The sequence below is a fragment of the Malus sylvestris genome, chromosome 17 (genome assembly GCF_916048215.2).
Source record: "Malus sylvestris chromosome 17, drMalSylv7.2, whole genome shotgun sequence".
Taxonomy (NCBI): domain Eukaryota; kingdom Viridiplantae; phylum Streptophyta; class Magnoliopsida; order Rosales; family Rosaceae; genus Malus; species Malus sylvestris.
In genome coordinates this window covers 3,265,961-3,402,388 of record NC_062276.1, presented here as the reverse complement: position 1 = coordinate 3,402,388, position 136,428 = coordinate 3,265,961, and the positions used below count along the sequence as shown (strand labels likewise).

Sequence of the window (136,428 nt, the reverse complement as noted above, 5' to 3'; positions counted from 1 at the left end):
TGGGCAGCATTTGGACCGGGAAAGACCGGTATATCTGGATCGATTTGGGCGCCGGTCCGGTCGATTACGGCCCGGCGCTTTCAGGTGATGGGGTTCTGCCCAGAGGCGAGTTTCATCCTCTGGCGGCGTTGCACGGCCGCCCCAAGGCTCAAAAGGCGCTGCTAGCTGACTTGGCTTCCTTGGTTTGGAGTGCTTACCAGGTTCTTCTCGTGCCCTCCTTGAGAATTCCTGTTCAGTTCGAGAATTCATTGATTGTTCAGTTCATACATGTTTATGGTTCCGATGGTGGTAAGGATTCGAGTGGTTTGGACTGGAAATTGATTGAGAGGACGTTTATGGATGAGGCAAATGGTAATGGTTTGTTGTTAGGGGATCAGACTTTGAGTTTCAGGACTAGTCGGGTGAGTTACTCAGACTGCCTGATTTGTTCATTCGCGGTTTCGAGGTCTACTAACTCGTATACATCGAGGTTCTTGTTTGATAACTATACTTTGATTGCAAGTGAGTATTTGGACTCGAAGCGATTGCATCAGATATTGTCTGATTCGGCTGAGGAGTTTAGGAGAGTGGCTGGGCTCCCTGAGGAGGATTTTGCTAGGGTTCTTCCTGTTTATGTGTTTGATTTGGACTACAACATGCTGTTGTTGCTCGATAGGTATCACCAATCAGTTGCTTTTAAAGACATGGTTATTGCAGTGAGGACGAAGAACACGCAGACTGTGAGTGATTATAACTGTAATGGGCGTCATGTGTTTACGCAAACAAGAGAGCTTGAGAGACCACTTGTTGGTTCGATTTTGCAGAGCATGTGGGGAGTGTCACCGACCCATATGCTGTGGAGCCCTAGGCACAATACTACATTGGTGGATTACACATGGAGTATTGGCCAGACTCCCTTTGGGCCGTTCTCTGAGATTTCATCCTTATCATTCGTACAGAAGGATGCTGCTCGGAGAAATGTTCTTTTGACATCTCTGAATTACACCATATCGAGTGCTGTAGATGTTCTCCAATCCATAGCTGCACATGGCGGGGAAAGAAAGCTCCTTAAGCGTAGTCGACACGTTGAATTCATACAGAGGTGGAACTTGTTCAGGTACAAGCTGGACAAAGCAGTCTCTGCAATGTCGCTTTTGGATTTTGGGATGGCTTTGTTTTATTTGCGGTCCTCAGACCACGACCTATACGCTATCCACTCTCTCGTCTATCAAGCCTCCCAAGAAGTGGAGGTATCCCTTGTATGTTTCAAAGATCCACCAGTTCCGTGGAATGGGATCTTCATGGTGGGATTTGTTATCGCTGTTGCCTTTTATCTTCATTCTAAACGAGATAAAGTCTTCAGAAATAAACGTAAGCAATTTTGAAACGCTTTTAGAGGAAGCTAAGGTTTGTATCTTTTGAATTCAATACTACACTGTATTTCTGTAAGGAACATGATTCGTATGTCAGGTCTAGTCTTCAGTTTTGCTCATAACTTCCTTCCCCATTACTTCAAGTTCATCACTTAATTACCAGGAACTGTATGCATTTCATAGAATTTGAGGGTATGTGTTACTTTTATGGTGGCGTTGTTCTTTTAAACCGACTTCCAGGAAACCGTCTATAGGGCCACATGTATAGACGATCCGTGGAACCCAGTGTGAGACCATAGCAGCTGCAAGTTAACACTAGGTTCCACGGATTGCGGAAGTCGGTTGGCCAAAAAAAATTTGAAGGGAAGTGGTTGGTGCAGAAACTCGACGTTATTAAGGTGTCTAATTTAAATCGATATGCAGCATCAATCTCGAACTCTGTACATTTGATGCGCCAGTTCTGCTTGCTTACAAATAATACAAAATTTTCTTCCCATACGAAGATGTTCTTGTTCTGTTTCGCATGCATCTAAGAAACGAAGAATAGAGTCTCCGAAGCATTTGCCTTTGTGGGTTGATTGAGCAAAATCGTGCTTGCAATGTTGTTCCATGGATTGTCGCCGTCGGTGGTGGAGGAGCAATCAAATGGATTGTCGCCGGTTCCCTCATAGAAGATTCCACCGTACTCATCATCGCTACCCGCCTGGGGTTGGTTCTTTGGTTCCTCGCCATCGGTGCTGTCATCCTCGGAGAAATTTGAGTTCTTCTGAACCAGCTCTCGGAATATTGATGATTGAAGGAGGAGACCAAGTGCAGTGGGAGAAGATGACTTGCTGCCGGCGTTAAGATTGGTGCTGCTTCGGGTGACTTCTTGCTTTCGCGGAGAGTTCAGATAGTCAGAGGCAAAAGGGTTGGTGTGTGAGAAGGATGTTTCGTCTGCTGGGATGTAACCACTGGTCATGAACGGCATGTTCTGAGGCTCTGTGACTGCTTCTGGTTCTTGAGTGGCTACGGTGTCGCCAGCTTTTGGCTTCAAACATCTTATGTAAGAACTCAGGTCAAAATTGGTGACGGCATTGATCCCTCTGTACTCAATCGCTGCAATGTCGTAGGCGCGAGCTGCTTCCTCTTGGGTACCTGAAATGACATAGAAACACGTCGCTCAGCATCTTCGTTATGATTTCAATAGTCCAACCATGGAGCGGACGTCTATTCTTTAATAAATAACCGATTGTTGATATATCATCATTAACGTGTTGATATATCATCAATAATTGTTGATAGATCGTTAAGAACAAACGCGTTGCACAGATTATTTTTCAATTTCCTCTTTCGCGACAGCTTATTTCACTGTAACTGGTTTTCGGGTTTGAAGACAACTTACTGTAAGTGCCAAGGTAGAGGTACTTGTTTCCGAAAGCTCTTCCGATTCTTGCTTCCCATCTGCCGTTATGATGGTGCCTGCAAAATATACATATGCACAAAATAATCAGACACGTTTCTTCATTAGTAATTTTTCGAAGAATTTGACTCGAAGATAATCGAAATATTAAGAATGGTACCTTGCTACTCCTCTGTACTTAGATACACCTCTTGAAAATCCACTGCTTTTTCTGTAACAAAAGGAAACACCTAATATTTTAGGAAACTCAGAGATCAAGGAAATTCTCAACTGCAGAAGTCTTTCTGCAGAAAGACGTTCGAGGTCGTACCTTCTTAACGAGGCCAAAAACTCTTCTTTCGTCACAGATTGCATGATCTCGATTTCTTTCTCATAGTCCGATATCTGCAAATTAACATTAGGGTTTTATGTTAAACTTCCAAAACCATGCAAAAGCACACAACCTTACGTTGTCTTGAGATTTCGTACCGGGAAGTTGGTGAAAGTCGATGCTCCCCAGTACTTGAGCGCTGCTAAATCATATGCTCTTGCAGCAGATTCTTCTTCGCCATAAGCTCCAAGGTAAACTGCTCAGTCCAAATAGTCCATCAGAAAGCGATACGATACAACACAAGATTTCAAACAAGGAAGGAGATATCAGTACCAGAAGGCTAGATGATTAAAAATAGTGAAGTAAAATAAATAAATAAAACAAAATGAACGTATAATCTACCTTGTTTCCCTTTCTTCTTCTGTGTTACATTCCATGAGAGCTTATCCCACAAGTGAGCTTCGAATCGACCAGTCCACCGATGCCTGTTAAACAAACAATTTACCTCAATATTTTTACACACGAAAGAAGAAACCACAAAAAACCATTAGAACTTATGTTCTTTTCTAACCTGCTGACACCCCGAAATCTCGAGCTTCTCTTCATGGTGGTAGTAACAGTTTGATCAGCTAGCTTTTGCGGCAACTTCTGCTCAGTCTGGCTGTTGTCACAACTAACCGCAACTGGAGGCGGGTCTCTTCTCCTTCTCTTGACACACCGGGCTGCCTGAGCCTCAGGGTCTTCTGCACACAGGCGGCGCCTCCCAGGGTTCTCTTCGTTCTTCACCATCGTCAACTCCATCTCTTACAACAAGCCCTTGATCGATCGGGTTCTTTTATTTCTCTTCTTCCTTCAATCTGTGGTCTTTGTTTCCGTGGTTGCTTAGACGGTAAGGAAGGATATTTGAACGTTTATAAAATTTGTGTGCTTGTTTCGGATTTATGCTGTTGTTGTTTTGTGTTGTCACAACTGTTTTGGATTAGAAAAGGGGAACGATGAAATCAAAGCATGTAAGAAAATTTTGAGAATGTCCGTACTGTGTTTGGTAAACACAAATATCCAAAATTCTAAAGGTTCCATGTGGTTTTGGAGTTGCTCATGTGGCCGGTTCGTTGCTGCTGCTGCATGCGGCATGCCAGTCAACATGTGCAAGGTTTCATGCCAGTTTAAATTCTTGAAGGGTTTTCCCGGCCATTCAATGGTAGTGTATATAATATACAATTACACACACACATGTATATATATATTTCAAAAGGGAAGGATGATTTTAACTTGGTGCAATAGGGTAGACGACACATTGTCATAACCAACTGATTTAATCTATATATGTATTTTTCTTACGAACTGACATAATCCACATCTGCAATAATTACATAATTTAAATTTGGGTAACTTTCAAGCATCAAAAGTAACTTTCAAAGTTTAATTGCGGTTAATTTGTTCATATAAGATTTGAGTTTCAACCTCATTTACTTATAGCAATCAACATACTAGATCCACATTGTCTAAAGATTGATATGAAGTAAAACTCATACCCCCTTTAAATTTGTTCTCACTAAGATCTACGAGTGAAATTTTTGGTTGTCACTGATTATAATGCAACTATATTTCTATATAATCACTGAATATTAGAGAGACAGGCACATGATAATGTACAATACAACTAGTGATTCGACAGATTTACTCTTATGCCGAAAGTTTTAAGCAGCTGGCATGAAGGTGACCGAAACAACCCAACAAAATAAAAGATTAAAAAAAGAATGCGTGTGCTGATCTTGGTCATTGACATCGACCAGCTGAAAGTTCCGGCTGATCTTGGTCATTGACATCAGACATGGATCCCCTCCGGATCCATTGGTCCTAATCTACCAAATCCGGTTAATCTGGACATTTAAAATTTGATACAACGGTTACAAACGGGGGTCAATTTTAAAAGTTATAATAACTTTAACCGTTTGATCAAATTTCAATAACCCGAATTATAGAATTTGGTGGATGAGGACCAATGGATCCAGAGAGGATCCATGTCCATTGACATCGACCAGCTGCAAGTTCCTGCGAATCAACCATGTTTATCTTATTTTATATATATAACAAGAACAGTAGAGCACTGTAGAAAAAGCAAGAAAACAAGTAGAAAGATGGAGTGTTTGTCAAGAAATAATGATTTTTTTTTTAAACAGCTGGTCGGTTTCTGATTCTAAAATTCCTTAGGGCTCATCGGATAGTTTGGAATTTTATGTTTAGTTAGTTTTTAATTAATATAGTAATTAATTACATTCAGGTTCTGATGCTTTTTTGAGTCTGATGCCTACGGATACCACGGTGTTTTCTAGGAATTTTTTTCTTTGAAAATAATAATTTCAACAGAATTGTAGTTAATATTGTTATATATTATATTACTTCTCATAATGTACTTGCTAATTGTAGTACTAACTAATATATATTTAAGGAATTCCGAGTCTATGTAGTTAGGGTTATGCATTCACTCGCATTTTATAAAATTTTAAGCATTACAATGATCCAATAACTCTGGAGAAGAGATTAAGTTTGTCATTTTATTGAAAATTGATGGTAACACCCGTTCAGGCTTCCGTTTTCCAATCTCCTCCCTCTTCATAGGGGGATTTTTTCAGTGTGCCGACAAGTATGTTAATACAATTAATTAGGAAACTTTTTTTTCAAGTTTTATTCTCTTTTGACTTCTTCAATTCTTAGCAACCAAAGATTGGTCAATCCCACATTGGAGATCAAGCTTATGTATCATCTTTCAGAGCAAAAGAAACGGAGGAGATGGAGGGAGGAGATGGAGGGAGGAGTTGAAACGAGGTCTAACGGCAGGATATGTTCAATTTAGAGAATGAGATAAACGAGGAAAAATAAATTCAAGCTAACCTGTTCTCTCCAGCGTCATTGGATCGTTTGAATGTTTTAAATTTTATAAATTGCTGGTAAATGCACGGTTTTTAAATGTAAAGACTCGAGATCCTATATAGAGATTCAAGTTTTATTCTCATTTGACCTCTCCTTTATTTTCAACATAAAAGGAAAGGTCTTTTTAGTTAAATTGGTTTTTAAGATTGACATAACTCCTCACTTTGGTCTAGTGAAAATCGATAAAAATGGTCCCTAAATTTGTCCACTTTCAATCATTTTGGTCATTCTGTGAGAAATCTCTGTGAAATGGAAAGGGGTTGATTGGACAAAAATTACCCTTAATTGAACGAAGAATTTTCACGGAATGACCAAAATGATTGGCGTTGGACAAACTCAGGGATCACTTATATCGTTTTTCAATCTCAAGAACTAAGGAATTATGCCTATTTCAAGAACCACGGTAGATAAAATGCCAAAAAAGAAAAGTCCGTATAAACGGGCTTGTGAATGGGCCAGATACCAACCCAGCCCAATTAGTTTATAGTTGGGCTTGCTTGGGTTTCAAAACGACAGCGCAACACCAACATCGCATCCCAATTGGCGCGCATTGGGGGCAGTGCGCATTGCGCACAGCCAATCCAACTATAAAACACCCTCCTCTCCCACTCCCACCATCTCAAACGCACACTCCCTCACTCTTCAAATCTTCACCGCTTCTTTCTCTCATGCTCGAAGCTTGGCTCCGCAGCTCGGGTTCGATTCCTCGACCGTGAGAAACCATGACGGACGGCCACCTCTTCAACAACATCTCCCTCGGAGGCCGCGGCGGCACGGTGAGTTTCTCTATTCCCCGCTCCGATTCGTGGTAGCTGGAATTTTTGGGGTTTCGTTCGTCGATTAGGGTTTTTCCTTCTGAACTTTTTCAAATGCGATATGAATGAGTCCTCTTTGATTTGGGAATGAAGTTGGTTTCAGTTTATTTGGGTCGGTTGAATTTCGTGTAGAAATGAGGGTTTTTGGGGATTCCGGTAGCTGGGTTTTCTTTCTATTGGTCCCTTTGAAACCCTAATTTGTTTCTTCCTGGATTTTTCTTTGATTTTTGTGCAATTTGGTTGTGGAGAAATTTGTAATTATTAATTTTGTGCAGAGCGGGAATCGTAGGGTTTGGGATAGGGAAGTCGGGGTTTTGTTTCGGTTGTTCGTGTTGAATTTCCATCCGTTTAAGTTTCAATAAAGTCTTTCACTTTTTGGTGACGAGAAATTTGAATATGCTCTGCTTGGTTGCCATGGAAATCCGAGGAAGAAAAGTTTGTTCCTTCCTGATTTGATTGCATTCGGTAGAAGTTTATTGCTTTATATTCAGATTTTTGAATTTGCTGAGATGGTGAAACCTGAAGTGGTGAAGTGATTAATGAGCTATGGAGGAAATGTAAACTTACTCATTGTGTTGCATGTGGAATGCAGAATCCAGGGCAGCTTAAAATATTTTCAGGAGGAATTTTATGGAAAAAACAGGGAGGTGGTAAAGCAGTCGAGGTTGATAAAGCTGACATTGTTGGGGTAACATGGATGAAGGTCCCAAAGACTAACCAACTTGGTGTTCAGATTAAAGACGGGTTATACTACAAGTTCATTGGATTTCGTGACCAGGTTGGTGAGCATTTACATAGAATTATTCACTGATCCACTTCTTGTCTTATGTTTTTGTTTAATATATTTTACAAAAAGTCTTGTAATTATTTAACAAATGCACATCCATAAGAACTTTCATTCACAAGGTGACGGTTTAAACTGAGTATTTTTTTTTCATGCATCTGAGGCATGCCAATTGTGATTTTGAGTTATGATAGACTAAACTAAAAAGTAGCTTTCAGTCAATGATGCTCTGCAGGGATGTGAACTGCATACTGATTCTTGGCTCTTTAATGCTGTGCTTGCATTGTAGGACGTCACTAGTTTGACCAATTATTTTCAAAATACATGTGGGTTAACACCGGCGGAGAAGCAACTTTCTGTAAGCGGACGTAATTGGGGAGAAGTGGATTTAAGTGGTCAGTGATGTTCTCTTATATTCAAGTTGCCTGTTGTTTACTTATTTTGATCTACCTTGCATTCTTTGTTATGATCACTTTTTTCTTGTAAATTGCTTTCTTCCATGTTTTTTGGTATGTGGATAGATTCTCAATTTCTCATTGGATGAAAGTTGGGAAAATGATTTCTGCTTGCTACATCTTTAAACATAATGTGCAGCTGAAATTGCTTGAAGTTGGTTCTTCTGTTTTCGCATTTTTCAACTTAATGCTTTGTCTTTTATGGAGTCTTAGAGCAACTGGACATTTCTTTTTGTGCATGTTTAATATCCTTAAGAAATGGTCTTGTGCAGTTCTGTTATGATTTTTTTTACCATTCGTCCATGTATGATTCCTTCTCTGATGATAATGATTCCCTTGGTTGTATCATTGGTTTGTTAAACATCTCTTCTGTTCTGCAGGGAATATGCTGACTTTCTTGGTTGACTCCAAGCAAGCATTTGAGGTATCTTTGGCTGATGTCTCACAAACACAACTTCAGGGAAAAAATGATGTCATCTTAGAGTTCCATGTGGATGATACCACAGGAGCTAATGAGGTTTGTTGCTTACATTTGGTGTTTCATATACTTTTTCCTAAAGATGGTGGGAGTTTTCTACATTTATACTTATGGTTCTAAAGTTACCCATAGTTAGATATGAGCTCTCTTTGGCATAAAATCTAGGTTTTTTCTCGAGTAATTAATAGTTTCATACTGAGTTGTTTGCTTATGAGTATTTTTCTATTTGTGTTATATTTACAACAGAAAGATTCATTGATGGAAATAAGCTTTCATATACCTAACTCCAACACTCAATTTGTTGGTGACGAGAGTCATCCTCCTGCTCAGGTAAGTAAGTTCTTGCTATGTGATAAGAGTTTTGTAGGTCCTTTTTTTCATTGATCTTGCAATTGATATATTGATAATTTCTAATTGAATATTATGTAGGTTTTCCGTGACAAAATCTCGTCGATGGCAGATGTTGGTTCTGGAGGTGAAGATGCTGTTACCACATTTGATAGCATTGCAATCCTCACACCAAGGTAGATATTAATGAAAATGCTAGGGATACTGCACCTACTTCGATCCATACTAGCATAGGAACATGCGCCTTCTGTATTTATTAGATTATGCGTATATGTACTATGCTGGTGCATGGATTTCTTTCCATATGCAATGCCAGGCTAATGGAAGTACTTGTTTAATGTAGGGGTCGCTACAGCGTGGAACTTCATCTTTCATTCTTGCGGCTACAAGGACAGGCTAATGATTTCAAAATTCAGTACAGCAGTGTTGTTCGGCTGTTTCTACTTCCGAAGGTTTCAATCTTATCTTGGGCACTAGAATTAGTTTTTCACTTGTTCTTCTTCCAAAGCTTTTGTTATACATAATTAGCTTAGTTACCTTACCTATAACATTGTTCCATGCATATTAGTGAGTTCTTTTCAAGGGCTGAAAGGACTGTCGGTGTTCTAATTACTCCATTCTTGGAACCAGTTACTGTGGCTTTGGCATGTCTATAATAGATTCTTTGTTTGTGCAGTCTAACCAGCCTCATACCTATGTTGTTGTTACTCTTGATCCTCCTATCCGTAAAGGGCAAACATTGTACCCACATATTGTTTTGCAGGTAGTGTTTGTTTCTTTGCCTTGTTGATCAGCGGTTTGACTTTTTCATTGTTTCCTTCAATTGACATCTTCTGTCTTGTGAAGTTTGAAACTGACCTCGTGTATCAAACCGACCTGGCAATGAGTGAAGAACTTTTGAACACGAAGTACAAGGACAAGTTAGAACTATCTTATAAGGTAGATAGTTCCTTCTACTCTCCTGAAGATTGTAATCTAACTAACTGTTGTTTTATTTGTTTAAAACAGTGTGCTAATTGACGTGTGCTGCCGTTATTTCTTTTATTTTTAAATTAACAGGGACTAATGCATGAAGTGTTCACCACAATACTGCGTGGCTTGTCTGGTGCCAAAGTTACGAAACCGGGAAAATTCCGCAGCTGTCAAGATGGTTATGCTGTCAAATCTTCATTGAAAGCTGAAGATGGTGTTCTATATCCTCTGGAGAAGAGCTTCTTTTTTCTACCAAAACCTCCCACCCTTATTCTTCATGATCAGGTAGAATATGCATGCATATGATTGAGATTATAGTGCTGATATACCCGATTGATAAGTGGAACCTCACCCTTTTTCTTTTTGGTGTTTCTGTTACAAGATTGACTATGTGGAATTTGAGAGGCATGGCGCTGGAGGCTCAAATATGCACTATTTTGACCTTCTCATCCGACTCAAAAGTGAGCAAGAACACCTGTTCCGAAACATTCAGAGGAATGAATATCATAATCTTTTTGACTTCATCAGGTTGGTAATGAGTGCTGGTTTCCATAGTTGGTCTTTGGTGCTGTGGATTTTAAAATTTGACCTTTTGGCCACATGTCATGTGCAGTTCAAAGGGTCTCAAAATCATGAACTTAGGAGAAGGCCAAGCAGCAAATGGTGGTGTGGCTCCTCTTCTTGATGACGCAGATGATGATGCTGTTGACCCGCATCTTGTCCGTGTGAAGAATGAAGCTGGTGATGATGAGAGTGACGAAGAGGTGGAACTTTTATCCTATATTATTTGTTTACTTTTGTTTTTTTCTTGGTCTGATTCTCTTTGGATTGAATATATCATGGACTGCACTATTAATAGGATACAGTTTGGTAAACTACTTATATTTTTCTTCCCTATTGCTATGTATATCCTTCGTCGATCTGTAAAATGCTGAAAGTTCTTCTGTGGTTTGTAAAAGCGGATGTTTGTGAACAGGACACTCGTAGTAGATACTCTATCCACACTTAAAACATACATCAATTATGTCGTTCGGACTTTAATCAAAATTTTTTGGGATAGTTGGTAATTCCATAACTGTTTTCCTTGGGCACTCTTTATTTGTGGTTAGTTCTAGTGGTTTCATGCATCCGTACACTTATGTGTTGACTGTGTCGTGTGATATTCCAGTCTAAATGTGTTAAACGTGTTTAACTTTGGCAGGATGAAGATTTTGTTATTGACAAGGATGATGGAGGTTCTCCTACTGATGACTCCGGGGAGGATGATTCTGATGCTAGTGAAAGCGGAGGTGAAAAAGAGGCAAGTCATTTCTATTAATTTTGCTGGCCTAATAAGTATAATTGTGAGAAGATTTATCAATGTAACATGAATTGTCAATTTCAGAAGCCTGCGAAAAAGGAGTCTCGTAAGGAACCTTCAACTTCCAAGGTACCATCTTCCAAGAAACAAAAAACCAAAGATGCAGGTGAAGATGGTTCAAAGAAGAAAAAACAGAAGAAGAAAAAGGATCCAAATGCACCGAAAAGAGCGATGTCTGGTTTCATGTTCTTCTCAAATACGGAGAGAGAGGTGGGTTTTTTAATTTCTGCCTATTGGTTCTAACTTTTGGTTGAGGTTCTTATCGATGTTTCGAAGAAAATTACCGACCTTATTTGTGTTGACCACAGAATGTAAGGAGAGAGAACCCTGGAATTGCGTTTACCGCTGTGGGGAGAGCACTTGGAGAGAAGTGGAAAAAGATGTCGGGTATGTATGCTTCGACTGAAATTGCATCCAGCGTGCTTCCACAACATGATGAATTTCTGCGAATTACAACTTAACGCCATGTTTTCCATTTTTCAGCTGATGAAAAGGAGCCATATGAAGCAAAGGCTCGTCAAGATAAAGAACGCTACAAGGATGAAATTAACGGCTACAAGAACCCCCAACCCATGAACATAGATTCGGGGAACGAATCTGATTGAAAGCGCGTAGATTAAGACAGGAAATGGAACGAGGCAGTTTTTAGTTCGAAGAGTAGTGTTTCCTTGAGCTCTAGCTCATCGGTAGGATCTGTGTTCGTTTCTTTCTTGCATCTATTTATTTTCTTTGTACAATGTATGGTTAACATTATATACTTGATGTACTAGTTAGGTCATAAAATACCCGTTTTCGTGCCGAGACGACTATTTTCAGATACTCCGAGTTCCCAGTACGGTGTCTTGCATGCTTCAACACAAAATATTTGTTGTGCTCTTCTTTCATTGTTGGTAGAACAACTACCTCCGGTGGTCTCCTCTATCTTAACCCTTATTTCAATCTTCTTTAATTGCAATCGGAGGCAGCAGTGGCGGTGGCCGCTGTTGCCTATGGTGGTGTTCCAACTCCTGAACTTCACAGGAAATATGGACCCTCATTTATGATTTGCCTAAATCTTTTCTGGTTAAATTTTCAAATGTTTCCAATACCAATTCTCAATCTAAAACTACATTTTCTTTCAAGGCACCCTACTTTCATCTCTTTTGTACCTGAAGACGGTAGCGATGCCACGAACGACAGTCGGATATCGTTGTATTATCTACAATCTTATTCTTTTTACGAAGTAAATTTTTTGTTTAGGGACGTTTCGAACTGTATATATTTCTTGCTACAAAAGAAAAGGAATAGAAATCCAAAAAAATTTAAAATTAAGAATTAAAAACCTTTCGTACTCGCAAACAATGTTCATTACTCCGCAAAATTGGATTGGATTATCTCTCGCGTTTATTTGCTTTTTATTTCTTAGGGTGTAAATACTACTACAACATAACCCTTGGGTTTGTTAATACATAATATAGATTAAAACACAAAAAAAAAAAAAACAAGCAAGTAAAAGAATCCATATCCACATTTCTCTGCACTTCACCATCACTTCTTCATTTGTTTCTCTTCAGTTATCACACTTCACCTTCCGGCACCGGCCGGCCGCCTATCCATTTGATCACCATTGATATATAGTTAGCTCTTTTATGTTTGTTCTAGCATGGGTGGCCAACCTTGCAGTTGAGAGAACCTGCAAAGCGTGTGAGCCTTGTGACGTATGTACCTGGCCTTGCCTTCATGACGTCTAACCTTCCAAATCCATGGTTCTTGCTAGGCACACCAGATTGAACAAAGAATGCTCCGTTTATCATAAGATCTCCTTCTGATCTCCATTGCCAGCTCTTCCATACGCTCTCCGGTGCATAGTCTCTCTTCGTCACCTGTAAATTCAAGCGTCACAAAATTAAAACATTACTTCAGTAATCATGTGTTCGCGTACGTATTAATTGATAATATTGTGTTCGTGTATGTACTTCTTTTGCAGCCTGGTTCGGTGGGGCGATGAATCGGTTGCCCTGGCTGATAATTGTGGGGTGAGAGCTTCCTCCGATGGCATACATGAGCCAATGTGTGTAGTCATTGTTCACAACATGGATAAATCCCCATCTGCATCTTGGCATTCTCTGTATCAATCCCTTGCCGAAATGGTTAAATGCAACCGTTATCTGCATGATTGCATCCCCAGAAAACCCATCGCTAGCTCCGAAAAGCATCACCTGCACCATTAGTGTCGCCAATTAGTTACTCTTTGTTATCTTATTTTGCAGTGTCAATAACATTTCCCGACCATTATCATTTTAAAAAAAATAAAAACGTACGTCGTTGTGACGGGTGAAGTGGCTGTTGGATATGGTTATAGCAGTGGACCCTTGAATGGCGTCGATGAGCCCATCGGCGCAATTCCACATAGAAAGATGGTCGAGCCAAATGTTAGACGATCCGTAGATGGAGATACCATCTCCGTCGCTATGCGTGCGAATCCCGATGTGATCCACGGAGTCCCTGATCATACCTCCATTGCCCGGTACAGTGTCGTGGATGTGGAGGCCATGAATAATCACGTTCTGCACGAACTGGAGTGTGATCCCAGCGCCATGAGCAATATGCACATTTGCCCCGCGTGCGTCAATTGTCTTGTGGCTTGTTACTATGAGCTCCTGGGTCAGCCTGATGACCATGCTGCGTGCAAATATGATCCACAAGGGTTGCTTTTGGATCACGGCGTGACGTAGGGTTCCGGGCTTAGGGTCATGGATATTGTCGTCGGAAGAGTCGGTGACGATGTAGTAAGCCCCTTTCTTGCCTCCGCGTGTCTTGCGGCCGAAGCCTTTCACGCAGCTGGCCAGATGCTTGCGGTTGTCAGCCCAGTTGGCCTGGCACCGCCAGCAGCGGTCGATAGGGTTTGTGGCCTTGCAAGGGCCCGTGTAACGTTTGCCTAACAGATGCCTCCCTGTGCTGTTGCCCGCAGCATGATCATCGTCGTGGTCGTCCTCAATGATGGTCCTGCGTTATCATGCATGGTCGATTAAGGATATTGTTATTTGTACCATCTAACTAATTATCATCTCGTTTTTAATAAATAGACCATATATGTACAACATAAACGTTAAAAACCCTGCATTATCATCATGCATGATCAATTTCGAGCACTACTACTGATTACCGTCGCCCTTCTTTTAAAAGACTGTATTTAGATGAAATGATACAGACATTGGGAAAGAAACGCAACAATATAGATTGATAAACAAAATTTGAAGAGAATTAAGGATGAAAATGTCGAATTTACGTACATTTCAACGCTTTCGTTGAAGTCCTCGGTTACTTGTTCCGGGTTGGGTTGGTAGGCCTTGAGAGCTGCCTTCTGAGCTTTCAGGGCTCGTTGCTGCCATACAGAGTCGAACTCAGCAATGTTGAGGGTGTCATTTTGTGTCTCTGCCTTCAAGCTTGGAACCAGCATGCAGAAAGATATCATAAGAAGGGCCAAATTGAGCTTCGACGCCATTGGTCCAAGTATATTTTTTTGCTCTTTTTTTTTGTTTTTTCTTTCCTTTTTTTTTTGTAAATTTAATTTTATAAATTTTTAAGAACAAAGTTTCTAGAAATGGCAAGGTCTATGAGATCGAGCCCAGATTTTAACCGGGGTCAGATTCAGCCCAGCTAGACCTTGCCTGAAAAAGATTAATTGAAATTAAAAAAAAAAAGATTCTAAAGTATATTGCAATACTATTGTATTGCTTGTTTTTTTGCAATGAAAATTTTGAATTATATAGAGAAAACGTTGTCTAAATTTAGAATCGTAGAAGGTGGGGAACCATCTTCCTCTAAAGGTTGACAGTTTGCCCAAAATGTGAGGACATGACTCAATGGAACACCCTATACATCACCACATTTGCGTGATGAAAGAGATATACAGTTTCATAGACAGACAAATGATGAAAATTTACAATCGTTTCGTTGAAGTTTTCCGTCGCATCCAGATCATTTCTATTAGATTGCAGTTAGCTAACAGAAGTGGTACAATCAAACCACAATCATGTACTTAATTAGCATATCCTTAACTAATCTCCTTCATGGGTTATAATTGATTATTAGTTATAATTAACCATAATCTTCCCCACAATCAATACAACCTGTTTTGTTTCTTTGAAATGGTTACTTTCCACTTCTTTAATAACTCATAAATATAACAAAAGAAAATAATACATAATGAAACATTTTGACATATCTGTCTATGGTTTTGCATGATATTAAATTGCCACATAATCTATTAAATTTAAATTTGATTTTTACATATGACATCTCCGTTAGAGATCCTTTTACGATGCATGTCATACTCCAAAATATGGTGGAAATTTCGATAATGTTGTTTCATTCATAACTTTGGTACCTTAATTATTTAATTGTCAATGAAGGGCAAATTGTCATCAATATAATTTCAGAAAAATTGTAGTAATGGTCTCTCAATTTTAATCCAATTGGAGCAATGTTCCATTAACTAAAAGTTTATGACTATTGATCCCTTAACTCATCAAAACGTGAAACTATGATTTTTTCGTCAAATCCGTCAAAATGAGTCATGTTGGAGGGGCCATTGTTACAATTGGGCTAAAGTTGAGGGACCGTTGCTCCAATTGGGTTAAAGTTAAGGGAACATTGTTTCAATTGAGTTAAAATTGAGAGACCACTTCTCCAATTGGATTAAAATTGAGGGAACATTGCTACAGTTTTCTCATTTGGTTTCCATATTTGTCCCTTGATTCAACCTTACATCCATGACACGTGACTCATTTTGACGGAAGTTCTAACAGAGTTGACGAAGGGGAACATCGTTACACGTTTTGAGAAGTTGAGGGACTAATAGTCACATATTTTTAATTGATAGACTATTACTCTGATTGAGTTAAAATTGAAGAACAATTGCTACGATTTCCTCAAATAATTCCAATCTTCTTGTAGTACTAAACAAGTGATGTCACTGTCACAGCCACCAATTTTGTTATTATACGATCATCACAACCATTTTATTTTTCAACACAAAGAAAATGATGAATAAACTATATAAAAAAAACCTATTATTTATTTTCTTGGTAAATTATAGGAAAAAAAGAAAAAGTCCTTTGCTTTGGGGAAAAGAAAAAGACCAATTTGGTAAAATTCAACAAATCAAATTAGCTTGGCCGAAACTCCAAGTCTCACCTGTAAATTCACAAAAAATAAAAAAATCCAGAAAATAGACAAATCAACGGTGAGGAAAGCGATATCCGACGGCCACCATTTAATCAAAAATGAAAAATAGAGTAAAATAAAAAACTCGCCAAAAAGAAAGCTGAAATTGAAATCGGGTGAGTGATTTAGGGCATTTCGCCTCCCCCAATATATATCGCTCATTGCCTTTCGCCATTTCTCACTTCTGCTTCTCAGAGAGCTACGGAGACGCCCAAATCCATTCTGGGTTCCATTCTTCGCCTTCAAATCCCAAATCTTTGCCGAGAAATGGTGGGACCTGGGCTTTACACCGACATCGGCAAGAAAGCCAGAGGTATAGCTATCCCTCCTTTTACATTATCTGATATATGTATGTATGTGTGTGTGTCTATGTGTATGTATAAATTTGGTTGTAAAAAGCTGATGGGTTTTTCTTAAATTTCATTTTTTCTAATGGGTTTTTGTTAAATTTCAGATCTTCTGTACAAGGATTACCAGAGCGACAAGAAGTTCACCATCACTACCTTCTCTCCCACTGGAGTGGTGAGTTCTTTCCCTCTTTTTTCTTGCCTTGAGATCTGTATGTTCGTGTTTGTGTGTGTGTATGTATATTCACTTGTTGAATCTTTAGGTTTTTGTTTCTAGATATGAGACATAGTTTTATTCCACTTTCGGAGAAATTATTCGGCTCCGATTGAAACATCTAACTTTCTGTTTCAATTATGCTTAGTGGTTTAGCTTGTAACCATTTTTATCCTGTTAATTTTTTTCGAAGTTGATTAATATTTTGGGTTAGAATTTGGTGGCATTTAAGCTTGTACTGTTAATTATTGATTTATTTCTGTGATTATGTTGAATTGTTGAGTTGAACTAACATCCTTTTCCGCTTAGTTATTAGATTTTGTTGAATTTAAGAACTTTTTTATTTTATGCCGGGTGCCGATTCTTTGCTAGTTTTGAGTTAACTTCTTTCGGTTGTATTATTAGATTTTGTTTAGTTTAAGAAATTTAGTGGATTTTCTAGCCAAACTCAATGAGCAGCGGAATATTACAACTGATTCATATATTTTTCCTTGTACTTTTCCCTTGCACATACCATTCTTACCGACTCTTCGTTCTACATGACCCGCCCTATAGTTTACAAGTTCTAAGTTAACCATATTTCCTACAATTACTTACCGCTTCATATCTGCAGGCTATCACCACTTCAGGAACCAACAAAGGTGAGCTTTTTCTGGGTGATGTGAACACTCAATTGAAAAACAAGAACGTCACAACTGATATCAAAGTTGACACCGACTCCAATGTAAGTACACATCCGTTTATGTTTCTTTTCCATCTATTTTGTTTTACTGGATCCTATTGAGGTTTTTATTGTAAATGCCTAAAGTATTTTCATTTTTCCTTGCTTTTTGTTTGACCCACACATGTCCATTAGAAATAGTGTTAATGTTCATTCAGATATAATGGAACTGAGTAGCTTTACTACATTAACAACTGAATAAAGTAATTATTTTAATTTACTCATATTTTCTTGCTAAGTTGTGTTTACCAACAGTTTGTTTTGTTATCAGCTGTCCACCACTATTACGGTTGATCAACCTGCTCCTGGCCTGAAGGCAATCTTTTGCTTCAAAGTTCCTGATCAGAGGTCTGGCAAGGTAGGACTGTTATATGTGGTAAAACTTGTGGGTCGATGTGGTTCACTCTGTGTAGTAAAGCATTTCATTAATCGGGATCAGTTGTAGAATTGCTATCTAATATGTGGGTGATTGTTAACAGGTGGAACTCCAATATCTGCATGACTATGCAGGGATAAGCTCCAGCGTTGGTTTGACAGCCAACCCTATTGTTAACTTCTCCGGTGTTATTGGAACCAATCAGCTTGCACTTGGTGCTGATCTGTCATTTGACACCAAGACCGGGATTTTGACTAAATGCAATGCTGGATTGAGCTTCTCCAATGCTGATCTTATTGCTGCATTGACCCTGTAAGTATTCTTTTGGTTGTCTAAGATTGGCTTGTTTGATTTTTCATATATTGGCCTCCTGATGTTGTACTTTTGATGCATGGTGTGATAAAGATTAGTTTTTGTGATACAGGAATGATAAAGGTGACATCCTCAGTGCATCGTACTATCACAGTGTCAATCCCCTCTCCAACACAGCTGTTGGCGCCGAGGTGACTCACAGGTTTCCCACCAACGAGAATACCATCACTCTTGGCACCCAGCACGCCCTTGATCCAATGACAACCATTAAGGCACGTGTGAACAACTTTGGCAAGGCAAGTGCCCTGGTCCAGCACGAGTGGCGCCCAAAGTCATTCCTCACTGTTTCGGGAGAGGTAGACACCAAGGCCATTGAGAAGAGCGCCAAGATTGGGTTGGCTCTTGCTCTCAAGCCATGAGCGGGCTCATTGCTCACTGCGGCAGAGAGCAGAGGTAGAGCGTAGTATAGTTGTCTTTCCAGGCTGACTTCTATTCGGTTCTAAAAAGTTTGTTTCTTTTTTCTCGGAACAAGTCCATATGGTAGGGAAATCCTTCTATTTTGTTGGCATCGGTTTGTAAAAATAAAAATTTGATGGTTTCAGACATTTTGCTACCTTTTTTATTGCTGTGTCAGCCGAGGATGATGATGCCCGATAGAGTTTAAATTTTGTTCCCATTTTTCGTGCCTGTTTCGGTACTTCTTTTTCTCCTCCTATAAGCAATGATATTTCGGGCTTCTTTTGCATCTTCAAATAGCCACATGGGTCGACAAATATGTATTTGAAGAATCGTATTTGTATTATCCGTTGGAGATGCTCTAATTAAAACAAAACCCTATATAATTAGGAGACCAAAAAAGGAAAATAAGGTTTCCTGGTTTTTTACATCTCTCCCAAATCTCACAGGGCTTTCCTTTCTTTCCTTCCTCCATTCCACTTCCTTTCCACTTTCCCCCCTTTTTTTTTCTTCATTCTCTCCTCCCTTCCACTTTCCTTCTTCCTTCCACATTTTTTCCTTCTGCCGTTTCTTCCTTTTTCCCTTTCTTTGCATCTTCTTTCCATTTTTTTTCACATTTTTCCTCTACTTTCTTCGCCACTTCACTCCATCTTCAACCCAATCAGCCCCATCCTTCTTTGACTTCACATCCTGGTTTGGCTTCTACATCTTTGTACTGCGATTTTTCGCGTTTTACCCGGAAGGTGTGTAGAGTTTTCGCTCGGGTGTTCACATCACCTCCTTCCTTGGGATTGCCTTTGATGGCATTGTTGTGAGTGGGGTGCCCTTTCCCACTGGCTTCATTCGTTTTGGGTTTCACTTTGTGGGCCCTGTTGCTAACGGGTTGCTTCTTCCAATGTGTGGTAGCTACTAGTGTGGTGCTCGGCGATGTTTAGGGATTCTATTTTCACTCAGTTTTCTTTTAGTTTTGGGGCTCTGTTTAGCTTTTTTTTGGGTGTGTGTAGGGAACGTTTGTTTCTGTTGGTTGGTAAGCGGCTTTCCGACGACGGCAGATTGAAGCTGCTAGCGTTTGTTTCGGTGTTTTCTTTGTTTTGGACTCAAACTTTTGTTTTGGGCTCTTTAGTTGCTTCTGAGTCCTTCTTTTTGTTTATGTGTATGTATCTGGGCATTTTCTTGTGTAATTATTGTGTTGAAATAAAGCAATTTTTCACCCCAAAAAAATGAGCAAGTAACACAAAAAACCATATTTGTTGAGGAGAAAAATCACAATACTTTTCCTAGTTCTCAAAACTAGTAATATCAAATCTGACAAGGCTTTCAAATTTCCCACGTAAATTAGGAATCCCTGTAAAATCTCGTACATAACCATAGAATCCCTATAAAATATACAAGTCCGATTGAAATACTGATAATTTACAACAAGTTTACGAACTAAATCAAAGGCATCATGGCAAGCATGCTCTCTCCTCTTGCTCTCGTCGTCTGCGTACTGTGTTTTTCGGCATTGATTCCGCAGGCTACCCCCGCCCCGTTCCTCTTCCCGGAAGCTCAGTCCACCATCCTCCCCGACCCTTCAACCTTCTTCGCCTCGAACCTCCTCTCATCCCCGCTCCCCACCAACTCCTTCTTCCAAAACTTTGTCCTCGGCAATGGCGATCAACCTGAATACATCCACCCCTACACCATCAGATCAGCCAACTCTTCTCTATCTCTTGCTTACCCGTCTTTCTCCTACTCCTCTACCGTCGTATCCACAACCCCGTTCGAAGCCGACCTCACCATCGCCTCAACTTCAAATAGCAACGGTCACCATGTAGTGTCCGACTTCAATGATTTGAGTGTGACATTGGACTTTCCCTCCTCCAACCTCCGCTTCTACCTGGTTCGAGGAAGCCCCTTTCTCACCTGCTTTGTTTATCGTCCCATGTCGGTTTCTATATCGACCGATCATACGATTGTCTCGGCATCCTCAGCGAGTGGCTCGAGCACCAAGTTCATCGTCAAGCTCGACAATGATCACACATGGCTAATATATACATCCTCACCAACTGAATTTACTGACAGCGACTCATCCACGTTAACTCTTAAAGAATTTTCTGGGATTTTTCGTGTTGCTGTAATGCCGGATCCTGATCCTAAATCTGAGAAAGTTCTCGACCACTTCAGTTCTTGTTACCCGATTTCTGGTGCAGCTGTGCTCGAAAACTCAAATACTTTGTCGTATAAGTTCGGAAAGATAGGTGGAGACTTGCTCATGCTAGCTCATCCTCTACATCTCAAGCTTCTGTCCAACGCCACAATTTTGCAAGATTTTAAGTACAAAAGCATCGACGGGGATTTGATTGGCGTCGTTGGTGATTCGTGGGTGTTAGCGTCGAAGCCTATTCCAGTCACTTGGAATTCCGTTGGAGGTGTCAAAAAGGATTCGTTTTCAGAGATCATATCTGCACTTCGTCGAGATGTTGACGCTCTTAGTTCAACAGAATCAACTACCACGTCTTCGTACTTTTACGGGAAACTAGTTGCTAGAGCTGCGAGGCTGGCTCTGATCGCCGAGGAGGTAGCCTGTCCTGATGTGATCCCTGCGATTAGGACATTCTTGAGCAATAAAATCGAGCCGTGGTTGGATGGTACTTTTAGTGGCAACGGATTCTTGCATGATAAAACATGGGGTGGACTTGTTACCAAATCCTCCGCAACTGATCCAGCTGCAGATTTCGGGTTTGGTCTTTATTCAGATCACCATTTTCATCTGGGGTACTTTATATATGCAATTTCCGTGTTAGCAAAGATTGATCCTGCATGGGGAGAGAAGTACAAGCCTCAAGCTTACTTGCTCGTGGAGGATTTTCTCAACAAGGACAAGAAATTGAATCCAAATTACACGCGTCTGAGATGCTTTGATCTTTATAAGTTGCACTCGTGGGCGGCAGGGTTGACAGAATTCGCAGACGGGAGGAATCAAGAGAGTACGAGTGAGGCAGTTAATGCGTACTATGCAGCCGCTCTGATGGGGAAAGCGTATAAAGATGCGCAACTTGAGGCCACCGGTTCGCTGCTTACTGCATTAGAAATTCAGGCAGCTCAAATGTGGTGGCATGTGAGAGAGGGAGGAGAGAATCAAATTTACGAGCAAGATTTCGCGAAGGAGAATCGGGTTGTGGGAGTTTTATGGTCGACCAAGAGAGAGAGCGGGCTTTGGTTTGCGACTGCGGAGGCAAAAGAAATCAGACTTGGAATCCAAATGGTGCCTGTTTTGCCAGTTACTGAGGTATTGTTCGCTGATGTCGGGTTTGCTAGTGAGCTAGTGAACTGGGCATCGCCGGCGCTCAGCAGGACGGGAGTCACGGAAGCATGGAAAGGATTTGTGTATGCATTACAAGGGATGTACGACAAAAAAGGCGCTTTGGAGAAGATTAGAAGCTTGGAAGAATTCGACGATGGAAACTCCCGCAGTAATCTCTTATGGTGGATTCACAGTAGATGAACTTTTGTCGGTTAATTTCTTCTTGCATGAGGTTTATTTTTTCTTTTTTTTTCGTTTAATTTCATATTCTTTTCCGTAATTTTTTTTAATGATCCAAATCTTTTATGTTTTAACACTTCATTCGTATGTGATCCATGCAAAAAAAGCAACGTAAACCCAAAACATTAAAACATTCAGTTGTAGTGACGAAATCAAATGAATACGGTTCTTTATAAACAAACCTAAAATAATTACCATTTAAGCCAACGGTCATATGATCTCATTTTAAAGTAATTTTTGGTAGATAATCTTTGACCAAAACCTTAGTTATAGTTTAAGAATACATACACATACATACATACACACACACACACATATATATATATATATATATATATATATTAAACAGGATTTTATCACACGAACTAAGTATCTAATTGCAGTAAGCATCAGGAAGAGAGTAAAACGATTCTTTAATTTGTACTATAATTGACAGAACAATCTGAAGCTGGTACAAATGAGAGTCAAGTCTAAGATAATAATACACAAAAACTACTGGCATCATTCTTTTGAGTTAGGTTTAGGCGATTTTCGAGGATAATATGGAGACGCCGGAGGACCATTTGGGCTTGACAAGCTCCTTACGGGCTGTCCGTTTCTCGGCATGAATACTGCCTGCGTTCTGATGCCGTTCTTAGAACTCGAGTGGGACCTCGAACGAGCTGCTTGTATGTTTTGGAAGTGGTAGGAAGAACTGGCCATATCCTTGAGGTTTTGTAGAGGCTTTAGGGCTTCCACAACTTCACTCATCATTGGTCTAGCTTTCGGGTCACGACTGAGGCAGTGGGCGGCAAGCTGGACTGCTTTTTGTGCACCTTTAATAGAAAAATGACCTTCAAGACGGGGGTCAATTAACTGGAATAACCTCCTCTTGTCGCCAAAGAGTTGTCTCGCCCACTGCACAAGATTGTGCTCCCCATTTGGTCTATTTTTGTCCATGGATCTTCTGCCGTTTAACATTTCGAGCAGCACTACTCCAAAACTATAGACATCGCTCTTTGATGTCAAATGACCTAAATTTGGCCATGTTAGAACTTAATTCTAACTCACGATTAAGCATACTACATAATAAAAAATGAAAATAAAAAAAAAAGATTACGGAAGTAGATGGCCTAAGTATGCAATTATTTATCAGAAGCCATAGCCCGATAAAATGCTAAGTGCTGATGTTTAAACCTATCACTTTGCTTATTCGATGAAGTTGCAACTTTATAAAACTACCAAAACTATTAAATGCCGAAGATGATTATTATCAGACTCACCAGTCATCACGTACTCTGGGGCTGCATAACCATAGGTTCCCATGACTCGTGTGGAAACATGAGTTTTATCACCCTCAGGACCATCTTTCGCAAGTCCGAAATCCGAAAGCTTGGCATTGTAATCCTAAAATAATACATTCCATTTTCAGAAGAAAATAGGAGTAGGGAAAGAAATGAAGTTGATGCTCAGTTATTGTCACTTACTGCATCTAATAGGATATTAGATGTTTTAAAGTCACGGTATATGACCGGTTTTTGAACTTCTTCATGAAGAAAGGCAAGACCCTTTGCAGCACCGAGTGCAATTCTCATTCTAATAGACCACGGAAGAGGCAGGGACCCTGGTTGTTACCAAAGATCATTAGGCAACCATTAACAATACAGAACAACACAAATTCTACAGCTAGTTTCAATATACATGCAATTATCAAAGAATGTGAAAGGACCGGTTGCTTACTTCTGAAAAGGTGGTTTTCCAAACTTCCCCTAGGCAAAAACTCATAGACCAACAACCTCTGATCATCTTCAATCGAGTAACCAATCAATTTTACCAAATTAGGATGGACGAGATCACCAAGAAAATAAATTTCAGCCTGAAATATAATGAAAAAAAAGGATTTAGATACAATTTAAACCGAAAAAGGAGACTTGCATGTAATCTAAGAGGTAAGTTAAAAAGCAGTTAATATCGTAAAGTTGAGGGATAGTGAAGCCATACAAGCCATTCTTTGTGACCCTGAAGTCCATCATGGTTGAGGGTCTTAACTGCAACTGTAAGCCCTGTACCAGGTTTCACAGGAGCAGTTCCATTCTCCTCAACCCAACCCTTAAATACACAACCAAATCCACCCTCACCAAGAAGGCTCTCCGGTCTGAAGTTTCTAGTCGCCAACTTAAGTTCGTTAAACGTGAATTTTCGGAGCTGAGAAGCAACCTTCAGTTCCTCACTAAAATAGGGCGTGGATGTAGTACTTCCGGCATTACTAGTAGTTGTAGACGACCCTCCACGAGTAAGTTCTCGATCTCTACTTTTCTCATTCGACGATTTAGTTTCCGCTGGTTACACAAGGTCCAACACACTTAAGTGTATGATACATATATAGTAGTATGCACTTGAATCAAATAAGATGTTGGTATTGTTTGGAATTTCATAAAAATGCCAGACACAAAAAATAAACCGTAAATCGATTTCAAACTATTAGACTCGATGAATTAACCGTATATAATAAAGTCCATTCCCCTCTCTGTAAATTAGAGTAGTTTACAACATCGCCTTCAAACCATTCGTCTTCTGAACATTCATCACCTAAACAAAGTTTGACACTTTCCTAAAATCATATGATGTTACATGCCCTCTTTACTTAATTTAGCAGACCCAACAAAATAATCATCCGAAAAGGAAAAAAGGGCAACCAAAAGACACAATCCCCAAAATTTAATGTTTCTCAGCAAGAAATTGCCTAAAAAGGAAAAGGGCAGTGAAGAATTTACCATAAGAAACACTAGTTCCAGTGATGGAGCTATCAACTTTGGATCTTGAAGGCATGCAGGTCCCAAACCGGAGCTTAACCCAACACCCAGTCTCCTCCACCGCATCATCCTTCTTCTTCCTTCCCTTCGATTTGCTACTGTTATCGCAACTCTCCACCTTGCTAGGATTAAGCACCAAACCCATCCCCTCAAACTCTCTCTAGATTCAGATTCTCATGGCTCAGAGACCCAGAAATTTCAAAACTCACAGAAAGTCCATTGCAACCCACCAACCAGCAAACCAAAAGCGACCAAAATAGCTACAAAATCTCTGAAATTTCACAAAAAAAAGTGTGAAGTGAAGCAGGAGGATCGAACAGTGGTTCAAAAACACAGAAAACCCACCAATCTGCAACCCCAAAACGCTACAAAACCTCTGAAATTTTCACAAAGAATGCGACTTGAAGCAAAGATCGAGCAGCCGCATGCTCGATAAATTGAATCCGACCCAGATGGTCAAAAAGGATAGAGAAAGAGAGTGATGAGAGAGAGAGAAAGGGAGAGAGGGGAACAGAAGGCGTGAAAAGAGAGGCTCTGCTGCTTAAGAAAGAGGGAAAAGTTTTCCAAAAATGGTGGGGCAGGTCGGGCGAGGTTTGAAACAGAGGAGGCGGGCAGGTCGGGCATGAGAGAGAAAGGAAGAGAAAGGAGAAAGCTTTCACACACTGCTCCACGACACTAGCTTTGGCATATTCCCAGCGTCAAATCAAAAGCTTGTCATGCTACTTGAATTTTTATTTTATTTTTTTGCCTAATTATTTCTGCTTTTTATTTTTTATTTTTTGGAATCATGAACATTTTTTTGGACATGTGGAAAATCGGACTGCAGATTTATCCAATAATGCAACAAGATAGAATCATATGATTTTTAGAATTTTTAATTCTTTGTTTAATTTTAATAGTGGTGAAGTGTAGTCTACACAAGAAGATGTGCAATAAATATTGTGTTATTACATGATATGATTTACATAACCTGTTAAATCCGATAATTATGGATAACTGTCTTATGATTAAACGATTTTAGTTTTAATTGACTAAACGATCTTAATTTTAATTTACTTTTACAAAAACGGTCTTTATAAAGTGATTTATAAACGATTTCGATTATAAACATGAACTACTATAAATCGACGACTAATAATTTTGAGTATGAACTCATACTCATCTTTTGAGTAGCCAATTATTACTCATCACAGCATATTTTTTAGGCCACTTAAATGCTAAAAATGTCTGAAGAGTTTTTTTCGAAGAACTTTAACGAAAAGCTCTCAATACTGTTCATTTTAACGAAAAACCACATTTTTACAATAAAAAATCAATCCTGATTCTATTCACTTTACCTTTTATTTTATTCTTATCGTTAAAACTCAAAATTTTGAAACCATTTTCATTAGTTTTTTTTTATTATTATTATTCAATCAATATTCTAATCTAATCGAAACTACGAAAAAAGGAAACAAACTCGGCATAACAAAAAGGATGCAAAATAAAAGACAACAATAATATTCTGATTTATATTGGGAAAAAGGGTATACAGAGTTACAACCAAACTTTCGAGGCTTAGTATAGCTCACATCTTACACTCCTTACACAAACCAGCAATGTGCAGTCACCAGTAAGCCATTGTCAACCTCAACTATTTGGATTTTGGGTCATCCACTTCACGTTTCGAGCCATGTCACGGTTCCTGCGATCAAATACTTGCTTGGAAGCTCACCTGCCGAAGGTGCAAGGTATGTAATTGTCTTCCTGTAAAATGTCACATACTGGGTTAGATCAACCAAAACCAGAAGCAAAAAGTGCTTCTACCAAGTTGTTTACTGTAGCTCAGAATTCAAACCTCTGAATGTCGACGTCTGTGACAAAGACAAACCCAGCAACATTACTGCAAAACAAAACAAAAAAGTAAAAGCTTAAAGACTACAGACTATGAATCCACTTTTGTATGTGAAGTTCAAATGAAAGAGAACAAAACTGATCCATGCCATACTTTACTGAATCATTATCTATTTCTATATCAGATGAATCTTTACAAGTTACCTAGAAATAATTTGATCAGGCTCCTTGGCAAATGAAACGGCGAGAATGGTATGCAGCAAATCCCGGTTAATATTCACAGGCGCCAATCTTAGAGGGTCTGCAGCAGGCTCTGCACCAATTGGCAAAGCTGAACGTGGGGCCTGTGGCCCGCCACCAATTCGAAAGACAGAAAAGTCACTGAAGTTTGCGATGTTAGAATGTGGGCTCAGATCATTTGCAAGGCCATAGAAATATTCCTGGTGGAAATATCAGCGCGCATGAGTCTTTTCTTCAAGGAGAACAAATAACACAAGGATTAAATGGAAACATATTGCTTGAACTTGTTCATAAAAGATGACACTTACCCTTATCCTATGACTCCTGGATTTTTGACGGAATTTGGCATTCCTGGATACAACGCCCCCAGATTTTTGAAGTTTTACAACGTCCACACCAGGCTTGTTCTTTAGCACATTTCTGATCATGCTCCAAAGCTTTTCCTGAGAATTTAAACGAAATATATGTACCGTCACTGAAGCCTACATATGAAACCATTTTGTTAAAACATTAAATGTTTCAAACAACAATGCATTACGCTAACCAATACAAATTCTGAGTCCAGACAGAGTCGAGCAACAAAAGAACAGAAGAGAGAAGGAGAAAGAAGGGGGGGGGGGGGGGTAAGAGAAGAAGAAAAGCTTGCAAAATCCACTAAGGTATAACCATAATTAGTAAAGAAACTCAAACTAGAGGGATGTACCTGGCCCAGAACTAAGACAACATTGGCATTGAATGTATCAATTGCATGAAGAAGCAACTGCAAGAAAGATAAAAAATAGAAACCATCAAACACGAATTTAAATACCTGACATTAAGACAACCATTTCAATATTAAAGTGACATCCCTGTGAAGCAGCCTAAAAATTACCTCGTAGCCTTGACCTTCTATCCATCCCATGGTATTGATCACCATTCCAGAAGCTCGAGATTCAGCATTCCCAGAAATTTGTCTCTCTACCACTTGAGCTAGCTCCTTCACAAGCACTTTGTATAAATCTACATTATTACTGGAGAAAAAAATTGGATCTTTAAGGATTCATGACTTTCACTAAATTGGAAATACAAGAAATGTTCTTATATGTTAGTATCAGATATCAATACAAGATGCAAAATGATAGGTCTACAAATAACCATAAGAAAATGCAATAAATCAATTACCTAGGAGTTGTGTGCCCATAGAAATACACGAGAGGAATATCAAGAGGAATTCCTTCAACCGGATCAATAGGCATTTCAATAGGAGTAGCGGCAATGCATCCCGGAATTGTTATAGCTCCCTGTCCAATATCCAAGTCGACAAAAGTAGGTTTCCATCCCTTCTTAGCTGCCCAACTAAGAAGCATTTTCGACAAGGTACTTTTCCCAGAATCTGTCGGTCCCACAACAATCACTCTTGGGCCCTAACCACAAAGAAGCTTATAAGCCACAAACAGATATTCACTTACCAAGGATTACAACAATCCTAGGTAACATACACCTGAAAATGGACTTGCATTACTACGCAGTCAATGCGCTTGAGCCACAAGCTTATTTCAATCATTCATAAAAAAATTACAGAGTCGGGCATCAAACACTTCTGTCCACTAAAGAATGACACTAATTAGAACATTTCGAATGTTTTGCATTTGTCTGCTCCCAACATACAAGTGAACAAGTATACTTTTATTCACTGAAGAATGACACTAATTAGAACACATTGAAAATTTTGCATTAATTTTCCCCGACATACAAGTGAAAAAGTAGTACCTGAGAATTGGGGTCATCCGGTGGCAAGGGTTTAGCGCGGTGTCTCCGTTCTTCCAGTACGGCGTGCACATTCACATAACTGATATTTGGGGTCTGAAAAATCAAACATTGGAATCAGTCACCATTCACATTCTCATTAGTGACAGATGCATCCCGAGCAAAAAGTAAAAAACGCAAAGCAGATAACAAGCACATGAAATACCTCATCAGCAGTGTAATCGGTTTCAGTACTGCCATCCATCTCAATTGTTGCTCCATTCCAAGTAAAAACCTTCAGCAATCAAAACCCACAACACAAATGCAATTCAAAACCTTCAACAATCAAAACCCACAACACAAATGCAATTCAAAACCTTCAACAATCAAAACCCACAACGCAAATTCAATAAAAACTTCAACTTTGTAATGTAAATTTGGGAAAAGCAGTAGAGGAAGAAGGTTACAGCAAATTTGAGCCTGGGAGGGAAGGTGAGCCAGAAATCAGGTGGGAGCTCGGTGCCGAAGATCTCAGCGGTGCCGTTGAGCAGTCGGAGCTTGAGAGGGGCGTCGTTGCCGACTTCGATTCTGAGCTCGCTCTCTCGGTCCAGTTTCACCTGCCTTGCTCCACCGCCGTGCGCCATCTTCTTCTGCTGGCTTCACTCTCGGTATTCCAGTTGGGGGTTTTTACAGGACTGGCGCTTTGTCTTCAATTGGGATTTCGAGGGGTTTTTACAGTGTGTAGTCCTTTGGGATTCGATGATAAAATTATGTTCGTTTTTATGTTGAATTATTTCGTTTGATTTAATTAATTCGATGATAAAATTTTAAAAGAGGTGTGACCGATTTGATATCTTTGTATTGAAATGTGTAGAAAAATACAATATAGATAAAGTTAACTCAATCTGTGTTAAGGTAGAAAATATATGCTAATTATAATTAATCAATTACAATACATAATAAGAATCGATGAAAAATTCGAAATCAAAGATTCTATTCTAATAATGTGTGTGAAAATTAGCTTTCAAATTAAGAACAAAATAATTATTAAAGTAGCCCTTAATTTTCACACTTGTTCTTCTTCCCACCACCCTTCCTCCACTTTTGTTGATCTTTTCTTCTCCATCCATTCTTAACAAAAGATTGAAACATAAAAACGAAATGGTTTCCTAATGGGTTCTAGGGTGTCTGAAATTTGTATGGCCTCAAACATAGGCCAAAACGTTGAATAAATTGTGAGCATTTAAGAGATTTGTAGCTCAAGTGATTAAGAGTATTTATTCTATATTTTAAGATCGTAAATTCAATTCCTTAGCCTTGAATATCGTTTGTATAAAAAATATGAATGTATACCATAAACGTAATCTAACTTCTAATTAAGCTATTATTAATTAAGTGCGAATTAAGTTTCATTTATATGTTTTGATCGAATTGAAACCAGTTACAAAATAACAAGATGAACTGGTTAAACTAAAATGAATGCATTCAACCCCAATCACAACTTTATTCGGGTTGAGGGGTTGTCTAACTCTAACTATTAAGACATTTATTTGGGTTTAAATGGGATAGTAAGTAGATGAACTAGTGTAAGTTACGACTTACTTTTTTAATGATCTAAACTGTTTATATCTTGATTCGTTATTCATAGATCATCTTTGCAAAAAATTAGACAAATCTAATACTATTAAGACATTTATTTGTAATAACGACTACAATTCTACAAGGAAAGATTAAAATGACTGTCACTTAATCCAACAATCATATGATTCTAGATTTGGATAATATTTTATAAAAATAATTTTAAAAAAAAAAGCTTTAAAAGATAGGCGGTATAATCAATGAAATATATTATGAAGGGTCCTAAAAAATGTGGCCCCAATCATTTTTTTAAAAGAACTTTAACGAAAAGTTTCTGGTACTGTTCACTTTAACAACAAATCACATTTTTACACTAAAAAGTCAATTCTGTTACTATTCATTTTACCGTTTATTTTATCCTTATCATTAAAACTCAAAGTTTTCAAACTATTTTCATTAGTTTTTTTTTTTTTTAATAAAGTACAATTCCGCTAGACAATGTAAACAAGCAACCAACCACCACGGGATGCCCTAGTGGTTTAGGAAAGAATTTTATGTCCGTATTTACACGATAAGTTTTGGATTCGATTCCTAACGTTGGCTGAATCATACAATTGTACCCAAGGTATAAAATATCGATGATATCGGAAATATCGGTAGTCCAAAAACATGAAAATTTCGATGGAAATATCGGGATATTATCGATATCGATAAAAATTGAATAAAAACCACGGAAATTGTAAGAAAAACTTGGAAATTTTTATTGAAACTTTGCAGGATGTTTATTTAGTCAATTATCTATTAGTTTATCACAAAAAATTGGAAGGAAATGCATTGCATGATAAATATAACTGATTTAAATTGATTATATAGCGAGCTGGCAAACATTGTGAGTGTAGAAAATATGTAGTAATTAATGAAAGAAGTTTAAACACATCATAATCGTTTATATATAATGAATTAGTACAATATTTTACATTTTATACATTGCATGGTAAGATACATGAGTGACTTAGCAAGGTCTAAAATATCAATAATATCGGAAATATCGGTAGTCCAAAAAAATATCGGTAGTCAAAAAACAAGAAAATTTCAATGAAAATATCAGGATATTATGGATATTTTTTGCGACTCTCGACGGTGAACTGCAGTGAAAGTTATCAATTGATCGCTTTTAAAAAAGAAAAAGAAAATAAAGGAAGCCGTGACTTTCTAGGCTGCTTCTTGTGCTCTTCAAAGAAAGTTCAGTCATTGCAAGTTCCAACTCCTTGGCACTTGTGTGTCAACTTCATGGAAAATTCTCGGCACTTTCACACATGGAATCCCTTAAATACTCACAAACCCACCAAATCAAACCTCACTCGACCAAAAACTCGAACACAAAAACTTGCGCAGAATTGCAAAAATGTTGCCAACGAATGCTCACCAAAACCCCACACAAGTCCCAGACACTGCTCGAACACCGGACTTCAGCGACAGCTTTGCTTACTTCAACCTCACAGCCTGCTACCTCACCACAATGTACCGGGCGTACAAGGCCGGCGACTACCCGGCCCTCGCTTTCGTAGCTTTTATCTACGTGGCCTACTGGGGTTTGGACAAGTGTCTACAAGTGTCCAACAGGTTGCCACGTGGCGAGAAGTCGGTGAAGAAGGAGGCGTTGAGGTTCACCTATTGCGGGTTGACGAGTGGCATTCTGTTTGGGTTTGCTTGTCAGTTTAGGACGTTCATGCCCTTGGCCGCGGTGGTGCTCATGTATTTTGTTGCCATTGCTACCAGTTTGCTGCTCTTCTTTGTCTACTACATCGAACATTACCAAAACGGATGTTATGAAAAGATTAACAACAATTTGGACAATGTTTAATTTTTAATTAATAACAAAATACATGATATAGTAAGTAATTTGCTTATATATTACTAGCTTAAGTACTATTAATATCATATTCTCGAGTGCTTGTACTTCTGCAGTCCAATCAAAATGAATTATTTGAAATGATCAGTCCTCGTATGACACCCTTTTGAGCTAATATCTAATCATGTTGTTTTTCTTTCTCTTGAACAAATAAAACTTCAACTAAGAAATTAAGAGGATTGCAAAATAATATCGGTTACAAATGGTGGTTAATTTCAGTATTATTTTTTTCTTTCAACAGGAGGGCAACTGGTGGTAAGCTATAATTATCCACATTTTTCAGGTACGGAGAGGCCACGATTAATCATAGTACTAGACACGATTCGATTTGGATTGATTGGTAAAAAAATGGAATTCAATAAAGAAATTCTAAAAAGTAGAAAATACAAAAACGAATGGAGAAGTGGGGTATCGATCCCCATACCTCTCGCATGCTAAGCGAGCGCTCTACCATCTGAGCTACATCCCCAAGTTGGATCTTGTATCCTGTAATGTTGTTTTTAAAGAGTATTTGGCGACTGGCGAGTTTGTTGTAGTTGTTTTCACTTCGTCACTTCCACGCCAGTCCCCGCAGAGAGTGACCAGAGGTGTTCCAAAATGTTGAGACGGTTTCTGCTACAAGCTTCCGCCGCTCGCCGCCGTCTTCCCAACTCCCACTTTCCTCCGTCGTATTCGGCCCCTTTAATTCCCAACCGTTCAGTTTCTTCAACATCTTATTCTTCTTCTTCCCAAACCCCACACAGTCCTTTCGTCGAACAATTGGATGACAACCCTGACCAAACCACCACTCAACCCACCGCCTCCATCGCCGTCGACCGCTCCGGCTTGTACAACCCACCCGGTACCACCACCAATCCATAATTTTCATTCACTAATTGGTTTTTCTCATTAATTTCATAATATTTGTAATTAATTTTTGTGGCAGAGCATTCCCATGAACCCACTTCGGACTCCGAGCTCGTCAAGCACCTCAAGGGAATCATCAAGGTTTGTTTTTTCTTCTATTTTCTCCATTTTTTTGATATGGGTTACCTGTAAATGTTGCAATTTGAGTGGCAATGTGGTTGTGAATGTGGGGTTTTGGTTAGTTCCGCGGCGGCCCAATCTCGGTTGCTGAGTATATGGAGGAGGTTCTGACGAATCCGAAAGCCGGATTCTACATGAATCGAGATGTGTTCGGAGCTGGAGGTGATTTTATCACTTCCCCAGAAGTGAGCCAGATGTTTGGGGAGGTAAATTTATTGTTGTTGGATTGTTGATTACTCTGTCAATTTATCTGCTTGTTCGAATTGATTGGTGAAGAGAAAATGTTGTTGTTTTCTCTGCTTGTTTGAATTTAGATGGTTGGTGTTTGGGCAATGTCTCTGTGGGAGCAAATGGGACAGCCGGATAGGGTGAACCTAGTTGAGCTAGGTCCGGGAAGAGGAACTCTCATGGCCGATCTTCTTCGAGTATGAACCGGTTTTGCTCATTGAACTTTCTTATTGTTATTGCTATATAAATGGAAATACAGTAACTGTAGCTACTTTCTATGTTGTGTAGGGTGCGTCAAAATTTAAGAACTTCACCGAATCATTGCACGTGCACATGGTAGAGTGCAGTCCTACGTTGCAGAAACTTCAGCATCAGAAGCTGGAATGTGTAGACGAAGAGGTTTCGGATGGCAAAAGGACTGTAAGCGCGTTGGCTAAAACTCCTGTATCATGGCATGCCACATTGGAAGACGTTCCAACAGGATGTATGTAGTTGTGTTCTTATTTATGTTACAAGCAAGATGAGCTTATTTTTGTGTGTGCATATTGGAAATGAATGAATGAATGGATGACGGCTAACTTCTGTTTGTGCAACGACTGACTAGCTATCTTGATTATCATGCCAGTGCCATCTATCATAATCGCCCACGAGTTTTATGACGCTTTACCAGTTCATCAATTTCAGGTTTATGTGGTTCATTTCTGACCTACATTATTCTTCTATTTTGTTTAGGCAATTCTTAATCTTTTTTACTTACTGCAGAAAGCTGCTCGTGGCTGGTCTGAGAAAATGATTGATGTTGCAGAAGATTCAACGTAAGGATGTAAACTAGAATTAAGTCTCTTTTGCAGGTGCTTCCAAAATAATTGTGTTATTTGATACTCATAAATATTGTTTAGGTTTCGTTTTGTTCTGTCTTCACAGCCTACACCAGCAACTCTTTATCTCGCAAAACGCTGCAAATGGGCTGGAAATGAAGAAATAGCAAAGCTTCAACATATTGAGGTTTGCCCCAAAGCAATGGAGTTGACTCAAACTATTGCCGAAAGAGTTGCTTCTGACGGAGGTGGAGCTCTTATAATTGATTATGGCCTCAATGGAGTAGTATCCGATAGTCTGCAGGTCTGTTGCTTTTCCACGTCTAATTTTGGTCATCTTTTCAAGACACGAGTTGTGTTCGTGTATACTGCTGGTTGTTGTTCTAACTTCCGCGACACTTGCTTTGTTGCAGGCGATTCGGAAACATAAATTTGTCAACATTCTGGATGATCCGGGCTCTGCTGATCTCAGTGCGTATGTTGATTTTGCATCCATCAGGCACTCTGCCGAGGAAATTTCAGGTACACCGTCTCATTAGTCTTTCTTTAAGTATTATATTTCCATGGGTTGGAGTCATGAAAAGGTTGAGGATATATTTTGTCCAAACTTAATATTTCTGCAGGAGAGGTTTCTGTCCATGGACCAATTACTCAGTCTCAGTTCCTTGGTTCTCTTGGGATAAATTTTCGGGCGGAAGCATTAACACAAAACTGTACAGAAGAACAATTTGAATCTCTGAGGAACGGATACTGGCAACTGGTCGGCGAAGGAGAGGCCCCCTTTTGGGAGGGGCCTGATGAAAAGGCGCCCATCGGAATGGGCACCCGGTATTTGGCAATGGCCATTGTGAACAGGAAACAAGGTGTTCCTGTTCCATTTTAGTGGAACCTAAAAAGGAAAGATGTAGCATTTGGATGAGGTTTGTTGCGTGTGCATTGGTTGAGGTTCTTTCTTATTTTTGGTTTACAAATTAAATTGCATTTTTTGATGTTTTGAATAAAGTTATATAAAGTGACTTTCGCACACTTTTTTTTTTCTTTCCATTTGTATTTATTTATGGCCAAAGATAATTAATAAACAAAAATAAACAGGAGTCTGCAACGAACGTGAAAGATCGAAGTTACGCTTGTCGTGTTTTAAGTCTCTACTCAAATGCAACCCAAACTAAGAACTCACACTATCCTCTAAATTTGTGAAAATTTTAGAATGAATTGGCTCGTAGCATGAACTAGGTGAAAGAGCGACTGAATGTGCGGGCAAGTATCTAATGTACAAGAATATTTGTGCATATTATGCTCCGATCCATACTTAAAAAGTCGATACTGCCCAAACCGTTATTCATAAAGGGCAAAAACGAGATTGTATATTTTTTGGGTATGGGTTGGGAGAAATTTACCCGATGATTATCCATAACGGCAAAATACCCAAGTTTATTTTTTCAAAACCGAATCGTTTAGAGTGATTTTTTTGCGAAAATCGGATTTGACGGGTTAAATTACATCATAACTGCTCCCTTGACACTTTATATCGTGACTATCGTCCACTCAACGGAGGGTCGTTTGACATCGAGTCGTAGTTGGAAGAAATATCGATCGATCGAGAAAGAGAGAGAATGGGATCGTTTCTGTCAAGCTTCATCGGAGGAGCGCCGGCGGATGACTCCGCCGCGCCCGGGGAGGAGCCCGGGGTGACGTCGTTTCACTCGTCGGCCAGGTGGCAGCTTCACTTGAACTCCCACAAGGAATCCTCCCAGCTGGTACCTGCCCAATAATAAATTTTCATTTTCATTTTATTTTTTGAGTTTTGAAATTGCCGAGAGATTAGGGATTCTGATTTGACTGTTTTCTTGACTTAATCGTTGGAATTTTTTGGATTGATTGGGGAACGTGAAGCTGGTGATCGATTTCTCGGCGTCGTGGTGCGGGCCCTGCCGGTTCATTGAGCCGGCCATCCACGCCATGGCCGCCAAGTTCACCGACGTCCAGTTCGCCAAGATCGACGTCGATGAGCTCTCTGTAAGTCCCTCCAAACTTTGGCTTAATAAGCGTGCTTTTGTAGCCAGTGCTTCTATAACCTAGAAAGCCTTTTTTTGAAATTGCTTTTAAATTAGCTAATAGGCACGCACCTAGCAACTTTTGGCAGGTTAAGGGATCTATTCAATTGAGATTTGTAAGGATTTTAATTATTTTAATGAATTTAAGAGGGATGTATTCAATTGAGATTTTAAGGAATTAAATATTTAAGGTGTATTCAATTAAGATTTTAAGGTAGTTTATTAAGATTCTTATAAATCTGGATGTATTCAATTAAGATTTTAAATAAGTTTATAACATTTCAGATGTATTCAATTAGAAATTTATTTTAAAGAATTTGAAAAAATTAAGGAATTAAAGAGAATTAGAGAGATTTCATAGTGTATTTTAATCTTCTTATGAGATTTCGAAGGAATTGAACCAAAATTTTATATGCAATCTCTATAAATCAATTAAAATTCATAAAAATACATAAATTTATAATTTCATTAAAGTCTCTTAAATTCTCGATTGAATACACGCCCTAAATAGTGTTTTCTTTTAGAAAGTGCTTCAACTTAAATTTTCCGATGTTCTTCTAGTATAAGCGCTTCCAGTAAAATGCCGTGCAGAAATGCTTTATTGAGAAGCATTGTCAAGTAAAACGCACTTTCTGAAATCAGTCACAAACAAACAAGGACCGTTTTGCGTTTTGTTTCTGAACTGGGTTTTCCTTTTGTTATGCAGGAAGTGGCGCAGGAGTTCGGGGTGCAGGGAATGCCGACGTTCGTGCTGTTGAAGAAGGGGAAGGAAGTGGATCGGGTGATCGGCGCGAAAAAGGACGAGCTCGAGAAGAAGGTCGAGAAATACCGCTCTCTCTAAGCTCACGGTTTGTGTTTTACATTTGCAGTTTGATTGGGACGAATTCTAATTAGGGAAGCAGGCTTTGCGTCTCTCGCTCTCTCTGTTTACATTGATGTTTTATGTAAAAAGTTTCTAAATATCTACTTATAATGCTTCGAACACATTTTAGTCCGTTATTTTAACACTTAAATACAATACTTATAATCCATTTGACATTTCCGCGGCAACGCTCTGGCTAAAACTACTAGTTATACGCTATGGAGAGGAATCATATTCACTTCTCCGAGACTTGGATACTCGGAGACTCAAACAGTGTATGCTTGCTGGATTGTGTCTATGTCCAGGTTCTTCAGCCTCACTACCGATTCCACACGCCCTTTAAGGGTCTGCAATTCCCTCAGCCTGCGAAAACATTCAAAAGTTTGTAATTTCGTATCTTGGCATGTCGGGAATCGTCACGGAGTAAATACAATGTGTGTGTTGTACCTGGCAATTTCGGCCCGTCGTTTTGCCTCTTCAGCCATCTGATTGAGTTCTGTATAAGTAGTGCGATCGCTGAACACCGTGGCCTCCGGTGGGTGCAGTCCATGGAGGGTTCTCTGTGCATGCGCCCATTTAAGCGCCCTTTCTTCCTTCCCGAAATCCTTCTTCCTTGTGAAGGCAGTCTGCAAAAACACAGAATTCCATGACGAAAAGAACGAAAAAGACTCGGCAACACCACCAAACCAAGTCCGTTAACGCCATTGCACGACAGCAACACTAGATTGCTATTGCTATTCATACCCTTTGCTCAATTACGAGATCCCAAGCTCGCCCGCTCAGGGCATATCGGATGAAGAACTTGATGAGATCGAGCGGGAAGTAGAAAATGAGGTTATACAGCCAAACCAAGCCAGCCCACCCCCATCCGATTCCCTCAATCGCAGCAAAACTCCAACTGGCGTAGACAGCGATCAGCGTAGCAATCTGTTCCACAAAGAAATCAAGATTAGATGAATTCGCGCGTAATCAGAAGATGCAAGCAAAAAGCAAATACTTCACTCACCAACTGAGCAATGACAAAAGCTGCTACAAGCAGCAGACCAGGACGCTCGACAAAAGACCAACTCCGCGCTCGTGTGACGAATATAAGGGCCTGGCTGATGGTACTCACTTGCAGGTAAACTGCAGCGGCGAGCTTCCTGTAGTCGTCCACGTCCTTATGGTGAAGGCTCGAAACCCCGAAGGTACGCTGAAAACAACAAACACTAGTGTTAGCCAAGAAACTAAACTCTAAAACGAGCAAGAAACATCAAGACTTACAGGAAAGAAGTCTGTATCGTATGCTGCCCAAAAGAAAATGACTGTCATCATAGCCAAGTAACCACCGAGGACGATTCCAGTCGTAAAGATCTCCGCCAGTTTCCAGCTGTCCGGCTGCGGAGATGGTTTCACTCTATCCTTCGATATCGTCATGATGGTACCGTCATTGAGAATAGCAATAATCAGCACCATGAAGGGCGGGAAGTCGAATTGCCATATGAGTGCCAGTAGCATGAAACCAAGCTGTAACAGAAGAAATTCAGTGGACTCAACTCAAAGTCGATTTCAGAACCATTCAAGGACTACCAATTGCAGCATTTTTCGCTTCGATCACTACGAAAAATTAAGAGATACAAATTAACTTACCACGATACGGATTGTAATGGAAACAGCATATATCTGCAACAAGAAAGAAACCGATTCATGTATTTTGGTCGATATGAGCTTGAATTGAGCTGACTCTACTATGTATGTAGTTGGTTCGGTTTCAGTACTTACCGTGTAATTTTTCATTCTCTGGAATATGGACCGACTAGTTAGCACGGCGCTGATGATGACGCTAAGGCCAGGTTCGGTGAGGACAATGTCCGAAGCACTACGAGCTGCGTCAGTTGCATCAGCAACAGCAATGCCGATATCAGCCTTTTTAAGAGCAGGAGCATCATTAACGCCGTCACCAGTCATTCCGCAAATATGCTTTCTGGCTTGCAATCGCTTCACAATTTCGTACTTGTGCTCTGCATGAAAGATGCAACGGAACTAAGCACGAAAAAAAGGAAGAAATAGGCTCCAAAAATCCACATGAAGCATACAGTGTATTTGTTATAGTACCAGGGAATACACCAGCAAAACCATCAGCTTTTTCAATGAGTTCATCAACTGGCAGAGCGACAATCGACTCATCTTTCTTCTGTCCTAACAGACTGGATGATGGATACATGTTGGTTCCCATGCCCAGGCGGCGCCCTGTCTCCTTCGCTATTGCCAGTTGATCACCTGGTAGCAATTTCAAATGGCAAGCACATGATATCCGGATCAATTCGATGAGAAAAAAGTTAAGAACTACAATCTGTAGACAATTATAAGTAAAAGTGAAGTAGTATTGAAGGAGATGCACCTGTAATCATCTTAACATTTACCCCAAGATTCAATGCCCTTCTAATCGTCTCTGCGCTATCATGCCTAGGTGGGTCGAACAGAGGCAAGAGGCCGATAAATTGCCAAGGCCCTCCCTGGCTCTCTTTCCTTCCATCTGGAACTTCCTGCGCGTAAAAATGTTATGAGGGGGAAATTAGCTATAAGAACACGAACTATAATATATGATAGAACAAGAGTTGTGCAGGATTAATATTACCTGGTATGCTACTGCTAAGGATCGTAAACCTCGCTCCGCGAATTTATCAATCACGGTGTGAACCCTACGTTCTATCTCTGATTTATTGCGTACAAGGTTCAAAATCTAATCATCAAATCAGGTATGGATTACTACAATCAGCGCTGAAACCATAGAGACAGAGAAATAGTAGCTCGTAAACATACCTGCTCCGGTGCACCCTTGCTGACACGGTGCATTTTACCCTGACTGTCAATGTATGTCAGAGCTGTTCGCTTATCTGTCGGGTTGAATGGAAGGAAGTGCACCTCTTGGATACCGGCTCTGGCCTATTTTGCAGTCCGAAAGAAGAAACAAGTGAGCACAACACAAAGAAAACAAATACGGTTCCACATATTTTGTGTTAATGATTATACCTCTTTTGGATCAGCCAACATTCCAACAATAGCAGCATCTATTGCGTCTTGATTTTCCATTCGGGAGGCTCGAGCTGCCATTAGAACAACAGTGTCTGCGTCCACCTCTTTAGCGAAGATCTAAACAACCAAGTTCATTACAGGAATTAGAACAGCGTAGCACGATCAAGAAAGCTAAGAACCCTATCAGACCAACCAACCTCTACGAGATTCTTGTCAACCGAAAGCTTATTCAACGTCAGAGTTCCGGTTTTGTCACTGCAAAGGACATCCATGCCTGCCATCTCCTCAATTGCCGTCATTCTTTTAGTGATAGCGCCCTGCAATATTTATTTTGAGCTCCTATCAAGCGTTGATCATCTATATCGACAAGCGAATAACATTTCTAACTTGTTATAAATTTATAACCGACCTGCTGAGATAAGCGATGGGAACCAATAGCCATTGTGACAGATAAAACCGTGGGCATAGCAATGGGAATTCCTCCGATGAGTAGCACCAGCAGATTGTCGATTCCTGGGCGATATTCGCGGTGTTGAATTGGATACATAACTATGATCTCGACAATCATTCCCACCGCAATCGAACATATACAGAAATTCCCAATGGCAGTCAAGACCTACACAGCATAAAAACAGTAAAAAATACAGATACAAAACGCGAACTCAAATTTTCTACATAAATATGTTTATACATTATAACCAGTATTATCTCAATAAGTTCAACAGATTCCCTCATAAATTTCGTACCCCATTCCGCCATTGAACTCTTCATCTTAGCATAAGTTACCTTTTGAAAGTGGCCTTGTTGATTTGTGCTATCCACAAGATGAGCTGCCTTGCCGAAAAAGGTATGAACACCTGTGGCAATTACCACTGCTTCAATCTCTCCCTGTTTGCAAGTAGAACCTGAATACACGCTGCTGCCAGGGCCTTTCGTCACCGGAAGTGACTCGCCTGTAAGCGCAGACTGCAAAGACCAAATACAAGTACCTCCAGTCAGTCAAATGAAACCTTAACTCAGCACACAGCGAACAATAAGGTCGTAAAAGCACCTGATCAATTTTCAGTGCATCGCCGTCAAGTAGACGAGCATCAGCTGGAATAATGTCCCCAAGCTTAATACTGATTACATCACCGGGGACAAGAACGGAAGCATCCTCCTCGATCCACCTTCCATCTCGAAAAACCTGGCTTGAACGTTAATATAGTTGCTATAAACAGCGGTGTTCAAAAGAAAAATAAGTGTGCGGAAATCATTTCCCTTCTATTTTCGGCAAAATACCTTGGCTTTGGGGGCGAGACGAGCCATGAGAGCAGCAGCGGCATTTCCCGCGTTATTCTCTTCTATGAAACTTATAGTTGAGTTGATTATCAGCAGAGCAATGATGCCAATAAAATCTTGCCAATCAGGTGGCTTTCCCTAAAAAATCAAAACCCAACAGGTTATAAGGTCCCAAGTTCGATTTTCACTATCCCTCTCCCAATATCGCTTGTATCGAGAAAAAGAATTTGAAAAAAATAGTAAAAAATTATTTTGAATAAGCATGTGATTAATGAGGAAACACAGCCAGAATATCATTTTTAGTTTGTGTCTTGCAAGGTAATGCTTCATATAGATTGCATGTTAGATATACGTTATAGTTTGAATGCATAAGTAGAAAATGTACAAGGAAAACCTAACCTTCAAAATTTGTATGTGTTAACTCATAAGTAATTGGTAGAACTATTGTTAATGGTGACGGCTAAACCCTAGTGCCTTTTTACCCGGGATTCTCTAAACTGTTTGTTTTAATTATTTTTTTCAGTTTAAGTTCTTGCCGATTTAATTAACTTTTATTTTTTGTAATCTTTATTTTAATTCACAATTTCATAACTTTTCAAAATCTTGTGTGGAATAGCTATCTAAGAATTAGTTTTAAATACAAGTTATTCATATCAATTCTTATGGAGCACAACTTTGCTTGAGCTACTTATACTACGATTACTTTGTTCTCTCGCAAGTATTTTTAGGTGTTTTTAATCATATTTTCACATGTGGTAGAAGTCCTATCATGTGTCTCACTCTCAATACCTATCTATGAAGCATAGATAAAATATATGGATAGGCGGTGATATGATACAACTCGACACAGTGATATGTAAAATCTCTAAAAGTTAGAATACGATACGTCATGGATACAACAAGAAATATATAATTTAAAACATATTTTAACATGAAAACATCCAAATTTAAGTTCATTCAAGTGTGATAGTTATAATCCTTGTTTTAATTAGGGGCAAACTCTTTATACTCATCAACTTTCAAGTAAACTAAAGTATCCGTGCTTCATCGGCACCCAAGTTCGAAGCGAAATCATTCCCATTGTTAGCTTTTATAAGGCTAGATTAGACTATCGCTCGAATTATAAAAAATAAAAAAATAAAAAAAATAAAAAACACAAGAAAATATTGATGGGGAGCAAAAAGATACTCACTCCTCCATTGGCAAGAGCTATGGCCATGATAGCTGCAGCTTCCATCACCCATGCGAGAGGGTTCCACATAAACCCTAGAAACTTCAAAACCTTACTTTCCTGCATAACGAACCCATCAATACAAATTAACTCTTAATTAAAAATTAACAGCCCTTATCCCAAGGAAGGTCGGGTGCATGAATCTTAATACGCTACTGCGCTCATTTTGCGCGAAGTCTTCTAACATTCAAAATTCCAAAAACAAAATACAAAAAATCAGCACCTTCTTCTCCTCAAGCTTGTTGAACCCAAAAATGGCCAACCTCTGCTCAACAGCCTCAGATGTGAGCCCATGTTTGTTGCACCTCAAGGTCACAAAAACTTCTTCAAGTGGCACGTGTTCCTGCAAATTGATCAAAAAATCGAAAAATTAAAAAAAATAAAAACCCACAAGGAAAAACAAATCATTCTGCAAAAGGTAGAACCAACCAACCCAGAAAACGAAAAATCCTGAAAATAAAAAACAAAAAGAGAAATTTGAGAAAACAGAGTGATGGGCTGCTCTGTTTTGGTACCAAATCGACAGCTTCCTTCAACACGGCGTCCAAATCGACAGCTTTCTCATCCATCTCTGCCTATCGATTCTTAGTTCCTCAGCGGCAACAATAATAAGCAGTAGATATTACACAATTACATATAAGAAAATAGTAAAGTTGATCAAAGTTAACGCAAAACAGAGCAGTCTGTTTACGTTTTATACCGTCTCCTCTCTCTCTCTCTCCACTTTCTCTCTCCACTCTCTCTCCACTCCCTCTCTCTCACTAAGATGTTTAAAGCGGTTAACTGTTAGTGGGAGACGAACAAAAGGATTATTTATCTGGTAATTGGAAGGTTCACACTGATTTTCCTAGCTTTCCATTTATGTTCTTCTTGTTTTGATGTGTAGTGGAGTAAGTGTGGTCCTCGTGGTTGGTCCGTACTAATATTTCAAACCAATCACGCATACGCGTACGATCATTTAATTTTTCGTACAATTATATAATTTTATTTGAGTACTTTGATGCTGATACAGATTTAATTGTAAAATTTGATTCAATCGCTTATATTGAACGACCGGATACGCTTGAACTCAACTACACCACTCTCCCAAATCAATTACGTGCAGTTATTTACAACTTGATAATACGTGATCCACTTGAAATAGTGTAAAGGGTTATTGTATTTTCCATTTTTTGGGTGAAATTTGATAGTAACGCATGCTGATGTCTATTTACCAGTGTTTTCCTTGCTGGACGGTGAAGCTTGTAGCTACCAAAACCTACCGGTGCTGACGTTTTCCTACCGGTGCTGATGTGTTCCATGGGGGTGCGTTTGGTACGCAGACGGAACGGGACGGGACGGGACAGGACGGGACGGAACGAAGGTGTAATTTTTGAAAAAGACATGGGGTATATTTGTCTTAAAATGGTAAAACAGTGTGTTCCACAGACGTGGAACAAACCCGTTCCAGGGGGAGGTGGGACGCAAAAACACCCAAAATCTGTCCCGTGGAACAACCCGTTCCACCCATTTTTGGCGCACCAAACGCGGGACGGAACGCCTCGTCCCGTCCCATCCCACGTACCAAACGCACCCCTGGATGAACGGGAGAGATTTTTCAATATGATCGGTACATGGGGTGGTACATACGTGTTACTAAACAAATAATAAGATATGTGTGCTAAAATATTAATAACTTAAAAAATAAAATTTTCTACCATTCCTATTCAAATACGTAGCTTACTATTTATATTCATGTCATAACTAAAAATTTCTCGATTGACTGATGTAAGAATAAAGAAACAATTGAAATGATGGAAAGAAAGCTCCAAATTGTTCTGGAGAATTTTGGCACCTGAATTTCTGAGTTGGACGTTGGACTTTTGGCTCTATAGGGACAAGGGCGTAACTAACACGTGGAGTGTACAATTACCATTTTGCCACTTTTCCAATTTTCCAGACAAAGAACCGGTTCCGGAGACGCTGGTGATGGATGCGGTCCCGCCTGAATTTTTTATTTTATTTTGTAGAACTCGATCTGATCATCAAGGATTTCAACACGTGGACGTGCAGGATTGATTTGGCATCAAACGAGCAGCGACGACCAACGAGTAGTAGTTGTTTGTTTGGCAAGGAATGCGAATCCAAGGCTCTGTGAGTTTGAAGCTGTGGCGTGTGGATTGTAAACGGAGTAGGATTCACTCCTCGTTAAATTTTCTTATTTTTCTCTTATTTGAACGATTACGGTTAAATCATTTCAATATCTTGTATTGGTTTTTTATAAAGATAGAAAAATAAAGAAAAAAGAAAGAGAGACGGGAGAGGAGGAATTCTACTTTGGTTGTAAACAAAGAGAGATGAATTTAGAATTTGTCATGTGTGATTTAGACACAACAACAATAAAGCTCTTTTCCGTTGGTGTCATTTAGATGCGAACTTCTTTTTTTCTTGTATTGACAACAAAACTACAATATAACGTTTATAGAATGTGAAATATTATCGTGTATAATTGTAGCTTAGGATTTTTTATCTTAAATTTATGAATTAATGTATCACCGTTTAACTTTTAATTGTTATTTTTCATTTTTTTTTCCCCAAACGTGTTTACATCTCGACTTCAAAGGGAGTTTCACTTACCAAGGAAATTCAATTACGACAAGAAAAATGAAATCCTGTGGTTTGGACATTTCGGTGGATGTTCATCGTTATCTGATGCCGATTGTCAAATGTTGTACGTCCACATTATTTGGCGCTTTTGTGGTCGTGTTGTGACTAAATCCACAGTTGATAATGCAATGACAATCCTACCCTCCACGTTCTAAGATCGAGATTTTTTTCAATGTGACCGGTACATAAGATGGTATAACACGTGTTATTATACAAATTATGGAATTTATGTGTTAAAAAGTTAATAACTTAAAAATAAATTTTCTCACCACTTATATAAAAACATATGATATACTATCCGTGTTCGATCACAATAAAAAAAACTCCCTAAGACCACGCAATCATTGGAAATTGACACAACAATAAATATCTGTCACAGATTTAGCGAGATCACAATTTTATCTTCCATTCCTCTCTTTTTTGTTCTTCTAAGCATACGTGTGCAGGACAATAAAAAAAAATGCAAGAACGCGCTGAGATATGGATTTGATCCCATTCAGATCCAAATTGTGAAGATCTTAAAAATTCTCACATCTTAATTATTCATCGTGTATCGTGCAATAAAAAATCATTTGACTTTTTTATTTAAACTTAAACACAAATAGTATCTGACGAAAACTGACCATACGATATAAGATGATGAACGACTAGAATGTGAAAGATTCCTAGAATCCTCTTCTCTCGTATATAACCATGCGTATTGAATATAATACCAAAATTTACTGATGCCAGAAGGTTCGCAAGAAGTTTGTAGCCAATCGGTAGACGCAATCGAGGTCATGTGTTGAACACTCATCCATCACCAAATATGAATTGTAGGTTTCCTATTATCACTGTAATGAAGCCTTTTTAGTTAAAATAGTCCCTAAAATTGGTATAATTCTTTACTTTATCATGTATTCATCACTATCATAAACTATTTTGGTCATTCTGTGAAAAACTCGTTAAGTAAAGGAATTGTTTAACAAAAATACCCTTTAAAAGGTAGTTACGTGGTCCTTCACGCGGCAATTTAACGAAGATATTGACAAATTGTTCATCGAATGATCAAAATAATTCACAGCAGATAAACTCATGTATCACTTCTATCAATTTTTATTGTTAAGAGACTATAATAAGGAGTCTTAATAATCCCAGTCCAATTTATCGGAAAAAAAAATCTGTAACGAAAGAGATCCTTTTCGTGTCACTTTTGCGGTTTATATGATTAGACAGTGAAATGCAAAATCATGGTTATTGGTAGGCACAAGGTAAAGCTATTGTGATTGTTGCCACCATAATCCATAAGATAGCGACCTCCATAATCTCCCCACCTTAATTTGTCACAACGCTTTAGTCCACAAAAGAGAGTAACCAAATCTCTTTTTAGCTAATATTCTGGTAGATAAAATCATAAAAAGGTAAGATTACGAGGGAGGTATAAATGCGCTCGAATCAGTACAAACGACATGGTCGACACCGGTGGCGGACAGGTAAATATTGCCGGTGGAGACATTAGGTAACGATATCCTCGCTAAATAGTCACGAGAATATTACAGCAGTCCTCAAACACGTCTAACGTGGTTGTTACTTTCAAACAACATTTATCTGTGGTTTCAGCTGTTAGTATTCCAAAATTACTCCGGAAGATCTCAAAATTCGACCTCGGTTCTTCAACCAACCAAAGTTCCGTGTACCTCAAGATGTGCGCAAGAACAGCGAAGAACGTAAAAAAGCAGAGAAAGAGGCAGGGGCGGTAAGGGTGTTTGCTACTTTCCATTAGAATTAGCATGCTTATTGAAAGGCCAGAGATTTACCAGGCGCTCGAGCACCGCCGCACTTTTTGAGAAATAGCCCGAGAATCCTGCTGGAGTTGATGGTGGCGGAAAATCTTCCGCTGGCATCGCAAATGAGCGTATCATTTTCTCCATTTTATCGAATGTTAGATATGATCCCACCTCTTGCAACCTCTCTGGACCCATGACCGGTAGTGTGTGCTCTTGACGCAAGAACGAAGCCTTACTGTCATTGCTCTGCCAAGCACAAGATGAAACACAGCTTAATTTGTTGAACAAGCAAACACAACTCACATGGTTGATTTCATATTCCGCGATAATTGGTTTTCCTATTTTCTCTTTTTAAGAAATGCGTTTTGATTCATTTGGTAATAACAGTTTTTCTATAATTTCTATTGTATTACCTCCAATGGTGATAGATCTGCACCGCGGCTAAAGGTCAACTCCACGCGAAATCTTTTCGTATCTTCAAGAGCAACCTGCAATTTCAGTTTCAAAAATACATTGGTCTCATAAACGTATATGGGGGTTGTGTAACACTAGCTCTGAAAATTGACTGTCACACTAAAACTACTTGTATTACACTACCTAGTTACTTACCGCGGTGTCCTCGAACATCCTCAGAACTATATAACTCATGTAGTCAAGCTCCTTAGTATTGTATAAACGCTCCAAAGCGCTATGGCAAAGGAGGCCTTCCTCTCCTTGAAGAGACTCATCCAAGTTACAGTAACGGAGAACATTCATGAGGGAGTGGATATGAGATTCCTGTCATTCCAAAAATTTAATTAACTTGCATGAATTACGTTCAAACATTAAACCATACATAAAAGTATATACTCACTGATGTGAAGTACAGGCGCGTTCGCACATGCCGTTCAGGTGTTCTGACATTTGCATACCTAACAAGGTAATGAAAATTGATTAATATAAATAAATTAGAACAATCCATAGTAGAAAAGAAGAGGGGGGAAGTGAGGTTCTCTCATGTTACTTTGGATCCAAACGATATTGCGTCTCTTTATCATCGTCGTCATCCTGATCCATTGATATCTCGCTGGTTGTACTGGATCTTCTCGTATCTTCATTCTTAGAGTAAAGCTTTGGTATATCACTCGTGCTAGATTTTCTGTCATCATTCTTAACATGAAGCTTGGCATGGTTCTCCTTATCTTCCTTTTCAGTATTGGTCGACTTTGAATGTTCATCCTGATCACTCTTTGGTTCAGCAGCAACACTGATGGCTTCTTCGCGAGTATTCCTCAGGTCAATCATTATCTTACCCAACAAACGACGAGCAATCTGAAAGAAAAGGACAATAATATAGCATATTGATAGCAAGTAAAAAACAATTTGATGTGGAGGAAAAATAAAATGTATACAAAGATCAGTGTACAAGAAGCAATAGACCAACTGAGAAATCGGCAGAATGCATATAAAGAGTAATATGAAAGGGGCATGCTGAAGGAAATGCTACCTTTGAACCAATCTTGAGCTTCTGTGTTGGATTAATGCCATACTCATTTGGGATGACTCCATCTGCAAGTAACTGCAATCACCATTCCACAGAGGAGTCAGTCTAATTTTGATGACAGACTCATACGGAAAGGATAATATAATCTCTTTAAAGCAGTAAGGCGTGATGCTCGAGAGCAGAATTATGAAGAGTCCGGCAGCCACATTTTGCTATAAAATAAGAGCATTCCCGGATCATGATTATGTATGTCTTTACCTGAGCAACTTTGAACAGCTCATCTAGACCTTCTAGATTAAGATGTGCATTATGCAGGAGATCGTATCTGTCAAGTAATCACAAAGCATATAGATCACATTCAGCCAAAACAACAAAAAAAACAAAAACAAAAATTCAAACGACTATTGTATCACGTGGTCTTGTCCCACGTGAGCTATGTTGGACAAGACCATGTGATAAAATACAGGAAACCACAATGAGCCTACTCTCTCTATGCAGCCATGAACAAGATTCCAAACTCTCCTGTATGGTTAGATTGGATTGGAATCCAACTTAAAACCTTGACAACAACGATGCAGCAAAATAATCACACATAAGCAGCAGCTGATTGCATAAATTTGGTACATAATCTAAATAGAGATGAAAACTGACAACTTACTTGCACGAGTCATAAACGTCTGGAATTTGTGTTAAGTCGAATCGTCTGCCAGTAAAACCAATGTCAACAAAACTGTGAGTCTATCCATATTACACAGTCCAATTCAAGAAATAAAATCTTATTTTGAGCAATCGCATCATTTTGAGCCACAATTATATTATTACATAAAGTATTAGGTGATTGTCAAATAAATTCGAAAAGAACACGAGTTGAAATATAAATTTTTTTTTTTAAGAATTCGATGCCCCAAAAAGTGTTTCATAACTTCAAAACATCCGTTGCATCTTCCGTGCCTTGTGTGGCAAAGAATTTGAATAAATGCAACAATAATCAAATTGAAATAAATATTAAAAACAAAAAAAGATGTGCTAGAACTTACTCTTTTCGTTCACTGTACAAGTCCCTTACAAGCTTTCTCCATCGAGCATACATCAAGAGGAATCCCTCACTACCGCATGGTAATCCAGCAGCAATACGATCAACATCAATGTTAGTCTTACCAAGGGCCCTTGCTTGGTCATAAGGAAGTATTACATCGTATGAGCTTGTCTTTGTAAGTTCCTCATCTTCATCCTTGGCTAGCAGTCTTACTTGTTCAGTGACCTTCCTAGTCAATTTTACCTATTCATCGGGTACGAAACTTTAAGATTAAAAAAAGGGGCTGTAAAGTAAATGATTATTTGGAAAGCTTTAAAACAAAATTGTTGCAATTTGACAATAACCGTTAACATTGATTGTTAGAATAAGCACACGATAATAGAATTCATTGCAAGTGCTATATCATGCACTATAACTGCATCACACGTGTCAAATTGAAGTGATGTATGCAGCCAAGGCCCTTAACATGGAGAGATTTTTTAGTGTGACCGGCACACAAGATGGTACACCACGTGTCACTATATAAATGGTGGGATATGTGTGTTAAAAAGTTAATAACTTAAAAAATAAAATTTTCCACCACTTACATAAAAACACGTGGTGTACCATCCGTGTTCCCGTCACCATCAAAAATTTCTCCTTAACATGCCTCGATCAATTTGATCGGGCAATCACAATCAACTCTCACTATTCAACTCATTGAAAATATTAAAAGAAATAACAATAACTTAGTCCTTGACAAGATGAAAACCCAAAATTTTGACCTCCCTTCCCTTCTGTCTATCCAAGGATGGAAGGGAGAGGGATTTGGGTGTTCCGTCTGGTCAAGAATTTGAGTCTCATATTTGAAATTGTCATAATTCATAAAGTCTATATTAGCACGTTACTAAATGACGAATAACAGACTTGATATGAGGACCAATGAAACTGTAGGTAAGGAAGCAGAAAGCAATTACCAATTTAGGTAGAAGTTCAGAAGCATTTGAAGGCAGACCACTTCCATCAGCCATCCAAGGAGGTGTTGCACCATTATTACCCGTCTTTAAACCAGAAGTAATAATCTCATTCAACCTAGCCTGCAGGGGAAGTATGGGGAAAAGGGAATCACATGATCAGATAATTGTTGAAGAAGAAGCATTCTCAATTATGGGCTAATCAATCAACCTGTGAAAATGAGACAAACCTTTGCTTCATCCATCTCAACACTTGCGTTGTCAAGTCCATCCAACATAGAGGAGTCCTTGCTAACAAGGGAAACCTTAAGAAAGGGAATAAATTCAGTCATGCACCTCGACTTCCCAAAGCACTCACAATTATGTAAAAAAAAAAAATTACAGACCAGTATTGGTGTTAGCTGCCCTTCTAGATCAAGGAGGCCTTTAGCAAAAGCAGCTGCAGACATCTGTAAACAAATAACTTGTCGATAATGCATCAATGATGACAAATTCAGGGATTAAAGCTCATAGAAATTAGGCAATTCAATCCATTTAAATAGAGATTAAATAAGACAAGAAGAAAAAGGGAGCAATATATAAAAACTATATAAACCCATGAGCACTAATGAGGCTATACCTGCACACGGCCCTCATCAGAGCTGTAGATTTTAAGATCATGACGATAGGTGCTATGGAGGCGAAGCAGGCCAGTACCTTCACCTGCAATTGTGGACAAATTCATTATGAGAAGTACCCAAAGAAAATAATTCTGAAACGAAGTAGCACTGTGCACAACCTTGAAGAGGCAAAGTTGACTATATCTTTGGAAGAAAATAATAAAATCCAAATCTTCAACATATATGTTCCCGGTAAACAGGGAAACAAGTATAAAGGTCGTACCCGGTGCACAAGGCTCCCGCTTTACGCAGGGTCTGGGAGAGGTGAATGTCGGCTACTAAAAAAATATGAAAAAGAACATTGACCATTACCTGGATACATATTATTCCGAAAATATCTACCCAGCTCCTCAGCCTGCAAACAAGCGAAAGAAGAAAAGAATAAAAACAAGAAAAATGAAACATAACACTATGATTTTAGGACAACGAGGGCTCTTAAATTACAATCCAGAAGTACATAAACAAAACAAAAATTAATCAATACCTGCTTTCTTCCAGCATGTGTAAGGACACCCCCATATTAAATTACAATCCAGAAGTACATAAACAAAACAAAAATTAATCAATACCTGCTTTCTTCCAGCATGTGTAAGGACACCCCCATATTTAAGAACCATCAAAGCTTCAACTGGGCGTTCTTCCTCACCTTCACCATTACTTTTTGCCACTTTAACCCACTTTAGTGGCTTTAGTTGAACCTTCCTATAAATGCCAGAGAAATGGCCCCCCTTGATAAAAATAAGCAAGAAAATAGCACATGATTATAACCATGAGGCAGTAAGACACCATATCAACAATTCCAAAGTGAAAGAAAATATAAATGTGCGCGCATTTCTTTATATGACAGTGATCCAGCAAAATTTAGCACATCTTTTCTTCCCAATTTTGGGTGTCAATAATTAACTTAGATGATACAGTGCAAGTTATCTTATAAAAGCAACTATGAAAAGAATGTTACAGTACAAAAAAGTGAGCATTCCCCTGATAGTTCGTGGAAATAGTAAAAGTGCTAGATTAGAAACCATTTCACCTTCAGTTGAGACTTGCATGACAAAATGAGCTACATAGTACAGACAGATAAGCAATAACCTCATATTATAATTATACTACATGAACCTCTAAAGAAAAAAGAGGAATGATAACTGAATATATTTACTTAAAAAGCTTATTCCAAATAAAATAGATACCTCCTCAAGCACTGCTTTAACTTGACGAAGCTTTTCAGCATGTTCAATGTCTTCTGCCTCACTGTCACTTTCTCGACCTGGTCTAGACAATGTAAAGAGTCCTCATTAATTAAGACCTCTCACCAGTGCAATCATATGAAAACCGGCTAGTAAATATAATTAGTGTTTCCTGTTATGACTTTAAACATGAATTACAAAGAATGGGAAAAGGGGTAGAAGGTGAGTTTCATATGAATTACATGCATCAACCATAATTAAGAAGAAAATTTAATCTTGAAATAGATACCTAGTACGAGGTACTAGCATTCGTGTGGCATCTAATAAATCTTGCAATTGGACAGCACTTTTCAATTTTGTCTGCAAAATGAGAGCCAATAGCAATGGTCAGTTAATACAATATGTTATATAAAAATAAATTAAAAGGCCTAAAAGGCAAACTCAATCACCTCGGATCTAGGTCGTCCACCATTGTACTTAAGCATCAAGTTTAGCAGCTTTTCCTCAGTAACCTTCAGCTTTACCTTCTGTTTGGGAGTTCTATCACCACTGCCAGAGAAAAACAGAGATGAGAGGGAAAAAAAAAGAAGCAAATCAACTACAAGTAAAAAAAACTGAGAGAAAAAGACATACTGACGAATAATAGCAATAACACAACGTAGCTCCTCCGATTGCCCAAATGTGCCAATGATTCCACTTCCTTGACGAGTTAGTCCCTCAGTAGGTTGGCTTGGTTCATTGACTTTCCATGGTAATGTTGGTGGAATTGCAGAAGAAAGATGAGGGGCCTTGGCGTCTAAAAATATCTTCCTGAGCACACAAGCAGCATCATCATAATACCTGTATTGCAAAGTAACATCAATTATTTTGTGACCAGAGGAAAAACCAGATTTTGAGCACCTTCACAATTAATCAAATAACTATCAAGAAATTCGCAACCATTACTTGTGAGAATTTTTTACAAAACTCCATCCATTTACGTCACAAACATAGGAGCGTCCCTCACAGCGCAAAAGGTCAAACCCACAAACCTGCAAAAAATTAGAAGAATTAATATGAACCCAAAGTAAAAATAGTTAATAAGAAAATCATATGGATAGAAATTAATTATATGCATGTGTCTGGCACTGAACCATCTCAGCAAAGCTGAACTTTCTCCAATGAATACTTATGTAACATTACACTCAAAAACACAACATAAAAGAGTTCTATTGCATATATCGAACCAGCTGACATGAGATTGGAAGGTAATGTTAACATGTAATTAAGGAAAAAGCTCATGGCAGCAGATATATTTTAGTTTTTTCCAATTTTTAAAATATAATTTTAAAAAGGATCAACAAATAACACAAATATATCCCAATACATGCGAGTTTAATGAAGGTATCAGTACCTTCACAGTATCAGCAGACAAACTTAACTACTGGCACACGAGAGATTATTAAAGCAACATCAAACCAATTACTGCAATTAATAATTAGCCTTGTAACATCCAGATACCACATTAGAATTACATACCGCTTGCCTAAATGCAATGCAGACCTCCCTTGCCATTTGCTTCTCAGTAGGTGTCAGTAAAACAGGATACCTCACCTGTCAAACGAATTAACAAGCAAACATCACTCTTTCAACCCTCATTCGGCAATAGCAATGTATCCATTCACCCCAGTATTTCCTGCTTGCAGCATGCTATATGCTTTACCATAAACAAACCTGGCCCAGACACCATCTACGTTAAGGATTGGCATTACATCATTGGTTGAACCCGCATTATAATAACTTTCATTCTAAATATCTAAAGAGCTATACACATTGGTATTCCCAAGAAACATGGAAAATTTCCTCACTGGAAATAAAGAATTAACAAGATTACAAGAAATTGGATATCAGAAATGCAGACAAGAGAGAAACAGAGAGAAGAATCAGCCGAACAAGAAGATCAACCAGACATATCTTACATACAGTACTTACTTCCTTGCCATCAGGATTTCTCATGACAACACCATCAACAACAGGAGACTTCCTTGCCTCAGCATGTGCGTATTCAGGTCCCACTGTATACACCTGTATTATTTAACAAGAAGAGAAAAAAAATTATTTATGAAGGACATTTAAATGTTGGAGTACACAACCAAGTTAGAAGAAAATAATGGCCTCGAACAGTGAATATGCACAGATAGAATGTGTAAGTAGTCTCTATTAAAATTTGAACACAGCTCAAGAAAAACCCATTCCATGCTGTCAATATGATGACATGCAAGTTGAAATGTTAAGGATATGTTAGATTAATGAGAAAGAATCTAAGGATGCAAAATAGTAACGGGACTATTTTTCTTTTTCTTTCTCAGGGTATCACTTAACCTGATTATCATATAAAATTAAGAACATTGAAAAATCTTGAACTCAAATCATCCAACCTTGACATCTGTTCCTCCAGTTGGCATGAATTCCTCGTATATATAAGAGCCTTCACGTCTCACTCGTCTAACCTCCGGATGGAACTCACTAGACCGGTTACCAACCTAAAATCAGTCAATGACAACATAAATTGAATGATCATGGATAATGAACGTAGAAATTCCACGGATTCATAAACAGAGTAGTCTCAAACTGGATACACTGCTAGCCACGTTTACATATCAGTGGGATGATATTATAATTGCCCATAATTTGTTTGGCAGTCATGTTATAACTAACGACTTATGAGTAGTAAGACTGAACTATCCACACCTCAAAACCACACTTTCATTTTTTATGGTCAAGGTAAAATTTGACCTGACAAAAAGTTTGGCTTGTGTGCAAGAAGAAATAAACTAGAAGCCTAGAGCAAATCAACCATCCATCAGCTATAAGACTTCCCTAAACTTTCTCGTAGATGAATTACCTTGCTTTCAAATATTTTCATATCACACATCTGAAAATACAGATGGTACACAAACTCTCGTTCAGAGAAAATCATACAATTTGCAGTTGAAACCTCACCTTCCTAAACAATTCCTTCATTCCTCCACCTGCCGAACTGGGATAATATATCATTATACTATGATCATTACCTTCATAAAAGCAAAAGACGAGAGTAAGTAACGTTATTCTCAATAAAAGTAAGGTTATTCTCAATAAAACCAAAAGCAATAACAGGTGCACAATAAAAGCTTATAAAAGAAGTAATAAGGATACTCCTAACATTTTAGCTGTGTCTTGACTAGGTTTAAGGATTTAGCAAAAACAAGGTTCAAATAGAGGCACAGAAAGTTTATGGGCCAAAACGTAATTGAACAAAAATCAGATTAGATAAAACAACTTATTGATAAATGTTGGAAACAAGTTGACCTTCAACAGGCTTCTCTACAAATGGCTTCCAGAAACGATGACCATGAACCTCAACAAAATCTTCTTCCTCAATAAAATAGTCCAGCTCTTGATACGGTACTTCTCTATTCACAAGGGCATATCTGGGAACAGGGACTCCATGCATTTCAAGATGCTTGAATCCACCAAACTAATTCATTAGTTACTGACATTTTATTCTTATAAACATAATTATAAGAAATAATAAGAGTGAAACATTAAGTTCATGCATCAAGACTCATCCACTTTTGACTTAGTAATTCTCTACAAAATGCCGTCAGTGAACATTAAGGAGTATGGAGGGGAGCAGGGGGGCAGGGGGGCAGGGGGATAATTGAAATATTTAATAAGATGAAATTCATAACCATACCTCATATACCTTCCTCCGGTCATGGAGAAGGTGTTGCGGCTCCAACTCATTTACTAGAAAAGGCCTGGATAAACGACCAGATAGAGAAATAAACAGCCGTCCTTATATCAAATATAACCGAACAAATGAATCAAATAGAATCTGTACATCAACAACAACAGAGCTTACTTCCTCAAAGCAGCATATGCCTCAGCCTTTTCCAAAGGATAGCCCGAGGAATGAAAGGCAATCAAGCAGTCACAAATTGGCCAGCTGACATACAGTACCAGTGCAAACAAATTAGTCACCTAAATTTTATGTACTGCAACAGTCACCAAGTTAATGAAACTAGAAACTATCAGCGTAAACGAACGCGAACATTTCATGCCGTCTCAATCACTGCTCAAATAAAACCACGGCCCTTCCATAAAACGTGCGAAAACAGATACTGTTACGATAATCATTACGAAAAAATACCTTTCGATTGGATCTTCAAGAATGACTCTGTCCCCAAAATGTGTGATCTACGAGAACATTCACAAACACGAGATGCATAAGATTATACCGTAAAATCGAAACTGCGGATATATTTGCAGTATAAAACGATCAACAACACTAACAGTTCCTAAAACTTTTTCGATACGTAATAATCATCGGTAAAAATGGAAAATTAGATCGAACTCGCAAACAAGAACAATTTCAACAAGAAAATCCAAAGAGAAAACAAAATCAGTACCTCAAATTCGCCAAATGCTTGCAGCCTTTCGAGAATCTCCCCCATCGGCGCCGAAAACACCTGCAGAAAACGAACAAGTTCATTGTATACATACATTGCTCGATACAAATACATGATTGCTTTCGAAGCGTACACAAAAGTGAGCAAAAAGGAAACTAGAAAAGATGAACCTCGGAGCCGCATTTCACCTTCTTTTCCATCACACAAACTCCAATCTTTATCTTCTCTCCGATTTCTCTCTCCCGTTCCTCCTCCATCTCTCTCTCTCTCTCTAACTCTCACTTCCACAGCTCAAATCCGAAGCAGAAGCAACAGAGCTCGTTCAGGAACTCACCGCCGTTCGATCAGAGAAAGCAGATATATATATACACACACGTATACGTGTATGTATAGGTGTACGTATAGGTGTATATGATAGGCGCATGCCAGCGAGTGTTGGAGATTACCACATACGCAGTACGGCGGAGTTTTAGCTCGGAGGGAAACTCGGGGCGCCGACGCGGGCGAGCGAGTCACGGGAAATAGCAGACAGAAAAGGTGATGTGCGTTAACCGCCAGAGGAGCGGAGGAGGGAGATTTTTCCGGATAAATAAAGAAAATTGAAGAAAAAGAGGAAATATTATATAAGGGATGTGTTTGGAGATAAACATTCTTGGATTCTGGAATATACAGCTCAAAGCATGGACTACGACGTGGAAAGGTCTACACGGATTTTAATTTCTTTTACATGTGCAAAGTGTAGCTGTCCATGACCAACTCCAGTCCCAAACCCACGTGGGAGAAAAAAAAAGGTTATCTCGGTTGTCCAAAAATACGGAAATTTCGATGATATCGAAAATATCAGTAGTCCAAAAATACGGAAATATCAGAATATTATCGATATCGATAAAAATTGAATAAAAACCATGAAAATTGTAAGAAAAACTTGAAAATTTTTATTGAAACTTTGCAGGATGTTTATTTAGTCAATTATCTATTAGTTTAGCACAAAAAAATTGGAAGGAAATGTATTGCATGATAGATTTAACTGATTTAAGTTGATTATATAGCGAGCTGGCAAACATTGTGAGGGTAGAAAACATGTAGTAATTAATGAAAGAAGTTTAAACACACCATAATCATTTATATATAATGAATTAGTACAATATTTTACACTTTATACATTGCATGGTAAGATACATGAGTGACTTAGCAAGGTCTAAAATATCGATGATATCGGAAATATCGGTAGTCCAAAAAAATATCGAAAGTCCAAAAACACGAAAATTTCGATGGAAATATCCGGATATTATGAATATTTTAGACCATCGGTATTTCAAACTAATTATACAGTTTTATGTGAAGTTAGGGCAACAGGTTTTTTTAAGGTAATCACGCGCTCGGATTTGGAAATATAAAATAAGCTATAGTGCATAATTGCTTTATTTTTTTTAATAATAATGTGTAAAAAAAATTAAATATCGTAATTCTAACATTTTATGTGCAACAACGATATTTCAAATCAATCATGTTTTATTATTTAAAAACGTTAAATATAACGATGAACAATGCATCATGATTGACGTGAATTATCGCATTAGTTTCGTTGCTTTGGATGTTGTCCTTTTGTTAAACTTTATTAAGCTTTTTGCACGTAGTACTATGATTTATTAATTTGACAAGTGGCATGTTGGATTTGTTGAAAATCTACTACATTTGATTTGATTGGGTCTCTTAACTTCTAGATTGACCAAAATCCATTGGGTTCTGCCATATTCCGCATATCTTCAATTTTCCTATCAAATTACATATTTTAGTTTCAGATTGATAAATTAAAGTTGAATCTTCTTTTAAAAAGAAAATCAGCTCGTAGTTTCGTTATGATAGTCTATTTTTTATATTATTTATTAAAATTAGGTATTAAATTTGGTAATGTGTGAAACACGAGTCTAAAATTTGTATCTAATCATTGGACCATACCGTTCAAGAAAATTAAGGGATTGTTTGCTATTTAACTAAAAGATTTATAATTTTCAAATATAAATGTAACTAAACCACTAAGTATCATTAACTTTAAAATAAAAAATTAGATAAATAATACCAAAAAACTATAAAAAATGTAACTAAGCCACTAAGTGTCATTAACTTTTAAATAAAAAAATTAGGTAAATAAGACCAAAAAACTCTTTAATTTAAAATTGGAGTGACTAGTACTCGATATTTCTAAGTTCCCATGGTCTTCCATTATATGAAAAATACTTGGACCATATGTTGGATTTATCCAATTTAAATCAACCTTCAAGTGATCTATTACATGTAATAGGAATGTAATATTTGAGAATAATGTTGATTGTGATTTGATCCCTTAAAGATATCAATCATATATAAGGTGTCTTATATTGGAAATAGGATCAATGGAATCCTTAATTGAATATGATTACGATACTTGACTTGGAGGCTAAGAAAGTAAAGTTTAGGTTTCCTTTATGGATGGAAACCATAAGCCCTATAACACACAACATAATATTTCTCATAGAGTAGTTGTAATCGGCTAGGAGTTTATAAAAGACATTGGTGTTGCCGTGCCTTTTCTCCTTCCTTGCTCGAGTACCGTGATTACAACTAAAATCAGGTTTGTCACTCATTCGTTTCTGTTTTAATTGTATAACCTTATAAGGCTAACACCATACGTTAGCATCCCAGTTTGAATTGCGGGACTTGTGGCCAATCATTTTGGGCATATTTATAAAAATATTTTTGCGACTTCAAGGTAAGATGTCGACAATTCAAAACGAGGCACACAATCAAGGTGTTAAGATATTATCAAATAACATAACGGTGTCTATCTTTCTACATGACGTTTGTTCTTTATTAAATTTTAGTTTGTTAATCTAACATGATGTCAGATCGTTTTTCTATGGACCGCTAGGTTGACTATACCGTCCACGCTATAAAAAATCTTAATCACCGAATATTGGATTCCAATTAACACAGGATCAACGTGGTCAAAACGTTAATGACAGCACCAAACTCCAAGCTCAAATCTTGTACCATCAATAATATTTAGTTGATCTTTCACTTATCATCCCAATAATAGATTAACAATAATCTACTCCAAATCTCCAATTAAATTGAACATGGTGGGCAAAGTTAGAGTATTATCAAAATACACATGATCAATATAATGTTAATATTATACTAGAATTTGCTTACATAATTTGTGTGTATGAACATATTTTTTTTAGAAAATGAGGAGAGAGGGAGAGAGAGAGAACGTGGGGGGGGGAGAGGTTTTTGTTTTTAATATGGAAGGTATTTTAACATCAGCTGTTGGTAAGGCTTCAATAAAAAACAGTAAAATTTAGACTTGTGAAATTATATTATTGCCCACCATATTTTTGTGTGATAAAAGATTAATTTGTCTTTTCACCCTCTTTTAATTAACAATAAGAATTTTATTAATTAATAGCTATAAGAGAAAAAGTTACCGCATGTGGATCGACATAACTAGCAAAGTCTATCTCAATAATCCTTTTAATCCCAAACGAAAAGTCGACTGATTTGAGACTTTGTTTTGTCTATTCACACGACTAATCAACCATTCAACCAAATTGACCTTTCAGACAAATGAAAGCCACTTTTTAAGAAAAATAAAAAGGTTTCGACCAAAAAAAAAGGGAAAGGTGAGAAAGAAAAAGCACTTTTTAAAGTGGAAGCACACAGGTTTTGTTTATTCAACGCAGACATGCTTATCCATGACTCAGATCAGACTAACAACAATGTTAGGTCAAAAAAAAATACAAGGGGAAATTTCACGTCTTATTTAGGTCTACCGGCGTCACCGACAGCCTCTTCATCTGGACCATTTGTATAGTAGCAGACCAATTAAATTAGGTCAGTTCACCAGCAAAGAATAATGTTAGTGAGACTAATTTTTTAAAATTAAATTTGTAAATTATGTGATGTGTCATTAATAGAAAATAAGCACATTAATCAACAATAAGTAATAATTCAATCATCAACAACTATGTCATATATTTTACAAATTCGGTCGAAATTCTTGTATGTTGTTGTGTTGAGCCCTTGCATGACGGCGTGAGTTTAAACTCTGTCGATGACTAACCTAACATCTAATCTAACAAAATCTAACGTTTGAAAAAATAAAATAAAATTCAACACTAAGTAATAATTCAATTATTACATTATATATTTTACAAAATTTGGTCGAAATTCTTGTGTGTTGTTTCCTACATTTTCTGATATGAGCAGTTTTAAGTACCAAGAAATTGTTTACCAAGTTTGTCAAAAATCTACGTGGCAAAGGTACTTAAGTGCTACGGGGAGATGTTGGTACGTAGGTTTGGGCCTGATGACTTTTGTATTGCTACGGGGCTTGTGCTAATCTGGGAGAAATTTTTAGTTAAGTTAGGAATACAAGTAGTACATCACGTATTTTAATAAGAATGGAGAAAAATTTTATTTTTTAAGTTATTAACTTTTTAGCACACATATCCAACAATTTATTTAATGACACGTGGTGTACCATCTGAGTACATTAAAAACAAAAAAAAGTTGAAGTCAGACGTGTTTGCTGGGTGGTGAAGCCACGTGAGGACGAGGAGTGGTGGCCACCCCTCCCTCTCCGAAAAACACGCCTGGAGCAAAGGTTCAGCCTCTCCCCTTTTCGGAAAACTGGACTAGTTCAGCCCCTCCCTGTTCCGGTGCACTGGTTCTGCTGCGCAGCAGCAGAGGTGATTCCCTTTTTTTGCATCCATTCTTCTTTTTTGTTTGCAATTTCCAGGTCCCAGGTTATGCATCAAATAAATTTGGTTTCCAGATATTCTGTAACACACACCTTTACTTGTAGGTACAAACAAAAAAGGGCCTTCTGCAATTTCCAAAATGGATGCAAATCTTAATATTGATCATCATAACATGTAGTTTCAAAATATTTACCAAAATAATTTTAGTAAACTAGAAATACCAGTCTAACATGAACTAATAACAAATAAGAAAGCCTGGATCTGGAATATGGAGGAGTCATAGAAGTGTGGTGGTCGATGACTTGACGGCCAACGTGTTGAGTCTGTCGACAGAGGGATGAGGAGGAGGAGGAGAGTAGAGAGTGTAGGGATGATTTGAGAGATTAGAGAGGTGTTGAGTCTGTTGATAGAGCGGAGGAGGAAATGAGAGACCAAGAGAGTGCATAAACGATTCGAGAGGTCTGAGTGCGAGAGAGAGAGTGCGGACTCTTTGAGAGATAAAAGAGAGTGAGGCCTTTTACCAAATCTCAACCGAATCCAACACTTACAATTTATTCTAATATATACATATATACATATATATATATATATATATATATATATATATCGGTTCAAGTAAATTTCAGGCAAAATAAGTTTATGTTAGTGTTTTATAAGGTTTATGTTTTGTATGATTGTTTTGAAAGGTTTGTGTTATGGAGAATGGTAATGTTCTTCACAGAAATATGAAAGGGGAATTTCGGCTATATGCAGTCTTACATTGCAGCAGCACATAGCACCCATATATATATGGTGTCAGTAGGGTTTTGGTGTGTACAGTCAGCCCTTATCTCCATTGGAGCTAGCTGACAAAAACCACAACAACTTGATAGTACAAAGCTAATCTAAGCCCTTCATTGGAGCTTTTAATCTAAGCTTTACACTTGTCAAAAAACTATCACTAAAAAACTAACTAGCCGTTACAAATTAAAAAACTAGCCGTTAGCTTCATTTGATGTTGCTGCTGCATCCCTTCTCGATCCACCTGGAAGTGTTTAGCATCCAACACTTCCCTCTAAACTCTTCCTGGTGTTGACTCCAAGTAGGCTTCTGAGGTAAGTGAACCTTTCTTTTGGTAGTGCTTTTGTAAAGATGTCTGCTACCTGATCTTCAGTTTTGCAGTACATTAGTTCAATGACATTCTCTTGTATTGCATCTCTGATAAAATGATACTTCCTTTTGATGTGTCGTGTTTTCTGATGAAATACTGGATTCCTTGTCATTGTTATTGCTGAGGTATTATCACACATTAGCTTAGTTGGTTCAACCTGCAGTTCCCCAAAATCTTTGAGAACAAATCTCAGCCAGATTGCTTGAGATGTTGCTTCTGCAGCACTCACATATTCAGCTTCGGTTGTTGATAATGCAACACTTTGTTGCTTAACTGAGGCCCACGAGAATACACCAGAGCCAAATGTAAATGCATACCCCGATGTGCTCCTCATGTCATCTTCACTGCCTCCCCAGTCACTATCACAGAAATCGACTAATATAGCTGTCTGTCCTTTCTCATACTTGATTCCAAAATCAATTGTCCCTTGCACATACCCGAGAACCCTTTTAGCAATTCCCAAATGTGTTTTGGTAGGATTGTGCATGAATCTTGATAGTAGGCTTGCAGCATACATGATGTCCGGTCTTGTTGCTGTGAGATATAACAGGCTGCCAACAATTTTCCTGTAGAGATTTGCATCTACTGGTTCACTTCCATCTTCACTTTTGAGTTTTTCATTTGCAATTAAGGGAGTGCTTACTGGTTTGCATCCCTTAAGACCAAATCTATCTAGAAGTGTTTGTGCATATTTCATCTGATGAATGAAAATGCAATCCGACTTTTGAATCACCCCCATTCCAAGAAAGTGATGAAGTAGCCCAAAATCTGTCATCTCATATTTTCCCATCATTTCATTTCTGAATTCATCCATCATTTTCTTACTGTTTCCAATGAAGACCACATCATTCACATAGATAGGTACTATGAGAAGTTCTGACTTGTTTTCAACCTTGATGTAAAGTGTTGCTTCACTGAGTCTTTTCTTGAACCCACACTTAGTGAAAAGTGCATCAATCTCACTGTACCAGGTTCTTGGTGCCTGTTTCAGGCCATAGAGTGCCTTCTTTAGTCTATACACCTTGCTTTCGGACCCTTTGACTTCAAAACCTTGTGGCTGGTCCACATAGACCTCTTCCTCTAGCACACCATTTAGGAATGCAGACTTAACATCTAATTGATATAGTTGCCAACCTTTCTGTGCAGCTAATGCAATTAGAGTTCTAATTGTATCTAGTCTAGCCACAGGTGCAAATGTCTCATTAAAATCAATTCCAGGCTTTTGGGAGTATCCTTTAGCCACCAATCTAGCCTTGTTCTTTTGCACAGATCCATCCAAGTTCATCTTGGTTTTATAGACCCATCTCACACCAATCATAGGTTTATCACTTGGTCTATCAACTAGAGTCCAAGTTCCATTTTTTCTCTATCATTGAGATTTCATCTTCCATTGCTATCTGCCATGCCTTGTCACTTTCAGCTTCTTCAAAAGTTTCTGGTTCAGTAACACAAAAATTGCAAGTAGCATAGATTTCATCCAAGCTTCTCATCTTAATTGATGTTAATCCCGAGCTAGAGCTTGAGCTTTGTTGCTCTTCCTGTTGAGACATTGAACTTGCACTTGAGTTTTGTGAACTTTGAGGAGTTTGAAATGGTGAAATCTGAGAGCTTTGTATGCTTCCTTCTTCATATTCATGAGTTGCACCACTTCCATTTTGTGCAGTTCTTTGTTCAGTAACACCAATTTGCAGTGATACTTTGTCTTCTTCCACTACTTTTGTTTCCCAATTCCACAATGTTTCTTCATCAAAAATCACATCTTTTGAGAGATTGATTTTCTGAGTTTTCAAGTTGTACAATCTATAGCCTTTCTCATTTGTACCATATCCAACAAAGATGCACTTGTTGTTGGATTCTTGTAATTTATGTCTGAGTTGTGATGGCACAAGTGCATAACACACAGAGCCAAAAACTTTCAAATGCTTGACTCCAGGCTTTCTTCCACTGAACACTTGAAATGGTGTTCGTTTCTCCAAAGCTTTGGTGGGACATCTATTCAAGATATACACAGCAGTGTTCACAGCTTCTCCCCAAAATGAATAGGGCATTTTCTTTTCATGCAGCATGGACTTTGCCATCTCCACTATAGTTCTGTTCTTTCTCTCTGCAGTGCCATTTTGTTGAGGAGTGTATGCTACTGTGAGTTGCCTTTCTAGACCTAATTCCTCACAGAAAGCATTGAATTCCAGTGAGGTATACTCACCTCCCCTATCACTCCTTATCTTCTTGATTTGATACCCACTTTGCAGCTCCACCATTGCTTTAAACTTCTTGAAAATATTAAAGACTTCTGATTTGAATCTCATAAAATATACCCAACACATTCTTGAGTAGTCAATTATGAAAGTCAAAAAATACTTGTTCCCACTGATGGATGCATTCTTCATTGGACCACACACATCAATGTGAATTAGTTCTAGTGGTTTTGCAGCTCTCCAAGCCTTTCCAATTTTGAAATTGTCCCTGTGTTGTTTTCCAAATGCACAGCCTTCACAAACTTCATTCATTTCATCTAGTTGGGGCAAACCTTGCACCATTTCATGTTTCTGCAGGTTTTTCAGACTCTGCACATTCAAGTGTCCAAATCTTTTGTGCCATAATCTCTCTGAGTCAATTGTGCTTGCCTTTCTTGCCACTTCTTCCAAGCACTTTAGCAATAATGGGAAGCTTATGTTTTTCATTTGAACTTTCACAACCAGATTCGACAGAGTTCTATCATCATATATTTCAACCATAGTATCTCCAAACAGCAAGAAATAACCATGTTCCATCATCTGTCCAACACTTAAAAGGTTTTCCTCCAGACCAGGTACCAACATGACTTTCTTAATGTGTCTTCTTCCTCTTTTGGTTTCTATGATGAAAGTGCCCCTGCCAGTTGCTTCCACAATGTTGCCATTTCCCATTTTTACTTTTCCAGTATATGTAGTGTCAGTGTTTGTCAATAGAGACTCGTGGGCAGTCATATGATTATTGCACCCACTGTCTATATACCAAACTTTACTATCTTTTACAACACTGGCACTAAAAGCACAAAAAACATTTGTTTCATCTTGTACTCGATTTGCAATGTCCACTTGCTGAGTAGTATTTGATCTGCAATCTTTCTGCAGGTGACCAAATCTATTGCATTTGTGACATTTTGGTTTTCCCTTGAACCAACATTCACCAAAGTGTGCTTTATCACAGTATTTGCACAATGGTTTAATTTTACCACCACTGTTGTGTCTATTCTCCCCACTTGGTCTTCCTTCCCATTTCTTATTTTTTTCCTTTCCAATCTTTCCTCGGTCTGTTTTGATGTTGATTAAAATGACTAGAAGCCCCTATGTTAAGTGACTAGAAAGCCTTCTCAGTTGTGCCATCAACATGACTTTCGAGCCTTTGGTCAAAAGCTCTCAAGGAAGCCATCACATCTTGCACACTGAGTGTATCAGTATCCTTAGTTTCTTCTATCACACTCACAATAGAGTCATAAGGCTTAGTCAAACTAATTAGAAGCTTTTGCACTATTCTTTCATTAGGCAGTTCTTCTCCATAAGTTTTCATTTGAGTCACAACATCAAATAGCCTAGAAAAATAGTCTTTAAGTGGCTCATATTCTCTCATGCGTGTATATTCAAAATCACGTCTAAGAGACTGGAGTTTTACTTTCCGTACCTTCACATCTCCTATGTATTCTTGTTGCAGAGTATCCCAAACAGCTTTAGCAGTTTCTTCATTTGCTATCCTGGGAAATATGAAGTCTGAGACAGCCCCTTGAATGATTCCCAACGCTCTAGCATCATTCATCCTATTCTCTTTCAGTGTAGCTATTTGCTTCTCTGTAAGATCCTCTTCTAAAGCATCAATCTCCATTTCTGGTAGTTCATATCCATGTTGAACCATTTCCCAGAGATCATACGACTTGAAGATGGTTGTCATCCGGATCCTTCAATAGTCGTAGTTTTCTCCATCAAAGATTAGAGCTTTAAGATCGCCACCCACATATCATTTCATCTTCGACTTGTATTGACACCTAGGGTTTCAGCCTCTACCTGAACAACCCCAAATACAGATTCCACAACGCCCAGATTTCTGAGATCAGGAACTAGGCTCTGAGGCCATGTTAGTGTTTTATAAGGTTTATGTTTTGTATGATTGTTTTGAAAGGTTTGTGTTATGGAGAATGGTAATGTTCTTCACAGAAATATGAAAGGGGAATTTCGGCTATATGCAGTCTTACATTGCAGCAGCACATAGCACCCATATATATACGGTGTCAGTAGGGTTTTGGTGTGTACAGTCAGCCTTTATCTCCATTGGAGCTAGCTAACAAAAACCACAACAACCTGATAGTACAAAGCTAATCTAAGCCCTTCATTGGAGCTTTTAATTTAAGCTTTACACTTGTCAAAAAACTATCACTAAAAAACTAACTAGCCGTTACAAATTAAAAAACTAGCCGTTAGCTTCATTTGATGTTGCTGCTGCATCCCTTCTCGATCCACCTGGAAGTGTTTAGCATCCAACAGTTTAAACTCACTTTTCTTTCAAATTTTATTATTATTTAGGCGAGAGGGAGAATTCAATAATATTACAATAATTTAGAGGAGGAGTTTCGAAACCGGTACGCATAAGACACTCCATTAGGATATTGGACTACATGCAAGCTTAAAATCTTGGATTGTGGGTGTTTTAACATTTTAGCTTGATTAGATAGGCTTTTGTGGAGGTGCCCGTTTGATTATTATTGTGTTTTAATATTTGTGTGAATAAATAGAGGAGAAATATGTAGATATATGAAAGAAATGACGAATAAAAAAGAGTGAAGAAACAATATGCATATGAAATGGGGTCTTGGATAAGCTCATGTTCTTAATTAGCTTATAAATGAGTTTGGTTGTCTAAATTTTTTAGGACCTTTTACCATTTGAAGTCCCGCCCCTCTCTCTAAAAATTCCTGGCTTCGCCACTGCGGACTGCGCTCGTTGATATGTATGGCAAGTGTGGTTATATTGATTTGGCTGTGGAAGCCCTCAAGGGAATGTCGAAAAGGAATGCAGTCTCGTGGGCAGCCATGATTGGAGGGTTTGCAGCACACGGATATGCAAATAAAGCCTTTCGTTGCTTGGAGACAATGCAGATGGAGGATGGCCTCAGGCTCGATGGGGTGGTCCTTGGAGTGCTAATGGCTTGTACTCATGCAGGTCTCCTCGAGAAGGGCAAATCTCTGCTTGAAAACATGAAAACTCATTATGGCATTGTGCCGAAACATGAGCATTATAGCTGTGTTATAGACTTGCTCTGCAAGGCAGGTCAGCTAGAAGAATCACTTCAGCTTATTAGAAGAATGCGCATAAAGCCATTTGCATCTGTCTGGGGTTCTTTTCTTAGTGGGTGTCGAGTCCATAAGAATGTTGATCTTGCAGAGCTTTCTGTTGAACTTATACATCTAGAAAAATGAGGACAGCGGAGAAGAAGCCGGTGCTTATGTTCAGTTATCAAACATTTATTTGGGTGCACGGAGAAGTAAAGATGCAGTTAGGATAAAGAAGAAAGATGATGGGTGAATGATGAACCAAGAAGACACCAGATGCAGTATGATAGAGGTGGATGTAAAAGTTAATGAGTTTGTTTCAGGAGACGTATCACATTCACACCGAGCACAGACATGTGCAAAGCTGGAGCTGATATCTGCTGACTTAACTCAGGATTGAAGGGTCTGCATGCCTAATGCGGACAGTTCTGGTCCTTCCGGATAGCGAATCCTCAAGGATTATGACTTCTCATTGCCCGTCGGTACTTGCCCTAAATTGTTGTTGCTCAAGTGTTCTCTTCAAAGTTATGTCTGACTAAAGATGCATGGTTTGACTTGATGAGATTGATTGGGAAATATTCTCATCACTCTGAATGAGGCAGAAGAGGGTACGTAAAATTCTTTCCCATGAACAATTACATCCTGCATATCTTATTCCATGTTATTAACCCGTTAACCCACAAGCATTTCGATGAAAAGTGTGCCAAAAAATATTTAAAATTTGGAGATAAAATCGTTGCAGGATTCGATCTTGGATAACTATGTTGCCGTTGATCACCACCTGCAACAAAGGCTAGTATGTCAACCTTAAAAAAAAAAAAAAAAGGCAAGAAAGACTAGTATGACGATAAATCTGCTTCCTTAGTTCTATCTATCTAATCATGGAAACATTAGGAGAGTTGGTAGCACCATAACACGATTTCCTGATGTATCAACTCCATGAATTATATCTTGTATTTAAATGAGATTAGAGATGAATTGGCTGCATATGTATTCTACTTACTGATCTCAGTTACAAACTTCAACCTCACATTAGGAAACATACAGTTGAAATACAATTGGCCCTGCTAAATTAGACTTGTTTTTTGTTCTCATACATCAAGAAATCGAAAATTGAATAAAGTAAATCCATCAGGCCCTGAAATAATTGAAGAACCAATTTACTGAAAAAATCTGCGAACAACATTTCCTTGCTTCTTTGCATGAAGTGCTACTTCCTTTCCTATCTGTACTCTAAAAATTTGAGCAGTTATGGAGCTGAATGTGCAGAATATGAACAAGACGGTATCTGATGTTAACAGGTTTTGCAAATTCAGTCAAGTTCACTTCCTGCTTGTGAAGGGCAGAAGACAATCATAGTTAACCACAAATATAAAGCGAAAAACTAGGAATAAACGTACATTTTCGTTAAATGTGTGCACGTACTATAAGAAACACACATTTATCACATTCACCGATCACGTCTCTCACAGAGGTGAAACCCACTTATAGGTTGGTTCCGTGTAAATTGCACATCCGTGAGAGAGGTGTTTAACAATGTGATCAACAAATTTGGTACAAAATACTTTTGTTTCAGTAAGCTTTTTGGAATCGGACATATCAAACTTTTTTAGAATTATCAAGATGAAGACATGAAAACCCCTTGAAACAATTCTAACCTTCGGACAATGACAGAACTACAACGATATGCATATCATGGTTGTTTGGAGGAAGATGCAAGCGAAGGGGATATAGTTGTCCATTCAGAGGATTGCGTGAACACACATCAATTTCCTCCAGCCCGGTTTCTTCCTTCAACTTTTGCTTCAACCCCTCTACATCACTACCCTTGAATGGGAAGGAAAACTCTTCCGATGAATCCTCAACGTCTCCTTTCTCATTAGCCACATGATAGTAGATCATTCTCCCTGGATCTTTCTTCGGCGAATCATGATCAAATGACTTGCTTGACTGCGTTTAAGAACAAACAATAAGAAGCCAAAATATAATTAAACTTGATAGTCATAGAAGTCATATTTGTTAATTAAAACAAACCTCCCGTTTGGAAGCCTTCGGCGTTCTAAGGTCAATCTCAGATGGAGATGTCGGTTCTGAAGGTGCTGAAGACTCCGAAAGTAATGCATCTGGTGGTGGAGGAGGGGGTTTCGCCACCGGGTGACGTTCTGGCGATTCAACCCGAATATCTGTAACATCTACATCCCACAGAACCCAATCCTGGGATGCAGTTCTATGTGGGACATCATGGGTGACAGAGTTTCTCCAAGGTGGTACGCCCCCATTTGCGCGCAAGAACTGACCATAGGGCGTCTTGAGCCGGACATGGTGTCCTTCTTTTATAGGTTCCCATTCCAGGGACGAATCTAATCTCTTTGGCAGGGTTTGCAGAACTTTCTTGCCTCGCAATCCAAGACGGAATGGCAAGCTAGAGGCTGTTAAGTACTTGCCATAACAGCTTTTGAACCGTAAAGTGTTTGCATTTTCGACAAGCTCCACCGTCCATTTGGCATTCTTCACCGTGCCATCGCGATCTTGGAATACAGTCTCTTGATCCTCGTCTGCTAACAGATATTTGTCGTGGTGGCTCCGGAAGCGTACTGCTCTGGCTCTTTTGAAAAACTCCATATGTGTACCTCTATGAAACAATAAGACCGATCAAGTGCTGTGATTAAGCACATAAAAACATCAGAGAGATCGATTGAACAAAATGTACAACGTTAATTGTCAAAATTACGAGTTTTCGCTTGTATTTTCGTCTGAAATTTTCAAAGTGATTTGTACCCTTGAACTAAAAGGGGAAATGATATGTAGCAAGTTCGCGCCTTGCGTTATGTGTTTGTGAAGGGGAAGGAATTAGAGGCAACGGTTGACAGAGGCTGAGGAAATTAAGGAAACTATATATATATATATATATATATATCCTTTTCTATTACAAAGATAAACTTTTACTTTTTTTCTTAGTTGAAAAAAAAAAAAATCTACAAAAAAAGTGACAAACAAGTATGATTTTCTCTTGAACTACTAGCTAGAAGCTATATATAGGGCTCCCATTAAGTTGTGCAATTGTATTGATACTCTTTTTTTATACTATTATTAAGAGGAAGTTTTGAACCCAAGATCATTTACAAGGATATTAAACCAAATGCATATTGATATTCTCTTGGAACATATCGACAAGTCTGCAACTTAGTGGGAGAACAAGAAAAATAGATTGTAAATACTGATATTGCACAAAATAAGGTGGGTAAAAGGTTTATAATGAGGTGGCTAAAAAGCATATTAATATTTAAGGGGTTATTTAGTGCTGACGCGCTTTATTCTGTACAATTAATGTTAGTGACTTTTTTCATAGGGTGATGTTAGAGAGACAAAATTTGTAAACCAAATGATGTGTTACCAATAAGAAATGCACGTTTATCAACGCTTAAGTAATAATCCAATTATCAACAATTTAGTCTCCTTAACATTACTCTTTTTCAAATTTATTGTAGAGGTACTTCTAGGTTTGATTAATTATTTTTATAAACTAAACGTTTACTTGAAAGCGCTTAATCATCAATATTAGTGAGATTCTTTATCTAAAATACAATTGTACTAATGAAAAAAGGAAATGCTATATATTCCCACACACTCATTTTTACCTCTCACACACCTTGTAATTTGTGGCCATTTATTTTTTCCAACTCATTTGATCTGATGACCGAAAATTGAGAGAGTGATGTGAGAAGCAAAAATGGATGTGTGGATAGAATACAAAAAAAACAAAAAACTACAGTCAATTTCCTTAATATCTAATTAATTTTTGGAAAATTTCTTTCAGCTGAACACAAAACTTAGCTTCATGTTGCCCTCGTGATGAAAAATTTACAGAAAAGGTAACACTTAATGCAAAATCCAATTAATTGGTGTAATGCGTGTGTGTAAATATATATAGTCAGGAAATTTAGTCTATTTTGTAGAAAGAAGATCATCTGATCAATCATCATCAATGATACAAGTAAAACCCTGATTTTCTTGCATACATATCATGTGTACTAATTAATAATCCCAAAATTCCAACGTTATATATGTTATGTATTTTTTTTATCCGAATCCTTGGTACGATCTTTGGTTGACGAAAGATCAACGACGGCTGGAGAGTCTGGCTGTGTTTGTGAAGATTCCGACCGCGAAACAGACCGTGGTTCTGGTTCTGTTGGATCTTGTGTTGCAGTAGTACTATAACGACTAGAACTATCATTGACATTATCAACATTCGTTTGTTCTTGTTGTTGTTGTTGTTGTTCTCGAATCTCCACAACATCCACATCCCACAGAACCCAATTTCTCGTCGTACCTGTACGCGGATTGTCGTGCGTGATGGTGTCTTTCCACGGCGGTACGCTACACCCGCTTGCACTCAAGAATTGCCCGTTGGCCGCCTTCAGCTTCCACACGTACCCGTCTCTTACCGGCTCCCATTCCACTATTGAATCCAACGTCTTTGGCATGGTTTGCAGGACTTTGTTACATTTGATTCCGAGAAGAAAAGGCGTACTTAACGCCGTTAAGTATTTCCCAAAACAGCTCTTCAATCGCAATGCGTTTGGATTTTCGCTAATTAGCTCCACCGTCCACCGCGTGTTCTGCACTGTTCCGTCGCAGCTTTGCCATACCGACACTTGATCGTCGTCGGCCAATAGGTATTTGTTGTGGTGGCTTCGAAATCGTACCACCTTGGCTTTTTTGAGAAAATCCATACCGTAATTGCATGCACTGATCTGAATTCATTAAGCACAGCGTATTAATTATATAGATAATTAGGGTTATGCATGCAAGATCGAGCAAAAGTACGTCGGGTAATTTTATACCTCGAATCAAATGGGCAGAAAATTGATGATATGAAGAAGCAAATTTACGCTTTGCCCTCGGTACCGGTGTTCAATGGAAGAATCAGAAAATAAGGCGGAATAGGAAACTATACGGGAGAGGCATACAATTAAACGGATGGTTGAGATTGAATTATGAAAATAATGAAAATTTTATATAACGCAGGTACGTATAAAAGTGAAAACACACGACCTTGTGGTAGATTGTGCAGATTTAAAATTTAGTTAAGTTGGCTAGAGAAGTCCAAGCTCATAATTCACATTGCACGGGTTTTATTTTTTTATGCTAATGAATCACATGATGGTGGTCAAGAGAAACTAAAATAATTGTATGAGTCTTTCTGAACACCAAAAAAAAAAGATTATTTTAACGAAGCCACCAACTAATTCCGTTTTAAAAATAAATTTGACTAGAGAAGTTCGAATCTTCTACGTATGTATGCATAATTTGGATGAATTTAGAGTTGAATATTACTCATATTAAAAAAACGTGTGGTGAGTATTAATCGTTCAATTCAATATAGTAGAAGATAAATGTGGGGTAACTCTCTTGGCTTGTATTGGTTCCGTACCCAACATAACCACTTCCTAAACAATTTTATGGTATGTATTTTATCGTTGCAGTTGTGTACGGGAAGCAGACTGCGTGGATGTTACGGAGTTTATACAACTTGGTCGCCAAGTCCTTACTTTGCACTCCAAAAACGTACTCAAACTTCACATGACGATCAAACCCTAATTTAAATTTTACTTAAGCTATAATATGTCTTAGTTAATTAGGTTGATTATGCAGACGAAAGATATTCTAAATACTTATTTGAATGGGCAAAGAAGAAAAAAGATAAGACATTTTGGGTATTTAATTAAGACTTATAGGTCATATATACGTAAGAAATGATATGTTTTTCACCAAAGAGACTATAATTTTAAATCTTTTTGCAAGCAATAGGACTCACATATATGTACATAAATATTTAATAGTATTCGTTTTGATTATCATGATCATATTTGATTTCGATTATCATGATCATACATATATACAGTTTGATTGATAATGCACTTATCTCATGTTTTTCAAATGTGAGACAAAAGTAATGAAGGGAGACTAGAACTTCAGACTTTTAAGTACTATGAAACTGATACAATCTACTTGTTTTTCACTCTTTACCAAAGAAAAATTAAAAGAAATAATCAAGATAATTAACTCTTTGCCAAAGGCAAGGTAAAATATGGTACAAACAGTTTGTGTCCACAAAAAAATTACCAAACCTTACTCGAGTTTAAGGGTTATACTTTCTTCTATCATATTTTTTTCGTGTAATTTGTGGATGGTGTTTCTCCTTAATTTTTTTTTATTTTGGCACATACTTAAATATCATCCAAGACATCTAGCTAGCTTTGGTTAGCTCACGTCACTATCACAACAAAGTGAAGAGGGGCATGATTTTCATATATACACACACACACACACATATATATATACATACATACAGCGGAAAATTACCAAACCTCCCAAGCTAACCGTGCAACTGTGTATAAATATGACTCCCGAGATACGTAAAAATCAGTTCAACAAGATCTACTTTTGAATAGAGAAACGTTCAAATTTTACTTGGTCTTCTAATCCACCTCTTCTCATCAATCGCAGATCGATCAAATCTGCGTTTTGATGATCAAAACCAAGCCATAGATCGCATATTCTTATTCATTTCGATCAGTTTTCCGGCCTTATAATTCCGATCAATTTTATCTTTCCATGTTTCTCTTTCTCTCCCTCTCTCCAATCAAGTTATTCAACCTGCGTTTTGATGATCATCAAAAAAGTTGATGAATTTACATTCTACCCTGCAATGACGATAAAAGGAGGCACAAGCCAAGCCTGTGCTGCGTGCAAATACCATAGACGAAAGTGCGCTAAGGACTGCGCTCTTGCTCCACACTTCCCGGCAGATCAACCGATGATGTTTCAAAACGCCCACCGATTGTATGGCGTTTCGAACATAATGAAGATTCTAAAGAAAGTTCATCCAGAGCAAGAGGAGGAGGCTATGACATCGATCATATACGAGTCCAATATGCGTGCCAAATTTTCAGTCACCGGGTGTATGGGCATCATAAACCAATTGAATTTCCAATTACAGCAAGCCCTAGAAGAGCTTCGATATGTGAGGACAAATCTTGCAATTTGCAAGGACCAATGTCAATATCGACTACCTTCTTCCTCACCGCACTACTCTTCTCCTTCACCGCAGTTGCAGCTAGGTATACCTACAAACACCGACGCGGCGACTCTGACACTTTATCAACAACATCAATATCCGTATCAATATGCTTCTGGCGCTAATGGTGCCAGTGGTGGAATGTCCTGGGTGGGTAATGAGTATCTTGCAAATGGACTTAATGGGGTTTATATTGACGACAATGATAATATGGTTAAACCTCTTAGGGTTCAACATCCCTACTATAACGATAACAATGTCGAACAACTTATGGCTGTTCAGTCTAGTTTGGTTTCTTCACAAGCCTTTCCTGTTCACCAAGAAATGGACGTTCCTCATGACTATGATGACATTCCATTTGATACAATTGCTGATGATCGACAATCTTATATCGAATCTAAAGAAGCCTGTGAGTCTAGGTATGTACAATATTTAATTAATTGTCTTCTACAATTTGAGATTTAATTTACTAATTGTGCTCATTTGGAAGTGATTTTAAATTGGTGAAACTGAATCAGTGTAAGTATTTTTCGAAATAAGCAACACTTAAAGTCTTTTTCAGGATCCACTTCGAACGCTTTTGATAAATTTGATTTTGAGTACCAAATCACTATGTGTTTTTATGTGCTTCTTGGAAGTACTTAAAGTCTTTTTCAGGATCCACTTGAATTTTTATTAGGGATTGATTTTGAAAACATTTTCAACAAAAACGCTTTTAGTAATTTTCAAAACACTTCCAAATGAGCCAATTGTCTAATTGCTGATTGTTTAGCCTAGTTAGCTACGTCAATATTCTTCCCTTTCTGCACCATAGTTTAGATGATTTCATAGAAAAATATTGCTTACATAAAATAATAATGATAATTATACTGTCTAACAAATTAAATTTACTTATATGCAGTGCTGAATCATCGTTCAAGGGTACCACGCAATCGATCGAACATGTCTCAAATGATCTCAAGAGTGCGGCAGCATGCTTCAGTCTAACGAGTGTGAAGTAGCTATAGCTAGAAGACAAATGAAGTAATTCAAGTAATTTCAGAACGATCGAGTTCCTTATTTTTTTTTCATTTGTTTTGCAAATTTGGTGTTCAAAGCTCAACAATTTTGTTTATTTGTTTCCACGTACGCATTCATTGAATAAGAGATGTAGGCTAGCTCTTTACTCAACCATTTTTGGAGAAGATTGAAATGCACTTAAAATGTTCATTGCCCTCTTCTATATTTCTCCTACCAAGTTCTCTCAAACACTCTGCAATTTTATCAGTGTAATGTTATTTTTTTTGTTAAAATCAAAGTTGTGGTAGCAAATTTCTTCAATCTTAACGAAATTGTACCTGCAACACAAAACAAAATAACACATTTGATGAAGGCCAAAGTCACACACGCCCACGAGATGAGGGGTTGGCCAATGGCCCAATGGAACTCCGATGCCTAAGTCAGTTTCTTTGGAGAGAGAGTTTAGGACTTAAGTGCGTAGCAATAGGTATTTATAGAGTTAGGGCCGGCTATGTATATAGGGTTTTGCTACACATGGCAACATTCGATTGGCATTCATCTATAGGATGGATGGAGGAAGAATAATCCAAGGATATTAATTATGAGATAATATCTTGGGAATATTATCTTGGAAATATTCTTGATTGTATATGATTGGAGTTCATGCTTGTTTGAGTTGATCTTCAATTAGGAGAGTATTCAAGATAGAATTTAGTAATTAATCATATCTTTAATACCTTTGACTTTTATCCTTGCCATGGGTAGGAGAGCTTGATGGTGTCGTAGTCAACTGCTTATGTCTTTAGGGAGGTTGAAATGTATAACCTATTAAATGTAAGATTATTAATTGATTTGCTCTATGAAACTGGCATTTAGTTTCATTTTACCCATGAAATTTGTTTTGTCTCATTTTGCCCACCAAAATTGCTATTTTCATCTCATTTAATCTCAGTTCACCCAATTTTTGTCAATTCGGTCAAATATGCCTTAAATTAATATGGACATTAGTTGAGATTGAACTTTGGGACTGGACCCGCAAGCTCAATTTCCTTTATCCTCTTTTACTTAACCCTAATTGTTTTCCAACTTTTTTTGCCACAATTCACATGCGGCTGGTAAATATGTGGTGATCAACCAAAATTCACATGTAAGTGTCACATCCCCAAGCATGGGGCTTATCTCTGCCTACGTAAAAAAATGAAATGTTCACACTACTTTTTAATTTAGTAACAATTTGACGGAATGAACAAAAATGGTGTGCAGACAGTAATGGCTGTTTCAGGAGGCAAAGTGAGACAAAACAAGTTTTAAAGGTAAATGAGACTAAATTACAATTTTAGGGGGCAATCAATTAATAAGCTTTAAATGGAAAGGAGAATGATTTTTCATTTTGAGATGATGAATTAGACATGAAGAAAACTTCTCTTTTCTAATCCTCCCTCCCATTTTCGGGAGGATTGGAATGCATAATTTTTCTTCTAGAGTAATTTATGGCTGAAAATTCAACACTTTATCTACTTAGTTATTGAACCAGATACAAATCCAACACTCTATTCACTTTAATAGTGCACCACATGCAAAATGATAGCTCCGGTTGCTAAACCCAATTATTTGTATAACCAAACCCAATCTTTGTACTGTATTTGAAACGTAATAAATATCCTTAAGGAAGTCATCCGAGCAAAAAGAAAGAGCCAATGATTTCAACCATATCTAAATTTCACTATTATCCTATTGCTGTTGAGTACGTTCAAATAGTCAACTTGCCGCGTTCTTTGCTTATATGTTTAAGATTGTCGAGTAAAGTCAACTGATAAGAAATTGCCGCATTGCTATTATTTATTCCTACAAAATTATAAGATATATTTTTGCTTTTTTTTAATTGATTTTTTTCTGAAGCTTCAATCCATGGATTTTCAAATCAGAAAAACGTCAACGGTTTCTGGTTTGGTGCTAAAGACGACAATGTCGCCCAACAAAACGATAAGAAACTACCGATAAAAAGGAGAAAAGAAAACCAACTAGATTGTATTTGGTGCTTTTATGTTGAATTTTGGTATAAGATTTGTATATTCCACCATGAAAAAGATTTACAAGTTACAAGAAGATATATAGGAGACGGAGAGAGATTGAGGGGCTGCAAGAACCAACTGGCAACACGCACACTCACCTCAACCTTCTCTTTAAAAATGGCAGCAGCTATAAATCAAGGAAAAAGGTGGTAATTAATCACAGCTCGCCAACTAGACAAGGTGATAGAGTGGTGACGACCACCTAATCTAACCTAACCTAGCTTCCAATTTTTTATGTGTTCATCATTGCGTAATCTCAACTGTCTGTTGGAAAGATATAGAAATTCGGGTTTTGTTCGTCGTTGCTGTCAGTGATTACTTATCTGTTCTGAAAGATGAGTGGTTTTTTCGCTATTTTCGTGTTCGTGTTCTGTAACATGCTTCTGCTTACTGATTATTCTTCTTCCCTTCCCTTGTGTACAAATATGAGTAAGTGTTTATCTCCTAAAATCTATTATCTGGTTGCCCTTTTCATTTCTACATGCTTTGTTTCGTTGTTCGGAAAAAAAGCCGACTTCTGCATTTTGTAGTTTTCGTTTCCCTGCGAGTTAATTTCTTTGCCGGTTTAATTTGGAATAGGATCACCCATCACGCCGAAGACTCCGCTTAATTTCTGTCGATACAATGGTAGCGTTTGCTGTGATTCCGCTGAGGATTTGCGGTTGCAGAATCTATTTAAGGCAATGAATGTTTCTGATCTTGGTTGTGCTTCTCTTGTGAAATCAATACTTTGCTCGGTAAGAGATTCTTTGCTTGTTTACTTCTTGTTGCTAGCTACTGTGTTAAGTGATATGGAACCGTTGGCACCGGTTCATGTGTATTTGAATACGACATGCTTTGCAGAGATGTGATCAGTTTTCTGCTGAGCTATATCGATTTGAATCAGCGCCTCGACAAGTTCCTCTCCTCTGCAACTCATCACAGCACCAACCTGGTGGCGTTGACTTTTGTTCCAAGGTCTGGGATGAATGCCAAAATGTAGCATTGTTAAACTCTCCATTTTCGTTGCAAGTTGGAGGTGGAACTCCGTCCAATTCTACTTCCAAGCTGAGTGATACATGGCAGTCAAAAACTGCTTTTTGCAACGCGTTTGGTGGATCTTCAAATGATGAATCGTTCTGTTTTGATGGTGGACCTGTGTTGCTCAACAGCACTGAAATTCCAAGTCCCCCGAGTGGTATGTGCCTTGAAAAAATTGGAAATGGATCGTACCTCAACATGGTAGCCCATCCCGATGGGTCAAACCGTGTTTTCTTATCCGACCAAGCAGGTAAAGTATGGCTGGCAACTGTTCCGGAGGAAGAATCAGGAGAAACATTGGTGATCGACGAAGCAAATCCCTTTCTTGACATAACTGATCAAGTATATTCCGACACTGAGCTTGGAATGATGGGATTAGCATTTCATCCTAACTATGTCCAAAATGGCCGTTTCTTTGCTTCATTCAACTGTGACAAGGTTACATGGCCACAATGTTCAGGAAGATGCTCATGTAACTCTGATGTGGGATGCGATCCTTCGAAGCTGGAACCGGATAATGGTGGGCAGCCATGTCAGTACCACAGTATCATAGCAGAGTTCACTGCCAATGCTACCACGCCACAACCTTCGTCGGTAAATTTCTGCATGATTCAAGCGTTATTTCACGTGCTTTACATGCGAACATTGCTAATTGATACTGTTCTTGCCCTGGATTTCAGTTCGCTAGTGTAAAACCACTTGAAGTCAGAAGAATATTCACCATGGGCCTTCCATTTACTACCCATCATGCAGGTCAAATTCTGTTTGGACCTAAAGACGGATATTTGTACTTCATGATGGGAGACGGTGGAAGCATAGGTGATCCTTACAATTTCGCACAGAACAAAAAATCCTTGCTTGGAAAGATTATGAGGCTCGACATCGATAACATACCAAGTGAGCAATGGCAAAAATAAAAATTTAAAAGGCTTTCGGACACCATATTCTTCGTAGGTTTTCCTCAGTTATGTAATACTTGTTTGCAGGTGCAAAAGAAATTGCTGACCTTGGCCTATGGGGAAATTATTCTGTTCCTGGAGATAATCCTTTTACCGAAGATGAGGAACTGCGGCCGGAAATTTGGGCTTTAGGATTTCGAAATCCTTGGCGATGTAGTTTTGATCTTGAAAGACCTTCCTACTTCCTTTGTGCAGATGTTGGTCAGGTAGTAACTGAGATTAGTTTTTGTACGTTCGCCGATATAAACATGCCTTCTGCACATTTATTGCAAGCTTCTGGTATCATCAATGCTCAAGTTATTGTTTGTATAGGATCAGTACGAAGAGGTTGATCTAGTCACCAAGGGCGGAAACTATGGATGGCGTGTTTACGAGGGGCCTTTTCGATACAATCCCCCTAAATCTCCGGGAGGAAATACATCTGCCAGCTCCATTAACCCAATTTTCCCTGTAATGGGATACACACACTCTGAAGTCAACAAGGCTGAAGAATCTGCATCGATCACAGGAGGCTACTTTTACCGATCCACAACAGATCCGTGCATGTATGGAAGGTAAGCTCAATACGAACATCTGCAGATACCACAGCTCTTCGGTTATCATGTCCCGTCGAGTGGTGTAGCACCACTTTGAGGGTCTACTACAACATCTGATGAGATTTCCTACTCTAGAAACATCGTTCATGACCCTTCACAGCAGTATGTAAATTATGTTTGCAGGTATATTTATGCAGATTTGTATGCCAGTGGTATATGGACAGGATTAGAAACTCCCGAAGGTAGCGGAAACTTCACTACCGCTAAAATCGCGGTCAGTTGTGCTCTGGACTCTCCTATCCAGTGCGGTGCCGAGGCAGGAAGCTCTGTCACTGCATTAGGGTTCATATTCTCATTTGGTCAGGATAACAGGAAAGACATCTTTATGCTGACCAGCAGCGGCTTATATCGAGTTGCTAAGCCTAGCCGCTGCAACTACACTTGCTCCATAGAGAATGTTACATCCTCTTCCCCTCCAAAATCTGTTCCCTCTCCTCCTCCTTCCCCTTCAAGCACAGGGCGGTTGAACAATCCATTAACACTGGAGCTATTGATCATCTTCTGTACATTGTTGCTTCCGTTTCGGTGTTCACTTGTAATTTTATAAGCTAAAGAAAAGAAGTTGTTAACTTCTGCATACTATTCCAATTTGAGGACATCTATAAACTTCCATGAATTTATTGTACAACAAGCTTAAGTTTACAGCATAGGCGAGGGTTAATTTAACTAGTTTCATACAAGAAATCAACAGAACTTGATGAATGTGTTCGGATGAGAGCAAGTTGCAAACATCATGGACCAAATGCTATACAATTGATCTTACAAGAACTATGTCTAAGCTACAAGATTACAAACGTATTTGGAATTTAATCGTGTTGGAACTAATCAATTTCTACATTGGCTAGAGCGGATGTGCTCCATCCTATCGACTGAAGTTCAAATCTCTACTACTGTAAGGTGGGAGCTTTTCCAGGAAGCCATCTTTTCCTGTTGATGCAGAGAACGGATATTGAGCAGAAGGTTGTCACTTACAATACAATGATCAAGATTTATGGAAAGTCACTTGAACATGAAAAGGCTACAAATCTTGTGCAAGAAATGCAGGAGAGGGGTTCAGCTAAATGCAATTACATACTCAACGATTAAGGCTGGGAAACTTGATCGGGCAGCAATGCTGTTTCAAAAGCTAAGGAGATCCGGGGTTGAGATTGATCAGGTGATTGTGGCTTATGATAAATTAGGTTTGGTTGCTCATGCTAAGCGTTTACTTCATGAGCTCAAGCGCCCAGACAACATCCCTAGGGGGACTGCAATTACAATTCTTGCTAGAGCTGGTCGCATAGAAGAGGCTACATGGGTTTTCCGTCAAGCTTTTGAGGCCGGGGAGGTGAAGGATATATCAGTCTTTGGTTGCACGATTGACCCTTTTTCAAGAAACCAGAAGTACGTGAATTGCATTGAGGTGTTTGAGAAGACGAGAGTGGCAGGATAGTTTCCTGCTTCCAATGTGATTGATCTAGTTCTCAATGCCTATGGAAAGTTACGAGAGTTTGAGAGGCAGAGATGCAGGAAGAAGGGTGTGTTTTTGCTGACGAAGTTCACTTTCCTGACGCATAGTCTCTATGGTGCAAGAAAAGATTTTAAGATGGTAGAGGCACTGTTTGAGAGGCTGATCTCTGATCCCAACATCAACGAGTTACATCTCGTTGTTGCCAGCATCTATGACAGATCAAATAGACTTAATGATGCATCCCGGATCATGAACAAGATGACCGAAAGACGAATTAGGATGTCATGACCCTCTTTAGAAGTCTACAGTTCGTGTTTAAAATTTTCCCTTTTAACTGTGAATAAGTTGTTCTGCTGGTTATTCTGTAGGTATTGTACTGCGTGAGGCGTGGCCATGTGTGTTGGCTCCAACACGATGGAACTACCAGTATCAAGATTTCGGACTTGAATTTATGTTCTATCCGTACATACATGCAGAATTGTAAGTCCCTTTTTGCCAATTTCCATGTGAAGGACCCATTAAACCAGTTCTTTTGTTCTCACAGATTGCAGATTTTCAACAGTGCTGAAAAAGCAAGTGTCCTGTTTACAGAGGAAGCAGTTCAAGAGCTTATCCAGGATCTACTTGAATTTTTACTCGAGGCTGGTTTCAAAAACATTTTCACCAAAAACACTTTCAATCATTCTAAAAGCACTTTCAAACGAGTCATACTCTACGTTTAAAGAGAAAGGATTGCGTATTCAGTCCCGTCCCATGTATTTGTACTCGTATTTCCAGGTTGGTAAGCGACGATCGTTCGAAAAAATACCGATGACCTCAATTCTTTCTTTCTACTGACTTTTCCCCCTTTGCTTTCCCTTTTTTTCCAGATTTAACATAGTTAAAAGCTTCCGAACTTTTCTTTTATTGCAAGCAATGTAACTTGGAAGAGATACCTTATTCTATATTTAGGGTTTTCCAGCAGCATACATGATTAAACGTGTATTGTACCAAACCTATTGACCCCTTTATCCTTTTTCATACAATTTTGAAAACATCCTGTGGATTGATTCGTGTCTTTCTTTATTGTGGAAACCTAAGAATCTTATCTACGTTAGAATTTCATGTCTCGTTGCATTTCTGAATAAGACCGAGGCTCTTTCCGACACTCGAGTTGTGGAGATTCTAACATACAACAGGGATATAGCAGGACGAGAAATCTGAAGAGACGTTGAGCTTTCCCTCTTGTGAACGAGAGATTTTTCAGTATGATCAACATACGAGGTGGTACGCCACGTGTCACTATACAAATAATGAGATTTGTGTGTTAAAAAAAGTTAATAACTTAAAAACAAAATTTCCCACCATTTACATAAAAAGACGTGATGTATCATCCATATTCTTATCAAAATGAAAATTTTCTCCTTGTCAACATGTCACTGTCTTATAAGAAGTAAATAAACGAACCAACAAGTCTTGGTATTAAAGAGGTTATGCCTATCCATTCATGGTGGACGATAACCTACTTTCCACAAATGCTGCAACCAGTTCATCACAACTCTTTTAAGTTATTTGGGATTTTTGAGAATGTTGGACACCATCTTTTTTTGTAGGTGTAGTTGCCTAGTTGGTAGTTGAGGCTTTAGTGGGTCCTGATTGGAGAAGAGCTTACATGTAAATAAGACGCGATATTAGAATCACAATAGTGTATCAATAAAATCAAGTTCAGTATGAGTGAGTTCAATTTTTGAGAATAATATATGGGTTTCCTGAGTTTGATTTTTACGAAATATCGCTCTAACAATCATTAAACTCACACCACTGCAACAACAATGCTGCAACAATCTAACTTAGTTGACTGTTTATCAAACTAATCACGCAATACCATGTAAATAAGTTAATACATATAAACCATCCATCCCAACCTACCTAGATAGAACAATACGACATGTAATAGGCTTTCAATATTGTCACTTTAATGTCTTGGTTTCTCTCGCCAATTTGGGCGTGAGATGTGAATACTAATTAGGTACCAGGTCAAGCCGCGCCTTTGCAAATTTCAATATCATACGTGAAGGGTCCTTTTCACTTTTCTTTCTGGCTATTAAAAAAAGGAACAAGAAAGTTCGCTTCAACATAAAAATAAATACATAAATTTGACTATTTTTCACATGAACTTTGTCAATTATTTTGGGTTAAAAGAAAAGAATTTCCAAAAAAATTCACTACTTTTACTTTCTAGAAAAAAATTCACTTGTTTTACTATTTTTAGAGTTTTCTTCTGCAGCCCGGACCACCTTGTTCGAAATATTGTTAGAGTTAGGTCACCAACCATTTTAATCACATAAATTCTAGGTGATTTAAAGCATCTGCGAATGAGATTGTCAAAAATTCATGTGGCACTTTTACATCTTTTAAAATTTTGTTTTTCACCTGATATGTCAAATTAAATTATTATTTTATTATATTAAATTGTTATAATAAATATTTAAAACAAAAAACAGTAATAAAATGAGAAATGTTGAGAATATAGTCAAAGTGAGACTTTATGAACTTTCTGTCACCTCATAACTTACATTTTAACGTTAATTTCCATGCTAACAATATAAAACATTATGTACATGATTTGTAAAGGGATTCAGGAAGAGTCTACTTTAAGAGAATCTTCTTAGCATTTCTCTAATAAAATTAATAAATGTATCTAATAATTAATTAAAATTTTGAAGCTGCTGTTAATTTTTGCAACAAGGTGAGAGCTGCTAATTCTTATTATGCGATATCAAATTTAGTTTTTCAATTGAAAAACATTGTTGCTGCCTTTTTTAAATAAAGATACTCTTTTGAGTCGTCATTCAAGTTTGAACTCACGAAATATTCTCTTGAATGTAAAAAAAACCATTTTTGTATTAATTTTATTTTTCTATACATTACATTCCGTAATGATGAAGAACAATCAAGATAAGATGTGATCTTATGCTTATTATATAAATAAACAATAATTTTTAAATCATACACCTGATCCACCAATACTTTATTTAAATTGGAGGTAATGTTGATTATACTTTGATTAGTTGCTAATTTATTGACGTCAGCATTGTGATTAATACTCATAGTTGGCGTATAAAAAGGATTTCAAAGTGACGCGATGTTTGAAACTTACCCGAAGTGTATTTTGATTATTTAATTTTAATAAATAAACAAGACAAAGTCATTTGTAGATTTTAAAGGCTTTTTAGTTAAACTGGTCTAAAAAATTAGCATAACTTCTTATTTTTGAACTTGAAATTTGAAATCGATAGAAGCGGCATCTAAGTTTGTCCACCATTAATCATTTTGGTCATTCATAAAATTATTTTAAATAATGACGAAAATAACAAAAATACCTTTAATTTAATAGACAATGAGCCAAAATGATATGACAAAAAATAAAGGTTTTTGTGTCATTTTATCATTATTTAATGAAGATTTTTTTCACACAAAAACTAAAATGATTGATGGTAGACAACTCCAGAAATTAATTCTATAATTTCCAAATCTTATGAACTATTTTAACTAAAAAGCCATTTTAAATTTAGTTCACCTCTTTGAGCTTTTGTAAACACAACAACTTGAGCTCACCCTTGATTCTAATTAACAAATTAGTTAGATACACTATTGAACTCGCATTTTCAAGTTCAAGTGGCTCATATAAACACATCTTGAACGCGCCATTTTTATAACAAATGAACTTGTCAAATTCATCCCCATCACTTGAAATTTCTAGTTCAATTTACTTTTTAATACATCGCTCACATTAAAAATAATAAATAAACTAGTTCATAAGCCAACAGGATCCGAGGATTCTTGAATCATGTCCGTTTATTGTACATGGTACGATCAGTTTTTGTTAAGTACTATTTATATTTATTTTTAAATATAAATATTTAAAATGATTTCTGATTGTACAATGTATAATAAACGGACACGATTCATAAATTCTCAAGATCCTCGAATCCCACAAGGATCGTACTCGTTGATAAGACCACGACAAGATCAAAGAACAACATCTGAACAAAATTTAATGTTTGAACTCAAAGTTATTTGTCTAGGTTGACCCCTCTAAACGTATTGCGCAAGGCCTTGTGTAGGGTCGACATTGATCCCTAAACTAATGCATTTTTCATTTTGACAAATCTTAATTCAAATTGCAAACATAATTAACCAATCGATTAGAACAATGTGATTATTCTTTTGCGTATAAGTTTGAATTTCCTTTATCATGTAACTTAGTATAGATTATTTTGAAGAAAAAAAATAAAAATCCTACTTATAAGTAAAAATAAAACAGAAAAACATGAAAAATCCAAAATTCCAACCCCCTAGTTTGTTCCAAGTTTGTTTTTTCACTTTTTACCTTATGAATCCCATGTTTTTTTGTTCAAGTTGGAAAACGGCACAACGTTTTTTTGACTGTTTTCCAACTTAAATAATCAAATCCTAAATCCCGTTAGAGCTTAGATTTCTTTCCTAATTTAAATCATTTTCAAATCTAAAAAAACGCATATATAGATGGATCCTGAAATTTGTAATTTTGTAACTTCTAGTCCAACTTAGTAGTCCCTCCCTATCACAATTTAGAATTTAGCACCTATTGTCACGGCAGTCGGACAAATTAGTCCGTCTCTGTCTCTGTTTTTTTGAAAGAGAAAATTTTCAGTATATTGTAAAAAGGATTCAATAATTCAAGTGTAATAATATAATTTTAGACGTTGAAAACTTAGAAATTTTATTTTCAATAAACTGAATTATAATACTTCGAAAGCGAATTGTGTATCCGGCGTACTGAAAACTTTTTTCATCCGGGGACCTTTCTTTTGTCCTATACGGTACAAACTCATTAATCCAAATCCAATCCAATCCTTTCAGTCCTTCACTATATATAATCCCCCCATTAACCCAACTCGGTAGAAAAACTAAAGAGCAAGTCTTTAGTCACTAATCACTGATTAAAGGAGCTAATAACTGATTAATCAAATCCTCCCACCCACCAATATCATTTTCTCTCTCGGTTTCTTTTCTTTTCCCTCACTTTCCTTCCAACCAAACAACAAACACCTGCTAACAAGCTCCCACCTTTCCCCCTCCATCTCGATAACCCAGCAGAATTATCCCGTTTCAGAATCTGGGTCGGTTGCATTTGCGGATTTTTTGGGGATTCAGGACCTGAATTTTCTGAATATTTTGAAAAATGAAGAAGCTCAAGAGCTACTACTCGCATCTGAGGCACCACCAAACAGTGGAGCTGAAATGGATCTTCCCCTTGGCGATTGGCTCCATTGTCTCTCTCTTCCTCCTCTTCCTCACCACCCTGACGTCATCCGACGGCACGCCGCTGCTCCCCTTCTACCGCTCCTTCTCCATCTCCAGCTCTGTCTTCATCGAATCCAAGCTCCACCCGCTTCCCGTCTCCTCCCTCCCGCCGCCGCCGCGCTTTGCGTACTTCATCTCCGGCTCTAACGGCGACGGAAACATGCTGAAGCGGACCCTCCAGGCGCTTTACCACCCGCACAACTACTACGTGGTCCACCTGGACCTCGAGTCGCCGCCCGATGAGCGGATGGATCTGCAGAATTACGTTTCTACCCACCCCGTTTTTGTCCAGTTTGGGAATGTGAAGATGATCAGCAAGGCTAATCTCGTCACTTACAGGGGACCGACTATGGTGGCCAACACCCTCCACGCCGCCGCCATTTTGCTGAGGGAAGGCGGCGATTGGGATTGGTTCATCAACCTCAGCGCTTCCGATTACCCACTTATTACTCAGGATGGTGAGTCTAAATTTGGGATTTTTGGGACTGTTTTCGTTTAAAATTTCGTATTTTGGACTGTTTTTTGTGCTAAATTTGAATAATTAATTACTGGGTTTTGATTAATCTGGTTGTTTAGATCTGCTGCATACGTTTTCTTACTTGCCGCGGGATCTTAACTTCATCGACCATACAAGCAACATTGGGTGGAAGGAGTATGCATAATGTCCCCCTTGTTATTTTGTTGTTTATATTTATAAAGTTTCTGTTTTTATTTTCATTTCTTTTTCTGAGTGACTAAAGTTGTGTGATTGATTTGGTAATGCTGCCTGTTTATAGGTATCAAAGAGCGAAACCGATAATTGTAGATCCGGGGTTGTATATGACCAAGAAAGCCGATGTCTTTTGGGTTACACAGCGAAGGAGTGTGCCAACAGCTTTCAAACTTTTTACAGGTACAAATTTTAGATAACAGATCATATAGAGTTGAGCACATCAGACCAAAATCACTATATAATTGCCACATAAATAACCAGAATTTCCTTTTATTTTTTGTAATGAACTAACATAGGGACCTAGAAACCCAACATATCTAAAGTATTTAAGTATGTACATTTATACTTATAGCGTTAGGTATAGATACCATTTTCCTTCTCTGCTTGGATTTTCAGTGAATGAACTAGTGTAGTAGCCTATAGATTTGAAATTGGTATGGAAATAAACAGCTATGCTGGAAGACTGATTTTGTCAATTTATGACGGCTATTTTTTTTAGTGATATTCAATGAAATATGATGTCCGAGAAAAAATATGTGCTGCATACCAAAGGATGTCTCAGAGCTATAAAAAATTGCTTTGAAACATTTCTTTTTGCAATGGAATCAATCATTTGCTACCTAAGTTCAGCTTTCGCGATTGTGCAAACTACACTGCTAACAACATGGGATTGTGTGGAAACATTCAAACTCAAGTGAGTGGATGAGACTAGATATATCAGCCCTCTTGGGTTGTTTTCATTGAAAGGCAATTCCTAAACAATTAATGACGGTTGCAGTGTAGGAAGGGAAGTGATTTTCACACACCCTTTGTAGCCTCTTACACACCCCTGTTTAATCCTGGCTGTTGATTCTGTTTGATTTATTTAATTTGATGGTCATAAATAAAGAGGGGTTGTGAGAAGCTAAAAGGGGTGTGTGAAAATCCCTTCGCTTTAGGAATGACCTTTATCAACTCACGCAAATGCATTGCTAAGTGTGTTAAATTGCTGTCTTTTGCGGCTCTAAACACCTATTTCTGTTTCTGGGTAGTCGAACCAAAAACAACTTATATAGTTGGATGTGCATTTGGACCCTAGTTATTATGGCCAATCTTCTCTATTACGCATAAAAGTAGTTTTAGTGTGTTTTTCTCCTCACCATGTGTGATCGGTAACCATGATCAATTTATTGGCAGATAGACATCAAAGCATTAATCTACATAATCTGATTTTATGTTGCTTGATTGTTAACTTTTGTCCTTTACCTATAATATGCTTGTTATTTCACTTACTACTTTAATATCCTTATACAACACTCGGATTTCATATACTCTGCACAGTTAAAACATATATTCTAAAGGTCCTCTAGGGAGCTAATGTCTTTACAAACCACTCTGGCCTTGGCCTTTATAGGTTTTGGACTTTCCAAAATGTGGTGTTTAGTTAATTTTCCCAATTTCCTGTCAATTGTCCACCTGTTGATCCTCTCCAACTGCTACCTGCCCTTAGGGAGTCTCTTGAAAAATATCCATTTATTCTACATTGAGGAAAAGAGGTTGCACTTGGTGCGATGGCAAGTGCCTTCGCCCATGAGCGGTAGGTCTCGGGTTCGAGACTTGGGAGCAGCCTCTCCATAAATGGGGGTAAGGCTAGCCGACATTCACCTCTCCCAGACCCTGCATAAAGCGGGAGCCTTGTGCACTGGGTACGACCTTTATTCTACATTGAGGAACATGTCCTGTTGCCGTAAGTTTTCTTTTAACCAAATGTTTGCTTTCTTTTCATAGGTTCTGCTTGGATGGCACTTTCAAAGCCCTTTGTTGATTACTGCATATGGGGATGGGACAACCTACCACGAACTGTTCTCATGTACTATGCAAATTTTTTATCATCCCCGGAGGGATACTTTCACACTGTCATATGTAACGCTCAAGAGTTCCGCAACACAACTGTGAATAGTGACCTACATTTTATAACGTGGGATAACCCTCCCAAGCAACATCCTCACCACCTTAACCTTGCAGATATGCAAAGGATGGTCGACAGCAATGCTCCCTTTGCAAGAAAGTTTCGCCAAGATGATGCTGTGCTTGACAAAATTGATTCTGAGCTGTTGTCTAAGGGTCCCGGTATGCTTGTTCCTGGTGGTTGGTGCATAGGAAAAAGGGACAATGGGTCTGATCCATGCTCTGATATTGGCAATACCACAGTCCTCATGCCTACCCCTGGAGCAAAAAGGCTCGAAGTTTTGATCAGCTCTCTATTATCCAACGAGAAATTCCGATCAAACCAGTGCAAATGACAAAAACTCAAACTGCTCGTTGAAGCTTGTTGAAATGCTTCCCCACATCAGTTCATTTAGTTTACAATTGACGACAGAATACAGCATTATCAGGGAAATGGTGTGTACATACTTCCGATGAGCTAGATTGCTTCGTACTATGCTGACATGGTATGTACCATTGGTTTCTAGTTAGCCCACCATTTCCCATTTACCTTTTTTTTGTTTTGAATTTTTGGATACTGTATTTTTTATGGTCCGGGCATTTCGTATGCTGCAGTAAAATGCGTTTTGAAATGATGATGGGAGTGTAAGAACTGCTGGAAAGATGTATATTTTGAAAGAGGAAATCTAAAGAAAACTTGTCTGATTCTGTGCAACTTTTGGATCTAAATATAGCCGTTTGTTTCATGTATCTGATATTTTGCCGATTTTCGAACTTGTTTTTGCACGTCTTATTATGTTTAGGGTTTTTTTTTTTCCCTTGACTGCCATCATTTGGATGATTGGACGTATTTCATTTAGTTATGCCTATGCCTTGAAGCCCATGACCCCATCGGCTTAGCAGCCTCCTGGGGCAGAAGACGGGCCATCCATGACCCTCCCCTCGCGTGGAGGTGGAGAGATTCTAACATATATTCCTCTCTCTCTCTCTCTCTCTCTCTCTCTCTCTCTCTCTCTCTCTCTCTCTCTCTCTCTCTCTCTCTCTCTCTGTGTACACACACACACACAAGCCCTTTAAGAGAAAAAGGATTCTCATTTTTGGAAGAAAAAAGGAGATCAGCTGTGGAACCTACTTTATATCGAACTTCAACGATCCGAATTGTTTATTTGGTAAATTTTAATTCATAGATCATCAATTATAAAAATTCAATTCAATCAGAAATCGTTTGCCTATTTAATTATCACGATGAAATTTCTATGTTTCTCTAGAGAACAAAGTGTTTGTCCATTTTTTTAAACTCAATTAGATACCTCAAATATTTCCGTTTTGGCTAATATTTTGTAAGGATGATCTATGAGGTGCAACCTAAAAAATAGATGGTTCGGGTCTTTAAAGTTCGAAGTGATGTTTGCCTAACAACTAATTCCTATTTTTATAAAAAAAAATGAGGATCCCTTCCCTTAAAGGCTATATATACACACCCACACATTCGATTACACTGAATAATGTCACATAGGAGATATAAGCTCGACCACATCCAAGAATCTCCGCCAACCCTTAGGGGGAAGATCTTTCTTTCTATTTTTACCTAAACTCTTATAATTTTGTAAGCATAACTCTTCAAGTCGTATGGTGTGATCCCTCTAAGTGATGTTTTATATTCCATCATCACAAGCACAAACACCACCACTCACCACCACAATTAACACATTTAATGCTTAAATGAACGTCTGTTCAGTTAAATGAGTACCCATTGGTCATCCCTACCATCCACCAAAAATTTTCAAACTCAACTTTTGCCTTCAGAAATTTTACACAGGAATTTTGATTTCTGAATCTAGCCAACTCCTACCCATCTACACCCAACCTCACTGTCGGCTAACCTCGGTGCCTCTGAAAAATCATTAACTCTAAAAAGGAAACAAAATTAATTAAACCAAAATACACTTGCATTTCTACTTGCTCGTTAAGATTTGGTTCGCTCTCAAATGATGGAAAGTAATTAAGAACACTCGTGCATGTGGTTAAGTGTTGAAAGGGACTTGACATCAACATTAGGGTTTTCCGCAACTAGCAAAACATAAAGTTATGGACTCATGTAAAACGATTGCACCCAAATACCTTTTGCGTTTATATGGTCTATCAATGCAAGGTAACATACATGCGTTGAATCAAATAGTGGCCCCACATTCCACAATTATTTTCCATACAATTCACATCAATTGCATATGTTTTATTGTTCTTGTTCGGGACAAATTTTGATTTGTAATTAATTGGTAATATATCTCTTTATAACTATATTATTTGTTGTGTAATCAAGAATATGTCAGTTTGTATCTACATCGCTCGTTGTGTGATAAATGATAGATACATTATGATCAATGGTGGACTCTCATACCATTCATAGTTAATGATTTGAGTTACAAGGCCAAGAAAACCTTGCAAGTTAATTTCAATTGGAGAACAGAACCATCAATGGTGGACTCTCATACCATTTTAGGTTAATGATTGAGTTTTCCCATCCCTGAGAAACTCCTAAAAGCATATATCATGAAATCATTGATACCCCAAATGAGAACACTATTTGATGAATCATATGCTATGCAAGAAATAGTTCCTTCAAGGATAGCCCCATAGATATATATGGGGTGGATCCGTGACAGCACTGGAAAGAAAAGATGATAGAAAAACACCAGTTGCAGGCTTACGATGATTTTGAAGTCCTAACTAGCTAATACTGCAATCACATGTCAAGTGACTAAACTTGAGGCGAACCTTGTGAACAGAAGATCTTCAATTAGCTCTTCATCTGAACAAAGTAATATACCCTTCGCAGAGGCTTCAGTCGAGGAGAGATGAAGCTCGCTGCCCCGAATTGGGTATAGCAATAAATAGCTTGTGAACGTACCTACCAATATACATGGCATTCGGCGCCATCTCGCCTACGACAAAGTCCCTACGCTTTGATATTCCGATCTCGCTTTTAGTACTGTTTTTCAATCCGCTGGCTAGATCTCTTCTCCGAAATCCTCATGATGCAGCTTCATATATAGGCATGAAAGAGCCGGTATAGTACTATTTCTTCATTTTCCTTCTTTCATTAAAGTGGTACTAGTCTTGTAAGGGTGATCCCAAGTCAACGAGACTTTCCGGTGAGGGTTGAGGGGGAATGTCTATTGTATCCAACCTTATCCTTGTTTTGCAAAGATGCTGTTTCCACGACTCGAACTGGTGATATTTTGGTCACAAAGGAGCAATATTTCCATTGCATCAAAACTCGCCTCATGGTACTAGTGTTGTAAACACAATAATTCATAAGATATTAGCGAGCTAGCTATACGATCATAAGGTACAAATATATAAACTCCAAATTCTCACAGAAAATATTAAAGCCTCATGGTCATGTATAAGGGACAGAATATAACACACATTTAGTACAGCTTTATATATATATGTATATTATAAACTTATGAAACGAATATAAACTATGTCATCATATGATCTCAATTCTCACCAGTACTATGTGTTTATTTTCAAAGTTTAGACCTAGTTGATGAATTATTCATGAAATTTGTCAACGCAAAACAGTTGTGAGATGAAATCGATCTGCAAAACTACTATTAATAGTTGGTCAGTAATACATAAAAGGAGAAATTAGGTTCTCATCCTTATTTTTTCTATTGCATTGATTCAAACCATATTTCATTTACTTTTTGATCAAGGTCCCTAACTTTTAATGAATGTCATTCTTTCAGTTATAAATTATTTACATATCAACATAATTAAATTTTATTTTTAATATATATTCATTTAGTGTTAGAGACGTTACATTTGGTATATTTATATTTATGGTTAAACTTAGTATCATATATTTCTATTTTTAGTTTGCAACCATTTTTTATTTTGTACCAATTTTCTTTTTAGTTTTAGTTTGTACCATATATTAATTTCATTTTGTGCCCATATTTTAAATTTTTTTATTTATACTCATAATTTATGTATAATGTACCCATTTATCTTTATAAATGTACCACTTTTGTTATATGTAAAATGTACCCTTTTTTTTGGGATAAATGTACCATTTTTTTAATGTAAAATGTATCCATTTTTTAATGTAAAATCTATTTATAATGTATATATATGTGTGTATGTATGTATTCTATAATAAAATGTACCCATTTTTTAATTTTTTTGAACATTTATTATTTTAAAGTTATATTGTTACGTGTTTTTATCTATTTATTCAATCAAAATTTTTGAGTATTTTCTTTTTTTATTGTATTTGTTTTTAATTTATATGCCATACAATATGGGGTTTTTAATTTATATGCCATACAATATGGGGTTTTAAATCCCATAATATGTCAAGTACTTAATATCAGACATATGAAAATACATATCAATAGCAATAATGAGGTGTACAAAGTCAAAGGACTTTGATAAAAAAATTGAATACAATTAAGATTTAAGTCAAAGAATGTTAGTGGCTAGGGACCGAATCCAAAGTCTCCATATATAAAATTTAGGGGTGTGCTATTCACACATCCCTTTTTACTTCTCACACACCATTTGTTAATTTTTGCCCTTTGATATTCTTTAATTCAGTCGATCCGATGGCCACAAATTAAGAGGGTGTGTATGAAGTAAAAAAGGGTGTGTGGATAGCATACCCCTAAAATTTACTGTCATATCTCCTGTTGTAATCATATGATATCATCATCAATTGCATCATCTAATCATACGATTTTATTATATTTTCAGCTCCAAATAGAATCAACTTTTTTAACGCAAGTTTTATTATGGTTAACAATGTATGGTATCTACTGTAGATGCCCAGCTAAGCCAAAACAATCATATCTTACAAAGTCAAGCTTAAGTAACTGATAGGATGTTATTCAGATAATTAATCTACAACCACGAGATAAAAATCATGTTGGAAAAAAACCCAAAATGTCGTAGAGAAATATCAAAGTCGTAGAAGTTGTGTAGATCTTTTTGGTCACAGAAGAGATGGCAACAATTATTGACAATTGTGGCACAATTAGTGCCATCTCTCCTGCGAACATAAATCCCCCAACCTTAATACCTCTCTCCCTCTCTCCCTTCCTCTCATTGAATTTGGAGAATGTTGCATTTTTCTTTAGTAGAATAAAGAAAATAGGACATATGCATAAAGAAATAAAAGGGTTTCATGTCGCAAGAGGATGGAACATACTGCTAGCTAGTGCGCAGCTCGTGCCATCTCTCATGCGACATGAATTCCTCAACCTCTTTATATCTTATTTGTTTCTCTATTGAATGTGTTAATGGCTTCAAGACCTTAGATAGCCCCATATTTATAGGCATGAGCCTAGGCCGATGTTTGTCCTCGGAGAATGTTAGGTTTTTTCACAATACAAGGAAATTACCTATACATTACCATGACGTTTGCTTTTAATTTGCAAGGAATTGCCTGTGATCGCATAAAGTAATACATAAAGTGAGATATGCTAATGAATAAAATCAATCAAATATGTTTTTCAAAGTTTGGAACATTGGCCTAACAACCACACATTAGAAAGCCACTAGTAATTACAGGGTCATTTTTCCACTGGCCAGTCAAAAAAAAGGAAAGAGATGTTAGACTTTTGTTTTCTTTTTCTAATATTTGTCGTATATTAGAACTAATCACAAAATTTAACTTGCAGAGTATTACTACAACAAAGTGGTTCTTAGCGATGAAATTTTCAATGAAGAAATTATCAATTTTGATCCGCAAAGCATTTCGTATGCTGCGGTAAAATGTGTTTTGAAATGTTGATGGGAGTGTAAGAACAGCTGGAGAGATGTATATTTTAAAAGATAAAATCTAAAGAAAACTTGTCTGATTCTGTGCAACTTTTGGATCTAAATATAGCTGCTTGTTTCATACATCTGATATATTGCCGATTTTCGAACTTGTTTTGCACATCTTATTATGTTTAGGGTTTCTTTATCCTTGACTGCCATCATTTGGATTAATGGATATATTTCAATTGGTTATGCCAATGGCATGAAGCCCATGACCCAATCGGCTTTGGAGCAATAATCCATGACCTTCCCGCGCGTGGAGATGGAGATTCTAACATACATTCCCCTCTGTGTGTGTATTTTTGGGAGAAGAGTTAATTTTGTACTTAAACTATCAGCTTAGTGAAAATTAGGTTTTTGAATTATTTTTCGGTAATAAGTTCCTAAATTCATTAAAAATTGCTAATTTCATCACTACTATTATATTCAAAGCTATTTTATCTAATTTTTTGTCAACTTAAGTCAATTGACACACTTTATAATGTAATACTGACATTTTGTTGCATATAAACCTTTCATATAGGTTGCAAATCTAGCGTCTAATTTACCCTCCAAAGTTAACTTCATATACTATTTCGCTATGGAAAATTATCAATCTACCCTCCAATGTGTATCACATACAAGTAACGTGACTTAAATTAACGGAGACTTGAATATAGTAGCTTCGACTTTAATATTAAGAATGCAATTGGCAGATTTTTATAATTCAAGGACTGATTTTTCTAGAAAAAAAATAGTTTAAGGACCTAATTTTTACTTAGGTGATAATTTAGAGACTAAATTGACAGTTCACCTTATATATAATTTTTAAAAGAGTATTCCCTCTCTATATTTCGGATTGATTTCAAATGATGAATATACATCAAATTACACCCAAAAATCTCACATGAGAGATATAAGCTCAATTAGACCCAAGAATTTATGCCCACCCCACGGGGAAAGTCTTTCTTTTTATTTTTACCTAAACCTTTATAATTTGTAAGTCCTTTTGTAAGTGTAACGCTTCAAGTCGTGTCGTGTGATCCCTTCAATGATGTATTATTTTCTATTATCACAAGCACAAAAACCATCATTCACAACCACAATTAGCACATATTTCACACTTAAATGGACAACTATTTGGCTAAATGGGTACCTATTGGTCATCCCATTGACGTCCACCAAAAAATTTCAAAACTCAATTGTTGCCTTTGATAAATTATATTTTTTTGTTATATTGTAGCGTTCTGAGTTCTGAATCTAGCCTACTCTTACCTATCATCACTCTACACCCACCCTCACCGTCTACTAACCTTAGTACCTCTGAAATAGTATTTACTCTAAAAAGGAAACAAAATTAAATAGACAAAAAAAAAAAAACATGTATTTCTCCTTTCTTGTTAAGATTTGGTTCACTCTCATTGATGGAAGGCAATTAAGAACACTACGCATAGCGGTAAATGTTGAAAGGAACTTGACATCAACAATAGGGTTTGCTGCAACTAGCGAAACAGAAAGTTGTGGACTCATGTAAAATGATTGCACCAAAACAATTTTTGTGTTTAAATGGTCTATGAATACAAGGCAATTTACACACGTTATTGAATCAAATAGTGGCCCCATATCCCACAGTTATCTTCCATACCATTCATGTCAATTGCATATGTTCTATTGTTCTTGTTTGAGAGAAATTTTGATGTGTAAGGTAATATATATTTTTTTATAGGGAGACTTTGGATGCGGTCCCTAGTTATGAATAGTCTTTGACTGAAACCTTGTTGGTTTTCAATTTTTGATCCAAGTCCCTGAAATTAATTGATAATTTATTTCTATGTACGTTACTATATTTTTTAAATTAAAAATTAAAATTTATAGTTGTTTATAGTAATGAGATTTTAAATAAAAAACCATAATTTGTGGGATTAAAAATATTAAAATATAAATATACTATTGTGTGTGTGTGTGTAAACATGGATACATTCATAAAAAATAACCAAAAAATTATTGTATCAAAACATGGATACATTCTTCAAAATGGGTACATTTAGCAAAAATAAAAATGGGTACAAATAAATAAAAAAATATGGGTACAATACAAATAAAACTTTAAAAAATATGGGCACAAAAAGAAATTAATATATGGGTACAAATTAAAACTGAAAGGAAAATTGGTACAAATTAAAAAAGGGTTGCAAATTAAAAATGGGTACAAACTAAAAATAAAAATATATGATAAAAAATTTAGCCATAAATATAAATATACTAATTGTAATATTTTTAATATTAAATGAATATATTTAGAAATAAAAAATATTTTATTATTGAAATAATTAATGATATTATTAATACAAAGGACCTTGATCAAAAATTGAAAAGTAATAAGGTTTTAATCAATAGAGTAGTAAAAATAAGGATGAAAACCTAATTACTCCTTTTTTATAACTGTATCATGTTTTCTGTAGTCCAGGACCAAGGGGCACGTGTCTCCTCTCAGTCTTTTGGGTTGAAATAAAATATGTGCTCATAAAATAATATTATGCTAAAATTATAAGACCACAAGCCTCTTTCTTCCTTTTTTTCCCTGTATGCCATGGTCCTCCAGATAATTAATAAAAGAAAACCTTATAAACTTTTTTCCCATCACCACTTCCATAAGAGGCCAGAAAAAACCTTGTGAGTGAATTTCACTTGAAGAACAGAATAATCAATGGTGGAAGCAAATGATGTAGTTAATTCATGAGCTCTTTGCTCCATTTTTTTGTTCTTGCCGATCCTCTTAGTCCAGAAAATTAATAATTAGATCATAATGAAATTGCTTTATAATTCCAGGATGTGCTAGTATCAATTGCTATTGCTTAACTCTTTATCATGATGTTTCTCTTCCAGTTTTGATATTTTTTTTCCTTATAAAGTTTTCCTATTTAGATTCCAGAACCCATATACGTCAACAAAAATATTTGTCTCGTGATCAAAGCTCATTATGAAAAAAAAGTTATTCATTGTACGTAGAACTAACTTTGAAAGTGGTGAGAGAGCGAGAATGACTCAGATGTATGAGAATTGTATGTTCATCTCTGGCCTTGAACCTTTATTTATACTAATCATGATGGATTTTCTTGCATTACAAGTAACACAAAATCTATGAGGATTTGATCCAAATCCTATTCAGATTCTCCTTTAATTAAGTTTATACAATCATATTCCAAAATAAACGCACTAATTACAATATTCTCTTGTGTACAACTTAAGAAGTAGTTGCATCAAGTCTTCATGATTTGGAGAGGATAGTTGTTGCCGTCAGTTCTCGGCATGTACAAATAGTTGCTAACATGAGTCTCATATTAGGGGTGCATATCAAAAGAAAAATCTCACAAAAACGAAAGCTACGGTGGGTAATCTAATAGACTAAGTAAAAAAAAGTGAGTTAATGCAGTAATATGTCAGTCTCTCACATCTTTAGAATGATCATTAACAGACTCAAGGGTATGATCAAACCAAAATATATCCCTCGTCAAAACCTCATCATGACCAACCTAGATTTACCTCTTTACCATCTATTAATTTAAAGAAAAGTCTACCATGCAACTGTAATGAGAAAGAAAAAAAAAAAACTTTCTGCTGCAATGAAGATCAGTTAAATGCTTATAAATAAAAAAACAGTAAACATGAACTTAACTGATTGGAAATTTATGAATTGACAGTTGAAGCCACCACCACCTAGAATGCTAGATAGAGGGAGAAGCTCCCAACCCTACGAAAAGAACTCCTAAAAGCATATATCATGAAATCATTGATGCCTCAAATCGGATCATTATTTAATTGAATCATATGCTATGCAAGAAATTGTGCCTTCAGGGATCATTAGTTGATTGAATCTTATATGGAGCACAGCACCGGAACGAAAAGATCATTGTTTAACAACTTGTACATACACATACACATATATATTTGTTCAATAATATTCCGGCCTAGAAAAATTAAAGTCAAATCAATTAAACTAAGATTAAAAAGGCTAATTTGCTGCTATCTCCAAACAATAGCTTGCTTGAATATTTAGCAAAAGATACAAACACCAGTTGCAGGCATACGATGATTACTAAGTTCTAATTAATACTGCAATCACATGTTAAATGACTAAACTTGCAGTGAACCTTGTGAACAGAAGATCTCCAATTAGCTCTTCATCTGGACAAATATACCCTTCTCAGAGGAAATCATGTGCTTGAGTCCTTCACTACCTAGCTAATGATCAAAACCCCCGCCAACCAGTCCATGCGTTTCTCCATTGCCTGTGTAGAAGTGGACGTCGCAGGTGGCCAGATCTAGCTAAAAGGAGAGGAAAAACCGATGTGCATTTGGATCTTGGAAAAACATTTTGTAGGTACTTTTGCTTTTTCTTCTATTTTTCGGCACAAATTACACACATACTTTCTGTCTTTTCGATCCCTAGCATGTATATAAGCATTTACCATGATCCATTGATCCAATGAAGGTTTGATCCAAGAAGATTGGTTTAGTTCTTAAACAAAATCTTAGAGTACAATAATATACGCATGACGCCAAAACTCAAAACAGACAACAAAATACAGAAAAAAGGGTAAAATAATATTACTTCACCTGCTCTTTCTCCAAGCATGCAAAAAAAATTAAAGATGGGTTTCTTTTCTGCGTAATCAAAACGCTAGAGGCTTCAGTCGAGGAGAGATGAAACTCGCTGCCCCGAATTGGCTAGCTATATATAGCCTGCAACCGCAGCTACTACCAATATACATGGCATTCGGAGCCATCTCACCTACGACCTGCGCTTTGATATTCCGATCTCGCTTTTAGAACTGTTTTTCGATCCGCTGGCTAGATCTCTTCTCCAAAATCCTCATGAGGCAGCTTTATATTTAGGCATGAAAGAGACAGTACAGTAGATGTCTAGCTAAAACAATCATATCTTGACAAAGTCAAGCTTAATTAGTAACTGATACTATATATATATATATTATATTCAGATAATTAATCTACAACCATAAGATAAAAATCATGTCGGAATCAAAAAACCCCAAAATGTCGTAGAGAAAGATCAAGGTCGTTGAAGTTGTGTAGAGCTTTTTGGTCACGGGAAAGATGGCAACAATTGCTTGTAGTTGTAGCACAATTAGTGCCATCTCTCCTGCGAACATAAATCTCCCAACCAATTTTAATTCATCATATCTCTAGAGATCTCTCCCTCTCTCCCTTCCTCTCAATGAATTTGGAGAATGCTGCATTTTTCTTTAATAAAATAAAGAAATTACTACATCTGGATAAAGATATAAAGGGTTCCATGTCGCAAGAGGATGGAACATGCTACTAGCTTGAGCGTAGCTCATGCCATCTCTCTTGCAACATGAACCCCTCAAACCTCTTTTATATCTTCTTTGTTTTGTGTTGATTATGGTTTCAAGACCTTAGATAACCCCATATTTATAGCCATGCATGTTTCTTTCTGTACTGGGAGAATGTTAGGTTTTTTTCACAATATAAGGAAATTAAATATACATTACCACGAAGTTTGCTTTTAATTTGCAAGGAATTTTCCTGTGATTACATAAAGTGAGATAAATTGGCATATTCTAATGAACTTAATTAATCATTCTTCAAAATTAAATATGTTATTTAAAGTTTGGAACACTGGCCTAACCACACACACGTACGTTAGAAACTCACTAGTAACTTACAGGGTTCATTTTTCCATTGGCCAGTCAAAAGAAAAGGAAAGAGATGTTAGACTCATGTTTTCTTTTCTAATATTCGTCGTATATTAGAACTAATCCCAGAATTTAACTTGTAGTGTATACCTACAACAAAATGCATGGTTCTTAGCGATGAAATTTTCAATGAAGAAATTATCAACTTCCCATGAAAAGTGAGACAATTTTGATCCAAAAGCATTTCGTATGCTTCAGTAAAAGTGTCTTGAAATGTTGATGGCCTGATGGGAGAGTAAGAACTGCTGGAAAGATGGATATTTTGAAAGAGGAAATCCAAAGAAAACATGTTTGATTCTGTGCAACTTTTGGATCAAATATAGCTATTTTTTTCATACATCTATGTAATAATATTGCAGATTTTCGAACTTGTTTTGCACGTCATATTATATTTAGGGTTTCTTTTTCCTTGATTGCCATCATTTGGATTATTGGATATATTTCATTGGGTTTATGCCAATGCCTTGAAGCCCATGACCCTATCAGCTTTGGAGCCATCCATACATTCCCCACGCGTGGAGATGGAGATTCTAAAATATATTCCCCTCTCTCTCTCTCTCTCTCTCTCTCTCTCTCTCTCTCTCTCTATTCTAAAATATATTCCCCTCTCTCTCTCTCTCTCTCTCTCTCTCTCTCTCTCTCTCTCTCTATATTTATTTTAAAGAGTATTCCCTTTTCTATATTTCGGATCTCATTTCACATGGCGGCCTTACATCCAATTTACACCAAAAAATCTCACATGAGAGAGATAAGCTCGATTACACCTAAGAATTTACGCCCATCCCAGGGGAAAAAATCTTTCTTTTTATTTTTACCTAAACTTTTATAATTTTGTAAGTACTTATTTTATAAACATTACTCTTCAAGTTGTGTGGTGTGATCCCTTCAGTGATGCATTATATATTTCATTATCACGAGCACAAAAACTACCATTCGCCACCACAATTAGCACATATTTCACACTTAAATGAACATCCATTTAGCTAAACGGGTACCCATAGGTCATCCCTACTGGCGTCCACCAAAAGATTTTAAACTAGCTTGTTGCCTCTACGAAATTTTAATTTTGGTTATATTGTAGGATCCTGAATTCTAGATCTAGCATACTCTTACCCATCACTCTACATCCACTCTCACCGTCGGCTAACCTTATTGCCTCAAAAATTATTAACTCTAAAAAGAAAAAAAAAATAATTAGACCAAAAAACACTTGTATTTCTCTTTTTTTGTTAACATTTGGTTCTCTCTCATTGATGGAAGTGAATTAAGCACTCTAGTGCATGGTGGTAAATGTTGAAAGGGACTTGACATCAACATTAGGGTAATTTGCTGCAACTAGTAAAACACAAAGTTGTGGACTCATGTAAAATGATTGCACCAAAACATTTTACATGTTTTTATGGTCTATGAATGAAGGGCAATTTACACACATGTATTGAATCAAATAGTGGCCCCACATCCCACAGTTGTTTTCCATACAATTCACGTCAATTGCATATATTCTATTGTTTTTGTTCGAGAGAAATTTGATGTGTAGTCGGTGATAAATATTTTTTTAACTGTATCATGTCTTGTGTAGTCAAGAATATATCAGTTTGTATCTATATCTCTCGTCATCGTAACAGATGCATTATGATCAATGTCTTAAAAATCGATATTATCGGCGATATTTCGCCGATAATATTGTTTTTTTGATCGGCCGATATTTTTTTGAGTAAAATTAAAATATCTTTAAAATATCGCGATATTCGTCGTTGTCGCCGCCGCCGGGAGGTGAGAAAGGGAGGAGGAAACCACAGGTGGTGGGTACGAGCTGAACAACAGCAAAATCACGTCCCCCAGGGTGTAGAGAGACCGTAAAAAGGCCCCAAGCAACTCGGCGGAGTTGCAGAGAAGAGATGAGGGGGGGAGAACCGGAGAAGGATCGAGTTCGAGAGACTGAGGGAGAAGAAGAAGGATGGAGAGACTGAGGGAAGGATCCAGATCGAGATCGAGATTCGAGAGAGTCTGAGGTGATGAGGTGACCCAACATATTGGACGGACTACGGAGAGACCGGACCGAGAGAGAGAAGGAGACGGAGAGACCGAGGGAGAGACGGAGACGGAAGGCTCTGTGTTCTCTGCTTGTTGCGTGTGCGTGTGAAGGAGACGGAGAGACCGAGGGAGAGAAGGAGACGGAGAGACCGAGGGAGAGAGAGAAGGATCCAGAAAGGTATGCGTGTGTGCGTGTTCGTGTGTGCTTGTTGCGTGTGCGTGTGTGTGTGCTTGTTGCGTGTGTGTGTGCTTGTTGCGTGTGCGTGTGTGCGTGTTGCATCGTGTGTGTGTGTGTGTGTGTTGCAGAGTGTTGCAGAGGTGAAAATAGGTGAATGTGTGTGTTGCAGAGTGTTGCAGAGGTGAAAATAGGTGAAAATAATTTTGCACCCAGAGGTGAAAAGATGTGAAAATAATGTGCCTGTGACTGTGAGATGTTAGGTTAGTGTGAGTGTGTGTGTGCCAATAATTTTGCAAATAAATCCAAAGAAAACCCACTGAAACTGAACCAAACTGTCATATGCCCATACTGCCATACAGGCATGTAGCCTTACACCTTCAAATCACATGAGAATCATTTTCCGTGAAAAAAAATCTTGATAAGACAAAAAGATATATCCGTGTGTGAAAAAAACAGTGACAAGACAAAAATGTATGGTGGAGTGGTTTCTCACTGTCAAACCCATGTGTGTGTGTAAAAAAAAAACACTGCCAAAAGTTCAAAACCGTGTGCGTCCCAGAGGTGGAGTATCAGATCATCACACATTTTTTGACCCTTCGAAAATTGAAAAACCTTTATTACACATTTCCGTTTCTTCTTCTTCCCTTAGCCCTTTCAGATCCTTTCCAAAACCTTTTCTCTCTCATTTATTCACAGACGGCAAGCTGCAGAGGATCGTCGAGGTTTTGCTGCTGCTACGTACGACATCGAAAGTTCCAGATTTGTTACATTTAAGGTAAGTTTACAAACTTACATTTATATTATTGTAATTTATACAACAACAAAAAAATTTGTGCGGACCCATGCATGAGATTATTTAATTTTCACATCCTCACACTATCGTAAATGAACTTTCCAACACCAAAAGAGGGGCAAAACATTTACTAACTTTGCTTTATGGCTTTGTTCGAACTCGTTTGCTCCTGATTATCCATTTTGATTAAACAATTTCTACATACCTCCCACGAAAAGGGTCCATAATCAATCCTTTTAGTCTCCATTTTCAAAGAATATAAAAGAGACGGCAAGGAAAAGAAAAGGAAAGAATAAACAATTTTAAAAAGTTTTAAAACACTTTTCTCAAAAAAAAAGAAAAAAAAAGAAAAAGGTTTTAAAACACTAAAAAAGAAAGAAGTTTGTCTAGAACACTTTATTAATTCTTAACAATTTGTAATAATATATAATACAAACACTAGTTAAGTTGGATATATAGATAATGTACATATATAAGGAGGTTAATTATACAAAAAAATTTGTGTGGACCTGTGCATGTGATCTAAGAACCAAATAATATGTTAATTTTTTGAAGTAATTAAGTAATGTTGTATAATTATTCCCTAGGATAATTTTAATATGTTTAATGTTATTTATTATTTTATTATCAAACTGGTTATTATTCATTAATATTAGGTTTTATTATTCCATATTCTTTTTATAATTTCTACACCTTACAATCATTTTGTTTACTTCCTATTTAATTCTTTTGTAGAATAACTTTATTATTTAGGTTCTCTTATATAACCGTCACTACTATATTTTTTGGCCAAAAAATAATTGCATAATTTCCATGCAAAATAAATACAGGTACGTTTAAGATGTCTAAACGTGATCCAGCTTGGGAACATGGAGACCCAATAGACGGAAACAAACATGGCACAATTTGCAAATATTGTGGTCATGTAATGAAGAGTGGCGGAGTGACACGACTTAAGCACCATCTTAGTGGATTAGATCCAGGATATAATGTCCAACGATGCGATAGTGTCCCCCCAGAAGTGAAGGCATTCATCACCACATTATTAAAAAATAAAAAACACCAGAAGGAAAAGAAAACATATGGAATGGAAAATATTCGAGCTGGGCTACGAGAAGAAGTCATTGGCCAAGCGGTTGATAGTGATGATGATGACGATGAGGACGAATGTGATGATGACATGGGACCTGAAGAACGGCGCAATTTCAAACAAGCATTACGTGCCTCCAAATAGTCAGCATGGGAAAGAGAACACCTTCATAAAATTCCTAATAGAGGACAAGGTTCCAGGACAAGTGATGGTGCACAAATGAGACGGGGAGGCAGTCTTAGAGAATTACAACCAACACCACCAATAGCCCCAAGTTTATATAACTCATCCAAAGCACGTCAAAAGAGTGTTTGGAGTTATTTCAAGGGAGGTAATGTGAAGGAGGGAATGGGGCGTCTAATTAGCAAGTTCTTTATCTATGAAAATGTCCCTGCTGAGAAGGCATCATCACATCATTTCAAAAATATGGTATTGGGATGTCAATAGGCCAGTGTTGGAGTACAACCTCCCACTCCCTATGAGGTAAGAAAAAAATATTTGGAAATGGAGCATAAAGACATTGACGAGTATGTTAACAAGTTGAGGTCAAAGTGGGAAACTAATGGTTGCACAATCATGTGTGACGGATGGACTGGCCCAACCAGATTGTCTATCATAAACTTCATGGTATACTCCAAGGGAAAGACAATTTTTTTTAAGTCCGTTGATGCTTCAGACCATATAAAGAACTACAAGTATATTTACAAGTTATTGAGGGATGTAATCATGGAGGTGGAAGAGCATAATGTTGTCCAAGTCGTGACCGACAACGGTTCTGCATTTGTTAAAGCTGGAAAAAAGTTAATGAAGCATCATAATGTGTTTTGGACATCATGTGCAGCACATTGTATTAATCTCATGTTTGAGGCAATGGGGAAGAGAGAGAATATTGCTAATGTTGTAAAAAGAGCTAGAACGATCACAAATTATATTTACAACCACGGTTGGTTGTTGGCAAAGATGCGTGAATTTTGCAAAGGAGAAGTTATTCGTCCAGCTACCACTCGATTCGCCACCAACTATATTGCATTAGACAGCCTACTTAAGAAGAAAGCAGGGTTGAAGCAATTATTCACTAGTGAAGATTGGGCCAACCACAATTTGAGCCGCTCAAATGCAGGTCGTATGGTGGAAAGTATAGTGCTTGATCATGCTTTTTGGACTCAATCAGAATATGTGTGCCAAGTGTTAGAACCTCTTTACAAAGTTTTACGGATTGTTGACACAGAAGTGTATCCTACTATGGGGGCAATATATGAGTTGATGCGTGTAGTGAAGGAGGAATTGGAAAGAAAACCTGGTGCAAGGTGGGCCATAAAGATAATTGATGACCGATGGTATAAAACATTATACCACGATTTGCATGCAGCAGGTATAAATTATGTCATAATTTGCAATTCATTTCTTTAGTTGCATAAATATTTTTTCTCTTATTAGCGTATGTGTTTCTTTGAACAACATATTATTTGAATCCTCGATACCAATACAGACCCGGTGTTGGAGATGATGGTGCCCTTATACGTGCTGTACATAATGTATACTCTAAATTGGACCCTGCATCACCAGAAGTTGGCCAATTTGGAAATGAGGTACACAATTACTTAAATTATAATAATTACTTTGTTGGATTAAACTAACACGATTTATTGAATTCAGCTAACATGGTTTAAAGATGCAAGAAGAACTTTTGGAGAACCAACATCAATTGCTGCTCGAACAACAATGTCTCCTAGTGAGTGTAAACATATTTCACTATAAGTTTATAATAGAATTTGTTCGAGTTATTAGGCTTATCAACATTGTTTTTCATTGTAGCTGAATGGTGGATCATGTATGGGACCGATGCACCAACTATGAGAAAGTTAGCAATCAAAGTATTATCACAAACAGCTTCCTCATCTGCTTGTGAAAGAAATTGGAGCACATTTGCACTCATACACACAAAGCAAAGAAATAGGTTGGCTCATAGTAGGTTGGAAAAATTAGTTTATTGCTACTACAACATGAAGCTTCAAATTCGAGATAAGGAAGCAGAAATAGATCATGTCAACCGTGGTGACCCACTAGATGTGTTTGATATTGTTGGTGAAGATGATGATACAGAGGGTAACCAACTTTATCAATGGATTAGACCTCTTCATTTAAATGATGATGAAGGCAACCCAGCTCCCAAAGTTGCTGAAGAAGCACGTAATGAAGGGATAAATGTAGAAAGAGTATTAGAGGAGGAGGTGGGATCTAGCAACGCTGACTCTTTGGAAGAACTTTTGCACCCAAGACCAAGAAACACTGGAATTCCACCTTCGTCCAATCCTACACAACCACAACATCGTGCTGATACTAATGATAGCTCTAGTACAAGATCAGGAGACTCACCTACCACTGGAGGTGGGAATGATGAAGGATACAGTGGAGCTGGAGGTAGTGGAGCTGGAGGTAGTAGTGGTGGATATGGAAACTATTATGGACCACCTCCCGGATTTATGACCCCCTTCACTGGTGAGGCAAACATCACGCATGCAACACAGGATGATGACCATGGCAGTAGGCGGGCAGGACCAGGAATTGGTGCCATAGGAAAGGACTATACTCGTAGAGAAAGAGGCAAGGGGATTTTGTCAAGTCAAGAAGATGACTCGTTATCTAGAATTTCGGACTTTGTTGGAGTGGGAAGTAGTAACTATGGTTATACTCATAACCAACCATTTCCCTACCCTTCATATCCCATTCCTGTTAGGATGGAATCGAGCGACTCATGGAAACAATCCCAGACTCAATCTTCAAATGATTTTGCTTATGGACAACCTCAACCAATCTCGGATCCATATGGGTGGCATGTTAACAATTACATGCAAAACTATTTTGGGGATTTATCATTTGATAACTACTCTTCACAATACACTCACTCTACACATAGAGATGATGAAGATAGTGAAAAATTTGAACCTCATAGGAACTCTATGTGGTACTAAAGTGTAAAATATTGTACTAATTCATTATATATAAATGATTATGGTGTGTTTAGACTTCTTTCATTAATTACTACATATTTTCTACACTCACAATGTTTGTCAGCTCGCTATATAATCAACTTGATAATGTTAAATCCATCATGCAATGCATTTCCTTCCAATTTTTTGTGATAAACTAATAGATAATTGACTAAATAAACATCCTGCAAAGTTTCAATAAAAATTTCCAAGTTTTTCTTACAATTTCCGTGGTTTCCATGTAATTTTTATCGATATCGATATTATCCCGATATTTCCATCGATATTTCCGTGTTTTCGGACTACTGATATTTCCGATATTACCGATATTTAATACCTTGATTATGATACATAGCCAATGACTAAGCTAATAGAGGACCAAGGGGCACGTGTCTCCTCTCAATCTTTTGGGTTGAAATAAAATATGTGCTCAGAAAATAATAAGGTTTTTATCATGAATAGTATCTGAAATTGACCTAATCCATCAAGATTGTCCCTAAATTTGAAAATCGATCAATGCCATCTCTGAAAATGAGTAGTACAAATCAATGTCGTCATTTCGTTTAAAAATTGTGTTAGTGTGCTAACATGGCACATTGTGAGCCCCCACTATCCAATATTTTTATGACATGTGGATTAAAATTAAGTTTTTATTTAAATAAAAAAATAAAAAGTAAAAGACGAAAAAGAAAAAACTCGACTCCATCCTTTCTCGTTGGGGCCGTCAAGAGTCGCCAAAAAGCTAGAGCACACGAATTTCAATCTCTCCACCGTCGCAAAGGGGTGGATGAATGAATGAACATAGTTGCTTCTTTCCCTTACTCTTTAATTTCCCGCGATCCCCCTTTCTCTCTATGTTAATTTCCTGCAATTGTCTCTTTACTTTATGTTAATTCCCTGCATTTCCTCCTTATTCCATGTATGATCCTATCAGAATACACATTCCACACACACCGGAATCATCCATTGCCGCAACAATCGTGCAGCTCCGGCTTCTCGGGCGGTGGAGCCGCTGCTTTGCTTCTTCTTCTTCTCTCAACTTCGCTGATTTGATTGTTCGTGCCGCATCCCCTCCTCGGTCGGCCATGGATTTGTTCGTGGTGCGATCGGAGAAGGGTGGTCGTGGTCGTAGTGTTGGAGAAGAAGATTGTTTTTGTAGTTGTGTCTTCTATGTTAGTCGAAGCAATCTAGTTTTTGGAAAGGTTATGGAGGTGACAAAGTAAAGCAGCAAATCACTGATTGGTACCAAAAACTACCGGTTGAAGTCAAGGAGACAGAATATGGGTTTGGCTGGGTGCGAAGACGAAGACGACGACGACAATTTGAGATATTAGAGATATATTTTTTTAGAATATTTTTTTTTTAATTTTTAAACACATTTCTTGTTTTTTTAATTAAAAATGAACTTTTTCTAATTCACATGGCACCATGTATTGGAGTATGGGGCCTACAATGTGCGACGTTAGCACACTAACATAATTTTTACCGGAATTTAAACAGAAGGACGACATTGATTTGCATCATCCATTTTCAGGGATCATATTGATTGATTTTCAAAGGGTAATGTTAGGGAGACTAAATTTAAAGACAAAATTTTGAAAACTAAAAAATATGTAAATTGATAATTGGTTTATTATTTAAATGTTGATAAACATGCTTATTCCTATTAGTGACACATCATTTGGTTTGCAAATTTAGTATCCAAATTTAGTCTCCCTAGCATTACCCATTTTCAAATTCAGGGACCATCTTGATGAACTAGATAAATTCCAGAGATCATTTGTAATAAAAATTCAAAATAATATTATGCTAAAATTATAAGACCACAACCCACTTTCTTCCTCTCTTTTTTTCCTGTATGCCATATTTTGCTGCCTGTGGTCCTCCACATAATTAATAAAAGAAAACCATATAAACTTTTTCCGATCAACACTTTCATAAAAGACCAAAAAAACTTTGTAAGTTAAATTCACTTCAATAACAGAATCTTCAATCGTGGAAGCAAATGATGTAGTTAATTATGAGCTATTTGCTCCATCTTTTCGTTCTTGCCGATCCTCTTAGCCCAGAAAAATTAATAATTATATCATAATGAAATTACTTTATAATTCCACGATGTGCTAATATCGATAGCTATTGCTTAAATCTTTATCATGATATTTCTCTTCCAGTTTTTATATTTTTTTTCCATATAAATTTTCCCTATTTAGATTCCAGAACCCATATACGTTATAAAAGAAGTGTAAAAATATTTATCTCTTGATCAAAGCTCATTAAGGAAAAAAAAAGTTAGTTGTTGTAAAGCTAACTTTCAAAGTGGTGAGAGAGAGAGAGAATGACTGAGATGTATGAGAATTGTATGTTTATCTCTTGATCTTGTATGTTTATTTATGAGCGATCCACAAAAGTTGATAAAAAGGGATAGGGGCGGAAAGAAGGGAGGTCCCCCTTTCTCGGGTAAAAGCGATCAGAATTCGAACATGCCGCGTTTTACTAGGAAGGATCGAACCATGGGAACGAATCTACAGGGCTATCACCTTCTTTGGCCCTATCTTCTTGCCTAATAAGTAACACTAGGTCTATGAGGATTCGATCTCCAACTCCTATTGGGATTCTTGTTTAAGTTTACACAATCACATTCCCAAATAAACACACTAATTACAATATTCTATCGTGTACAACTTAAGAAGTAGTTGCATCGGGTCTTCATGATTAGGAGATGGAGGTTGTTGTCATAAGTTCTCGACATGTACAAATAGTTGCTAACATGAGTCTCATAGTAGGGGGGCACATATCAAAAGAAAAATCTCACAAAAACCTTTGCTACGGTAGGTAATCTAGTAGATCTACTAAGGATAAAAAGGTGAGTTAATGCAAGATGTTAGTGCTTCACATCTTTATGATGATCATTAACACACACAAGGGTATAATCAACCCAAAGTAAATGCCTCGTCAAAACCTCATCATGGCCAGCCAGATTTACCTCTTTGCCATCTTTTAATCTAAAGAAAAACTCTATTGTGCAACTGTAATGAAGATCAACTAAATGCTTATAAATTAAAAAAACAGTAAACATAAACTGATAAACTTAACTGATTGGAAATGTATGAATTGACGGTTGAAACCACTACCACCACTTTTTAGACATCATTTGGTACGTCGAACTGTATTAACTATTTTAATCAAACTTCCTAATCTATGTATCAGATAATTCTAAGTAATAATTCAATGTTTGATGCAGTGTCAAATTAATTTTTACATCGGATAATATGTCAAACTATAATAATTTTAACTTAATAATTGATGTTAAAATGAAAAAAAAAATTAGGAAAAACAGAAAAAAAAGAAAAAAAAAAGAAAGTAAGAAAAAAGAATCCAGATTTCTCTACTTCATTTCTTCACCATCTTCCTCCCTACGCATTAAATCCCATCCTCCCATACAAATCTTACCCTCTTGCCCACTAATTGAAAATGGATTGAACAAGGATTTTGAACTTTCAAACAAATTTGAACGAAATTTATAAAAAAAAAAATTGCGCAGGCAAGGCATGGCCTTCTTTTTTTCTTCTGGTTTTTATTCTGTTGTAGAAATTAGAAAAAAAGAATAGATGAAAGGTGAGAATATGGAAGGAAAAAGAGAAGGATTGCTCTGCACTAGGTAATCTCTTTGAAGTCTCCCCAAACATTCTGGATAATCTTGGCTCGCGAAGATCTGAAAGAAAAATATAGAGGGATAGGAGACTAGGGTCTGCGACGATTGGCTTTGGAATGACTTCCAGGATCACTCCGATTGCTGCCATGGTTGGTTGGGTAGAAGGAAACACCTTGGTTGGAGGAAGAAGAACGAGGAACGAAGAGAGAGATAAGCCGACTAATTATCCTTCATTTTGGAGTGTATTAGTTAGCAGGTGTAGACCGGATAAAATAAATGAGTCTGAATAATTAGTCAGTTGGCTATTTAATACGAAAATGCATCAAACAATTGGCTTTGTACTATTAGTCATATCCAATACTTTATACAACGTGCTAAATGAGGCCTTAAAGTGCTCTACAGAGGGAGAATCTCTCAACCCTAGAAAAAGAAACTCCTAAAAGCATATATCATGAAATCATTTATACCCCACATTGGATCATTATTTAATTGAATCATTTGCTATGCAAGAAATTATGCCTTCAGGGATCATTAGTTGATTGAATATATGGAGCTAGGGCTGGGTTCGGTTTTGATCGGTTCGGTTTTTTGCCAAAACCGAAACCAAACCGAAATTTCGGTTCGGTTCGGTTCGGCCCAAATTTTTTTCGGTTTTTTTCGGTTCGGTTTTTTTTCGGTTCGGTTTTTTTCGGTTCGGTTTCGGTTTTTTTTCGGTTTTTTTTTTTTTTAAATGAATAAATTGAAATCTAAAATTTTAACATCTCTAACACAATTATAACATAAGCATTCCTACACAATCAAAATAAATATTTAAAGTTCAACTAAAATCATCAATCAAATCTTGGACGACCAGCCTGGCCAACCACATCAACAGCTTGTCCCACTCTAACAGGGATGGACAGTGGCTTGAGGTTCTCATCCACGGTCAACAACATTCTCGGCTAGCACAAGAAAAGTAGATACCAATATAACGTGAGAGAGACCAGATTTAATAACCGAAAAAAACTGCATATAAAGAAGAAAGTGATCAAACACCAACCTGCATTGCCAAAACAATAAAGTAGAGAATGTAATGATATTTCCCAAGAATGATGGCTTTCATATCAAGACATGCATGCAGCAAGGTAATGATTCCAGCAAGTGCCGTTCTATAAGTAGAAAGATAGTTTATAGATGTTAGACTAAGCCACCAAGCACCGTTCTGTCAGAAGTAGAAATGACGAGTGTATTTGCAGCCTCAAGGTTTACTCACGGTGATAGCAAGAAGCGATCAGAATGGTATGGATTTAGAGTTAACAGACCCTTTCCCAAATGTACAAGACCTTGAGCAATTCGCACCTGCAGACAGTGGCCAAAGATATTATATAACTGCAGACTGGAAAACTCAAAAGGAAAAGGAAAGAACAAAAAGATAGGACTCAAGATGTATTACACAGAAAAGAAGGCTGGCATCTTTGTAGTAATAACTTGAAAGATTGCGAAGCATGCCAGCTATTCTAGCGTTGTTGGTTCCCGCGCCTAGCAAACCTAATGAAATCACTGCAGCCTGAAGAATCCAAATGGAATATTAGACTCGCTATGAAATATGTGCCAACAATGGAGATGTTGAATGCTGTAATATGTTACCATTGCTACTTCTGAATCTGTATCGTGGCTAAGCCTGCTCAATGTGTCCATAACATTGACCTGGAGGAAACACCCAAATAGAACAGTGAAAAAGGCAACTATAACCCAAGTAACTTAACTTCCAAATGTAGAATCACTGGTAAAGATAAGTAAAGTCCAAACTTAAAAAAAATCAAAGTTTAAGTCTTCAAAAAGTTCAAATTTAAAACAAACATTACACTACTTCAAGTCTTTCACACCTAAAAATCAAAGTTTATTATTATGCTGTCATTGAGGGTCACAGCCATTGCATTCTTGGCCTTCTCAGGATTGCCTGCTCCCAATTCATTTGACACCCTTGTGCTACAAACAACAAAAAGGTACTATTTGATTCAATGTGCGAAACAGAATGCAGAATCGAAAAACTCGAAGTGATTAGTTAAACTTGGAATTTATTGTTCTACCAACCTTGCAGCATCACTGAGTCCATATGTAATCATGTATGCAATTGCTTCTGTATTCACACTAAAGATATGATTAGATTAGGGAAAATCTACTTGAGTCGAGCGAAAAATTATAAGTTTAGAGCTAGCCGAATGCTTACCAGATTGCAATCAGGGAAGTGTTTTGTTCAGCTTTTGGCATTACTCCTGCCATGAACACCAGAATCTCAAAGGCCCAATACTCCAAATTGGAAAGACGAAAAAAATGAAGACATGAATACTTACAGATTCTATCTCACATACTCTGAAAAAGAGTAAAGAAAAATTGAAGAACACTTACCATACCTTCCAAACTGGAAAGACGAAAAAAATGAAGACATGAATACTTACAGATTCTATCTCACATACTCTGAAAAAGAGTAAAGAAAAATTGAAGAACACTTACCATACCGCGGCGTTTGATTTTTGGGGCTCGAAACGGCAAGAAGAAGCTCACGGCGAGGGCAAGGTGTGAGAGATTGAGAGTGAGAAGGGTTGCGCCGTCGTGGGTCGCCTGGGATTCAAGACCAAGAGAGACAGAGAGTTTCAGAAAGACAGAGAGGAGGCTCGGCTGCGAGAAGGTTACTGGGTTAGGGTTTCACTGGAGGCAGGAAGGGATTGAGAGAGAGAAGAGGGGAATGAATAAAAGGTGTGGCTAGGGTTAACTTAAAAGGGTTTTGTTGATTTCTCAAAAAAATTAAAAAAAAATTCTGAAATGTTGGAGGTATAAGGGTTCGAACCCTTGCGCTGCAACTTGAAAATTTGCCCTGAAACCAACTTGGCAACAGGTTTTGTTTTGTTATGATTGTATGACTAAAATATTTATAATATTGAAAAAAATAATTAAATATATATATATCGGTTCGGTTCGGTTCGGTTCGGTTTTCGAACCTCAAAAACCGAAACCGAACTGACCAGATTCGGTTCGGTTCGGTTTGACAGTTTCGGTTCGGTTTTTTTTCGGTTCGGTTTTTTTCGGCCTCGGTCCGGTTTGGTTTTCGGTTTTTTTCGGTTTTCGGTTTTTTGAACCCACCCCTATATGGAGCACATCACTGGAAAGAAAAGATAATTGTTTAACAATATATACATACACACAAATATATATAAGTTAAATAATATTCTGGACCAGTAAAATTAAAGTCAAATCAATTAAACTAAGAGAAAATAGGCTAATTTGTTGCTATCTCCAAACATAGCTGGCTTGAATATTTAGCACAAGATAAAAACACCAGTTGCAGGCTTACGATGATTACTATGTTCTAATTAATACTGCAATGACATGTAAAATGACTAAACTTGCGGTGAACCTTGTGAACAGAAGATCTCCAATTAGCTCGTCATCCTTCAGCCTTCATCTTGACAAATATACCCTTCTCAGAAGAAATCATGTGTTCGAGTCCTTCACTAGCTAGCTAATGATCAACACCCCTGCCGACCAGGCCATGCGTTTCTCCGTTGCCTATGTAGAAGTAGACGTCGTAGGTGGCCGGATCTAGGTAGGAGAGGGAAAACAAATGTGCATTACTTCTGGATCTTGGAAAAACATTTGCTAGGTACTCTCTTTTTTTTCTTTTTCTTTTTTTTTTGGTGCCTTTTTCTTGTATTTTTCGGCACATTTTACAGACACATACTTTCTGTCTTTCGATCCCTAGCACATGCGTATAAGCATTTACCATGATCCATTGATCCAAGAACATAGGTTTAGTTCTGAAACAAAATCTTATAGTACAATAATATACGTATGAAGCCACAACTCAAAACAGACAACAAAATACAGCCAAAAAAAGGGTAAAATAATACTACACCTGATCATTCTCCAAGCTTGCAAAGAAATTAAAGATGGGTTGCTTTTCTGTGGAAACAAAGCTTGAGAGGCTTCAGTCGAGGACAGATGAAGCTCGGTGCCACGAATTGGCTAGCTATATATATACAGCTTGAAACCGAAGCAACCCAATATACAAGGCATTCGGCTGCATCTCACCTACGACCGAAGTCCCTACGCTTTGATATTCCGATCGCTTTTAGTACTGTTTTTCGATCCGCTGGCTAGATCTCTTCTCCGAAATGCTTATGATGCAGCATTATATAGAGGCATGAAAGAGCCAGTAAAGTATTTCTTCAATTTTCCTTGTTTCTTTTAATAAAGTGGGTACTAGTTCTGTAAATACTATAATTCACAAATTATATTAGCTAGCTAGCTATGGGATCATAAGGTAAAAACATATTAACTTCAAATTTCGCTCTCACAAAAAATAAAGCCTCATGGTCATGGATAAGGGACACAGAATATATAACACATATATTTAGTACAGATTTATTTATAAATATATATAAAAGTTACTGACCTAATCTCTTGATGTAGTCTGAATGATTGACGAAACTTAAATATATATGAGATCATCATGCAATTCCATCATCTAATTATGATAGAATAGAGATATTGGTGTATAAGATGTTGCCACTTGTAATTAGATTAGAGAAGAAGTTAGTTAAGGAAGTTAGCTGTGTAAGTGTAAGACTATAAATACCTCAACACTGTATTACTTGGAAGTTAAGAAATATATCAGAGATATTCATCTTCTCTCTAAGTTCTTTCTCTCTCTCTCTCTCTCTCTCTAAGTCTGTTACATTCTTAGTCTTCCTTACTGTATAATATTGATCATAGTTAACATGGTATCAATCGCCATTGTTGCCTGCGCATAATCTTCGATCCTCTGCTTCCGCTCCGATTGAAGGTGTATTCGTTCTTCTTGATTTGTGTTTTTTCTGATCTCTGATTCTCTTCGTCTTCCTCTAATTTGGATTTCTAGGTTTCTTGGGTGGTCGTGATCTTTCTTCGATCATCTTTTCTGCTTCCTTCCGTCTTGCATATCAACTGTTTGCTATTATTCCTCTGAGAGTTTTTCAGACGAAATTTCAATGGTGACTGCAACGCAACTTCAAATTGTGCAATCTCTGATTACTGCTTTAATCTCCACAATCTCGACTTCGGTTAATGTCAAATTGGATGACTCCAATTATCTCAATTGGAATTTTCAGATACAACTTTTGTTGGAAAGCAATGGTATTATGGGGTTTGTTGATGGCTCGCACCCTTGTCCACTTCAATTTGCAGTTTCTCCTACTGACTCTGGCTCTTGTACTTCTGCTGAATCCGATGCATTTGTGGTGTGGAAAATGCATGATCGGGCTATAATGCAATTGATCACAGCCACTTTGTCTCCTGTTGCGTTGTCTTGTGCTATTGGTAGTAAGAGTTCTCAGGATCTTTGGATTCGTCTGAAAGAACAGTTCTCTACAGTGTCTAAGACTAGCATTTTTCAAATGAAGTCAAATCTTCAGACGATAAAGAAAGGGTCTGATTCGGTGTCTCAGTATCTTCATAGAATTAAAGAGGCTAGAGATTACTTATCTGCTGCTGGGGTTTATTTTGCGGATGAGGATATAGTTATTCTTGCTCTCAATGGGTTACCTTCTGAATATAACACTTTTCGCTGTGTTATTCGGGGTCGTGAGAATGTGATATCTCTTAAGGAGTTTCGATCTCAGTTGCTTGCTGAAGAGGTCATTGTCGAAACTTCCACAACTGCACCTTATATCACTGCCATGGTTGCTAATACTGTCTCTCATTCTGGCAAGAATCACTCACCTAATCTTGCATCTGGGCAGTCTCAATTCTTTTCTGGAGGTTACAAGCTGTTTAATGGGAATAAAAACAAAGGGAAAGGCAAGTTTCATCAAGGGGCTCGGTTATATTCACCCAAACAGTATACTCAAACTCATGTGCTCCCTACACCAAGTCCAGGAATACTTGGTCAATCACCAGTACCATATTTTGGTCATCCAAGTGCACCATTGCTGCCTACTTGTCAAACGTGTAATGTTGAAGGACACACTGCTCTATATTGCCAGTCTAAACCTCCTGATAAAGCTCCATGTCAAATATGTGGCAAGCACAATCACAGCACATGGTACTGTTTTTTCAATGACAAGGGTCCTAATTTTGGTGGTCCTACCCGACAGTTCTATCCTTCTCAAGTGCACCCATCCACATATGGTGCTCCAAGCTATAATGCTCCATTTCAGCATTCATCAATGCAATCTCAACATTTTCATCCTCATCAACAATCTCCACAAGCATTACATACTGTGATGACTCAGTCACCATCTTCACCGTCTCCTTCTTATTCCGATCCTCAAGTGTGGATCACTGACTCTGGAGCCACTAATCACATGACTGCCGATCTCAGTAACCTCTCTTTGGCATCGCCATATCCTACATCTGAGACTATTCAAACTGCCAATGGTGAAGGTTTGCCTGTGTCTCATATTGGTAGCACAGTTCTCAATGTTTCCAAATTGAATTCTGTGCATCCAATTAAGCTCAATTCTGTGCTTTATGTTCCGAAATTGACACACAACTTGTTATCTGTGCATCGAATCTGTTTAGATAATAACTGCTGGCTAATTTTTGATGCTTTCTGCTTCTGGATTCAGGACAAGGCCACAGGGAGGATCATTTACAAGGGAAAATGCAGTAATGGCCTCTATCCCATCCCTTGTCTTTCTGCCACATCTCATTCTACACATTCAGCTCCATTTCCAGCTAAAGCATTCCTTGGTCAGCATGTTCATTCTACAACCTGGCATAACAGACTAGGTCACCCATCTAATAACATTGGTTCTTTGATGCTAAAGCAAGCTAATATTCCTTGTTCCAAGTCTTCATTACCTGTAATGTGCTCTAGCTGTTTGGAGGGCAAGTTTTGTAAACTTCCCTTTTCCCTAAGTACCAATAAGTCTGTAAAACCTTTTGCTGTTATTCATAGTGATCTTTGGGGTCCAGCTTCTTCTATTTCCATTGATGGTTACAGATATTATGAGACCTTTATCGATGAATATACAAGACATTGTTGGCTGTTTCCTTTGATTAACAAATCTGATGTCTTTGCTACTTTTGTTGCATTTTATTAATTTGTTCTTACTCAGTTTTCAACTGCTATTCAAACCTTACAGAGTGATGGAGGGGGTGAGTATGTTAGTAAGGCTTTTCAGTCCTTTCTTCTTGATAAGGGAATTACTCATCAACTTTCTTGCCCACATACACCCGAGCAAAATGGTCTAGCCGAGCGAAAGCATAGGCATGTTATTGAAACTACTGTGACCCTATTACAAACAGCTAGGTTACCTGCTAGTTTTTGGTCGTATGCTTGTCAAACAGCTGTCTACCTCATTAATCGAATGCCCTCTTCTGTGCTAGGACATAAATCTCCTTTTGAACTTTTGTTTGGTCATCTTCCTGTTATCTCTCATCTCCGAATTTTTTGGTGTGCATGTTATCCTTTGTTAAAGCCTTATAATTCTACTAAATTACAAGCCAAGACCACCAAGTGTATTTTTCTGGGTTATGCTACCAAATATAAAGGGTATATATGTTATGAGGTTTCTAAACAGCGAGTTTATATTTCGAGACATGTTGTGTTTGATGAGGATCAATTTCCTTACACAACTTTGTTGGTCCACTCTACAAACTCATATAACTCTTCTTCAGTTCCTACTTTCACACTTCCCGCACCTGTGATTTCTAATGACAATGTTGTGTTACCTATGTCTCATTCATCATTTCGATCACCATCATCTCATACCAATCCTGCCTCCTCATCCTCACCTGCTCCTTCTCCCATATCCATCTCTCATATTCCTTCTTCACCCCTATCTGTTCCATCCATTACTGGTTCTTCCACTTCTCATTCTCTAGTCCCTGTCCCTGTCCCTGTGGCACTTGTCCCTGGTTCTGATGCTTCTCCAGCAGTGTCCTTTGGTCTTGATACTTTGCAAGTGGTGTTGGAGGTTCCACCCCTCAATTTGCATCCTATGCAAACTCGGAGCAAAAGTGGTATTATCAAGACCAAAGCTTTATTAGCTACTATTCAGGAGTCTGACTGCACTGATTTGTCCCTTATTGAACCAACTTCTTATAAAACAGCAATGAAGGATCCTACTTGGTTGAAAGCTATGCAAGAGGAGATCAGTGCTTTACATAAACAAGGTACTTGGAGTTTGGTGGTATTACCTTCTACAAAGAACTTGGTCGGTTGCAAATGGATATTCAAGATCAAGAAACATTCTGATGGCACTATTGCTCGCCATAAAGCTCGGCTTGTTGCTAAAGGGTTTAGTCAAGAACCGGGTCTTGATTATGGGGAAACCTTCAGTCCTGTGGTTAAACCTACCACGGTTTGCCTAGTATTGGCTTTGGCAGCTCAATTTCATTAGCCCCTTAGGCAACTAGATGTCAAGAATGCCTTTTTACATGGCATTTTGGATGAAGAGGTGTATATGACCCAGCCTCCTGGTTTTGATGATGTCACTACTTCTCACCTTGTTTGCAAGTTGCACAAGTCCCTATATGGACTTAAGCAAGCCCCTCGAGCTTGGAATGACCGATTTACCAAGTTCTTGCCTCTTTTGGGTTTTCAACACACTTATTCTGACTCCTCTCTGTTTGTCAAGACAGTTGACTCTGGTATTGTCATCTTGCTGCTTTATGTGGACGATATTATTATCACAGGGAATGCAGATGCAGCTATGCAACAGGTTATTAGTGCTTTAACCAAGGAATTTGATATCAAGGATCTGGGGGATCTGCATTTCTTTATGGGCATTCAAATCTCTCGCACTGCACATGGCTTATGTTTGTCTCAATCCAAATATATTTTGGATCTCCTTACTAAAACTGAGATGCTTGAGTCCAAGTCATGTGAGACTCCCTGTTTGCCCTATAACCGGCTTCTCAAAGATGATGGTGCTCCTTATACCAATCCAACGTTGTACAGGAGTGTAGTCGGTGCATTGCAGTACCTCACCTTTACAAGGCCAGATATAGCATTTTCTGTCAATCAAGTATGTCAATTCATGCAACAGCCTATGATTGCTCATTTCACTGCTGTCAAACGCATTTTGAGGTACTTAAAGGGTACCATTCATCATGGCCTCACTTATTCACAAGGACCACTGCAATTAAAAGCCTTTAGTGATGCTGATTGGGCAGGTGACCCTAATGATAGGCGTTCTACCACTGGCATGGCTGTGTTTTTAGGAAACAATCCTATATCCTGGTCTTCAAAGAAACAATTGACAGTTTCTCGCTCATCCACAGAGGCTGAATATCGAGCCTTGTCCTCTACTTCCGCTGAATTAGACTGGATTAAGCAACTGTTAGTCTTTCTGCAGGTTCCTCTTACATCACCTCCGGTTTTATTTTGTGATAATTTGTCCACCATTGCTTTGGCTTTTAATCCGGTTCAACATCAACGTACTAAGCACATAGAGGTTGATGTTCATTTTGTGCGAGAACGCGTTGCCAAGAAACAACTTTCTCTTCAGTTTGTGTCCTCTAAAGAGCAATTTGCTGATATTTTGACTAAAGGGTTGAGTTCTCCTCTGTTTCGTACTCACTGTACCAACCTCATGCTTCGAGCATCGAATCATGTGTTTGCGGGGGGATGATAGAATAGAGATATTGGTGTATAAGATGTTGCCACTTGTAATTAGATTAGAGAAGAAGTTAGTTAAGGAAGTTAGCTGTGTAAGTGTAAGACTATAAATACCTCAACACTGTATTACTTGGAAGTTAAGAAATATATCAGAGATATTCATCTTCTCTCTAAGTTCTTTCTCTCTCTCTCTCTCTCTCTAAGTCTGTTACATTCTTAGTCTTCCTTACTGTATAATATTGATCATAGTTAACAAATTATACGAATTTATTTTATTTACAGTTCCAAATAGAACGATTTTTTTTAATCCACGTTTTAGTGTGGTTAGATCATCAGATTATCATAATCACGATATGCCTATTTTAATTAACAATATAAGGTGTCTGCAATAGATGCCTAGCAAAAACAATCATATCTTGATAAAGTCAAGCTTAAGTAATTGATAATATATTATTCAGATAATTAATCTACAACCATAAGATAAAAATCATGTCGTGGGAAAAAAAAAACCACAAATGTTGTAGAGAAAGATCAAAGTCGTAGAAGTCGTGTAGAGCTTTTGGTCACAAGAGAGATGACAACAATTGCTAATAGATGTAGAACAATTAGTGCCATCTCTCCTGCAAACATAAATCCACCACCTATCTTAATTCATCACTTCTTTAGAGATACCTCTCTCCCTCTCTCCCTTTCTCCCCCTCTCTCCCTTTCTCCCTTCCTCTCAATGGATTTGGAGAATGCTGCATTTTTCTTCAATAGAATAAAGAAATTAGTACATTTGCACAAAGAAATAAAGGGTTCCATGTTGCAGGAGGATGGGACATTCTGCTAGCTAGAGCGTAGCTCGTGCCATCTCTCCTACGACATGAATCCCTCAACATCTTTTATATCTTTTTTTTTTTTCTCCATTCAATGTGTTAATTATGGCTTCAAGACCTTAGATAACCCCCATATTTATAGTCATGAAGCTAGGCCAATGCTCTCTATATATTCGGAGAATGTTAGGGTTTTTTTTTCACAATATAAGGAAATTACCTATACATTACCGCGAAGTTTGCTTTTAATTTGTAAGGAGTTCACCTGTGATTACGTAAAGTAATACATAAAGTGCGAGAAATTGGCATATATGCTAATGAATTAATCATTCTTCAAAATTAAAGATGATGTTTAAAGTTTGGAACATTGGCCTAACCACACACATTAGAATCTCACTACAAATTTACAGGATTCATTTTTCCATTGGAAAAAAAAAAAAGTACAAGCACAATTTCGTCGACACCTTCGTTACCTCATGATAGATCTCATGGTCAGTCAAAAGAAAAGGAAAGAGATGTTAGACTCTTGTTTTCTTTTTTAATATTGGACGTATATTAATTAGACCTAATCACATAATTTAACTTGTAGAGTATATTTACAACAAATAATTCGATATGAAATTTTCAATGAAGAAATTATCAAGTTCTTGTGAATAGTGAGACAATTTTGACCCATAAGTTGGTCTAAGAAATAGTTAGGAAATAAAAGTCATCGTGACAATTTCCTTGTTAAACATTTATTTAAAAAGTATAAAAAGAAAAACTAATGAAAAAAAATTTCAAAAGTAAGAAAAAAAACCAATCAAAAGTGTATGTAAAGCGCAAGCCAACCTGTGTTCAGTTTCAAAAATAGTGCTCGTCTTTATTTCTAGAAATATTCAATTTATGAAATAGTGTAGTACCAGTGTTCAGTTTCAGAAATAGTTGTGGAGCCAAAAATAATCACAAGGCGACACGTGGATTTTTAATAAAAATGACAAAATTACCCTCGAGGCACATCGGATTTCCTACGCGCGAGCAGTGGACAATCATTCTTCAATCAAGCCAAAAGTGCCCAAAATAAGTAACAAATTCAAAATTATTTCATCTATACTCATCTTATATTCTCCATAAGCTATTTGTTCCATGACATTCAAAACATTCCACAATAGTCAGTTTAAGAAAAATGATAATACCAGTATTCAGTTTAAGAAATAGAGATAGTATATGTGTTAAATTCTCAGAAATAGTTAGTATTCAATTTAAGTAGTGTAGTACCAGTGTTCAGTTTCAGAAATAGACAACGTTCAGTTTAAAAAATAGTGAGGAAGAGGAGAGAGTGTGTGTGATAGACGGGAAATTTTTCATTGTAACCGGAATATAGATGGTACACCACGTGTTTTTATTCAAGTGGTTGGAAATTTTATTTTTCAAGTTATTAACTTTTTAGCACACATATTCCACCATTTATATAGTGACATACTTTTTAGCACACATATCCCACCATTTATATGGTGACATATGGTGTACCATCCCGTGTTCTGGTTACACTAAAAAATCTCTTGTGATGGTCGCACTAGACCCCGCGCATCAGTTTTTATTACTTTTTAATTTAATTTATTTTTTTATTAAAATTTAAGTTCCTCTCATTAAAGTTTAAGTTATTTTCATTAAATAAAGTTATTAGATAGTTTTTTTAATAAAAAGTTAGAAAAAATTATTTTCATTAAAGATCCCATATAAAAAAGATAAAAATATCGAATCGTAAATTAATGGCGCTAATTTATAAACCAATCACTTGCTTAATTTCCTATATCTGTCAAAGATAAATCACATCCTTTTCGGCTCTACTGGAGTTTCTGTATATTAATCTTGGGATCTAGTCGCCAGCCGGCCTTTCATGTATATGATACTCAAACTTTGGAGAGGGTCTCGTGTGGAGAAGCCGGACTAGGGCATGTGAGAGGGAGGTAGGACCAAAGAGTGAATCAAGGTTTGCAACTTATAGCATAACAAATTATGAGGGTTAAGAAAGTTGGAGTTTCATCATAAAATTAATTAGCAATATAAAGAGTATCTCAATCTCTTATAAATCCTTTCTTTTCACCGATGTGAGACTCTTTTACCTTCATATCTTCACAAAGAAGAGGGTAGTCATTTTTTTTTTTTTGTGTCTTAGACTCGTAGAGCCGCACAAACACATAATCCGATTGTCGGACCAGAGGATTTCTTCAAACTTAGAAAGGAAAATGATAGATACCTCAACCCCTATTTCATGGTGCTTCATATTATGGGCAGTGATAATGTTTGTGCTCAGTGTTCCACATATACGATTTGTAAGCAATCATGTACTCAGCTGGTACAGCATGTCAACATTCCTCAAAAAAAAAAAAAAAAACCTCCCCTTCTTTTAACGGGATAGTATATTAACAAGTACGTACAGACACGCACACACAAGCTGAACGAAGTCATGAAAACACTAAATGACGGAGGTGAGGAATATTTGTAGTCTCTCTTTCTAATTTTATACATTTTCGATCAGTTTTTTGTCCAATGGGAAAGCATGAACACCTTGTAAAAAAATTGTAAAAATACAAAATAAAAAACTCCCTTTCTTTTAAGAGGATAATATATTAACAAGTACGTACAGACACGCACACACAAGCTGAACGAAGTCATGAAAACACTAAATGAAGGAGGTGAGGAATATTTGTAGTCTCTCTTTCTAATTTTATACATTTTCGATCAGTTTTTTGTCCAATGGGAAAGCATGAACACCCTGTAAAAAAAATTGTAAAAATACAAAAAAAAACTTCCTCATGTATAGGAGGGAGTAGTTACTAACATATCTATTTTTATTTTTATTTTATTCTTCTAAACATATGTGTGAACACGAAAATTTCCTGAAATGAAAGAGACAAGAACAACGTGCACAAAATAATATTTATATTTGATGATTTTGGGTTACAATCTCTCTTAAATTTGATCCTCTGATTCGATCTCCGTAAGGTGTTGATTTGTGGATGTGCGATTGATCCAAAGAGCCGTTGGGCTTGAATCTAAGGATGAACGTTCTTCAAGGGCCATGGACTTGATCTTGAAGGTGGATTTGAGCGGATCTTCAAGGAGCCGTTGGGGCTTGATCTTGAGGATGAGCGTTTCTTCAAGGGCCGTTGAGGCTTGATCTTGAATAACGGTGATGAACGGATCTTCAAGGGGTTTTTGGGCTTGATCTTTGAAGAACAGTGATGAACGGATCTTCAAGGGCTTTTGGGCTTGATCTTGAAGAACGGTTGGATGTGTGGATTTGTTGATGTTGTTGATCCAAGGGCCGTCGGGGCTTGATCTTGAATTGGTGGAAGTTCTTCAAGGGGCCGTCGGGGCTTGATCTTGAAGGTGGATGATTGTTGATCCAAGGGCCGTCGGGGCTTGATCTTGGAAGAATGAAGAACGAAGAGAGCTTTCTTGATTCTTCGGGAACCTGGATGCTTGAGAGCTTTGGAGTTTCAGAGCTTCAGAGCTTCAAGAATTTTGCCTAATGATTTTGGTCCTCTAAAATGAATGAAATTGGCTTCTATTTATAGAATTTTCCAAGGCCTAATTTTGAATATAATATTCCAGATGAAATAAGTCGTTCCTGCCAGGTGTTGACATGTGTCCTGTTTGATGACTTTTTCGATGATTCTTGATTTTTTGTTTAGACACACGCTACGTGTAAAATTTATGTAATACATGAGCGTTGAAACTTTGATTTATCGGTCAACATTTATTTACTGAAATTTCGATGTCTACAAATGCCCCCACTTCAAGGCGCGTTGTATACATGTGCTTGTCGCGTGTAGGAGATGCGTTTTGAAGTCCCTTAATGTAGATGTCGATCCAAGGGCCGTCGAGGCTTGATCTTGAATTGGGTTGGAGATTTCTTCAAGGGCCGTTGAGGCTTGATCTTGAATTGGGCTTGAGATTTCTTCAAGGGCCGTTGAGGCTTGTTCTTGAACTTTGTTTGAAATTCCTTCAAAGGTCGTCGAGGCTTGATCTTGAAGGTTGAAATTGGACCACAAGGAGCTTCATGTGGTAGATGATCTTTGGCTTTGGTAGTGGATGAATCGGTACGTATTTGTTTTTGCGCTTTGTTGACTTTCCACAGCTTTGATCTTGAACTGGGTTGGAGGATTTTCTGGATTCCTCCAATTGTTGATTTTCCACAGCTTATTCTTGAACTGGATTTGATTCAAATATGGTGGATGCTTGATCTTGAATCGGACTTGCGATTTCCTCAAGGGCCGTCGAGGCTTGATCTTGAACTTTGGCTGGAAGCTTCTTTAAGGGCCGTTAAGGCTTGATTCTTGAAGGTTGACTCGAACACATGGCAAGCAGGCATGAGGTGAAGGTGACGACTTGTTGCTTTGTTCAATCTTTCTAATTCACACCTGAGCAGTTTGGTCAACGGTATGATCTTCAAGATTGATGGGCTCTTCTTCCGGTTGGTGACTTGATCTTTAAGGATTTGATTCAAGGGTGGTGAATCAGCACGTGCAGCCCACAACGCCTAGTGAGTAAACCTAAGAATTTGAGGGTCAAAACGAATCCTCCACCCAGAGTGATTACAACCCTGATGATATGAGATACTTTTGATTTTGAAGAAGTAGCGGGTGAATCGGCACGTGCTTTGTTGTGCTTGTCTCCACATGCTTCAATGTATCATTTTCCCTTGCCTTATCTGTTCTTCAGGCAGATGTGGTATCTTCTCTGGAAGCATAAGATGTTGAGATAATGGGTACTTCGAGAGCAGTGCTAGGTAAGCAATCAGGGAAGGTTTCCAAGCAGTCGGTTCCAGATCGGAAGATTGATACCAAGTGCTGGCTGATTGCTTTCTTTCTCCTTGTCCCGCAGGTAAGAACAAGGACAAAGAAAAGGACATGGAGAAAGCATGATATGAAATACTCTTGCTTTTGAAGAAGTGGTGGCGATTTGACAGCGTTGCACAGCGAGGCTTTGCTTTTGGGCGATGGTGCCGTCAATATGTCGTTAAAGCTTCTCGAGCTTTTGGATTTAACTCAGACCCCTTCTTCTCTCTAATTCTTCAACTCGGACTCATTCTGCTGAGTTGATTGTGCATGCCACATTTCCTTATTTGTTCTTCAAGCAGATGTGGCAGCTTCTTGAGTTCCTCAACTTAGACTCCTTTTGCTGAGTTGACTGTGCAGGCTGCATTCTTCTCTGCTTGTTTCTTCTGCACGTTGTCTCCACATGCTGCAAGGTATCATTTTCACTTGCCTTATCTGTTCTCCAGGCAAATGTGGCATCTTCTTTGGAAGTACATCAGCAGCTGAAGATGAGTACTAGAGAGCAATGCCAGGTAAGCAACCAGGCAAAGGTTCCAAGTAGTCGATTCCTTACCCGAGTTTGAGTGGAGGTTTCGGCATATTGTTTTTTTTATCCTTGTCTTTGTAAGTAAGAACAAGGACAAAGGAAAGGATAGGGAGAAAACATGATATGAGATACTCTTGCTTTCTACCCTGGTGATATGAGATACTTTTGCTTTGGTGTCATTTGCTTGCAGAGATACCCCAAGGAATAAGGAACATTGAGTGACTCGAGAGGCTTCGTTGGGAAGACATTCTCGGAGATGAAGAAAGGTTCTGTATGTTTACCTTGCTATGGAGGGTGAAGGTGGACAGTTATAGGAGGTTCTTTAATACCTGTAAAAGTACTATTCTTTCACTCGTGTCGGCAACCAATGTGTGATTGATCAGTATGACTTCACATGCTTTCTTCTTTATCAGAAATCTTCGACAAATTGTTCGTAATTTCCGCCAGGCTGAGTGTGCATGTGACAGGTGTTGACGAGGCTGAAAAAGACTGGCGCTTCTTCGATATCTGGGATCGGTGCTTTGATAAATTACCCGTGATTTCCGCAAAGCTGAGTTCGCGTGTGATGGGTGCTGACGCGTCTGGAAAAGCAAAATGCCTCCCCGATTTCTGAGCTTGCCTCTTCGATTTTTGAATGGGCCTCTTCGAATTCTGAGCTCGCCTCTTTGATCTCTGAAATCCCGTCGAGTGTTGATTTTTTATAGAAGCACGCAGTTTGTTTCAAAGCACACTTGAATTTTCGCTTGTAGAAACTCCCTTCTTGCACTTCTAAGATATTGATTCGTCCGACCTCTTCTTTCTTTCAACACCTTTGAAAATGTCTGGACCCTCCGACCGTCGTTTTAACTTGAACCTTGGTGAAGAGGCAGTCCTACCTTCTCCAGACAACATATGGCGTCCATCTTTCATATCCCCTACTGGTCCTCTTACCATTGGGGATTCGATGATGAAGAATGATATAACCGCTGCAGTGGTGGCCCGGAACCTTATCACTCCCAGAGATAACAGACTATTTTCCAAACGGTCTGATGAGTTGGCTGTTAAGGATTCTCTGGCTCTCAGTGTGCAGTGTGCAGGTTCTGTATCTAATATGGCCCAACTCCTATTTGCTCGAACCCGTCAAGTTGAATCATTGGCGGCTGAAGTGATGAGTCTCAAACAGGAGATTAGAGGGCTCAAACATGAGAATAAACAGTTGCACAGGCTCGCACATAACTATGCTACAAACATGAAGAGGAAGATTGACCAGATGCAGGAATCTGATGGTCAGATTTTACTTGATCATCAGAGGTTTGTGGGTTTGTTCCAACAGCATTTGCCTTCGTCTTCTAGGGCTGTACCGCGTAATGAAGCTTCAAATGATCAACCTTCGGTGCCTCCTCCTCCTGGGGTTTCGCCGAGTGATGAGGCTTTGAATAATCACCCTCTGGTGCCTCTTCGATCTGAGGCTCCGCCGAGTACTGAGGCGCCATCTGATCAACCTTGAAGATCCCCTCCTGTAAATTTGATTTGTCTTTTTTTTTTTTTATATGGCATGTGGAATGCGAATTTATGTAAAATTTTTTTAGAGAAATAAATAAAAGATGGGCTTTACTAAATGCTTTATATATATTTTCACATGTTTCTCATGGTGCCAGATGCACCACCACTTCCCTTTTTTTTTTTTGTTTTTTTTTTTGTCACATGGTGCTAGATGCACCATCATCATTTTTTTATTTTAATCATGCACCCACTATCCTTTTGTGCCAGACGCACCATGTTCCCTCATCATCATTTTTATTATTTTATTGTTTTATTTTATTTTATTTTTTTCTTTAATCATGGTGCAGTGTTCCACCATATATATTTTTATTTTTATTTTTTTTATTTTTATTTTATTTATTATTATTATTATTTTATTTTTTATTTTTTATTTTTTTGTATAAATTTGGATGACGGGATGGGGAATTTGCAGGAAAGGATGAAGATGGACGGAGAGCTGCAATCGAGGCTTCATGACCGGCTAGTCGTTTGACGGCGGTTATTGAAGTTCTTCGTCGTTGCTGTTTGCCACTGCCACTACACAACCATTGCACCGCCACTGCATTCTTGTCGCCTTGCACTGCCGCCATTGCACAGCCATTGCACTGTCGTTGCTGTTTTCCTGCGAAGATGAGGACACACCGTTGCTTAAGGACGAGCCAAGATGTTGCTGTGCCTTGTAGAGAAAAAGATGACGAGATGGTGATGTGCCATGCAGAGGAGAAGACTAAGCAGTTGTAGTCCCGGAACTTCCTTGTTTCGTTCATATTCGTCGCCAGCTGGTTCACGCATACCATTCATGTGTCGTAGTTACCGCCACATGATGCTCAAGCTGATATTTTACCAGTAGAAGTGGAGGGCACATAGAGCTTCCATGGAGGGTAGGAGAGGAAGTGAGAAATGGAAGAGGGTCACAGCGGAAAGTGGTGCAGCTTTCTTCAACCCCGTCGTCAAGGAACAAATTGGAGGATTCCTCAACATCTTCCATTTACCAGTGCTATAGTAGCTCCGGTGGCCTTTTTTTTTTTTTTTTAATCGCAATCATCCTGACCATTATTCATAATGTAATTACCAAAATGAAAAGAATTACAAATAACAGTTGAATCATAAGATCCTCTAACTTCTTAAGCATTAGAAGTGAAGTTGAAGTTTGCACAAGTTGTCTGTCTGAACAAGAGCGAGGAACTAAACCCAAGCTTAGAAGCAGCCAAATCAATCTGCACCAAATTACCCTCCAGTACACTCTCGCTTTGCAACACAAGATCAATTTGAGGCACAGCAGGCCCAAGTAGGATGACCATTCGATGAGCTCCTCTTTTCCGGCGTCTTGCCATGTGATCCTGTGATGGACTTGATAGTGAGAGCACCGAGTGTGATGAGCATGGTGAGGATCATGGAGATGATGTGCTAGTGTATTTCCAGCTGGAGAAATAGAGCCTTTTTTAGCCGAATTAGAGGCGATATTGGGCTGATGAGGTGCAAAGGAACTAGGCCTGGAGGACGATGCAGAGGAAGATGCAGGCGTAGTCAATAACGTAGAGTTCTCTTCGTCCACCAGCAAGTCATCTGTCTTCCTCAACGCCTCATGTGCAATCACCAACACAACCCCAAATTCCCAATCAGCAGTGCCACTAGAATATTCACCGTCGCGTGGGTCAAGAACAACAGCACGATCGTCACGATCGCCAGCATGATCAAAACGACGCGGTCGTCTACCGTTTTTTTTTTTTGAATAGTACCAGCGGCTCGTCGCGGAGGAAGACGATGAGAAAGATCGGATGCCAGAGCAGGCTGAGGAACAGGATCAGGAGCACCACAATGGCATAGTTCATCCGGAAGTAGGCGACGCTCGATCGGACCCGCCCGAAGGCGTCGGAGAAGGAGGAGGGGAAGTTGAAGGACCGGAAGTTGAACATCAGCTTCCATAGCCGGCGTTTCAAATCTGGATCCAGATGCTCTTCTAGTTGGCTTCATGTAGTTTCTCCATTGTGTAAACAGACAAGGACTCACCGGCATGTCGAAACCCTCTGGAAGAAACGGCAATAGACAACCACAATTTGATTCTGATGAAGGCAGTGAAGTGGTCGAATGAGTGGTTGGGCCTGGACGTTGCAGAAACTGAAAGATGTAGGTCCAAGAACGGGGCCTGGGCTTTTGGGGGTTTGTGGGCTGAAGAGGAAGCGAGCTGCTGCTGATGGCTTTTTTTTAATTATTTATTTATTTATATATATATATATATATATATATATATTTTTTTTTTTTCATAATTTTATTTTATTTTATTTATTATTATTATTATTTTTTGTAAAACGTATGTATTCCTTTTTTTTTTTTTTTTTTTCTTTTTGTAATAAGATTGACCTTCTTCAATAAAGCATTTATTTTTTATTTTGATGTGACTGAACTCGAAATTGAATGTTCAAGCTGCCTACGTACCCTTCCAAAGAAAGAGATCAAGTCAAAGCGTAGTTCGAATGAGTGATGAATTTAACAGTGATTTTGATGATGATTTTGTCATACACAATTTATGCTCTTGCGGGCCAGGAGCTTTGGTTCATGCAGTTTAGGCTCGTGCGAACAAAGAGCATTGGTGTTGCCATTTATGCTCGTGCAGACCAGGAGCGTTGGTGTCGCCTTTTATGCTCGTGCGGATCAGGAGCGTTGATGTCGCCTTTTATGCTCGTGCAGATCAGGAGCGTTGTGCCATGCAGTTTAGGCTCGTGCAGGTGAGGAGCCTCTTGTCCTACAGTTTAGGCTAGTGCGGACAAGGAGCTTTGGTTCGTGCAGTTTAGGCTCGTGCGAACAAGGAGCATTGTGAATTTGTCAAACGATCTTGGAGAGGCTTTCCTTGCAATTTTCATAACAGGGAGTCTTGACCGAGTGATTGAAGAAGTCTTCAGGAAAGAAATCACGCATCGTGATGGGGATGGACGATCTATGTGTCGAAATTTCATCATCTTTAACACGTTCATGTTGCTTTGAAGGTTGACAAGAGCTGTTTTGCCCCCTTTCCGATTGGCGGACTTGTGGAGGAGACGTATGCTTCTTGTGTAATTTCTTAGGAGTGACTTGAGTCCATCCTTCAACTTCGCTTGACTTGGAGCATGCCCCTAGCGGTTGAGGTGAAAACTTTGTGTCGAAAGAGCCAGAAGTGATGGTGGTATAGTTTGACTTCACCACATCGTCATCTAGCTCGATGATTCCTTTCTGAGCCAGCTTCATGATGAGATCTTTCAGCACGAAGCATTTTTCTGTCGGATGACTGATGAAGCGGTGGAATTTACAGTATCTTGGACTGTCGGTACGATTCATCTCTTCCAGCCATTTGCACTTAGGCAAACCGATCACCTTCTTGTCCAACAGGTCATCCAGCATGGCAACCACATCAGAGTCGGGGAATGGATAAGTCTTCTCCTCAAGCTCTTTCAAAATGCGTCTACGCATCTTTTGATCACGAAAAGCTTCGGCTTGAATCGCCTTGCCTCGTGTAAGGATTTTGACGGGAGCTGTGTTGACCGTCATTGCTTCCTTGGTGGATTTCCACGCAGCCTTCTCCACCTTTGTCTCAAGAACTTTGTCGTTCTTGTAGTCGGCGATCGGTTCCTTCTTCCCATGATGGGCGATGCTTAACTTCATGTTATGGGCGTAGGTGGCTAGCTCTTCGAAGGTCCGTGGTTTGATGCCTTGAAGGATGTATTGCAAACCCCATTACATGCCTTGGATGCACATCTCGATTGAAGAGGTTTCCAAGAGCCTGTCTTTATGAGGCTTAGAGTGCACCATCTGTTGATGTAGTCAATGACTGGCTCGTCCTTCCACTGCTTTGTGCTCGTTAGCTCTAGCATGCTCACAGTGCGGCATGTGCTGTAGAAGCGGTTGAGGAATTCCCGCTCTAATTGCTCCTAGCTGTTGATGGACTCAGGCTCTAGGTCCGTGTACCACTCAAAGGCGTTTCCTTTCAGCGAGCGCACAAACTGCTTGGCGAGGTAGTCCCTTTTGGTCCCTGCGTTGTTGCAAGTTTCAACAAAGTGGGCAATGTGCTGTTTCGGGTTTCCCTTTCCATCAAATTGCATGAACTTTGGCGGTTGATAACCCCTCGGCATCCTTAAGGCGTCAATCTTCTTTGAATACGGCTTCGAGTACAACCCGGAGGTATTTGAGCTCCCTTCGTACTGTGCCTTGATGGTGTTGGTGATCATCTCCTGTAGCTGCTGGATAGAAAGAGATCCCATGAGTGCCGCTGCTTGGTCTGGCTCCGGCTTCACATCGATTCTCTCCACTGGTGGCTCATCTTCTTCGCCAGCTCCTCTTTTTAAAAGATCATCTTCTGGGTTGGGGTTCTCGCCGTCCTGTGGCTCTAGTCGGCTGACGAGTGCAGCGATTTGCAAGTTTTTTTCTTCCACAATCTGTGTTAGCCTTGCAATCGCTTCATTCATTTGAGCCAATTGTTCTTCGATGGAGGTAACGCCGATGGTCATGACTTGTGCAACCAATAGACGTGACTTTCCTTTAGACATCCAGGATGCTGACGAAGAACGTCGTTGGCTGCTTTGGGATGTCATCTTGTGTGCCTCAACGGCATGCTTCGATGCCCCCAGCGAGGTTAGGTTGATAACGGGCTTGCGTCTTTGATGCTCCACTTGCTCCTTTAGCGGCACCAACTTTGAAGTGGTATGTTGAGGAGTGGTTGTGGCGCCAATGGATGCTCTGTTCATGGCGGAAGTGCTCAGGCTTCTTCCCTTTGTGAGAACGGCTTGTCCTTTGCTTGATGCCATTGATTTTGGAAGTGTGCTTGAATTTTTTTGAACGGAGAAAGAGATGAGAGGCAGAGATTGTCCCACTGGGCGTGCCAAATTTGTGAACACAAAAATTTCCTGAAAGGAAAGAGACAAGAACAACGTGCACAAAATAATATTTGTATTTGATGATTTTGGGTTACAATCTCTCTTAAATTTGATCCTCTGATTCGATCTCCGTAAGGTGTTGATTTGTGGATGTGCGATTGATCCAAAGGGCCGTTGGGCTTGAATCTAAGGATGAACGTTCTTCAAGGGCCGTGGACTTGATCTTGAAGGTGGATTTGAGCGGATCTTCGAGGAGCCGTTGGGGCTTGATCTTGAGGATGAGCGTTTCTTCAAGGGCCGTTGAGGCTTGATCTTGAATAACGGTGATAAACGGATCTTCAAGGGGCTTTTGGGCTTGATCTTTGAAGAACAGTGATGAACGGATCTTCAAGGGCTTTTGGGCTTGATCTTGAAGAACGGTTGGATGTGTGGATTTGTTGATGTTGTTGATCCAAGGGTCGTCGGGGCTTGATCTTGGAAGAACGATGAACGAAGAACGAAGAACACTTTCTTCAAGGGCCGTCGGGGCTTGATCTTGAATTGGTGGAAGTTCTTCAAGGGGTCGTCGGGGCTTGATCTTGAAGGTGGATGATTGTTGATCCAAGGGCCGTCGGGGCTTGATCTTGGAAGAACGATGAACGAAGAATGAAGAACGAATAACACTTTCTTCAAGGGCCGTCGGGGCTTGATCTTTAATTGGTGGATGTTGATCCAAGGGCCGTCGGGGCTTGATCTTGGAATAACGATGAACGAAGAACGAAGAACGAAGAGAGCTTTCTTGATTCTTCGGGAACCTGGATGCTTGAAAGCTTCGGAGTTTCAGAGCTTCAGAGCTTCAAGAATTTTGCCTAATGATTTTGGTCTTCTAAAATGAATGAAATTGGCTTCTATTTATAGAATTTTCCAAGGCCTAATTTTGAATATAATATTCCAGATGAAATAAGTCGTTTCTGCCAGGTGTTGACACGTGTCATGTTTAATGACTTTTCCGATGATTCTTGATTTTTTGTTTAGACACACGCTACGTGTAAAATTTATGTAATACATGAGCGTTGAAACTTTGATTTATCGGTCAACATTTATTTACTGAAATTTCGATGTCTACAATATGTAAATTCAGTTTTTTAAATAATAAAATAAAATGTAAAAGTACATATTGTCATATATAGCCATGTGATAAAAGGCTAGTGCAGCATACAGAAAAAATTTAAATTGATAGATTTTGCAATTCACCTTGAACTTCAAAGGGTAGGGTGACTAATGTAAACCAATCTACACATATATCAGATAAGAAGAAGATTGATAGGAAAAGAGAGATGAGATTGAAAGAATACTTAGAGAGCAAGATATTTCTGAATTGTATTGTATATTTCTTATTCTTTACCCAACTGTTTCATTACAAAGGATATTTATACTATCTTTGACAGCTTCCTAACTAAGCTATCTTATAACAGCCTTATAACTGCAATACTAATCCCTTGATATTTGGCAACATCTTAGCTATTCATATAATACTCCTAACATCCCCCTTCATGCTCAGGAGCAGAGAAACTGAGCTGGAGATTGTT

General features: G+C 38.0%; 21 protein-coding genes, 1 long non-coding RNA gene, 1 other non-coding gene and 2 pseudogenes across 26 annotated transcripts in view; 13 read left to right on the top strand and 12 right to left on the bottom strand.

The window, feature by feature from the left end:
- Positions 1-1,474, top strand: part of LOC126611661 (uncharacterized) — a 2,236-nt gene extending 762 nt beyond the window's left edge. The window contains exon 1 of the mRNA XM_050280031.1: positions 1-1,474. This exon is cut by the window's left edge and continues 762 nt beyond it. Coding sequence (XP_050135988.1) covers positions 1-1,364 — 1,364 coding nt within the window. The 3' untranslated portion in view covers positions 1,365-1,474.
- A 407-nt stretch (positions 1,475-1,881) lies between these two features.
- LOC126611669 (AP2-like ethylene-responsive transcription factor At1g79700) lies at positions 1,882-4,011 on the bottom strand. Its single transcript, XM_050280043.1, has 7 exons — positions 3,636-4,011; positions 3,467-3,549; positions 3,223-3,320; positions 3,065-3,138; positions 2,915-2,965; positions 2,737-2,813; positions 1,882-2,489 (listed from the first exon to the last, which is right to left on the bottom strand). Exons 1-7 carry the CDS (start codon positions 3,863-3,865, stop codon positions 1,882-1,884), a joined length of 1,221 nt encoding a protein of 406 aa, XP_050136000.1. The 5' UTR covers positions 3,866-4,011.
- A 2,596-nt stretch (positions 4,012-6,607) lies between these two features.
- Positions 6,608-12,029, top strand: LOC126611663 (FACT complex subunit SSRP1-like). Its single transcript, XM_050280037.1, has 16 exons — positions 6,608-6,774; positions 7,406-7,591; positions 7,887-7,992; positions 8,433-8,569; positions 8,777-8,860; positions 8,960-9,054; positions 9,222-9,330; positions 9,555-9,641; positions 9,725-9,817; positions 9,938-10,135; positions 10,233-10,378; positions 10,464-10,614; positions 11,052-11,150; positions 11,235-11,420; positions 11,519-11,597; positions 11,694-12,029. Exons 1-16 carry the CDS (start codon positions 6,721-6,723, stop codon positions 11,813-11,815), a joined length of 1,932 nt encoding a protein of 643 aa, XP_050135994.1. The 5' UTR covers positions 6,608-6,720; the 3' UTR covers positions 11,816-12,029.
- A 524-nt stretch (positions 12,030-12,553) lies between these two features.
- LOC126611667 (pectate lyase-like) lies at positions 12,554-14,915 on the bottom strand. Its single transcript, XM_050280042.1, has 4 exons — positions 14,483-14,915; positions 13,511-14,195; positions 13,166-13,408; positions 12,554-13,072 (listed from the first exon to the last, which is right to left on the bottom strand). Exons 1-4 carry the CDS (start codon positions 14,692-14,694, stop codon positions 12,848-12,850), a joined length of 1,365 nt encoding a protein of 454 aa, XP_050135999.1. The 5' UTR covers positions 14,695-14,915; the 3' UTR covers positions 12,554-12,847.
- Positions 14,916-16,539: 1,624 nt separating this feature from the next.
- Positions 16,540-18,993, top strand: LOC126611681 (outer plastidial membrane protein porin-like). The gene is made up of 6 exons (XM_050280055.1): positions 16,540-16,731; positions 16,873-16,940; positions 17,593-17,703; positions 17,972-18,058; positions 18,180-18,388; positions 18,501-18,993. The coding sequence occupies exons 1-6, from the start codon at positions 16,686-16,688 to the stop codon at positions 18,805-18,807; spliced, it is 828 nt and encodes a 275-aa protein (XP_050136012.1). The 5' UTR covers positions 16,540-16,685; the 3' UTR covers positions 18,808-18,993.
- A 1,288-nt stretch (positions 18,994-20,281) lies between these two features.
- LOC126610945 (probable endo-1,3(4)-beta-glucanase ARB_01444) lies at positions 20,282-22,734 on the top strand. Of its 2 annotated transcripts, XM_050279116.1 has the most exons (3): positions 20,282-20,736; positions 20,818-22,106; positions 22,149-22,734. In XM_050279116.1, exons 1-3 carry the CDS (start codon positions 20,292-20,294, stop codon positions 22,329-22,331), a joined length of 1,917 nt encoding a protein of 638 aa, XP_050135073.1. In that variant the 5' UTR covers positions 20,282-20,291; the 3' UTR covers positions 22,332-22,734. The 2 variants fall into 2 exon arrangements, with proteins under 2 accessions (XP_050135073.1, XP_050135071.1); XM_050279114.1 differs by having other exon boundaries at positions 20,282-22,734.
- Positions 22,735-22,766: 32 nt separating this feature from the next.
- On the bottom strand, positions 22,767-25,698 carry LOC126610946 (serine/threonine-protein kinase PBL34-like). Its single transcript, XM_050279117.1, has 6 exons — positions 25,124-25,698; positions 24,351-24,688; positions 24,090-24,225; positions 23,837-23,973; positions 23,633-23,756; positions 22,767-23,383 (listed from the first exon to the last, which is right to left on the bottom strand). Exons 1-6 carry the CDS (start codon positions 25,305-25,307, stop codon positions 22,872-22,874), a joined length of 1,431 nt encoding a protein of 476 aa, XP_050135074.1. The 5' UTR covers positions 25,308-25,698; the 3' UTR covers positions 22,767-22,871.
- A 948-nt stretch (positions 25,699-26,646) lies between these two features.
- LOC126610947 (protein CLP1 homolog) lies at positions 26,647-29,737 on the bottom strand. Its single transcript, XM_050279118.1, has 10 exons — positions 29,428-29,737; positions 29,187-29,255; positions 28,985-29,077; positions 28,397-28,638; positions 28,107-28,245; positions 27,939-27,995; positions 27,544-27,678; positions 27,200-27,435; positions 27,000-27,044; positions 26,647-26,908 (listed from the first exon to the last, which is right to left on the bottom strand). Exons 1-10 carry the CDS (start codon positions 29,602-29,604, stop codon positions 26,821-26,823), a joined length of 1,281 nt encoding a protein of 426 aa, XP_050135075.1. The 5' UTR covers positions 29,605-29,737; the 3' UTR covers positions 26,647-26,820.
- A 3,109-nt stretch (positions 29,738-32,846) lies between these two features.
- TRNAA-AGC (transfer RNA alanine (anticodon AGC)) lies at positions 32,847-32,919 on the bottom strand. Its single transcript has one exon. It is a non-coding gene; the product is annotated as a tRNA-Ala (tRNA).
- An 80-nt stretch (positions 32,920-32,999) lies between these two features.
- On the top strand, positions 33,000-35,548 carry LOC126610156 (uncharacterized). The gene is made up of 10 exons (XM_050278139.1): positions 33,000-33,291; positions 33,376-33,437; positions 33,539-33,682; positions 33,791-33,901; positions 33,993-34,188; positions 34,330-34,388; positions 34,467-34,519; positions 34,604-34,826; positions 34,936-35,044; positions 35,146-35,548. Exons 1-10 carry the CDS (start codon positions 33,048-33,050, stop codon positions 35,403-35,405), a joined length of 1,461 nt encoding a protein of 486 aa, XP_050134096.1. The 5' UTR covers positions 33,000-33,047; the 3' UTR covers positions 35,406-35,548.
- Positions 35,549-35,962: 414 nt separating this feature from the next.
- On the top strand, positions 35,963-37,614 carry LOC126610157 (thioredoxin H2-like). Of its 2 annotated transcripts, none has more exons than XM_050278141.1 (3): positions 35,963-36,279; positions 36,416-36,542; positions 37,287-37,614. In XM_050278141.1, the coding sequence occupies exons 1-3, from the start codon at positions 36,136-36,138 to the stop codon at positions 37,415-37,417; spliced, it is 402 nt and encodes a 133-aa protein (XP_050134098.1). In that variant the 5' UTR covers positions 35,963-36,135; the 3' UTR covers positions 37,418-37,614. The 2 variants fall into 2 exon arrangements, with proteins under 2 accessions (XP_050134098.1, XP_050134097.1); XM_050278140.1 differs by having other exon boundaries at positions 35,976-36,279; positions 36,416-36,538; positions 37,283-37,614.
- On the bottom strand, positions 37,515-43,832 carry LOC126610155 (plasma membrane ATPase 1-like). The gene is made up of 20 exons (XM_050278138.1): positions 43,481-43,832; positions 43,189-43,308; positions 42,927-43,025; positions 41,735-41,872; positions 41,505-41,639; positions 41,240-41,419; positions 40,863-41,069; positions 40,651-40,770; positions 40,451-40,570; positions 40,241-40,363; positions 40,056-40,160; positions 39,819-39,963; positions 39,533-39,697; positions 39,200-39,438; positions 39,068-39,100; positions 38,702-38,944; positions 38,445-38,630; positions 38,183-38,365; positions 37,886-38,064; positions 37,515-37,801 (listed from the first exon to the last, which is right to left on the bottom strand). The coding sequence occupies exons 1-20, from the start codon at positions 43,532-43,534 to the stop codon at positions 37,705-37,707; spliced, it is 2,871 nt and encodes a 956-aa protein (XP_050134095.1). The 5' UTR covers positions 43,535-43,832; the 3' UTR covers positions 37,515-37,704.
- A 3,036-nt stretch (positions 43,833-46,868) lies between these two features.
- LOC126610154 (inositol hexakisphosphate and diphosphoinositol-pentakisphosphate kinase VIP1-like) lies at positions 46,869-57,746 on the bottom strand. 2 transcript variants are annotated; one of them, XM_050278136.1, is made up of 30 exons: positions 57,296-57,746; positions 57,126-57,185; positions 56,867-56,913; positions 56,579-56,662; positions 56,411-56,474; positions 56,023-56,176; positions 55,675-55,745; positions 55,110-55,214; positions 54,664-54,756; positions 54,211-54,285; positions 53,638-53,723; positions 53,326-53,532; positions 53,142-53,241; positions 52,982-53,052; positions 52,696-52,777; positions 52,078-52,236; positions 51,821-51,863; positions 51,469-51,551; positions 51,236-51,298; positions 51,080-51,154; positions 50,853-50,972; positions 49,898-50,139; positions 49,519-49,563; positions 49,119-49,185; positions 48,864-48,935; positions 48,381-48,688; positions 48,231-48,288; positions 47,987-48,154; positions 47,791-47,865; positions 46,869-47,623 (listed from the first exon to the last, which is right to left on the bottom strand). In XM_050278136.1, exons 1-30 carry the CDS (start codon positions 57,380-57,382, stop codon positions 47,360-47,362), a joined length of 3,228 nt encoding a protein of 1,075 aa, XP_050134093.1. In that variant the 5' UTR covers positions 57,383-57,746; the 3' UTR covers positions 46,869-47,359. The 2 variants fall into 2 exon arrangements, with proteins under 2 accessions (XP_050134093.1, XP_050134094.1); XM_050278137.1 differs by having other exon boundaries at positions 57,314-57,746.
- Positions 57,747-67,974: 10,228 nt separating this feature from the next.
- LOC126610439 (putative pentatricopeptide repeat-containing protein At3g28640) lies at positions 67,975-69,133 on the top strand (annotated as a pseudogene).
- Positions 69,134-69,286: 153 nt separating this feature from the next.
- On the bottom strand, positions 69,287-71,101 carry LOC126609880 (uncharacterized). The gene is made up of 3 exons (XM_050277815.1): positions 70,351-71,101; positions 69,975-70,266; positions 69,287-69,645 (listed from the first exon to the last, which is right to left on the bottom strand). The coding sequence occupies exons 1-3, from the start codon at positions 70,936-70,938 to the stop codon at positions 69,629-69,631; spliced, it is 897 nt and encodes a 298-aa protein (XP_050133772.1). The 5' UTR covers positions 70,939-71,101; the 3' UTR covers positions 69,287-69,628.
- A 1,131-nt stretch (positions 71,102-72,232) lies between these two features.
- Positions 72,233-73,300, bottom strand: LOC126609881 (uncharacterized). The gene is made up of 2 exons (XM_050277816.1): positions 73,164-73,300; positions 72,233-73,073 (listed from the first exon to the last, which is right to left on the bottom strand). The coding sequence occupies exon 2, from the start codon at positions 73,050-73,052 to the stop codon at positions 72,384-72,386; it is 669 nt and encodes a 222-aa protein (XP_050133773.1). The 5' UTR covers positions 73,053-73,073; positions 73,164-73,300; the 3' UTR covers positions 72,233-72,383.
- Positions 73,301-74,741: 1,441 nt separating this feature from the next.
- On the top strand, positions 74,742-76,609 carry LOC126609879 (LOB domain-containing protein 27-like). Its single transcript, XM_050277814.1, has 2 exons — positions 74,742-75,819; positions 76,302-76,609. The coding sequence occupies exons 1-2, from the start codon at positions 74,990-74,992 to the stop codon at positions 76,399-76,401; spliced, it is 930 nt and encodes a 309-aa protein (XP_050133771.1). The 5' UTR covers positions 74,742-74,989; the 3' UTR covers positions 76,402-76,609.
- A 1,889-nt stretch (positions 76,610-78,498) lies between these two features.
- On the top strand, positions 78,499-81,749 carry LOC126609878 (HIPL1 protein-like). Its single transcript, XM_050277813.1, has 7 exons — positions 78,499-78,900; positions 79,051-79,208; positions 79,315-80,085; positions 80,172-80,388; positions 80,478-80,656; positions 80,763-81,004; positions 81,170-81,749. The coding sequence occupies exons 1-7, from the start codon at positions 78,807-78,809 to the stop codon at positions 81,591-81,593; spliced, it is 2,085 nt and encodes a 694-aa protein (XP_050133770.1). The 5' UTR covers positions 78,499-78,806; the 3' UTR covers positions 81,594-81,749.
- A 5,680-nt stretch (positions 81,750-87,429) lies between these two features.
- On the top strand, positions 87,430-91,167 carry LOC126612119 (beta-glucuronosyltransferase GlcAT14B-like). Its single transcript, XM_050280430.1, has 4 exons — positions 87,430-88,282; positions 88,401-88,476; positions 88,601-88,716; positions 90,304-91,167. The coding sequence occupies exons 1-4, from the start codon at positions 87,703-87,705 to the stop codon at positions 90,816-90,818; spliced, it is 1,287 nt and encodes a 428-aa protein (XP_050136387.1). The 5' UTR covers positions 87,430-87,702; the 3' UTR covers positions 90,819-91,167.
- Positions 91,168-104,049: 12,882 nt separating this feature from the next.
- LOC126609941 (uncharacterized) lies at positions 104,050-107,887 on the top strand. Its single transcript, XM_050277872.1, has 2 exons — positions 104,050-104,995; positions 105,844-107,887. Exon 2 carries the CDS (start codon positions 106,608-106,610, stop codon positions 107,511-107,513), a length of 906 nt encoding a protein of 301 aa, XP_050133829.1. The 5' UTR covers positions 104,050-104,995; positions 105,844-106,607; the 3' UTR covers positions 107,514-107,887.
- LOC126609942 (uncharacterized) lies at positions 107,562-109,506 on the top strand. Its single transcript, XM_050277873.1, has 3 exons — positions 107,562-107,692; positions 107,760-107,841; positions 107,919-109,506. Exons 2-3 carry the CDS (start codon positions 107,826-107,828, stop codon positions 109,073-109,075), a joined length of 1,173 nt encoding a protein of 390 aa, XP_050133830.1. The 5' UTR covers positions 107,562-107,692; positions 107,760-107,825; the 3' UTR covers positions 109,076-109,506.
- A 3,978-nt stretch (positions 109,507-113,484) lies between these two features.
- Positions 113,485-114,972, bottom strand: LOC126609936 (26S proteasome non-ATPase regulatory subunit 2 homolog A-like). Its single transcript, XM_050277868.1, has 8 exons — positions 114,955-114,972; positions 114,819-114,875; positions 114,611-114,713; positions 114,372-114,431; positions 114,178-114,291; positions 113,998-114,083; positions 113,785-113,893; positions 113,485-113,686 (listed from the first exon to the last, which is right to left on the bottom strand). Exons 4-8 carry the CDS (start codon positions 114,420-114,422, stop codon positions 113,576-113,578), a joined length of 471 nt encoding a protein of 156 aa, XP_050133825.1. The 5' UTR covers positions 114,423-114,431; positions 114,611-114,713; positions 114,819-114,875; positions 114,955-114,972; the 3' UTR covers positions 113,485-113,575.
- Positions 114,973-115,885: 913 nt separating this feature from the next.
- On the bottom strand, positions 115,886-117,066 carry LOC126612003 (uncharacterized). The gene is made up of 2 exons (XR_007618944.1): positions 116,638-117,066; positions 115,886-116,324 (listed from the first exon to the last, which is right to left on the bottom strand). It is a non-coding gene; the product is annotated as an uncharacterized LOC126612003 (long non-coding RNA).
- Positions 117,067-121,171: 4,105 nt separating this feature from the next.
- On the top strand, positions 121,172-122,341 carry LOC126610438 (uncharacterized mitochondrial protein AtMg00810-like). Its single transcript, XM_050278489.1, has one exon. The coding sequence runs from the start codon at positions 121,172-121,174 to the stop codon at positions 122,339-122,341; it is 1,170 nt and encodes a 389-aa protein (XP_050134446.1).
- Positions 122,342-130,230: 7,889 nt separating this feature from the next.
- LOC126610437 (uncharacterized) lies at positions 130,231-131,986 on the bottom strand (annotated as a pseudogene).
- Positions 131,987-136,428: the final 4,442 nt, after the last annotated feature.

Bases quoted from the DNA above. Each gene is read 5' to 3' on its own strand.
- LOC126610154 (XM_050278136.1), bottom strand. From the start codon at position 57,382: ATGGAGGAGGAACGGGAGAGAGAAATCGGAGAGAAGATAAAGATTGGA. The intron at 53,724-54,210 runs GTATGTAATTCT...AATTTTTTGCAG, and splicing joins GCATTGCATTTAGGCAAGCG to GTTTGTGGGTTTGACCTTTT. The intron at 48,689-48,863 runs GTAGCATTTCCT...CTTTTCTTTCAG, and splicing joins AGCTCAAGATTGGTTCAAAG to ATTGCTCGTCGTTTGTTGGG.
- LOC126611667 (XM_050280042.1), bottom strand. From the start codon at position 14,694: ATGGCGTCGAAGCTCAATTTGGCCCTTCTTATGATATCTTTCTGCATG. The intron at 14,196-14,482 runs GTACGTAAATTC...ATGATAACGCAG, and splicing joins TTCAACGAAAGCGTTGAAAT to GACCATCATTGAGGACGACC. The intron at 13,409-13,510 runs GTACGTTTTTAT...CTAATGGTGCAG, and splicing joins ACTTCACCCGTCACAACGAC to GTGATGCTTTTCGGAGCTAG.
- LOC126609879 (XM_050277814.1), top strand. From the start codon at position 74,990: ATGATCATCAAAAAAGTTGATGAATTTACATTCTACCCTGCAATGACG. The intron at 75,820-76,301 runs GTATGTACAATA...ACTTATATGCAG, and splicing joins AAAGAAGCCTGTGAGTCTAG to TGCTGAATCATCGTTCAAGG.
- LOC126609936 (XM_050277868.1), bottom strand. From the start codon at position 114,422: ATGGACACATTGAGCAGGCTTAGCCACGATACAGATTCAGAAGTAGCA. The intron at 114,084-114,177 runs GTAATACATCTT...CACTGTCTGCAG, and splicing joins ATGCCAGCCTTCTTTTCTGT to GTGCGAATTGCTCAAGGTCT. The intron at 113,894-113,997 runs GTGAGTAAACCT...TTCTACTTATAG, and splicing joins GATCGCTTCTTGCTATCACC to AACGGCACTTGCTGGAATCA.
- LOC126609878 (XM_050277813.1), top strand. From the start codon at position 78,807: ATGAGTGGTTTTTTCGCTATTTTCGTGTTCGTGTTCTGTAACATGCTT. The intron at 80,389-80,477 runs GTGAGCAATGGC...ACTTGTTTGCAG, and splicing joins CGACATCGATAACATACCAA to GTGCAAAAGAAATTGCTGAC. The intron at 80,657-80,762 runs GTAGTAACTGAG...TTGTTTGTATAG, and splicing joins TTTGTGCAGATGTTGGTCAG to GATCAGTACGAAGAGGTTGA.
- LOC126610946 (XM_050279117.1), bottom strand. From the start codon at position 25,307: ATGGGTTTGGTGCTTAATCCTAGCAAGGTGGAGAGTTGCGATAACAGT. The intron at 23,974-24,089 runs GTAAGCAACCGG...GGTAACAACCAG, and splicing joins GGAAAACCACCTTTTCAGAA to GGTCCCTGCCTCTTCCGTGG. The intron at 23,384-23,632 runs GTGAGTCTGATA...GGCCAAATTTAG, and splicing joins CCCAGAGTACGTGATGACTG to GTCATTTGACATCAAAGAGC.
- LOC126609941 (XM_050277872.1), top strand. From the start codon at position 106,608: ATGGAGCATAAAGACATTGACGAGTATGTTAACAAGTTGAGGTCAAAG.
- LOC126609880 (XM_050277815.1), bottom strand. From the start codon at position 70,938: ATGGAGTTTTTCAAAAGAGCCAGAGCAGTACGCTTCCGGAGCCACCAC. The intron at 70,267-70,350 runs GTTTGTTTTAAT...TCTTAAACGCAG, and splicing joins CGAAGGCTTCCAAACGGGAG to TCAAGCAAGTCATTTGATCA.
- LOC126612119 (XM_050280430.1), top strand. From the start codon at position 87,703: ATGAAGAAGCTCAAGAGCTACTACTCGCATCTGAGGCACCACCAAACA. The intron at 88,283-88,400 runs GTGAGTCTAAAT...CTGGTTGTTTAG, and splicing joins CCCACTTATTACTCAGGATG to ATCTGCTGCATACGTTTTCT. The intron at 88,717-90,303 runs GTACAAATTTTA...TTCTTTTCATAG, and splicing joins AGCTTTCAAACTTTTTACAG to GTTCTGCTTGGATGGCACTT.
- LOC126611663 (XM_050280037.1), top strand. From the start codon at position 6,721: ATGACGGACGGCCACCTCTTCAACAACATCTCCCTCGGAGGCCGCGGC. The intron at 8,570-8,776 runs GTTTGTTGCTTA...TATTTACAACAG, and splicing joins ATACCACAGGAGCTAATGAG to AAAGATTCATTGATGGAAAT. The intron at 9,642-9,724 runs GTAGTGTTTGTT...TGTCTTGTGAAG, and splicing joins ACCCACATATTGTTTTGCAG to TTTGAAACTGACCTCGTGTA.
- LOC126610156 (XM_050278139.1), top strand. From the start codon at position 33,048: ATGTTGAGACGGTTTCTGCTACAAGCTTCCGCCGCTCGCCGCCGTCTT. The intron at 34,520-34,603 runs GTAAGGATGTAA...AATATTGTTTAG, and splicing joins GATGTTGCAGAAGATTCAAC to GTTTCGTTTTGTTCTGTCTT. The intron at 34,827-34,935 runs GTCTGTTGCTTT...GCTTTGTTGCAG, and splicing joins TAGTATCCGATAGTCTGCAG to GCGATTCGGAAACATAAATT.
- LOC126610157 (XM_050278141.1), top strand. From the start codon at position 36,136: ATGGGATCGTTTCTGTCAAGCTTCATCGGAGGAGCGCCGGCGGATGAC. The intron at 36,280-36,415 runs GTACCTGCCCAA...GGGAACGTGAAG, and splicing joins ACAAGGAATCCTCCCAGCTG to CTGGTGATCGATTTCTCGGC. The intron at 36,543-37,286 runs GTCCCTCCAAAC...TTATGCAGGAAG, and splicing joins CGTCGATGAGCTCTCTGTAA to TGGCGCAGGAGTTCGGGGTG.
- LOC126610438 (XM_050278489.1), top strand. From the start codon at position 121,172: ATGACCCAGCCTCCTGGTTTTGATGATGTCACTACTTCTCACCTTGTT.
- LOC126610155 (XM_050278138.1), bottom strand. From the start codon at position 43,534: ATGGATGAGAAAGCTGTCGATTTGGACGCCGTGTTGAAGGAAGCTGTC. The intron at 40,571-40,650 runs GTTGGTTGGTCT...TTGGTTGTTTAG, and splicing joins TTGACAAGAATCTCGTAGAG to ATCTTCGCTAAAGAGGTGGA. The intron at 40,364-40,450 runs GTATAATCATTA...ACTGCAAAATAG, and splicing joins TGTTGGCTGATCCAAAAGAG to GCCAGAGCCGGTATCCAAGA.
- LOC126610947 (XM_050279118.1), bottom strand. From the start codon at position 29,604: ATGGCGCACGGCGGTGGAGCAAGGCAGGTGAAACTGGACCGAGAGAGC. The intron at 28,246-28,396 runs GTAATTGATTTA...TTTTTTCTCCAG, and splicing joins TATGGGCACACAACTCCTAG to TAATAATGTAGATTTATACA. The intron at 27,679-27,938 runs GTACATCCCTCT...TTAAATTCTCAG, and splicing joins TTGTCTTAGTTCTGGGCCAG to GAAAAGCTTTGGAGCATGAT.
- LOC126611681 (XM_050280055.1), top strand. From the start codon at position 16,686: ATGGTGGGACCTGGGCTTTACACCGACATCGGCAAGAAAGCCAGAG. The intron at 16,732-16,872 runs GTATAGCTATCC...GTTAAATTTCAG, and splicing joins CATCGGCAAGAAAGCCAGAG to ATCTTCTGTACAAGGATTAC. The intron at 18,059-18,179 runs GTAGGACTGTTA...GATTGTTAACAG, and splicing joins CTGATCAGAGGTCTGGCAAG to GTGGAACTCCAATATCTGCA.
- LOC126611669 (XM_050280043.1), bottom strand. From the start codon at position 3,865: ATGGAGTTGACGATGGTGAAGAACGAAGAGAACCCTGGGAGGCGCCGC. The intron at 3,321-3,466 runs GTAGATTATACG...TGGACTGAGCAG, and splicing joins GAAGAAGAAAGGGAAACAAG to TTTACCTTGGAGCTTATGGC. The intron at 2,814-2,914 runs GTACCATTCTTA...TATATTTTGCAG, and splicing joins AAGTACAGAGGAGTAGCAAG to GCACCATCATAACGGCAGAT.
- LOC126610945 (XM_050279114.1), top strand. From the start codon at position 20,292: ATGGCAAGCATGCTCTCTCCTCTTGCTCTCGTCGTCTGCGTACTGTGT.
- LOC126609881 (XM_050277816.1), bottom strand. From the start codon at position 73,052: ATGGATTTTCTCAAAAAAGCCAAGGTGGTACGATTTCGAAGCCACCAC.